This window comes from Populus alba, chromosome 14, assembly GCF_005239225.2.
Source record: "Populus alba chromosome 14, ASM523922v2, whole genome shotgun sequence".
NCBI classification, from domain to species: domain Eukaryota; kingdom Viridiplantae; phylum Streptophyta; class Magnoliopsida; order Malpighiales; family Salicaceae; genus Populus; species Populus alba.
Window position 1 is genome coordinate 2,163,563 of NC_133297.1, and position 120,720 is coordinate 2,284,282.

The 120,720-nt window shown below is 33.4% G+C and overlaps 14 protein-coding genes, 1 long non-coding RNA gene and 1 other non-coding gene across 29 annotated transcripts; 11 read left to right on the plus strand and 5 right to left on the minus strand.

The window, feature by feature from the left end:
- Positions 1 to 4,285: 4,285 nt before the first annotated feature.
- LOC118035828 (protein DCL, chloroplastic) lies at positions 4,286 to 5,970 on the minus strand. Its single transcript, XM_035041483.2, has 3 exons — positions 5,480 to 5,970; positions 5,276 to 5,390; positions 4,286 to 4,683 (listed from the first exon to the last, which is right to left on the minus strand). The coding sequence occupies exons 1-3, from the start codon at positions 5,818 to 5,820 to the stop codon at positions 4,510 to 4,512; spliced, it is 630 nt and encodes a 209-aa protein (XP_034897374.1). The 5' UTR covers positions 5,821 to 5,970; the 3' UTR covers positions 4,286 to 4,509.
- A 2,825-nt stretch (positions 5,971 to 8,795) lies between these two features.
- LOC118035808 (glutamate receptor 2.7) lies at positions 8,796 to 13,475 on the plus strand. Of its 2 annotated transcripts, XM_035041474.2 has the most exons (6): positions 8,796 to 9,144; positions 10,605 to 11,899; positions 11,982 to 12,276; positions 12,354 to 12,547; positions 12,624 to 12,751; positions 12,859 to 13,055. In XM_035041474.2, the coding sequence occupies exons 1-6, from the start codon at positions 8,874 to 8,876 to the stop codon at positions 12,917 to 12,919; spliced, it is 2,244 nt and encodes a 747-aa protein (XP_034897365.1). In that variant the 5' UTR covers positions 8,796 to 8,873; the 3' UTR covers positions 12,920 to 13,055. The 2 variants fall into 2 exon arrangements, with proteins under 2 accessions (XP_034897365.1, XP_034897357.1); XM_035041466.2 differs by having other exon boundaries at positions 12,354 to 12,751; positions 12,859 to 13,475.
- Positions 13,476 to 16,168: 2,693 nt separating this feature from the next.
- Positions 16,169 to 20,071, plus strand: LOC118035798 (glutamate receptor 2.7-like). The gene is made up of 5 exons (XM_035041453.2): positions 16,169 to 16,445; positions 17,368 to 18,659; positions 18,788 to 19,082; positions 19,184 to 19,581; positions 19,682 to 20,071. Exons 1-5 carry the CDS (start codon positions 16,169 to 16,171, stop codon positions 20,069 to 20,071), a joined length of 2,652 nt encoding a protein of 883 aa, XP_034897344.2.
- A 2,381-nt stretch (positions 20,072 to 22,452) lies between these two features.
- Positions 22,453 to 28,512, plus strand: LOC118035791 (uncharacterized). The gene is made up of 12 exons (XM_035041441.2): positions 22,453 to 22,934; positions 23,215 to 23,389; positions 23,682 to 23,765; positions 23,984 to 24,225; positions 24,734 to 24,959; positions 25,158 to 25,322; positions 25,404 to 25,535; positions 25,849 to 25,962; positions 26,378 to 26,425; positions 26,781 to 26,859; positions 27,439 to 27,495; positions 28,122 to 28,512. The coding sequence occupies exons 1-12, from the start codon at positions 22,747 to 22,749 to the stop codon at positions 28,178 to 28,180; spliced, it is 1,569 nt and encodes a 522-aa protein (XP_034897332.1). The 5' UTR covers positions 22,453 to 22,746; the 3' UTR covers positions 28,181 to 28,512.
- A 2,183-nt stretch (positions 28,513 to 30,695) lies between these two features.
- On the plus strand, positions 30,696 to 33,561 carry LOC118035774 (cold-regulated protein 27). Of its 8 annotated transcripts, none has more exons than XR_012167751.1 (6): positions 30,696 to 30,900; positions 31,447 to 31,644; positions 31,768 to 32,065; positions 32,212 to 32,356; positions 32,739 to 32,851; positions 32,930 to 33,561. XR_012167751.1 is itself a non-coding variant. In XM_035041428.2 (5 exons), the coding sequence occupies exons 1-5, from the start codon at positions 30,805 to 30,807 to the stop codon at positions 32,995 to 32,997; spliced, it is 738 nt and encodes a 245-aa protein (XP_034897319.1). In that variant the 5' UTR covers positions 30,698 to 30,804; the 3' UTR covers positions 32,998 to 33,409. The 8 variants fall into 8 exon arrangements, 5 of the variants coding, with proteins under 5 accessions (XP_073260286.1, XP_034897319.1, XP_073260288.1 ...); XR_004685256.2 differs by having other exon boundaries at positions 32,739 to 32,840; positions 32,954 to 33,561; XR_004685257.2 differs by having other exon boundaries at positions 30,697 to 30,900; positions 32,954 to 33,409.
- Positions 33,562 to 50,358: 16,797 nt separating this feature from the next.
- LOC118035767 (abscisic acid 8'-hydroxylase CYP707A1) lies at positions 50,359 to 53,681 on the plus strand. Its single transcript, XM_035041406.2, has 9 exons — positions 50,359 to 50,681; positions 50,830 to 51,151; positions 51,412 to 51,561; positions 51,680 to 51,928; positions 52,074 to 52,163; positions 52,314 to 52,392; positions 52,730 to 52,836; positions 52,924 to 53,042; positions 53,364 to 53,681. The coding sequence occupies exons 1-9, from the start codon at positions 50,488 to 50,490 to the stop codon at positions 53,461 to 53,463; spliced, it is 1,410 nt and encodes a 469-aa protein (XP_034897297.1). The 5' UTR covers positions 50,359 to 50,487; the 3' UTR covers positions 53,464 to 53,681.
- A 2,946-nt stretch (positions 53,682 to 56,627) lies between these two features.
- LOC118035754 (thioredoxin-like 4, chloroplastic) lies at positions 56,628 to 59,303 on the minus strand. 4 transcript variants are annotated; one of them, XM_035041386.2, is made up of 5 exons: positions 59,148 to 59,303; positions 58,019 to 58,667; positions 57,498 to 57,551; positions 57,215 to 57,378; positions 56,628 to 57,025 (listed from the first exon to the last, which is right to left on the minus strand). In XM_035041386.2, the coding sequence occupies exons 2-4, from the start codon at positions 58,589 to 58,591 to the stop codon at positions 57,256 to 57,258; spliced, it is 750 nt and encodes a 249-aa protein (XP_034897277.1). In that variant the 5' UTR covers positions 58,592 to 58,667; positions 59,148 to 59,303; the 3' UTR covers positions 56,628 to 57,025; positions 57,215 to 57,255. The 4 variants fall into 4 exon arrangements, with proteins under 4 accessions (XP_034897277.1, XP_034897270.1, XP_034897285.1 ...); XM_035041379.2 differs by having other exon boundaries at positions 56,628 to 57,045; XM_035041394.2 differs by lacking the exon at positions 56,628 to 57,025 and having other exon boundaries at positions 57,047 to 57,378; positions 58,019 to 58,528.
- A 5,929-nt stretch (positions 59,304 to 65,232) lies between these two features.
- On the plus strand, positions 65,233 to 66,746 carry LOC118035747 (sterol carrier protein 2). Its single transcript, XM_035041369.2, has 4 exons — positions 65,233 to 65,594; positions 65,677 to 65,737; positions 66,289 to 66,391; positions 66,489 to 66,746. The coding sequence occupies exons 1-4, from the start codon at positions 65,469 to 65,471 to the stop codon at positions 66,568 to 66,570; spliced, it is 372 nt and encodes a 123-aa protein (XP_034897260.1). The 5' UTR covers positions 65,233 to 65,468; the 3' UTR covers positions 66,571 to 66,746.
- A 1,183-nt stretch (positions 66,747 to 67,929) lies between these two features.
- LOC118035379 (uncharacterized) lies at positions 67,930 to 70,341 on the plus strand. 2 transcript variants are annotated; one of them, XR_012167897.1, is made up of 4 exons: positions 67,930 to 68,018; positions 68,115 to 68,247; positions 69,011 to 69,370; positions 69,493 to 70,341. It is a non-coding gene; the product is annotated as an uncharacterized lncRNA (long non-coding RNA). The 2 variants fall into 2 exon arrangements; XR_012167896.1 differs by having other exon boundaries at positions 69,011 to 70,341.
- Positions 70,342 to 71,123: 782 nt separating this feature from the next.
- LOC118035716 (pentatricopeptide repeat-containing protein At2g04860) lies at positions 71,124 to 73,671 on the plus strand. The gene has a single exon (XM_035041339.2). It carries the CDS (start codon positions 71,228 to 71,230, stop codon positions 73,367 to 73,369), a length of 2,142 nt encoding a protein of 713 aa, XP_034897230.1. The 5' UTR covers positions 71,124 to 71,227; the 3' UTR covers positions 73,370 to 73,671.
- Positions 73,672 to 73,883: 212 nt separating this feature from the next.
- LOC118035725 (protein CYPRO4) lies at positions 73,884 to 78,574 on the plus strand. The gene is made up of 2 exons (XM_035041348.2): positions 73,884 to 75,727; positions 78,087 to 78,574. The coding sequence occupies exons 1-2, from the start codon at positions 74,066 to 74,068 to the stop codon at positions 78,366 to 78,368; spliced, it is 1,944 nt and encodes a 647-aa protein (XP_034897239.1). The 5' UTR covers positions 73,884 to 74,065; the 3' UTR covers positions 78,369 to 78,574.
- Positions 78,575 to 78,771: 197 nt separating this feature from the next.
- LOC118035736 (photosystem I chlorophyll a/b-binding protein 5, chloroplastic) lies at positions 78,772 to 80,810 on the plus strand. Its single transcript, XM_035041357.2, has 6 exons — positions 78,772 to 79,065; positions 79,162 to 79,294; positions 79,683 to 79,795; positions 79,930 to 80,034; positions 80,298 to 80,386; positions 80,470 to 80,810. Exons 1-6 carry the CDS (start codon positions 78,848 to 78,850, stop codon positions 80,610 to 80,612), a joined length of 801 nt encoding a protein of 266 aa, XP_034897248.1. The 5' UTR covers positions 78,772 to 78,847; the 3' UTR covers positions 80,613 to 80,810.
- A 331-nt stretch (positions 80,811 to 81,141) lies between these two features.
- On the minus strand, positions 81,142 to 86,074 carry LOC118035688 (protein WEAK CHLOROPLAST MOVEMENT UNDER BLUE LIGHT 1). The gene is made up of 4 exons (XM_073404425.1): positions 86,060 to 86,074; positions 85,727 to 85,931; positions 84,409 to 85,214; positions 81,142 to 83,456 (listed from the first exon to the last, which is right to left on the minus strand). Exons 1-4 carry the CDS (start codon positions 86,072 to 86,074, stop codon positions 81,588 to 81,590), a joined length of 2,895 nt encoding a protein of 964 aa, XP_073260526.1. The 3' UTR covers positions 81,142 to 81,587.
- A 7,922-nt stretch (positions 86,075 to 93,996) lies between these two features.
- LOC118035675 (UDP-glucuronate:xylan alpha-glucuronosyltransferase 2) lies at positions 93,997 to 96,833 on the minus strand. 2 transcript variants are annotated; one of them, XM_035041289.2, is made up of 3 exons: positions 96,529 to 96,833; positions 95,791 to 96,415; positions 93,997 to 94,992 (listed from the first exon to the last, which is right to left on the minus strand). In XM_035041289.2, exons 1-3 carry the CDS (start codon positions 96,721 to 96,723, stop codon positions 94,052 to 94,054), a joined length of 1,761 nt encoding a protein of 586 aa, XP_034897180.1. In that variant the 5' UTR covers positions 96,724 to 96,833; the 3' UTR covers positions 93,997 to 94,051. The 2 variants fall into 2 exon arrangements, with proteins under 2 accessions (XP_034897180.1, XP_034897185.1); XM_035041294.2 differs by having other exon boundaries at positions 96,524 to 96,663.
- TRNAR-CCU (transfer RNA arginine (anticodon CCU)) lies at positions 95,317 to 95,389 on the plus strand. The gene has a single exon. It is a non-coding gene; the product is annotated as a tRNA-Arg (tRNA).
- Positions 96,834 to 98,836: 2,003 nt separating the features above from the next.
- LOC118035661 (protein TIC 22, chloroplastic) lies at positions 98,837 to 102,391 on the minus strand. Its single transcript, XM_035041271.2, has 9 exons — positions 101,952 to 102,391; positions 101,805 to 101,867; positions 101,518 to 101,592; positions 100,856 to 100,906; positions 99,816 to 99,875; positions 99,628 to 99,699; positions 99,458 to 99,493; positions 99,187 to 99,374; positions 98,837 to 99,081 (listed from the first exon to the last, which is right to left on the minus strand). Exons 1-8 carry the CDS (start codon positions 102,321 to 102,323, stop codon positions 99,282 to 99,284), a joined length of 822 nt encoding a protein of 273 aa, XP_034897162.1. The 5' UTR covers positions 102,324 to 102,391; the 3' UTR covers positions 98,837 to 99,081; positions 99,187 to 99,281.
- Between the last annotated feature and the right edge of the window lie 18,329 nt (positions 102,392 to 120,720).

Sequence of the window (120,720 nt, forward strand, 5' to 3'; positions counted from 1 at the left end):
CACAAGGAGAGAGACGGTGCATGCTGTCCCAACTGAGGAACACTTGTTTCGACATTATCCATTACATTCGTATAAGATGGTCGGAGCACTCTGGGATTGGAAGCAAAGCAAGCCTGCCATCTGTTATCTAGCTTCGTTGTACGATCCAGCATGCACCAAAAATAGACCTCGCAACTGCCGAATCCACAAGCAATGATTTTTCGGGCAAGTCACACTCGTAATCTTTAGGTTAAGGTAACCTAATTACTGGCTACTTAAAATAATTAAAAAATATAATATAGCTAGGTTTTGTAATTTCATGAAACAACCATGGTTCACGCAATTTACCATCTGATTAATTGAGCTCGATGCCTTTGAGTGTTTTCCTTTGAATCTTTAATGGTCTTCACTCAAGATGTTTTTTAAAAATTAATCAACCAATTAAACTATAAAAACAAAATAAATAACTAAAAACATACAAACCAAACTAATTTTAAAATAAAAAAATTCACTGTTTCGGTTTTGGTTTCAAAAATAAAAACCTTATAAATGAGTTATAGACCCATTATAAACCTATTCCAACTCTTTTGAAAAAGGGTATCAATAGAAAACTAACCTAAGTTACGTAACCCTAAAACATTTTCCTTCCTCTTCCATTGAAATAACCATCAACCTCTCCATTGAAAGCAGTCAATACTCTCTCCTTACCATTTCTCTCGGTCCAATCCATCTCACTCGATCAAACCCCCTCCATTTCTTTTTCTCGTTCCTTCTTTCCATCAAAGACCTATTACAATATTTAGAATCTAATGTTATCCATCACCATTCTTTTTTATTTTCTTCTAATTTAAATGCAATGTGTTTTTTTATTAATTAGTAGCTGAGGTCTTTGAGTTTTTTTTTTTTTTGTAAGTTCAATGTTTCTTTCCTCATATGATGACAATTTTTTCTTGAAAGTTTAAGATACACAAAGTACTAGGGATATTTAAAAAAACCGATCAACTACTAAACTGTAAAAACCAAAAAGAAAAAAATTAAAAACACCAAGCCGAGAGAAAACATCAACTAAACCGATTTAGAAACAATAAAACTCACTCAAGTTTGGTTTGATTTTGGTTTCATAAACTAAAACCATATAAACTAGGCCAAACGTAATGTAAACCCATTCCAACTTAAAATAAAAATAAAAATAGGGGGTATAAATAGAAAACCAACCTAAGCTACCTAACTTATAAATAAATACTATACTTAATAGGATAAGTAACATGTGGAGTCATCTAGGTATATGCATAAAATTTTCTTTTATGATCGACCAAAAACAAGAAAAAATGGTTTTAGAACCTAAGTTTAAAATAAAAGAAGATGATAGGGGAGAGGAAAATTTAGTGAATATTAAGGTCGCGAGTTATAATTACAATGAGTGTAGGAAAGCTCTGGAAAAAATAATTATACTTGATGAGTTGTCTTTTAACTTTGTTGATAATTAAGGATTTAAATCATTTTATTGGATAATACAACCTCGATTTGATGTTCTTTCTCGCTTGATGATTTGGAGAAATTATTTGAAAATTTATATAAACAAGAAGGTATAAAGAAATCTCTCAAGAGTTAACAAGAATGTTTAACAACCAATACTAGGATATTGACTCGAAATATTAATTCCATGTGTGTTGACTTCCTATTGGATTTATAATGGTTGGAACTTGAATAAACAAGTTCTAATTTTATATTAAATTTTTAATCATAAGGTGAGACAATTGGCTAAATAATTGAGAGTTGTTCGTTGGAATGATAAATTGATAAAATTTTACTAGTAATAGTAGATAATGCAAGTTCAAATAATTTGACTGTTAAATATTTGAAAAGAGTAAAAGATGATTGGGTAATTAATATATTATTAAATGATTTAATGCATGTTAGATATTGTGCGTATATTGTTAATTTTATTGTATATGTGAGATTAAAAAATATTGATGATTTAATAGTTTAGATTATTAATGCAATAAGGCAACTTGTATTTAATTAATGTGCGGAGATGTTGAAGATTTAAAGTAAAAAAATCAGTGTGGTTTGATATTCTAACTAGATGGAACTCAACATATATAATGTTAGAATCTACAAAGAAACTGGATCGTGAATACTCATGATGGTCTTCACTAAGTTAACATGTTATTGAAAGAAATTATGTCAACACATAGTTTATCTGAAACATGTTAAAGACATGTTTATGGATAAGGTAGACAAGATAAGACTCGTGAAGATTTTGCAGGCTTAGTTCTATACGAGGTCGGCTTACTATAACTAATCAAGATCAGGAAGAGTTTCAAATTAAAGCCCTTAAAATGTTATTTTTGCCATTTTAATTTATTTCCTATTTAATTTTGTGTTTTATTTATTTGACTTTGAATTCTTATAATGAAAACGGTTTTTTTAGATGTTATTTTTTTATTATAACATTGAATTTAAAGAATTTTCAAGATACATTAGAGTTTATTAGAGTTTTTTTTCTATTATAGGTTATACTTGTAGCTTTAAAACTTGAAAACTGTAATTTTTATTTATAATATAGGATTGAATCATGTTTCCAATTCATGGACGAGATTGTCATGTAAATTTTTTTTAAAATATCAACTCCTGGATAAGTATAGATTCGGAGGCAATCATTATCATTACATCACTCTCGTATCTACCCTTAGCGGGTAGGATCAGTCGAATTGGAGTAGACGTGTCTGAGGATACAGGTAAACTATCACAGAATCCAGATAAATGGCGCTGGTGAGCATCGACCAACCAAAACATTTTAGACAGCTGTTGCAATGTCGACTAACGTGGCAAAATATTGTTCCTCCGAAATGTTAACGTCAGGATGGTGTTTGATTTGTTTCATGCCAGAAAAAGCAGGGAATGTGTTGATTCGTTCGTCAGCTCCAAGTGAAGCAATCATTAATGGTGAAAACTGAACTAGAAGCTTTGCTGTACAACTCAATGGAGTATAGGCAGGTCTAACTCCCGATAAAGATCCTCATTGTCGAATTGAAATGTTCCAACTTCCAAGTACCGAAATAAAATTTCCAGACTCATCGGAAATGATAGTAATGGATGAAAAGTCTTCATGATTCCACATTGCAATTCTTCCCCCAGAATCAATGGTGGAATTCAGAGGTATCATTTTTTGTTTGATTCGGTATTAACCAAAACTGGTTCAAACTAACTGGTTTTAATTTAGTTATTTTTTTAAAAAAAAAACCAGTTTAAATCAGTTTACTTCAATTTTTTTTTTCCAGTTTGGTTGGAATTTAACTTGATTTTTTTCTGCTTGGCTTAGTTTTTTTCTGTTTAGGTTCAATTCAATTCAGTTTTTTTTTTATTTTATGCTTATAAACTGAAACCTGAACCTTTCATTTTTTTATTTTTTTTTTAAGGTTTTTTCAGTTATTTTTTTTAATTTTATCGAGTTTTTTTCTCACTCCACTTAAACTTGTCTAAAGCTTAGATAGTGGGTAAACCCACGAATCGACAAGTCAACCCATACTATGATCTTTTTAAAAAACTTCAAAAATATTGTTCAGGTTAAAAAAGAAAAGAAAAGAAAAGAAAATCAAACTTCTATAAAGTAAAACACGTGCCAGACCGGGTTCCGGGAGTCACCGAGTTGACTCACTAAGCAGGGTTTTTATAACTACTATCATACACTACCAGCAAATTCTTCCTCAAGAATCGAAAAATGGTACAGACCACTCGGAAACTGACCGTCAAGTGATGGCCAACGGTACAAATGGTGCCAAAAAGAATCTATGGACCTGGAAATATGAAATTTTGAGAGTTTTGGAGCTGGCGAGGAGCTGCCCAACAGCAGTTGTTATACAGGAAATAAAATGACACCAGTCTCCCATTTCCAAAATGCACAATATTAATATTTGAAAGGAGCACAGAATAAAAAAGAGGTCTCCATTAGCCTGTATGCATGACATTTGTCTCATTAAAATCCCGAGAATTGCCAAATTCAAGGCCAACTTTTGTTGAAACTAAAATGAAATATGAACATGAATCCATCCAAGTTAACAAGACACATCATATGGCCAAGTGCTGGAGAACATGACATCAACAATTGTGCACGGACTACCGAGTCCAATTTAAACATCATTTGAGAGTGAGAAAGATGGACTTGGCTCTTGTCTCTTCCATTTGAGGATCCTGAGAGGAAGCTGTTCCCCAGTGTGCAACTTACCATGAATTTTACAGTACACCAGCAATTTTAAAAACGGGAATGTTGATGAGAACAAAAATATAGCAGATTGCAGTTGAATTGTACTCCAATTTTTTAGATTTATACTACTAGAAACTTAACTGAGCATTTCAATTTAAACATCAAGGGTTTCAATCCTTGCTTCTACTTGCTACATATGTTGCTTCAAGACGTACAAAGACATTTTAGACGATAAGAAAAAACAAAGAAAGAAAGGGAGGGAGGGAGGAAAAAACCCTCAGCATACAATTATACAGGTAGTCAACAAGTTGAGGAGGCTACCTTCAACTCCTTCTCCGCCGTCGGAAATGTCTGAGAATGAAACTGTCTGCATATAGTGGATAGTTCTTCTTGATCAAGCCCTTTATGCATTTCCAATAAGAAAAGTCGACCAATTGGCCATCTTTTCGAACTATGAACAAACATCGTGATTCTACAAAATCAGGATGATACCCAACCTGTCAGCACAAACAAGAAACCCACACGATTAGCCATAGCCCGGAAACACATATCAATCACAATTCCCAACTCCAATAACCAACTCACTATCTGAAGTTTGCAAGGTTAAGAATGCAGACAATCAAGTTTTATATTTAGAAACAAATTAGAATCTGTCTTAAAAACTGCTCAGCAGTATCCCACAAGTAGATAAAGCCAGTCGAGTCTAAACAAGACTTCTTTAACACCAAAACTTTAAGTGCCACTCTCTCAGCAGCATTCTTCTGCCGCGCTCATGAATTTGCCTTCACTGTCAAAAAAAGATCACTCCCAGCTCTTCAAAGAAACAGCTATTCGTGTTTTCCGCAACGCTTAACCAACAAATTTTTACAAGAATCAAACTTCGCAGATAGTTTGGTTACTAGCAAACAATACATAATCTACTCAAGGTCCCATTTTCTACGTCTGAAACACACAAAAATACACTAACAATATGCATGATTCTCAATTCAATCGATAAACAATAATGGGAAATCAACAATACATTCGTATAATAATGATAATTAAAAAAAAAGCTAAGGCAAATTGATAATAAAGAGTGAAAGAGATTACCGTAATATAATCGATTCCACATCCAATCTTGCTATCACAATCTGGATGATATGCAAGCAATCTATCCACAATAGTTCTTTCATGATCTGGACTCAATCTATCTCCACTTTCATATCTGCCACAGCAAAACCCCATTAAAAATATTCACATAAAATTTTAATTACTGAAAAATTAACCTTTTTTTTTTTAATAAAAAATACCTACTTTCCAGAATGAAGAATCATTCTAACAAACCCAACAAGAGGGACGGTATCCTCCAAAATCCGGTCCTCCCAATCCACAAAACCTTCCTCCTTTTCCTCTTCACTGTCCTCTACTTCTTCAGAAATTCCAACCAAGTCCTTCTCTGACGGTACAATCGGTTTTCTCAGCAAATCTGAACCGTCTGATCCTGTCTTAATTGCGAACAAACGTGGACTAGCGAAAGCAGTTCGATTAAACGGAAAAGATAACACCACTGCCGGAGAGGAAAACAAAGAGATAGGGTTTGAGAGAGCGGGTGGGGATAGCGATGGTGGTGGTTTAGACAACGAAGCCATGGCCATGGCTATGCCCTAGCTTCTTTTTGCTGTTAATCACTTGCAAGTGATGTAATTTGCTGTTAGAGAAGAAGAAGAAATTGGAGAGTGTTAATTGTCACGTTATCATCACTCAACTCTTCCAGTGAAGTTGCTGTGTGCATTTTGAAACCTACCTTACCAGATTGCTTCACAAGCCAATTCCCTCTTTGGGCTTAGTAACTGGGCCTCCTCCGTTATTGATGGGCTCAGACTTAACTTTCTAATTTCCTTTATCCTAGAGTGCCTTGACAAACCACATTCCACGTCGAAGTCTGGTCCTCAAAATGAAAATAACAATAATATTATTATCCTGTTATTAACAAAACTTAAGATTTGATTTATCAGGTTAATTTATAAGCTATTGAATAAATTCTAAAACAAAATAGTCTCACCAATATTTAACTAAATTACATGAATTATAAATTAATTTGCTGTATCATCTAAGTTTAACCAAGTACATATCCAAAATAACTTAAAATAAAATCCGACTCAAAGTGATGCTAATTTAAAAACTATAACAATGATGAAAGGAACGACAACGTTTTGTGAAGATTGCTTGGTTAATTTTTTGGGAGCCTGGATCACCTCAAATTAGTTTACCAAATTATTATTTTTTTAATTTCATTCCATTACTTGTTTCTTTTATTTACAGTGTTCTTATTCATTAAAAGTTTTCTTGTTTTACCTTACACTTACAATTTTTATGTAAAATAATTTATTTAAGAATGTAATTGTGATGATTACTTTTTAAAACTTTGTTTATTTAGAAATATATTAAAATAATATATTTTTTATTTTTTTAAAATTAATTTTAAAATCACTATATTAAAATAATCTTAAAATATTAAAAAAGCTATTAATTTTAAAAGGCTGTGGATAAAGTTAAAACTCTTCTAGAAGTTTTCGGTGGTTATTCTCCACTCCATGTGACAAGTGCTGCAATAAAAGGGTACGAGAGATCTTGCACTTTTATTTTGATTCTTTTTTTTGTCCAAGTTTATTGTACTCATGTGTTCATGCTTGTTAAAAAATAATAAATAAAACGGGAAGATGACATTTTAACTTAATGGCCAAGTCCTTTTAACATAAATTTAATTTGCATTTTTTTTTTCTTCAACTTTCCTGCAAAAAAAAAAAAAAAAAAGAAAGCATATACCATTTTAGCACTTCGTTTCTTTAACAAAAAGATCAAATTAAAAAAAAATATTTTGTATGCTTATTTTTTTATATATATAAATATTTGTTTAATTTAACACTAAGAAAAATAAAAAAAAGGTTTTGCAAATGGACTTTATAATACATTTATAAAGTTTATTAGGATTTGACCTAAATTAAAAGGCCCATCGGCCTAACATACCTAAATTTTTAAAATAATAAAACCATTAACCTTGCATTGTTAAAAAAAAAAAAAAATGTTTGTTACCCCTGGTTGTGGTAAAAGAACTTATAACAAGCTATTATCTTGAACACTAGAGATAAAAATATAGTTTCCAAATTTTCAACAAAAATAAATTTTTTTTGTTTGTCAAAAACACGTTACTTAGAATGAATTGTAAGATCCTATGAACCATTGAGTTTTTGAATGTAAGTTATGCCCGAGGCACCTTAGCCGAGAGCATGTTTGCTTAGGGTGTCACGCATCGTCACCCCCACCCCCCTGCTCATAAGGGCAGGGGTGTATGCTGGTCTCTAATGCCCTTTTGCTCGTAGTTGGCCTAAGATCGAATGAGATCTTTTGTCACCCTTCCTCCTGGACCCTTGAACATTGGCTTTATAGGATGCTCTCATTGTGACCCTTGTCAAGCTGGAGTACCTGTCAGTTTAAGATAGAGAAAAAGAAACCTACAAGGACTAGTAAGACAAGCGAGCTAGAAAATGCCCAACTTGAGAATCGAGTGCCTATAATGTCCATATTGTAGTTTGGAGAAGTGTCCTAAGCGGCGGACCAGGCTCAAGTGCCTTAGAAGGGGTGCCTAAGAGGATGAGAGCCACGTTGTGGTTGGACCTTGTCACACCACTAGGTGTTGTCTACGAGTCAGGTTGTTTAGGAATGCAACCCCAATCGGGCAGTGAACTTCGTCCAAGGATAAATATAGGCAAGAAACCAATAGCAAACAAGTACCATGAAAAAAAGATGAAAAAAACTTTAAAAAGAAAGTCAAAGAGTGTTTGAAATTATCGAGAGGAAAGTCGATGAGGGTCGATGATATGCCCCGTTAGATGTGGAATGATGACAGCCAGTTTGCTCGGGATGTGGACCGATGCTGATCGTAGTGGCGGCCCAAGCTCGGCCCTTTGAAATGCCTGCAAAAACATCGTTGTTGTGATTATGGACTGCAATGTACACTATTACATTTGTATTCATTAATGCCAATATTGAAAGTATGCTTAATATTTACTAATCTAAAGTTAAGAATATTAACATTAGATTTAGAAATAACTTTTAGCCCAATATTTATTAGCGCTAAATTTAAAAATATTATATGCAGACTATTAATAACATAACATAACAAACCCTTAACAATTTAAAATAAAATCAACAATACAATTCATCTTAGATAGGATATAATAGGAGTGATAATATCTTTTCTTTAGCGTAATTAATCTTATATCATAGAATCTATATTTACTAATTAGGATTTCTAATAACTATAATAAAAAATCATAACTGCTTAAATGAAATTTTGCCCTTAAATAATAAGGTGTTAAATATCTATTTTTTTTTTAAAAAAAAACTGTGATATTGGATAGTCACAGTCAAAATAAAAGAGATTGCACAAAGGCTATAAGCAAATAACAAATATTAAATAGCAATCTCAATTTCAAGACTCCAAAGTAAGAAGAACTGTAGCTTACGTTAATTAATCTTTTTTTCTGATAGTAGCTTACGTTAATTAGTCTCTAATTTAATTGTCATTTTCTCAAGAATGAAATTTCTGCCCCCTTGCAAAAGTCAAACATTAGGCTCTCAAATACTCTCTTCAGAGCCTTGGTTTCATATCATTCAACTAAGAACAAAGATTCTATTAAGAACAAAAATGTCTCCTCTCCTCGTCTTTTTCCTGGTTCTGCCGCTACTGTTAGAATCAAAAGCTAAGGCGATCGAGGCAGGAGATAACTGTTCACTGATCACCCATCAGATAACGGGGAAGATTGGTGGGGTTATCAATTATAGCTCTCGTTTAGGCAAGGAGCAGAAAGTAGCAATGGAGATGGCTGTTGAAGACTATTTTCGTTCAAGTTGCTCTAAGCAGCTAACTCTGCAACTTGAAGATTCAGGTGGAGACTCATCTACAGTTGCCACTGCAAGTAAGGCACTCTCTCTCTGTCTTTTAACAAGCATATTTAACAAAATCATAAGCAAGAAAATTACTATTAGAAATGATTCACCCGCTCGAATAAGCCATTTTCATGCTTAGTTACTAGTTTCTGCAACTTGAGACGTAGCTCAGCCGAGCTGGCATGTGCTGGCCCATAACCTAATTAAGCCATGCCGGCATTCGAGTTCACAAGGTGGTGCTGCCGTGTTCAAACATTAACGGGGACCATTAGGAATTTTCTTTTCTTAGGGTGTAGGGTAGTATATTTTTTTTATTGTCTTACTTAATGTGTAGTATTTTAGGTATCCTGACAGGTCAACGTTTGTAGTATATTTTTTTTTTATTGTCTTACTTAATGTGTAGTATTTTAGGTATCCTGATAAGGTTAACGTTTGTACCAATAATATTCGACCGTTAGCGAGCTACTTTTCTTGCTGTAGATTAAAAATAACGTTGTTGGAAAGAGTTGGTAGATATAGGATGGATATATCTCCAAGTATTTTGGGAGCATTCATCATTTCATACCAAGTCATGTAATTTGATTAAAGATAATTAATATATTAAAATTGATATGATTTTTATTTTTATTTTAACATATTGTTTCTATATTTTTAAATGATATAAGACTTATATCATTTCATCATTTTAATATGATTATCAATCGGTAAATATATAGCTTAATTTAACTGAATAGTGTTTACTTTTACACAACATATAGCAAAAAAATAAAATTAGGGTTCAGTTCTTTATTGAAGAGAGAAAGAACTCTAATATATTTTGAAAGTTAATAATTCATATAATAATGATGATAAAATAACACTGTTTATATAGTAGTAAAAACTGATCTAAAAAAACAATCTGAAACTAAGTAGGAAAAATAATTAAAATTAAAATAGAGGCAGGAAAATAATTAAAACTACATAAACAAAATATTTTAGGTCTAATTTGACAAACTTCTTAGATTTAGCCGGCTGAACTCCAGAAAGATATAGAACTTTTTTATCAAATTTGAGCCCGATAATACTATCAGATTTAAAATTATGTTTTTTTTCTTAAACTTTGTCATTTCTGTATATCCATAAATATATTTCACATATATATTGGACAAGGCTGACTGGGTGAGCATTGTAAAAAAAAAAAAATTCTGTTTCTAAAACGCATGAAATTATGAATTATCCTTTATTCCTAATGTAGTTTGTAGTTTAAATGCTCCGAGTCAAACTACATTAGGAATAATATATATAACACAAATTGCAGATGAATTAAGCTTTACTGTGGTGTGGTTCAACTAAGTGGTCATGTTCATAAGAAGAGTCAATTGGATTACCTTAAAATACAATTTCTTTGCAGATTTTAGGAAATAAAAGGTAACAGTTCTTATCCTGCTTGAATTTTGAAAGGATACTTGTCTCCCTGAGCTTACCCCTTCGGCTTATAACAATTCTGCAGCAACTGAGCTCATAAGTAGCAAACAAGTCCAATCGATAATCGGGGCAATGACAGCACAAGAAACTGGTCTATTTTCGGAGGTTGATATGAACATGAAGAACATTCCTATTATATCCCTGACTTCGCCTGCAATAACTCCACCATCGATGCCACATCAATTGCCGTATTTCCTACAAATGAGTAACCATATAACCCTCCACATGCAATGCATAGTTGACATAGTAGGCCACTTCAAGTGGAGGAAAGTGACAGCACTGTACGAACACAAAAATGGTTTCTCTGCTTATTCTGGGATTATAACTCTCCTATCTGACAAGCTTAAAGTTGTCAACTCAGAGATTTCATACCACTCAGATCTCTCTTCCATGTCTTCTATATCAAACCCAGAAATCACCATTGAACAAGAGCTTATCAAGCTGAGGAGCAAAAGCAATAGGGTCTTCATAGTTTTAGTGTCTTCCTTGGAATTGGCTATCCTGCTCTTTGAGAAGGCAAATCAAATGCGGATGATGGAGAAAGATTACGTGTGGATTGTCACAGATGAGATTGCAAGCCTTCTCGACTCTGTTGATTCCTCTGTCGTGAACAACATGCAAGGCGTGATTGGTTTCAAGACAAACTTCGCACGCACTCGTGACACTTTTAAACGTTTTAAATCTAGATTTCGAAATAAGTATGGATCAAAGTACCCAGAAGAAGAAGAATATTCTAATCCAAGTATCTTTGCACTCCGCGCATATGATGCAACTTGGGCTATTGCTCGAGCTATGGAGAAATCGCAGGGCAAGATAACCTCAAAAGAATTATCTGGGAACATTTTATCCAGTAATTTTGAAGGCCTAAGTGGTACCGTGAGGTTTGAAAACAATGTATTATGGCAATCGCCATCGTTTCAGATCATTAACGTTGTTGGTAACAGCTACAGAGTGATGGCAGTTTGGTCACCAAAATTTGGATTTTCGCAGAGTGAAGAGAAATATAATGGAGCGACTGCCAACAGTTCTTTGAAAAGCTTGGGTCCAGTTTATTGGCCAGGTGGAATGCCAAGCACAAACCCAAGAGGATGGGCGATATCTGATGCAGATATCCCATTGAAGATAGGGGTTCCTGCTATGGGTGCTTTCAAACAATTCGTGAGGGTGACTTTTGACCAGACCCAGAATGCAACTTGTGTAACCGGGTTCACAATCAATGTATTTGAAGCAGTTGTCAAGCGCCTGCCTTATAACTTGCCTTATGTGTTAGTTCCCTTTTATGGAACATACGATGAGATGGTGGAGCAAGTTTATCGCAATGTCAGGCTTGTTTTTCTACTTTACTCTGTTTTATATATGATGTCAATATTGTTGGAGCTAACCTGTCTGATTCCTGTAATAGGGCCTGGACGCAGCTGTTGGCGATACAGAGATAATGGCAGATCGATTTCAGTACGTAGATTTTTCGCAGCCATATGTTGATTCCGGACTTGTTATGGTAGTAACTCAGAAATCAGAAACATCGCAGACAACATGGATGCTGAAAACCTTTACGAAAAAATTGTGGCTGCTTATGATAGCAATGCATGTGTTCATAGGGTTGCTAGTGTGGCTAATTGAACGTGGGAACAACACTGAATTTGATGGGATCGGGACAATGCTATGGTTTTCGGTTACCATAATATTCTATGCACATCGTAAGTTTAACTACACTTCCTTGTTTATTGATCTGTGAGGCTTTGGCTTAAATTTTTTGATCAATTACCTTCTGCAGGACAACCGCTCACAAGCAACTTATCTCGATTAGTGTTGACACCATGGCTATTTGTGATTCTCATCGTCGTGGCAAGTTTTACAGCTAGCCTTTCGTCGGCAATGACAGTCTCACGGCTCGAACCGTCAGTGTTGGATATTGAAACACTTCAAAGAACAAATGCACCTGTTGGTTGCAATGGGAACTCCTTTATTGTAAGATATTTGATTAATGTTTTGCTTTTCAAACCAGAGAACATAAAGAAGATTGATTCGATACATGATTACCCAGAAGCCTTTGAAACTGGATATGTTAAAGCAGCATTCTTTGTGGAGCCTCACGCAAAGGTCTTCCTTGGAAAATACTGCAGAGGTTACACCAAAGCAGGACCTACCCTCAAGCTCGGCGGTTTTGGCTTTGTTGAGTTCTCTCCTTTGTGTCTGCTCCTCGTTTCACCGCACATAATTATTTTGCCTAAAAAAACAGATTCTTATACTTCGATCCTTTCGTTGGTTTTTCTTCTCAGGTGTTTCCAAAGGGTTCACCTCTGGCTTTTGACATCTCGGAGGCAACCCTCAAAGTTATAGAGAGTGGAGAATTGCGCCAGTTTGAGGAGTTGCTCTCCTCTTCTAATTGCACCTCTCAAAGGACCGCAATTGACACCTCAAGTTTAGGCCTGGAACCTTTTGCTGGTCTATTTATATTGTCAGGTACCATTGCAGCCTTCGGATCCCTCGTTGCCATTTTTCGTCTGGGTAGGAATGTGCACATCTTGAGTTACATTCAAACAGAACTCACAAGAAGAAGAATTTGGAGATGGGCAAGTTTTCAATTGTCCAGAAAATGTTCTAACAAGGAGACTTCTTCGACCCAAGCGTGTTGAACCTGAGATCATTTTGTTCCCAGTAAAAAGCTGATGCGTTGGATTGACATCTTCCACACCAGGAACGCTTTGCCAACTATACATTTGCTTATTCCAAAAAAAAAAAAATTAAATAAAACTTTTTTCTTTTGAATCGTTTTCAAGTTATTGCTCTGTAAATTCAAAACTGATAGAGAATTGCTGAAGTTGTTCAAACAGTGTGGAATAGTACCATTCATGTTGTTGTTTGACATATCAACTACTTGAAGGTTACTGACTTTGCAAATCAATGGTGGAATTTCTCCAGCCAGCGAATTGTTTTTGAGATCAAGTAAAAGATGGTCGAGAATGGTGGAACTGGGAGTGAGCCTTGGAGCTGTTAATAGTACCATTCATGTTGTTGGATGAAGACTTCACGACTGGTATGGCGAGATCTATCTTTTGTAGATGGGACTCCCTCCCCTTCGATTACCTTGGCCTCCCTTTAGGAGCCAATCCTAAAACACTATCTCCTTGGAAATTAACCAGTTATCACACTCTAATTCGTTACAAGAGCCCATACTAAAAGACTATCTCCTCCGATGAAAATATTTTAAATTTTAAATTTATATTATTTTATGTTTAATTTTAATTAAATAAATAAAAATAATAAAATTTAAACTCGTGACTACTTGATTATTAAAATTTTAATACCATGTTAACCCAATAATTTAAATTATTAGATAAAATCTCAACATATAATTTATATTATTTTATAATATAATATTTATTAACATCCTTAAAAGCTATTATGATGCAATGAAAGATTCTTATCAGAGTCCTAATTTCCTTTGGCTCAAGGCATTTTGTGTGGTATTTGATTGACAAGAAACTTTTTGATTTTCCATGATGAGCAGCGAGATTGGAGTTCTAATAAACTTTGTTAAATAGATTTAAATAGCTTGCTCTAGCTGAATAAGAGCTCAACATTAAAATAAAAGGCAAGTAAATTATAAATTAGTCTCTTTAGTTTTATAAAATAAAATAAATATTCTTTCCAGTTTTAAAAACTAATCAATTATTATCTTTCATCCATTTTATATTCTTTTTAATTTATGCTTTTTATTTTTGGTTTTAAGAAATAGAAAAAAAGATAAAAACAAGTAAATAACATGGAAGTATTTGCTGAGAGAAAAAGATGATACTTTTTCAAAACAAAGTAACATTAAGGCTCAGTTTGTTTGCTGAAAAGTAGTTTTATTTTAAAAATAAATTCCTAAAAAGTATATTTTTTTTCGATGTGTGATAGTGTCATGGAAAATAAGTTGTAAAATATTTTTCAGTATTTGGTTATATCATGGAAAATGAGTTGGAAAATAACTTATTAATATTTTTTTTAAGTTTTTAAAATAATAAGGAACAAATCTTACAAATTAAAAATTTAAATAATAATGAAATTGAAAAAAAAATCTAATTTAATAAATTATCTCAAATAAAATAAATAACAATCAAAATAATAGAGATCAAATCTAATAGATAAAAAAATTTAAAAAATTAAAATAATAATAATAATTTCATAAATTATTTCAAATAAAATAAGTAACAATAAAAAGGATGAGAACCAAATTTGATAGATAAAAAATTTTAATTAAAAAAATAATAAAAGAAAAGCAAATAACAATCATAAAAAATGAAAACCAAATTTAATATAAAAATCCAATTAAATTAAATTCTAAGGGGTAAAATTAAAAAAAAAAAGATTCAATACAAAATATATATCAATTAAAAGTTTGAGAATCAAATTTGTTATAATCAACAAATAATATGATATTTCTAATCTTTTCACAACTTATAGAAAGTGTTTTCCACCCAAAATAAAAGGAAAACACTTTCCTAAAACCTAAGATAAATTTTTCTTTAACTGGAAAGTGTTTTTTATTGATCAATTTTTCTAATAGCAAACAAACAAAGAAAAATTTAAAAAATAATTTTCAGGAAACTAATTTTTGCCAAATAAAAGAGGCCTTAATTAAACATACTGAATGCTAGATTCATCTTCATAACGATATATAGGAGTTGTTTGAGAATGTTGTAGTGATTATTTTTTAAAATGTATTTTGCTTGGAACTATATTAAAATAATATTTTTTTATTTTTTAAAAATTATTTTTAATATCAGCATATTAAAATGATCTGAAAGTACAAAAAAAATTAAATTTTTTAAAAATATTTTTAAAATACAAAACAAATAGCACATATTGTATTTATATTTATAGATGATGAGTGACACAGTCATGGATGTTACCTTGACAAGTTTACTTTTCTATTGTAATTAAATTCCTTTTATTTAGGAATTCGAGACTTGATCTATGAAATATAATAACCATTTGAGTATATTTTAACTTCAACACATAAAAAGTTGGATTGAAAGTGAAGTAAGAAATAAGCCAAAAAAATTGTCAAATCTGGGATTTATTTTTCTCTTGAAAAATCGGCAACTTGGAGGAGGTTGGTTTTTTTTTTTTTTTTTTTTAAAAAAAAAAGTGGGTGTTAATTTATCGTGACCGAATTCTCAATCAATTAACTTTGATTTTTCAAAATGATATTATTTTATTTTTTTTATTAAAATAAAACAACACCATTAACTTGGTTAATTCAAAGAAAATAATGAACATATTATGGGTTAATATATTCAACCTATAATCCAAAGCTAAGGTCAAATTATGAACCCGGTTTTATTATAATCAGTCAAACACCGTGAGATTGACTTTCTAGTAGCAGCGTAGAAGTCACTCTAAAGAAAAAGGAGATGGCTGCAACAAGAACGTTAAATCACTATAAGTAGAAGGAAATAATCTGCTAGTTAACAGACGTTTCGTAAGAAATTTCTGATACTCAAGCGTTTGAACATTTCTTCCTAAAATTCTCTAATAAATTTCCTTGCTGTGGCATAATCATTCTCATTCAACATACCTTCTCAATATTCGAAAGTAAAAATGTCTCTTGTGATCCCCTCATTTTGCATGCTTTGGCTGCTAGTGGCGGTGTCAAAGACTAACGCCGATGAACCAGCAGCTGGGGGTCACTGCCCATTGCCCCGCCACATAATGGGGAATATAGGTGGCGTTATAGATTATCGGTCTCGGGTTGGAAAAGAGCAGAAAGTTGCAATGGAGATGGCTGTTGAAGACTTTTCTCGATCAAGTTGCTCTGAGCAGCTGGTTCTGCAACTTGAAGATTCACGTGGAGACTCCGCTAGAGCTGCGTCTTCCAGTAAGGCTTATCTTCCCCGTTCATTGACGGCCACACACACACAAAAAAAAAAAAAAAGCTTCACTTCTTGCAAATTATCGTAGGAGGAACAATTTTTTTTCTATGAATCGATGTCATATATATAATGGATTTCTTCATAGGAACAAACATTTTTCATGCTAAAAGGGGGCTTCATGGAACCCGTACTGGTTATTGGCTCATTTCTTTGGTTTATCAGGTGTTTAGAAGTGGGGTTGAGATTGTTTTTAAAAGAGTTTTTTTTATTGAAAATATATTAAAATAATATTTTTTAAAAAAATTATTTTTTATATTAGTATATAAAAATATAAAAAAATTAATTCAAATTAAAAAAAATATATATTTTTTAAAAATATTTTGGAAATTAAAATACGGACAGGTCCAGTGTCCTCACCTTGCTGGCAAGGTCCACGTTGAGATCCAATGCAAAGTAGATTATCCCATGTCAGAATTCTTTATCACTTAGGTTGGTAGGTCCAGACTTTGTCTGTTTATTCAGCCACAAAAAGAATTCTCAACTCGACACTAAATTAGCGTTAATGGAAGGAAAACAAAGAGTTGGGTTTGATAATGCAGAGTAAGATATTTTTTTAAAATACTTATTAATTAAAAATATATTTATTTTTTACTTTTAATATTAACATAATAAAATTATATAAAAAATCAATTCAATATTTTTTAAGGTCAGAAGTTGTTTGAACACTGCCTTAAATATCTTTTTCTCTTGAAATATCTCATTATTTTTCAAGACTTTTTTAATGTCTCATAAGTTCAAGAATAAATTGCAATCACAATTCAATTAGAAAAAAATTCTCTATAATTTAGAGCAATAATTATTCGCTTTCGAAAAATTTCTTAAGTTTAAGAATAAATATATAACAGGCCTCTTTTCATATTGCTGCAGCAGTTGAGCTCATTGATAGCAAACAAGTGCAGGCGCTCATAGGAACGATGTCAGCTCAGGAAACAGGACCTCTCTCCAGGGTTGACAAAAACATCAAGTATCTTCCTATAATATCCTTAACATCACCGGCAATAACCCCGCCATTGATAGCACACCAATTACCACACTTCTTTCAATTTAGTGACCATATCACCTTCCACATACAATGCATAGCTGCTATTGTAGGCCAGTTCAAGTGGAGGAAAGTTACAGTGATATATGAATCAAAAAATGGTTTCTCTGCTTATTCTGGGATTTTAACTCTCCTATCTGACAATCTCAAGGCTGTCAACACAGACATTGAACACCACTCAACTTTCCCTTCCATGCCTTCTCTATCAAACGCAGAAGCCTTCATTGAACGAGAGCTTGTCGATATGAGGAGCAGGAGCAACAGGGTTTTCGTAGTTATGATATCCTCTTTAGAAACGGCAGTCCTGCTATTTGAGAAAGCAAAGCAGTTGGGGATGATGGAGAAAGGTTATGTGTGGATTGTCACCGATGAGATTGCAAGCTTTCTTGACTCTTTCGATTCTTCAGTTGTCAACAACATGCAAGGTGTGATTGGTTTTAGAACCGGATTTGTACGCAGTAGCAAGCCTTTTAAACAGTTTAGATCTAGATTTCGCAGCAAGTATCGATCAGAGTATCCAGAAGAAGAAGAATATTGCAATCCAAGTATCTTTGCTCTCCGTGCTTATGATGCAACTTGGGCTATTGCTCAAGCTATGAAAAACTCACCAGGAAAAATAAGCTCAAAAGACTTATCTAAAGGCATTTCATCCAGCAAATTTAGAGGTGTAAGTGGGGTAATAAGGTTTAAAAATAATGTGTTGCGGGAATTGCCTTCATTTCAAATCATTAATGTTGTCGGTAACAGCTACAGAGAGATTGCAGTTTGGTCACCAGACTTCGGCTTTTTCAAGAGCCTCGAGAAACATAATGGTGTGAATTCCAGTAGCTCTTTTGAAGAATGGGGGCCGGTTTATTGGCCAGGTGGAAAGGGCAGTGTTCCTCGCGGATGGGTGATTTCTGGGACGGATAAACCTTTGAAGATAGGAGTTCCGACCATGGGCGCTTTTCATGAATTTGTGAAGGTGATTTTAGACGAGGCCAATAACAAAACTTGTGCCACAGGGTTCTCAATTAATGTATTTGAAGCAACTTTAAAGCGTCTCCCATATAAATTGCCGTATGTTTTCGTCCCATTCAATGGGTCATACGACGAGATGGTGGAGCAAGTTTATGACCAGGTCAGGTTTATTTATTTTTCTTCTATCATTAATTAGTCTCATATGAAACCACAATTAAGCAATTTTTTTTATTTCCAATTTATCATGATATAAACAACTTTTAATCATTGGTTATCTCGTGCAAATAGAGCTTGGATGCTGCTGTCGGTGATTTTTCAATAGAGCCTGGAAGGTTTCGGTACGCAGAATTTTCTCAACCATATATTGATTCCAGACTCGTCATGACAGTACCAGCGAAATCAGCCAAGTCCAGTATAACATGGATGCTGAAAACCTTCACCAAAAAGTTATGGTTACTAATGGTAGCGATGCATATGTTCATAGGATGCCTAGTATGGATACTTGAACGTGGGAGCAACACAGAATTCAAAGGAATCGGGGGTATGTTATGGTTTTCCGTCACAGTAATATTCTACGCACATGGTAAGTATAATTCGATTAATTTGCAAATGATAATTGTCGCTAGCTCTTGTTCTTGTACATAAGGGTTTGGCTTAATTTTCTTCATTGTTTACCGAATACAGGGCAACCGCTTAGAAACAATTTATCTCGAGTAGTGGTGGCGCCATGGTTATTTGTGATTCTCATCGTCACGGCAAGCTTCACGGCTGATCTTTCCTCAAGGATGACAGTCTCACGGCTAGAACCATCAGTTTTGGACATTGATACACTACTGAAAACCAACGCACCTGTTGGTTGCAATCGGAACTCCTTTGTTGTGCGATATTTGACTAACGTTTTGCATTTCAAACCGGAAAATATAAGGAAGTTTTATTCAGAAAACGATTACCTAGAAGCCTTTGAAACTGGACATATCAAAGCAGCCTTCTTTGTTGAGCCACATGCAAAAGTCTTCCTGGGAAAATACTGCAAGCGCTTCACACAAGCAAAATCCACCTTTCAATTAGGCGGTTTTGGCTATGTTAGTTCTCTCTGTCTTTGTTTCCTCATCTCGTTTCCACATTGATTTGCATAAACACAATTCTTACTCTTCATTTTACTGGCATGGCTTTCATTTCCAGGTTTTTCCAAAGGGTTCTCCTCTGGTTTTTGACATGTCAGAGGCAATCCTGAAAGTTATAGAGAGTGGAGAAATGAGGCAAATGGAAGAGATTCTCTCCTTTCCCAATTGCTCCTCTGATGCGTTAAGGGACAACTCGAGTTTAGATCTGGAGCCTTTCGCTGGGCTATTCATATTATCCGGTAGCGTCTCAGCCTTCGGTTTCCTGGTTGCTATTCTGCGTACGGGAAGGAATCTGCAGATCCTGAGCTACATTCAAGAAGCACTGACAAAAAGGAGAATTTGGAGATGGGCAAGTATTCATTTGTCCAGAGAAAATTCCACCATCCCAAAAACTGAAGACCAAGTTCAAACTTCTACAAGTCTAGAGCTCGCAAATTTTGCCCACTAGAAAAGTTATATAATTACACTTTTATATAAGGTCTAGCTAGAAAACTCAATAGTTAGATGATTTTACAAGCCCAGTTCCTATTAAGATTTGTTATTTTAATCATCTGATCGTTGGATATCCTGAAATTAGGTTTATAAATTATTTTTTATTGTAATTATTTTCCAAATTAATTTTTTTTTTCTACTTTGCTTTGGACTTTTTTAGTTAAATCGGTTTTTAAGACTTCTGCATGAATAATTGAAGTGTTTTAATTTTTATTATTCTAATTATTTAGACTTTTTCTTATAAAACATCAAAGATTTTTTTTATTCTTCTATAATGTTAGAACTATAATTTTAGAATTAAAAACTCTAATTTTTATCCTCTCTCTATGCACTCCACCAAAAATTACAATATCAAAACTTTTAAAGCTGGCTACTATATATAATTACGACTACACAAGTTCACCAGCGCATTGTCTGATATGCTTCTACAATATGATAAATAAATTCAGGTAAAATTAATGAGAGAGAGAGAGAGAGAGAGAGAGAGGCAGCTAGGCTAATTCTTATTATAACTTGACCATTTGTGCTTTGAATAATTGTAGGCTTGAGCACATGAGCATATGAACTTGATATGAATCATTTATGATTACAATCATCTCAAATCGTGTGTTTTAATGTGTCTGGCATCTTAGTGTTGGAAATTTTCTTCAAAAAAATTGGTTGTTAAAAGCATGATAACAATTTAAATAACATGAAAACTTATAATCCAAACTTTTCAAATGTTCTAAAAAATTTTATTTTGAGCATAAAATCTTCAATATCTAACTCTTTTATGCCAAACTTATAAATTAAATATATGTTTTATAAACTTGATCATATAGTTATTACTGTCCAAAATAAACTTGTTATCTACATAAAGATATACAATAGCATAACCTTTATCTATGTTTTTTTTATATAAACACATTTATTTTTTTTTTTATTGATTTTGAACTCATTTGATAACATAACATTATCAATATTTTTATGTCATTCTTTTAGTGTTTGTTTTGAACTATACAATGATTTGACAAGGTTATATACTTTTTTTTCTTGTCCATTAGTAACAAATGGCTAGGTTTGTTCGAAGTAAATATTATGGAAAGACATCCTCATATTTTAATATACTTATAGAAAGGTATTTTACTTTTCCAGTCTTTTCTAGCTTATTATGGACTAATTTGTTAGAATATGATTGTGTATTATCATAAACTATTAAAGCTTGCTAGCTGTTCACTAATTTATGCCTTACACCTTCACCTGTGCTTCGTATGATATGCTTCCAAATATGATTAGTAAATTAATGTGAAATTAATAAGAGAGAGAGGCAACTTGGCTAATTCTTAGCATAACTTGACCACTTGTGCTTTGAATAATTGTACACCGGCTTGAAGCACATGAGCACATGTTTGTTAAATTTCTTGATTTGTGGTTTCGCAACAACAGGAATAGTAGGTGCTAGTTGACTTTCAACCCATTAAGCCATGGCATTTCTTTTGCTGGGTTTTCATTTCCGTTCGAGATAAGTTCAATTCACGCTACTATTTCTCTGTTTTCAATTAACTAGCAAAGTCAACAAATTTAATTGGAATTCGAGTGTCCCTAGAGGGATTGCCGGTTATCAAGACTTGGAATGGAAAATGCATACCTTTTTTTTGTTCCCCAAGAAAAAAAAAAATTAAAAACTCTAACTTATATTATATTAGATTAGATTAGATATTAAGTTAAGCTATTGCCATGGTAAAAAAATAATAATTTTACCAAATTTTTAATGAATTCATTAAACTAAAAATTTATTTGACGGTAATTGTTTTTTAAAATATTTTTATTTATAAATATATTAAAATATTATTTTTTTAATATTTTAATATTAGTATATTAAAACAATAAAAAATATTAAAAATATTTAATTTTTTTTTAAAAAATCAATTTCTTTTTTATAAAAAAGACAGCCATTGTACCGGCAATACAAACAGAAAAATAAATAAATAAATATTCCGTGCCAGTCGTTGATCCACTCTGACAACTATGATCCAGCAAGAACCATGATTGACGAACCAAATCTTAAACCTCACGTTTTATTAGGTGATGTCACCCAAGGACCACGTTAATTCCATGAGACCAACCGTCATAAGAGCCTGTACAACGAAATCTGACCAGCACGCACCACCATGACCTTGAGTGATGAGACTCCCATCATTCTACCCTTCGAATCACAGGTTCCCACTCTCCTTAGCAGCACGTAACCACCGCGACCCAATAAAAATCAAACTAAACGCCAACACAGTCACGGAGCGCGTGCTTCCACACACCAATCAGATTAATTTCTCCTTCTCTTTATAGATCTCCGCCGACATTTTGGAGGCTCCAAAAAGGCTTCTAGTCCTTCTCTCTCTACACAATTTCTACTCTCTCTAAAAGCTGGAAACGAGCAATTAATTAATTTCTACTCTCCAAGTATTTAAAAAATCTTAAAAAAATCGGTGCTCCTCAGATTCCAGTTCACGGCGTTGATAACAACGCTCCGTTATATAAGAAAATTTCTTCTCTCTTGTATGCATTTTCTCGAACACTCCTAGATCTTTCCTCCATACTGTTACACTGAAGGAAATCAATTATGAGTCTTTGATTTAGTCTTAATCGCATCGTGAAATGGACGGTGGTGATGGAACGGTGAGGCTAGGTGCTTTGCACTTGAAGCCGGATCGGAGCGTCTTCGATTCCGGTGTTGATGTGTCCGTTTCATCGCCAGTTACCAGACAAAAAGCTGCTGCAGCAAAACAGTTTATTGAGAATCATTATAAGAATTACTTGCAAGGATTGCAAGATCGTAAGGAGAGGTATGGAGTGTGGATTCAATCCTTTGATTTTCTTTTTCTCTGCTCAGATTTGCCAAGAATTTTTAAAGAGATCCAAAATTTAATGCATGTGGTCGTATATAAATGCAGGGTGCGATTTCATTATTGTTTTAATTGCTTGTAGAATATTATTTTTTAGCAATTAATTGCTTCTATTTATCCTTTGAGTTTTAGTAACTATTTGATTAATTGCTAAGTAAATGAATACTTTTTTTCTTTTTTTGAGGTTTGTAAAGTGTTACAGTTAATTCTGTTTGTTTAGGCGACGAGCTCTTCAAAGGAGAGCACAAGAAGCTCAGGTTTCAAATGAAGAAAAAGAGGAGATGCTTAGGAATTTGGAGCGTAGAGAAACGGAGTTTATGAGGCTCCAAAGGCGTAAAATTGGAATTGATGATTTTGAGCAGTTAACTGTGATTGGTAAAGGCGCATTTGGGGAGGTAATGGATTTCGATTTCAGCATTTTTTTTCAAAGGATGACTAGATATAAATTCGAAGTGTAATAAGAAATTATTAATATGTTAGGAATTGATGTGTGGTTTAAGATTCTTTAATAAAAAGATTTGCCTAATTGGGGAAAATAGGATTGTTGTCGTGTAAAGTCCATTGTCAGTGATTTAATATGACCTTGGCTTGTCTGGAGATTTTAATTCGTGTGCTGGATGAAAAGTAATTTAATTTGCAACTGCAAACAGTATGAGCATTTTATATTGATATGTTCAAAAAACCCAGGTTAGGCTATGCCGAGCCAAGGATACCGGGGAGATTTTTGCTATGAAGAAACTGAAGAAATCAGAGATGCTTAGCCGTGGGCAGGTGAGACCACAGTAATTAAGATAATGTTGATGATCAAGATAATGTTCGTTTTTGCTGCTGACAAATGCCCATTTCAGCTTTAATAAGACCTCAATCCATTCTAATAATGTTATAGGTATAAAACATGTTTAACATGTCTGAATTCGGAGGTCAACTATACTCACTGTCTTGTATTGATCTTTTCCTCTTCTTCTTTTTTTCCTTTCCCCGTGTTTAAGGTTGAGCATGTCCGATCTGAGAGGAACTTACTTGCGGAGGTTGATAGTCGATGCATAGTAAAACTTTTCTATTCTTTTCAAGATTCTGATTTCTTGTATCTGATTATGGAGTACTTACCTGGTGGAGACATAATGACATTGTTGATGAGAGAAGACATTCTTTCTGAAGATGTTGCACGTTTTTACATAGCAGAGAGCATTCTAGCCATACACTCAATTCACCAACACAACTATGTTCACAGGTATGTCGATATTGTAATTAAAGAGCTTACAGGCTTGCATAATTTACTTACCTGTTGGATTGGTGTGCTTTTTGTTATTAATGGCATTGAGTGAGTTTTAGGATATTTAATGAGTGGATCCTTGTATGTGTCCAGATTGGAATGCTAATGTTTTTTGCCCAGTTTCCGTGACCCGTCAAATTGGCACATTTGAGCTTAATCTTCAACTTATTAGTTTTTTATGGGTCTAAGTTCTTTATTTATCTTTTGGGGAGTCAAATGGTTCAGTCTTGTAAAGGGCATGACATATACTCGTAGATTTGATGCCTATCATAAGTTTCATTTGAAGCCATAACACTGGTTGAGGCGTCGCAGCTGGCAATAAGTTTGTCATGAATTGTTCGTGTTAGGTCAGGACCGCTTTTGAAGATTTTTAGATTGATAGCAGACTATCACTAGAATTTTCTCAGAGAATCAACGTATTGCTCAGCTTTCCCTTTTCTTTACTCAGAGAACGTTCTCCATGCAGGGACATAAAACCAGATAACCTGATACTGGACAAAAATGGCCATTTAAAGCTTTCCGATTTTGGCTTGTGCAAACCCTTAGATAAGTATTCAAATTTACTAGAAAATGAAGATATTTCTACCCAGGAAGTGGCGAATGAATCTGGAGGGCATTCTGCCAGTGACAGACCCCCTTGGTTGATGCCAAAAGAGAAATTGCAACAATGGAAACGTAATCGCCGTGCATTGGTATGATCTATATTCATTAGCATATTTTGATTTTTTTTCATTGCTGGAGCTGCGTAATTTGTGTAAGATGCAATTTGGCAGCATGTCAGGTTTTGACTTTATATGAATATAGCATGCAGTTCAAGCTTTTACAATCTGTTTTCTTCTGAGGCAATAATTTTTTCATGTGGCCAATTATCAGTTTACATTTATTTTCAGGCTTATTCAACTGTTGGAACTCTTGATTATATGGCACCTGAAGTGCTGTTGAAGAAGGGATATGGAATGGAGTGCGATTGGTGGTCCCTTGGTGCAATCATGTATGAGATGCTTATAGGCTATCCTCCCTTCTGCTCTGATGATCCAAGGATCACATGCCGCAAGGTTGCACTAAGTTGTGGTTCTCCATTATTTTCTTAGAATTCTTCATTTTTGCTAAATCGTTGATGTATCCGTTTTTATCAGATAATCAATTGGAAAACATGTCTCAAATTCCCCGAGGATCCAAAGATATCAAGCGAGGCCGAAGATCTTATTTGCCACTTGCTCTGCGATGTTGAGACAAGGCTGGGGACCAGAGGGGTTGAAGAATTGAAGGTATTTTTTCCCCCAATAACTACAACATTTATCATACACATCAGACAAAGTTGCAGAAATATCTTCTCTTGTTAAACTCTTTCAACTTCCAGGATAGTGTAAGCACTAATACATAATTGAGGAGGTGAATCTGCCACCTTGAAGTTGTCTAGTTGTAAAGCATGCATATCTCATTTTGTTCTCAATTTTGTAAATTTCTGTGTGCTATTGCTGGTTGCTTTCGGGGCTTTGTGATACTGCATCAATAACTTTTTACTGCAACAGAGGGGTTTGAGATGGTCAGTATTCTGTTCTAAATTCTTCATTGTTTCAGGCGCATCCATGGTTCAGATGCACTCAGTGGGATTTGCTGTATGAATTCGAAGCTGCATATAAGCCTACAGTCATTGGAGATTTGGATACTCAGAACTTTGAGAAGTTTCCTGATGTGAGTACATTGAAAAGATTCCAGCATATAATTTGTGATCTCATTTGGGATAAAATTGTTCCACTGATAAGATGTAGATGTCCTTGCAAATTTGAAACTCGTTCAACTTACCTAAGAACTTTTCCAACTATTAGCTCCACAAAGAGAGATCCCTTATCAACTATTACCTAAGACCTCGTCCACCTTTCATTCCCAGGTTCTAACATGTTTTCTTTAGTCTTGACTTAGTTCTTCTCCTCCAGTTTTGGCTGGTGGCGTAAGCTTGATCCTATAACCATTCTCCATAACCCCTGACCATTTGTCTTGTGTCTGTTACATTATATTTGCTTTTCAATATAAATTGCGTTCTTATGTACATGTGGTTATGTGCTCCTCTGAATGAAGAATTTTTGCTAAGCCTTTTGCTTTTTGGCAGTTGGAAGGCCCACCATCAACAATACCAAGTGTGGGACCTTGGAGGAAGGTAACAACATTATTTGAAGTTTTAACTTTTTATTTATGCAGAAAAGTCATTACAAGCCAAGTTATATCCACAAGTGTAAACGAAATGGCCAACAGGGTTTTTTTCAACCATGATAATGTGGATATAGTACTGTTAAATTGTATGAGCAATTGTTTCATTATTCCCATGGGTTGTCTAGGCAGCTCAACTATATAATTACCCTTATAGATTATGTACATTAAATAATTCTATAATTTTGCCATATACGTGCATCATTTGCTTCTTATAAATATGTTAGTCTGTATCCAATTTTTCCCCCATGGTTTATGTTAGTTGTATGCTAATTTTTCAGTGTTTTTCTTGTTCCATGGTGCAGATGTTGACATCAAAAGATACCAATTTTATTGGATTTACTTATAAGAAATCAGACGTCCTTAAATCACTGGAAAGTTCAGGTAAGCTGCTTTGGAGTTCGGCGGCTTTTCTTTGATATCTTTGTTTTTCTTTCGTTCTTCTTTTGTTCATCCATTTTAGTGCATTATCCAAAATTTTCACTCGATGTAGAGGGACTCTGGCCCAGCTGAATTTTGAACACTTGGAACTTAATCTGTACCTTACAAAAACTGTAGAAGGAAAAAAGGAAGGCAGTGGTCATTCTGCAGTGCACTTGGGAGTCAATAATTAAATATACATGATGAGTTTCTTATGTGACTTTGTCTAGTCAGGATTTTAAGCTATAAGCGCGAATGAAGAGTAGAAAGCTTTTCTCTATTCACATATATTTATGCAGATTCACAGTGGTTCGCTTGAGCATATGCGTTGTTTTTCTTAATGGTATTCATTTTATTTGACTATGCTCAAACCGCAAATTAGCAATATATAAATACACCAGCTTTTCACTCTGGTTTCACTCCTCCCTTAGAGTTACCGCCCTGGGAACACCAGATAAGAGGGGTGTGTGTGGTTTACAGAATTGGTCATACATTGCATGAGTAGCAGGGCTAGTGTCATTGAACTTTGGATGCTGATTTCAGGTACAGACATGAAATTGAATGAATCCTCGAAAGCTGCATCTCTAATTTCCTTGTTAGGTATGATTCCTTTTCCTTTAATTAAAGTTCAATATGGTATTAGTGTCCTCGAAAGCTGCATCTCTAATTTTCTTGTTAATTAGGTATGATTCCTTTTCCTTTAATTAAAGTTCAATATGGTAGTAGTGTAGAATTATTGCACCCCCAAGGTAGCGCTGCAGTAATAAATTGGAGGTGCTGCTATATCTATAATGGATTCAGCCGTTTTTATTTCCTCATGACAACTGCCTAGCCTGGCATCAACAATGCATCTTACCGTCAAATTATGTTAAAACAATTGACCGAGATTGAGTCTATTGTTCTTGATGGACTGTCCAGAGGGAGAGAAAAATTAATTGTTAAGCTAGTTTTTTTTTTTTATTTTTAACATGAGTGTTCGGGCCAGTTTGTGTGCATCTCAACTAATCCCACGAGTCCTGAAATTAACGACCATGTAAATTTCCAGTAACCATCATATAAGTAACCACATGATTCAAATCTAAAACTATAAAAAAAGCAAATCTTTTAGTTTTAAATTCTTACCACTGGACCACTTTCTAGATCGTTATGATAAGCTAGCTCTTTAGTTTACAGGTACTCGTAAAGTGGCTTAATTTAATGCTGTCTCTCTCTTTTGGCTAATCCAGGTCAGATTGAACTTGAAGAAACTGTAATATCAGAAGGTGAGCAGAAGCCGGAAACGTGAGATCCAACTATCACACTTTGCTGCAAGTGCTGTCGGTATTCCTAGTTTTACAATGAGAATAATCTACAAGTGGAAGAATTATACGAGGCTGAATTGGCAGAGTAGTTGTATGAAGACAGGAACAAGGACACCATCAGCTTAAGGGGTCGATGTGTTCTGCGGCTACAATGATTTTTGCTTACACGAATGTGTTTTGGTACTTTAGAGCAAGTAAATAGTTCAATCCAATTCTAAAACAGCTGTTTGAGTGCTTCATTTTCTCTTACACGTGTCAGGGCCAAGTAAAAAGGCAACCTTTGAGCTGAGCTATAAAACCCGACCTGGTTAATTCATTGGCTAGAACTTGGCTAAGATAAGGTTTTGCTCTAAACCTATCTTTTCTTTTATTAAAAAAAAAAAAAAAAACAACTTCGCAGATGGAACCGTTTCAACGTTTAATCACCATGAAATAAATCATATAGCTCTTTGACGGTTCGGATGAAAAAAAAATTATATTAAAAAATAATATAAATTAAAATTTATTTTAATAATTAAATTATTGGGTTGAGATAATTTTGTGATATAGTATTAGAGTCTTGATGATCAAGTGATCATGGATTTAAATCTCATCTATTTTTATTTATTAGATAAAAATTAAACATAAAATAATATAAATCCATGTAAATTTAAAATTTAAAACATTTTTATTTAATAAAATAAATTAAAAAATAATATAAATTATATTCATTTTTTTTTTTTAAGTGATAAGTTATTGAATTAAATTATAAGTTGTTAAATTGAAATGGGTTTTTTAAAAAAAAAAAGATGAAACACTCATCATTACTTGGGTACGTGTGTGTTGCTTGTGCATGATGCTTGGGGGCGTCCTTTCATTCAAGAAGCACCAATATTCCATGGATGATGGAACTGCCTGCACCATATGATTTCCCATGAAATTATCTCCTTTTGTGGTTGAAATTGGTCAAGGAGCCTGGTCGTGTCTTTGCCCCACAATACATTCATGCCCAAGATACCATGGCCTAACTTTAACTGTACGTAGGGCCTATTCCTCACGCTTCGAATCGGCATTTTAATTCTCAAAGATTAATAGCCCCACTCTACTTTCCACTGAAAATTGCATAAACTGTGTTGCTGAGATATTTCCAAGATTATCCGCTCTTTTATCACTGGATAATTCCAATCAATAATATGAGCCTCCCGATTTTTAAATCAATTTCATGCTCTGCTACTCCTGCCCATTCTTGACCCAAAGACGCCGCCGTAGGAGGCCGATCACTGATATTGTCATGTGTGAAAGAAAAAGTGAAAATTAATTACCTACTATTTCGTTAATTATTCTTAAGAACACATTTCCTTTAAAAGGTTCAGGGAAAAAAAAATCATCCGAGACGTGAGGCTAGCTTGTTTGGATTTCTTTAATTTGACCCGTGTGAAAAATTATATCTGTCCAAGCAATGCACACACGTGAGAGGAGCGACCAAAAAAATGAGAAGATGTCTAGCTCATGGTTTTCATTAATACCTGAATTATGAATCTGGTTTAATTATTTTTTTAAAATAATAATATTTTTATAAGATATTTTTCCGATCGAGTTTTTATTTGATCTAGCAAATGATGAATTTCTTAGATCAAATTATATGCTTGATTAGATTTTTAATATCTGCATTAAATATAAAATTCATAAAAATAAATCGATAGGGTTTGATTTTTATTAAAAAAAATATTTAAATTAAATTTAAAAAAAAACTAAAATCAAACCCAAAACGTTTTTTATTCCGAGATTTAATTTTAGTCAAATTCCCATAAAAAGTATGTGCGGCCAAAAACAGTGAGAATCCGATATCTCATGCAGGTAAATAGAAAAACGAGCATAAAAACAACAACGTGTGGATTCAACCTGCAAAAATTCCTGGAAGAAAAGCTGGACAATCTTCTAGTGCTAAAAAATAGCGCTGGGAGCGGGAGTTAAAAAAAAAAAAAAAAAAAAAAACTGAAATAGCGGTTTAGGTAGTTGTAAAACCTGATTTTAAATTAAGTCGGTTCACAGAATAGGAGAATTAACCTAAGGCAATTCTAAAATAAAATCAAAATAATATAGTTTTGATAAAAAAAAAAAAAATTCAAGAACAAGATTTTAATAATAGGATAGGAAAATTAACCTAATTTTTTTAAAAAATAAAATCAAAATAATATAATTTTGATAAAAAAAAATGATGAGCTGAGAACTAGATTTTAATAAAGGTAATAACTCAAGTTAACTCGAATTTTTAATTATTATTATTATTATTATTATTATTATTTTATTTTATTTTCATTCCGAAACGGCATCTTAAAGGCTAAGACAAGTAGAAAGACGGGAGAGGAAGATATTTTCGATTCTCTAACGAACAAAAAAATATCTGCCTCTGCCTTAGCGCTAAATGGTCTGCGTTACTGACATGGCAAGTGATGGTCCCATGACACGTGTAAAAGTGTTGACAACTGTAACGTTCTTTTGTCCCAACTCCCACTTCTCCTTCTTCACATTTTCCTTTTGATTTTTTTATTTCTCTCTCTCTCTCTGATTTTTGTAGGTTCTCTGAATCTGAAGATTCAATCCTTTAATATCGTCAAGATATTATTTTATGGTGTTCATGGATGGTTATAGAGGAAGCGAGAGCCGAACGAGTTCCGAAACGTCCGAGTTAACTGGTTACGAGTCAGGCGAGTTGGCTCAACAGGTACTCTCTTCTGAGACCTTGAGTCTGAGCCTTCTTGGATATGTTGTTGCAGATTTTGTTTTTATTGATTTTAATCACGGTTGGATGCCGTTTTGATTTGCTTTTTGAAGGGTGTATGATTTTTTTATTTTTTCTTAGCTTGTAAACTGTAAAGCAAGATATTTTTTTTTTTCAAAAATCTAAAGCACTAAAGCATCATTGCTTTGTTATTTAATAGTTTTCCATTATAATTTGTGATTTTCTGATATCTGCGTCTGGTGTCTTTGATTTTTATGATCATGGATATCCTAAAAATAAATAAATAAAATATTTTTTGGGATTGTTTTTTAATGAAATTGTGCTAATTAAGAAAGGAGGTTTCATGATCTGTTGATTTTCATTAAATTTATCGTTGCTTGTTCTGTTGTTGAATCTAAGAAGGACTAATGTGTTGCCGACTTGTGAGGATTTTGCTTACCTCAAGATTTTTTTTTTTTTTTTAACAAGATGGGTATATATGAATAATTTTTCGAGAATTCTGATCGTAATGTTAACTATACATGTCAGGATTCACCGGTGATAGCATCTATGGCTTCAGAATGGACGGATGAGAAGCATAATCTTTATCTGAAATCCATGGAGGCGTCGTTTGTTAATCAGTTGCACAATTCGATGGATCTTCTTGGTTGGCGGTCCCGGAAGGAAGGGTCAGTTCCAAATTTGTCTAGGGAAGTCAATTGTCGCACCTGTACTCCTTCTGGTGAGGTTGGAAACTAATTTCTTCTGTAAGCTTTGGTGTTCTTCCTTTTTTGCTCTTGTTTTTGTGTGCTTGCGATTGCGTATGTGTTTCTTCCGCTGTTTTGTTCTCTCATTTCAAATTTATTCCAGTTTAAGGTTCTTCGACGTGGGAACTGGCAGAAAATCAATTTTCGAAGGCCTGAATCACAAATAAGCTCAGCAAAGGAGTCCCGTGGCTTTTTAACAAGTCCGTGGATTCAGCACTTTACATCTGCAAGAAAACCAGAAGATGTAGCATCTCCTCCTCTTCAAGAATGCGCTAACCAAAGTCGAGCAACCATTTCAAATGGGAAGAAGGCAATGCTCTGCTGTCCAGCAATTAGTTCAAAACATAATCATTTAAGCAACTCTTTTTCATGTCATCATGATTTGGTTGACAGCAACACAGGTGCTCTTAATTATATTTGCTGTTTTTCCTTCTTTTTTCCATATCTACAATTGTTGCCACAATTGTTGCCACATACACATTTTCTATGAATTCTGTTAGCTGATTCCTTAATCTTTTTTGTTGTATATTTAAATTTAAATTGGCAGTATCATCACTCTCCTTCTCCCATGTCACTCTGGGATGTACAGTGAAATCTGTAACGCAAGCCCAGAATAATGCGGTGCTCATCTGTAGAGTTGAAGGATACACATATGTAAAGATAAAGAGACTGGCAGAACAAAACTTTTCCCAGTATGTAGGCGTTTCTGAAAATACCACCGCAGATGTTATAAAGAATTTGAACAAGGAACTTTATATGGGTGAAAATATGAGAGTTTAGGGGCTAGAAAGTCTTGAGAAAGTAGTTTCAATTGCGCTTTGAATTGGTGAATTATAAGAAAAACAAGAACTGAAGTGTAGAAAACATTGTTTTAGTTCATTCATGTTCACTATGGAAAAATTGAAGGGCTTTGTTCAGTGGTGCAAGCGTGGTTGTTGGTCCTCGTGGCTATCCATGCTTAGGCGTCCTAATAAACGTTTCAACTTCAGGGAAAAAAAATAAAAATACAAGTAAATGCTTCAAACAACATTTTTTTTGCTATCAAACTGATTGGTATCTTCATCATTCTTGTAGAGATGTCAGATCAGAACTTTGTTGATGAAGATATCAAAGGTGAAAAGGCAAGCAGTTCACTGAGTTCAAAAAAGATGAAAACTCTGAAAACTGATGCTTCAGGTAGTGACCAGGTAATCTTTAAATTTGATTCACCCTTTCATTTGAACTCTAGCTCACAACATAATTGCAGGATTGTAGTCTCAGTTTAGCCCTACCGTTAACTGCTATTACAGGTTGTTCCCCACGGCAAGCCTCCTGTGGCAGAAGAGGTTACTGAGGAGTGTACTTCTGCAGAAAAATAGATGACTTGCACTACTGATTAGCAAGTCGCTGGCTTGTGTAACTAACTTTCTAACCCTTGAAGTGACTGGATAAGCATATTTTTTTCCCCTTTTGAATTGAGGGGGGAGGGAGATACAGTGGGCAATGCTAAACCCGGTCACAGCAAACAACCACTGGCACTCATTTGATGCTGATGCTACGAAGACGGGGGAGGTGGAGGAATACTTTCTTGCTGTGGCTACTAATCGTCTTTATCTGCTTACAAGTTTTTAAATGTTTTGTGGTAGTTGTATATGTTGCATGTCAGTTATTCGATATGTTTGACACAAGTTAGCTAATTTTGCAAACAATTAAGGTTTGTATCTGAGCTATGATGATAGTTATTGAAGTCAGTGGGTTGAGTTTTTGCTTCTGGGTGCCTGAGAACGCTGATTTTGTCCATTTTGCAGCGGGGAAAAAAATTAGGTCAGTTTGGTTAGTATTTTAATATTGCAAATAAAGATTTAAATGTTAAGAATATATTCGATTAAAGAGATAAAATAAATTTATTTTTATAATAGTTTTTAAGTGATTTTTTGTCAAGCAGGAATTATGAGAGATATTTTCTCTATTTTTATTGTATCTGTTTTTTTTTTTTTTTCAAGATAGTTTGTTTCAAGATAATTCAGGAAGTGGTGGAATAGATCTTGATTGATGCAGCTGGTTCGAGAATACTACTAGCGTCTGTGTGTCTGTATATATAAAGCTTTAATGAACAATTATAGCCCAATTTTGCTTCCCTATTGGGCTTGGACTTCACGACCTTTATATATAATCCCAAGTCCCAGTGCTGTGAACAAGGGAGGGCATTTTATTTTTCCAAAGTCCCTACTGTGTTACTTTCGGAGTTTTAGTTTTTAAAAAAATATAGTTAGGTGTTGTTAGTTAGATTTAGATATGTGTTTGGTGAAAATTATAGTTGAGGTTTATATATTAAAAAAAATATGTATAAAATGTTTGGTTGTAGTTGTTTTTAAAAAGTTTTTTTTACTTGGAAATGTATTAAAATAATTTTTTTTATTTTTAAAAAAATTATTTTTAGCATTAACGCATCAGAATAATCTGAAAATATATAAAAAAATTAATTTGAAGTAAAAAAATGAAAAATTTGAAAAAAATGCTTTTAAAACGCAAAAACAAACAGTTTTATAAAACTCCATTAAAAAAACATATAAAAATTACTTCGCAAAAACTATGTTTCAAACTTAATTTTTTAGTGGATTCCATAATATAAAACACAGTTTGGTGTGTTATCAAATATCTAATTGTGTTTTTTACACCGCAAACATAAAAACTAAAGCTAAACAAACACACTGTTAAAGTCCATATACAGCTACTGATCGGATCCATATTTTTTTTAACTTGAAAAAAATTATTTGTTCTATAAAGACTTATTTGGAGTTATTAAACCCGGTTTTTTAATAGGTAACCTTGAATATTTTGCTTGACTATTTATCTAGTCCATGTTTAAAAATAAACTATTTGGAAATTTTGAATATTTATGAATGTGATTTAGTTATCTTCTAAAAACAACTTTATTGTAAAAAAAAACAATTGATAATGAAATTAATAAAAATAAAATATTCTAACCTAATTTTCTGTCTTGTTTTGATTTAAAATTAAATTATATAAGAATTGTGATAAGTGATTGAGTTAAACAGCCTCGATAACTATTAAAAAATATATAAAATTGAAATTAAAAGAAATGGGAGGGGGGGGGGAATTGAAAAGAAAAGGAAGAAATGAGTAATTTCATCAAATTAGACTGTAGAAGGATCTCATTAAAAGAAGAAGAAAAGCTTAGGTGCTTCATTCTTCTTATAAAGAGTGAAGGACACGATGTTTTTCAAATGTTTTAGATGTATAAGGTAATATTTAATCCAGATTAATACGAGAACAGAAACTTCAAATCTTATGATCAAAATGTAACTCTTAACAACTAAATCGCTTCCTTAAGCACGATCGACCACCCTTTTTTTTTTTTTTTTTTGTGCTCACCCTTAGGCCCAAAGGTTTTAGGGGAAGTTGTTCTGGGCTTTGACCCAAGGAACGAACAGAGGGGATAAAAACAAGTAACTTGTATAAATGGAGACACGCTGTTAGACAATCTCTCTCACGCCTCAGTTGAGGATTTTTAATCTTGCAAATTCCGCCGGCGTGCATGATGTGAACAAGGGGGGTTGATTTTGATGACTGAGCAGAGTGAAGAAACAAACATCGAAATCAAACAAGAATATTGAGCAGTTCAATTCCTTTTGCTTGAAAGGTAGCGATCCCTTCCTTTGTGAAAAGGGCTTGGACTAGAAGTGAAAGAACGGCTGCGAGAGAGACTTTGAAGTAATGTAATGGATGACAGGCCATAAATATAAATATCATTTCACTGTGAAGAGATGTCAGGATCGGGAGTGAAATATCGAGGAAAAGGAGGTGCATGATGGCCAAATGTTTTGACGGGGTTCCGTACTCGGAGAACACGATCTCATCAGGTGTTGTCATCACCACTGTCATCAATCACGGGCCTGCAACCAAACAACCTTACTCTTGCCCCATCATCTATAATGGTGTCGAGCTTTAGCTAACATCTCGAACCCATGGCTTGTTTCAATACTTAAAGCAGGAGCAAATCAAAGAGACTGAACGCCATAGCAATATTCGGAGGCCGGGCAATCAGATTAATACACCGAAAAGAATAATGATTTGGTGATGATGAGCCCACATTGACCATGCATGTACCAAGTAATTGATGGAGGTGTTAGTGGAACCGGTGAGAGCTGTCATGATCTTGACCATCCCAGTATGATGATGATAAAATGTTGTTAGATTCCCATTTACCTTGTGATATCCACATTCCACACTGGCCAATAATTCATTCACTTTCGGGGATACCCCAGCTGGAAATTGTGATGTGGCATCCTGGAAGTTCATGGTAGGCCCTCTATATCGACCGTCTCATTGGTGAACGCCGATGATTAGATGCCGATATTAATCAAAGGTTCTCCTCGACCACAATTTTTTTTATTTTGTTATACCATGAGAATGATGAACAGCTATAGAGTATCTCCCTTTTTCTCCCACCGGTCAAATCGAGTTATTATCTGCCGTATGTTACAAAAATTAAAGAAGCCAATAGCTCGACTTTTTCCCATCTTTTTCACTCCTTTCTATCGTGTAGTTTATAAGGAGTTGGCCGAGATGTGTTTTCCCTTGGCAAAAACAAATCTTGAATACAATAATATTATCGTTTCAATGCGAGATTTCAACATGCCATGATATTCTGAAAGAAAAAATGGATTTGGATCATAAACTCAATCTATATTTAAGAGAGAATACAAGGAATTCAACCCTACAATAACTACTAAAAGTTAATAATTCTTCACCATTATAGACAACATAAGAAAAAAAAAACAAATGAATAAACGATAAAGACAAGAAATGACTCTCATAAGAAAACACGCGACAATACAGGAACATGTTTGCATTGCTTCTTCCTCCTCCTTTCTTTTCTTTCTCCTACATATTCGTTAGGATTAGAGTTTCAATTAGAACACACTAGATAGTCCAAGAACGTTTAACCTACGCAGGATCGATGCTTGTGTACATGTTCTGTTAAAGTGGTCTCAAGATACCTCAGATAAAACCAAAAAAGAAAGTGGGCTGGAGATAGTGTTGCCGACTTGCATAGGGCTAGATACAAAGATACCCTATAGGAACTCGGAAAGGGTAATTCCTAGAATTAATTTTGTACGATCAGGTAAAAAAGAATACAGTGGATCTTCTTTCTTTCGATTCTTTACTTTATTCTGTGCAAGTCTTTTTAAACTTAGGAATCGACAAAGATGTTAATTAGGGTATGTAGCCATACATTGGTCGGACCACCGATTAACAGAGGTGAAAATATACCTGCCCAAGCGCCCGTGCAGGCCCTGACATAGGGTAGAAGATAGGAGCCAACGCTCCCTCTCACATGCAACAATATTCCTATATATACAGATTGTTAATTAAAGATCAGGGCAAGGTGATGATTTCGCATGCTTTGTTCCTTTCTAACATGAAGTGTCCACTTAAACATCAAGAAAGGAAAGCTTGTGCCTCTTCAGCAGACAAATCGAATCCAGCTAGAAGCAAATAAGTGCAAATAAATCTAAATCAGGAAACATTCAAAGATAAATGGAAAGGAAGTGAGTGTGTTGACCTTTCAAAGATACCGTGTATCAATAGGGCGTCCAAATCATCTACAGTTTAGGTTTTAGCTAGGTTTTGGTAGTGTTTTCTCATTAATGTTTGTTTTTTTTTTAATCAAAAGAAGGGATAGAGATCCCTCTGATATCATCCAAGATGCGCATAAGATCTGATGCCAGATCAACACATTGACAAGTTCAATTTTAAAAATAAAATAAAAACAAACTTTTTTTGTTTTTTAAGCAAAAACCAACGTAGTTTTTAATTCACTGGTGAGATAAAGCTGGAATTTTATAGCTCGCTATGATCTTGAGATCATTTTAATATTAAGATTTAGTTTAAAAATTGTTGTTTGGGATTTTATTTTTTTTTCTTTTTTTAATCACGTTTTAAAATTTTAATTTAGTTTACTTTTAACAAGCTAGCTAGGTTGATTTAGCACTTATTTAAACTGCTTGTAAGTTATTTTCATAACAGTTTCAAGAATTATTGAATTTTAATATATATATATAAAAACTTATATTGATTGAACTTTAAAATTTAAGAAATCCTAATTTTATTTTATTTTTTTCATGATTTTCGAGAAGGAGACTCATCTAGTAACGAAGATGCAGCCAGCTTCCATTACCCCTCTATCCAAACCTACACAAGTGCCCCACAATCAAGCACATAAAACAAAATATAACCAATATCGAAGGATAAACCACCTAACCACACCCTATAGAATCACAAATATGATGTCACCAGCTGCTACATAGCCAGTGGAAGCTTTAAGTGAACCATTTGGATTAACCCTCCCAACCCCTTTACTTGGAAATATCAAATCCACCAGACGCTCTGCTCTATTCAAATGACGACCGAGACTTGATGAACTTCTTGCAAGCAAGAACAAAAGACAACAAGAAATAATCGATGGAGGCAGCCGAGAGGATGTCTCGCTTAAAAATACTTTGACTTCGATTATATATCACTATTTTTTCTTTCTTTCTCTTTGCTACTTATCCATATATAATTAAGATCCTTGGTTATCTCTATTTTTTTATACATTTCTTGATAGTATAAAAAATTCAATTTAAAATTTTAAACGATTTATATTATTCTTTAACATCATTTTAAGTCATTTGAACTTGAAATTTGTATATATTTATATTAATTATAATTAAATTTTTAGATTGAGATAGTTTTTTTTGTACAGTATTAAAATTTTGATAACCAAACAATCACGAGTTTGAATTTTATTATTTTTATTTTTTTCTTTTAATTAATAGCACAAGATATTATGTATTTATACAAGTTTTAAAAACCATCAAGTTAATTAAGTGAAATTACAAAAATCATCAAGTTTCAAAAACTATTAATAGCACAAGATAGTATGAATTTATATATGTTTTTTTAGTTTTTTTTAGTATGGATTAATTAATTTATAAAATGGAATTATAAAAAATAAGTTAAATTTAGCTGAAGTTGTATTTACTTGAACTCATGTAAATAGAAACCATCAAGTGAAATTACATAGAATGTAATGAAGAGGACAGCAAATTTAGTGTTGCCAAGTCGTCTTCAGAGTTAGGGACCGACCAAGAACAAATAATGAAGACTGTGCTAGCCCGTTAACAGTGGGATCACTACAAAACGCAAAACATTGTCCTATATATATATATGTGTGTGTGTGTGTGTGTGTGTGTGTGTGTGTGTGTGTGTGTGTGTGTATAACTTCAACAGAATTTTTAAATTCAATCATGAATCTGAGAATTGAATAAAGACGACACTTCGCTATGATTTGACACATAAAATTATTTTTCTTTTAGAAAGTATGGGCACCTACATCTGCAGATGGAGTGAGTAGGTGCAGAGTTATTTGTCGACGATGACCATAACACAGCAGCACGAGGCAATGCCCCGTAAGATAGTTCGAGGAGGAGCGCGTAGGTGCAGAGTTATTTGTCCATGATCATTATCCATTTAAGTGTACGTGGTTCGGGTACTGAATATCGTGAAATGTAATATACTAAATAATATAAACGAAATGATTGATCATAGTAAGTAATTTTTTCTTCCTTATATTTATTTTTCTTATAAATAAGCTCTCATTTGTAATTTTTTGGTCCTTGAAATTATTTTTAAAATGAGAAGTTCTTTTTATCATTGTATCTTTTGAAAAACAAAACTAGTCCATATATTTTTTTTTTAACATTTATATCCCTATAGAATTACTTTTAACCATGTAAATTGTTCACCAACTTACATATTACTCAATATGAGGTACTTTCCAAACGCTAGGGTTTTAAAATGTAAATGTGTGTCTATATATATTAAAAAAAAAGCTCTATATAACTTTTAATAAGAAAAATAAGGCACTCATGTAATGTCATAGGCAAAGGCAAATGCCTTTTTACATATTAGTCGATTATCGTGCAATATCAGGGCACGTAAGAAGACGACACCTGCCCACCGTCATATTTTTGAAGTACCCAATATCTAGGGAGAGATATGCCTGTCAGGGATAGAACTAGAAAATGGAATCAATATCAAGCACGTGTGGTAACACTGTACGTAGGAAAAGTGACACCTGACATGCAAAAATTGACACGTAGAGAGTGGCCTGAGCTCGCCGTGCATACTACATTCCTCCCATGCATGATTGTTCACGTTGAAGGCAGAGTACGGTGGCCAGAAAAGAGCAAGCCAATCTCAGCATCGTTAACGATCCGATGGAAAGTTTTCTAGTCTAGTGTTGCGTGTGGAGAAGACATGAGTGCAGGAATTATGTGGGCATAGACCATCATATAGATGCATGTATCGAGCATGCGATTCGTCACAATATTATTTGATTTCATCGTGCTTGCAATTCGGATTTTCCGGACACCCCTAGCTAGACAGAATCCCAATAATGTCAAGTATTTTTTAAGCATTAATAAAAAGGTGGTGACCATGTTAAATATTATCATGGCACGAGTGCATCAAAAGTTACGGCTTTAATTAAATCTAATTTCTGTAAGATAATTAATGCATTTTACTCTAATTTATTCCAATTGATCATGATTACTCATTCAAAACGCATATAGAGCGTATATACAATTTATTCCAATAATGCCAAGTAGTTTTTCTCTTTCAACAAAGGGTTGGCCCAGCGGTAAATCACCACCTCGTCAAAGAACTTAAGTTCGAATAATTGTGGCATTATAGTCCTTTGCTGGTGGCAACTTTACGTGCTGTGACTCCATTCGTAGAGAATCCTTGAACTTAAGCGCTCTATCTATCTCTCTCTCTCTCTCTCTCTCTCTATGTGGGTGGGTGCTAGGACTGAGCATTTCCAGTTTGGTCCAGTTTTAAATCAAAATAAAAAATTAAATTAAATTTTTTTTTAATTTTTTGAACTGAACCGAAAACCGGTTCAAACCCAATAATCCTCTACCAACACGAGTAATATTCCTCCCTCTGTAGAACAATCAACACGATCAAATCCAATACACATTGTAAACCAGGTTGTCTATCACAAATCCCATTTTATCCCAGTTTCCTTCACCCACACGATGCGTCATTAATGTTAAGGAAACCCAACACCAATAGTCTAACAATAGCAAGACTATTGGTGTTCTTATCCCACCAAACACAGAGCAAAAAAAATAAAACAATAATTATCAGCATACAAGATCACTATCCCGAAGATAAGGATCGAATTTCTCTTAAGGTTTGGCCTTATAAAATCAGAGGAGAAAAAAGGACACAAAACCAAAGAGACAGAAAAGGAGGGAACCTAAAGACCAGAGAAAAGGAAAACCCAAAAACCAGAGAGGAAAAGAATAAGAAACAACAAGAAAAGGAGAGAGAGGATCGGGGTTCCATCCACTAGGATCCAACAAAAACAAACAAACACACATTTCTCACAAAAAGCCCTTGTTGATTAATCTCTGCTTTCTCAAGAATCCGTGCTTTCCAGGAAGAAGCCACAGCAAGACAAAAAAGTAGAGGCAGGGGAGAAAAAATCAATGTGGAGAGTAAATTGAGAGATAATGAGATTGCTTACTTTAGAGTTAGAATCTATTTATAGTTTTTTTTTTTTTTTAAGTGTTGGCTGGTTGAATCGGTTCAGTTCAATCAATTTCAGAATTTAGAAACCGAAATTAAAATGAACCGAAATTTTTTTTATGATTTTTTAATCGGTTAATTTGATTTATTTTTTTGTTATGTTTTTTTTAATTTTTTTAATTTAATCAGTTTATTAATTTTTTTACTTACCCCTAATGGGTGCGTGCTATGGGTGCAATGTGTCTTGCTATTTTTTTGGTTATAAACTTTGAAGTTTATTAAGCCCGTGAATTAATTCAGAAGACAGAGAAACGCAGAACAAAAGAGAGAGAATCTGGTAAAAAAAAAACTTGCAGGCACGGACATAATCTCAGCATTGAACCCTGGTTTCATGGTTGTGACAATGAAACCTGTCTCTTAGTGGAGTTGTTTCGGTACCATGTCCTGATGTTTATATTTTGACACGACCATTCCTATATGTCGTGCCTTAGCTCAATTGGTTCACACCTGTTGAGGCCAGTACTTGGTTGTTCGCTACCTCTAAAGTAGCCATGTGAGCACGCAAAACAAATTCATAGTTTTCCATATAAATGTCTTGGAACCCACCCATGAATATCCTATCGAAGAATGGGAAAATTGGCAAATATAAATGAAAATATTTATGGAAAAGATTCTGTTGATAAACTGTAGTCAAATTTACTCATGGAATAGTTCTTTGTTGTTTTTCTCAGTATAAATTGGTGAGAATTTTTTGTCCATGTATGCTGATTGAATTACAGTTATAAAAAAAAAAAAAAAAAAGTACAATATAATGTGTCATGCTTATAGAAAGTATTGCTAATGAAATAATTATGTCGCTAATATTCATTGGTATATCCTTTTATAATATTTAAATTATGATTTGGGAAGTCACTCCCCCACCTCCATTTTCTCTACAAATAACAGCAAAACCCCCTCCTCATATTTAATGAAAAATCAATTTATCATCATCATAAACCCAACCATTTCAATACTTGGTTTATCAGCATCCATGTTTTGGCTTAATTGTTTAAACTTAATTTTAAAATATTAATTTTTATAGTATTTTGATATAGTATATGTAGTTTGTTTATGTAAATACTTGTTTCATATTTTATTAATTTTATTGTTGAGTTTCAAATTAATTTTAGTAAATATAAAAGAATTTGATTTTTTGTGAAAAATTGATAATAAATTAAAAGTATTATTAAAGTAGATTTAATAAGTTTGAGTTAAACCAATGTTAACTAATTTATTTAGTTCACGTAATTAATTAATACATGTTACTATTAATATTATATATAGGTTTGATATATATAAGTAATGGATAATCATTCTTTAATATATTGCGTTTCACCTGAAGGAATACATATGATGGGCTATTGTAATGGAGCTGAGGGTTTTATTAATTACATATTATCTAATCCAAGAAATTATTTGATATTGTTATTAAACTTGAAAATACAATTGTTTTGATTAATTTTCATAAAAAAAAAATTTATTCACATAGTTCTTAATTGTTTATTTTAGCCAACACAATATTTTTAACTGGAATCATCATCATAATCATATATATATATATATATATATATGATTGTTAAAGGAAGTTAATAAAAAAATGTAAAAATAATATGTTCATATTTTGTGTGATTGAAAGCTGAAAAAATCATAAATCTGATAAAATCAAATCAAGTTTAGAATCTATTTAAAAACCAATTTCAATCGAATTTTCATGAATAATTTATTATTAATGTTATTTTTTTAGATTAGATACATAATAATTGGAAAAAAAATTATTGAAATCCAAATAAAGATTTATAATAATATTTTAAAATTATGTCAAAGGTTAAGAGTAAAAAACTATAATAAATGTTTTTGTAATGTAAAGAAAAAACCAGAGAAAAAAAGAAAAAAGAAAATATTTAGCAATAAGAAGGCCCCACGTGTGACCTAGTCGACCAAAACCTTTTTTTATTATTATCAAAATATAGCAACTTTCTCTTCTCTCTCCAACTAAAAATCAAAAAATAAAGTTCAGAAAAAAATTAATTAACCATCCTTTTTTTGTTAATTTTTTAACTTTAATCATTTGTTTTTAAATCTTGTACTTGATCAGCAAATTTGCTTTAATTAGTAATTAATTTAGGCCCATAACAGTTTCATTTAAAAAAAAAAATAGGTACAAAAAGAAAAACACATTATAGCAAACTACAATGTTTTGATTATAAGACTTAATATATATATATATATATATGACAATGTTTGAGAATTATCATAAAATAGAAGAAATGGTGATAGAGGGAATAAATGGACACTTTTTAATGTAAAAAGTTAAAAATTCATTTTAACATGGTTATAGAAACAAATTTATTTTATGTTTTTATCCCACTACCTATAACAAAACACATTTATTTTTCCATAGTATTTTTGAATTTCTATCTCAAAAACATCAAACAAACACGACACATTAAACAAACACCACCTAGGAGTTTTCACTGAGGACAAAAAAAGGGCTTATGAAAAACAAAACTTTCAAATATTTACAGGGTGTTTGAAAGTGTGGTAGTGGTTGCTTTTCAAATAGTTTTTCGTGCCGAAAAGCATGCCAATAATGTTTTTTTATTTTTTAAAAATCATTTTTGACATCAGCACATCAAAACGATCCAAAAGGTACAAACCACACTCAATTTTAACAAAAAAAATAAATAAAAATTTTTTGAATTTTTTCAAAAAGCCAGTTTGGCCGCAATGCCAAACAGGCACTTATTCGTTAAAAAAAAAAAAAAATACACATGAACGAACAGCCCCACGCCGACGTTTAACCAATAAGAAGGCTTAAAAATAAATTCTATCGAGAAGGAAGCAATATCGAAACGGAAGTTTCTCGAAAAGGATCATCAAGATCGTGACAGGTGTCAAGGTCCAGCTAGCCTTGATGGTGTCGAGGAACAGTGACTGTAGTATATGCCTTTGAGATTGAGTGCACCCAAGAAGATTGAGGTTCCATGCTCCAGAGACTTCCACGTATGCACCTACTAGTCCGTACTAGATGATGTGGAGCCCACATGAGAAGGTGGGACCAGATAGGTATCAAATCAGATGTGATACAGTGATAGGGCGGATATCTTAAGATTTCCGACGTTTGAGCTGGATGCCATTTTCACAAAAGGAAAAGGGGGGATTCTATTAGATTCTTAAAAATAGATTTTTATCACAAATTAAAATGATTTTCACCAAAAATATTTTCTCAATAAAATAATTTGTTTTCCATATGAATATGATGACAAGAAAAGGTTTTTTTTACTGTTTCATACATACTTAATATAATTGGATTTTATTCTTCTTTTATTTATTTATTTAATGTAAAGATTTTTTTTTACTATGATAATTTATTAAATTGAATAATTGAATTTAATAACTATTAAAAAAAAAAACAACCATGAGTTTGATAATTTGTTCCTCAGTCATCTTCCTTTTTTTCTTTTTATTTTTTCTGTTATAATAAAAATTTAATCCAAAAATTAAATAGCAACTAACTGGTTAAATGTTGAAGATATAAAATAACCAATAATTAAGTATTATAGCATACTATAGATATTCTAAAGAACATATTTAATTTATATTAAGTGATGTGCGCTTCTTATTTATCTCATTTCAAAGAAAAAATAAATACCAACATTGCTTTTAAACAAAAAAAAAAACTAAAAAAAGGTACAAATTAATGGTACATAAATAAACTAGTCTCAAATCATTAGGCATTGATTGAAAATGCATGTAAATCGTGTTTAATAAAAATTTAATTTTTTTTGTTATTTTTATTAAAAATTAAAAAAAAATTGTATATATTTTGAAATGTTTTAATATGATAATCTTAAAAATAATTTTTAAAAATAAAAACAAATATTATTTTAATAAATTTTAATATAAAAATATTTTAAAAAATAATCCTAATTATATTTCTAATCAATAACACGATAACTTTTACTTTTCCTCAATATTAACTTCATTTGGATGGCACATTCTAGTGGTTAAGACTTTTTCTTATGTTTTTTTAAGCTAGTGCTCTATAACTTACTTTTACATATTGAGATAAATTATTTTCTAGGAGGGTTTTATGAAAATCATGATCAGACTTTATAATAAAAGAAATTGCTATATTTATAATCTCTTGGGATTTGAGTTCTGAGTAGTAACGTGGAAAGCAAATCTACTTAATTATCAATGTATTATCAATCTAGTAAAGTAAAAGCATTCTGATTAAAGTTAATTTAACTTTCAGTTGAAATTGTGAAGTGACCTTACAAGGATGGACACGTATTACCCACCTCCTATTATGGATTTAGTTGGCATATACGTCACATGAGAAGAAAAGTCTCTGTTCATTCAATAAAAGCACTGTAAGATAAAAAAATGGTTATCCTTGTTATTTAAAATATTTTTTATTTAAAAATTTGTTAAAATAATATTTTTTATTTTTAAAAAATTATTTTTAATATCAATATATCAAAAAAATTTGAAATCATCAAAAAATATTAATTTAAAATAAAAAAATAAAAATTATTTTTTAAAAAAAATACTTTTGAAACGTAAAAATAAGCAGATCTAAGTAATGTGGTATATAATATCTTTTAATTAAAAAATATATTAAAATAATTTTTTTATTAGTATATTAAAATATTTTAAAAATATTAATATGATATTTTTTAAAATAAAAAATATTTTAAAAAATAAAAGCTATACCAATTTAAACGGCAATTAAAAAAATATACAAAATGAAAAGGTGTGGTACTTTATTTTTTTTAGTTCTTGAAAGTCATCAAAATTATTTATCATAGTGCACAATTACTGGAGTTATTTCCCCCTACATCGTTCCTTATATATATATATATAGACACACACACACACCAACACATTATTAATATAATACAAACAGAAATCAAAATATTAAATAAATATGACCAAGATAGATGTAGATTGGAACAAAAATTAAATAGACAAATGAACATAAATATGATAAATTTGCTTAGTTCTTTTAAAAATATCGATTTACCTAACACTGCAAAGCATATCTAAACTTTTTTAAAAAAGTTAAATTACATATATATCCATTAAATTAAATGTTAACTAATGATGAATATATAAGTGTGTTTCATGTAAAAAAAAATTCCTCATAAAACCCATGGCTAAAGAAACCGAGAGAAAAAAAACCTAGCATAAGTGTCTAACAAAAATAAAGATTCATGAAAAGAGGGTTTGGCAAGATGTTTAACCCCACTCACTTGAGCTTAGTAATGTACTAGGTTCAAGTGTTTAAGGATCTGCTAAAATATTAGACTTATCTTTTTTTATTTAAAAAATATACATGTTGGAATAATTTTGTTGGTATAATTCTATCGGTGATAGTGGCACGTGTAATAAATTTTTTCAAACTCTTTAAAATATACAGACTGTTTATATCCATTGGTATTCCCAACGATAAATCACCAACAGACTAATTTTATTGGTGGTAGTGACACATACAGTAATTTGTTTTCCAACTCTCTAGAAAATACCAACGAATTGAGCATATCGGTAACTCCATCTAGGATAATTAAAAAATATTTTTAAAAATAAAATTGTATAGAATAATTAATATAAAATTATATTGAATAATCAAAAAAATAAAATAATTATAAAAAATTGTTTAAAATTGAAATATATAAAAATAAACTTGAATAATATAAAATCTAAATATTCATTATAATTTTATTTGTATTCACTCGACCAACAGGAGAGGAGAAGAATAGAAAGAATAATTTGGCTCACAGCTTTTAAGTTAAGAGAGCCACGACCGATGTGAGGAAAGGACCCCAATCCCCAAGAAAGGATAAGAGTCGAGATTAGGGCACATTTGATGGAGAAGCCGCTAGAGCGCGTTTTCAGGCAGGGATCATTGCCAATAGGATCAAGCCAGTCATGCCCCCTCGCGGATGTATAGGTCATGCAAGAATTGGCGTACTAAGGGAGATCTTTCGATTACTCTGTTAGACCCAAGACATGTCTTCATGAAGTTCTCGAACAAAAAAAAATATACACCAAAAGATGAAATAAAAATTAAATTAGAATAATGAGGGCTCTAAGTAATGGCAAACATGCTTAATAATTAGGGATTGCTGTCTACATTAGGTTAAACAGAAATTCAATCCTTGTTCGCATGATGCAGGCATCCAAAAATTAATCTTTGACTTTAGTGCATGCGCGCGTGTGTCACGAAATACAGCTTCTTCAGTGCTTTCAGCAAGTCATCAATGTCTATCTATCTAGTCCGGCACGACTCTCTTCCCACATTCTGGTAATCTCAGCCTCGAAACAAAATTATGATAATGACAATGACAATAATATTAATTATATGATATATTGCGAGTTTGATTACTTTATGTAAAATGTTATATTTTTGTAATTAAGATCTTATTGTGGAAGATTTTTAACTAATGATGTAATTAAGTTTGCAGGTTAACAGCAAGGATTGATTATTATTATTATTATTATTATTTTTAAAAAGTGTTTTATGAAAAACAAACATCTACTTAATAATAAAAGTGGAGTTTGAAATTTAAAAATGCATGAATGGACATATTTTAATGTATTCTCATTTTAAATTTAAATCTAATGGTTTATATATATTAGGTGAGAGAAATAAAATTAAAAAAATCAGTTCACTTAGTTTTGATTGCAGAAACCAAAAACAATAAAACTTATTATATATAAACTAAAGTTCATTAAATCAAAGTTTGTAAAAAATAACCCAACTAGAATATTTTTGAATTAAATTGTTCTTATATGAATTTTAAAAATATAAGACCAATTCAATTTGGTTTAAAATTAATAAAAAAAATCAATTTGATTAAATTCTTTATTTTAAACTGAACCATTCGAGTAGATTCTCATACGTATTCAATGACAAATTATTTAATTAATTTAAAACAATAATTATTTTTAATATATATTTGTATCTACAATTAATTAACAACTCATTGTTTTTCTTATATGTTTTTTATCATAAGAATGAGTTGTTAATTTGTAGATAAAATTTTTTTTAAAAATAATTCTTGAGATGCACAACCTTTTTTAAAAAAATCTCCTCGCAAGAGCTGGCCCTGCAAGCTCCCGGATCTCCACCATTGCCCCCGTCGATCTCTCCTAATAAAATCGTGAAATTCAAACCGAATATTCATATTTTTAAACTCTAAACTCTATTTTTCAGTTTAAATATAATAGATATCCTCTTATAATTTTTATTTTGAAAAAAAGATTTATTCAAAAAGATTTTTAAAATAAATTTATTTTTTATTTCTGTATCTTACACGTTTTTATCCTTTTCTTTTTTCCTGTATTTGTCTATTTTATCGAGAGATATGTGAACTCCCGTGATACACCGTCACTTCATTTTTGTTTCTTTCTTTACCCTGCAGCGGAAGCAAAACGAAATGCTCTCGTCCTAATCCCATTGCTATCAACCCTAACAATCAAACGAAGACTCGTATAAATCACGCCGCTAATGAGGCAGTGCTTCAATGTTCGGCGAATTAATGAGGACTGGTACGGCCAGTTCTGAGCCATATATATGGAAGAACTAGCTAGTCGTGGTGCGTGGTCCGAAGGGGAATGTCTTCTAGTGTGCTTGTGTGTTCCATCTTTTGTAGACGTCGAATGTAACACCATAAATGTCGAGGATAAAGCAAACACGACTACGATTAATTGATGTTGTTCTGCGACATGTTTAACATTATTATTAAGCTCTCCAAAAAAAAAAAAAAAAAAGCACCACCATAAGTTGTAAAAGAAGGCCATGAAAGTCAAGAAGAAGACACTGGTTGTTTCTTGGATTGATTAAATAGGACGGTGGCATCACGTGAGATTACCTGCCCAAACTACCAAATAAAAGAGTTGAAAATCGATCAACTTTTGTGTAGGAGTTTCTTCACTGATCTATTTGATTTGGATTCCACGTTATGACGACTTTGGAATGACTTTTGGCAATCTTTGATCAGTGTTTTTTATGTCCATCGACTTGTAGTAAAATCAAAGAAAGCATTAAAAAAAAAAAAGAGCATAAAACAGAGCTACCCTCCAAGAGAAAAAATCTTGAACAGGGTTTGTTGGGAATTTTAAGCACGTAAATTTTAACCAGGATTTTGTGGAGTTTGATTAGTATTATGTGATGATTGGAACAAAGAGCATATATTTTATGTTCTTATCTTTATCTATTTAACAAAACAAGTTTGTGTTTTGTATATTTGTTCTTTCTATTTTTTTAATATTTTAAAATGACAAAGATTTACTTTAAAATTATCTTAAAGACGAGTTTATTTTATGTTTTTGTTTTATCTGTGTAGCAAGTGAAGTTTTGTCTCTTCTATGTTCGCTCTATATTACAGGACACATGACAGATATACAACAGTATAGTTGTATTTTAAAGACCAATATGCAAATTGAATTAAATGAGAAGCATATATATGAACATGATCATCAATGCTTTTTTATTCTTCTGTGATACAGAGCTTTCTCCCCCGAATCTAGAATTTCTACCAAGTACTATCCCTTGCCACCACACCAACACCAAAAAGCTTCGTTTCCTTACCATAAAAGCCAAATTCAATCTGTTAAGTGCAGTCCATAAATATGGTAGACAACTAGATAGAGCAAGAACGTATACAGTAAATGGCCCCTGTCCCCACATGACTCCATGGGTGACAAAAAAGCCCCTAGATATTGGTGAAGCAATTCTTCACTCTAGACCTGGGGGATCGATAGGAATAATAAGAAAGTAAAAGGGATTAGTGATTCTGTGTGATCACTTTGAAGATTATATGAACACGCTAAGCAGGAGTGATGGACAATGGATGGTGAATTCTTGGACCTACAATAAAGAGTAGCCTTAGCAAGAAGTTGAAGAACATCTGGATAGGCTTGAGTGTGAATATCCATATCCTCCATGGTAAAATTCGCCCGTGTGATAAAAAGTTGTCCGGATTTGTTTCCTATTAAATTAATACCATATATAACTAGAGAGGTCACATTAGTTGTTTTTTGTCTTTTATTCTTTTGGACATCTATAAATCGACTTCCTCTCCCGCTCTCCCCATGACTAGAACAACCATTTCTAATACCTTGTGTGATACTGCTGTTAAAACCTGCTCTCAGGTGAGGGAGAGAAAGAGACAGAGAGACAGAGATAGAGATGGGAGGGATTCTTGCTTACGTTCTCATCTTTCTTGTAGGTGTAGTGGCTTATATCATTAAGAAAAGAAACAACAAAGAACCCTACACGGGATTTAAGCTCCCACCAGGTTCGTTGGGATGGCCTTACATAGGAGAGACTCTTCAACTCTACTCTCAAGACCCAAATGTGTTCTTTGCTTCCAAACAAAAAAGGTTCTTTTCTTGGTCCACTCTTAATTATTTCCCATGATCATCTTTGAATCCTTCTGATTTCTTCATTTATTCCCCTCCAGTGCGTGTTAGTTTTCTTTTTGAACATTTTGTTTGCATGCAATTGAATGTGGTGTACATGGTGATATAGGTATGGAGAAATATTCAAGACCCATATTCTTGGTTGCCCTAGTGTGATGCTGGCTAGCCCTGAGGCAGCTCGGTTTGTGCTTGTGACTCAAGCTCATTTGTTCAAGCCAACATATCCCAAAAGCAAGGAACATTTGATCGGTCCATCAGCTCTTTTTTTTCATCAAGGAGATTACCATGTCCGTCTAAGGAAGTTGGTTCAGGGATCCTTGTCTCTGGATGCAATTCGAAATTTGGTTGCTGATATTTCTGCTACAGCAGCCTCTACCTTAGACTCATGGGATGGTGGACATGTCCTCAACACCTTCCAAGAAATGAAAAAGGTTAGTTGGTGAGGTTCAATATGTAGTCAACATTTAGCACAGATCAATTTTTTAATGCCACTTTTCTACTTTTGATATGTTGTTACACCCAGCCTAGATTCTATATGGCTTTCTTTAAGTGTTAATTCTTAGTGAATCTTTACATAGTTTTATATTCCTTGCTTGTGCAAACGAGCCCTTTTTAAGGTCCTGTTTGCATTATTTACATGCTCTTACTCGGAATCTTGTAATTCTCATGGATTTGTGCTTTACCTTTGCAGTTTTCTTTTGAGGTAGGAATACTAGCGATTTTTGGCAATTTGGAAGCCCATTATAGAGAAGAATTGAAAAGGAACTACAGAATTGTGGATAAAGGCTATAATTCCTTTCCAACAAGCCTCCCGGGAACTCCTTTCAAGAAGGCAGTGCTGGTGAGCGTAACAAACAAGAGTACATTTGCCTTCAGATTTTGTTCTATGATGTCTCATAAATTGTCCTTCGACATGCATTGACTCTTCAAATAATTTCTAAAAAATCGATGTCCTACAGGCAAGAAAGAGGTTAAGCAAGATTCTTGGTGATATTATTTGTGAAAGAAAAGAGAAGAGGTTGCTTGAAAAGGATCTCTTGGGTTGTCTGTTGAACTCAAAAGATGAGAAAGGAGAAGTCTTAACCGATGATCAAATCGCGGATAACATTATTGGAGTGCTTTTTGCTGCTCAAGACACCACAGCTACTGCCATGACATGGATTGTCAAGTATCTCCATGACAACCAGAAAATTCTAGAGGCTGTAAAGGTATGATTAAGAACAAGCCAAGTCATCAGCAGGGTCTAGAACAAGTCTTTCTCACATTTGTTTCTTGTCTGTCTTTGAATTCTATCCATAGATACAGTAATTGTATTAATTCTTGATAATTATTGATGATGATGTTTCCTAATAGGCCGAACAGAATGCAATTCGCAAACTGAACGATGAGGAAAACAAACCATTGAGTTGGAGTCAAACTAGGAGCATGCCATTAACCCACAAGGTATGCAATAATGTTACAGAGCTGTGATTTTAACACTTCCAAGCACAAGGCATTAATTTTGGCACTGTAAATTTGTAGCTCTACTTATTTGCCTAATGGGATATCATTTTGTTATACAAATGGCTAACAGAAAGTACTACGGACTGGCAGGTTGTGCTGGAGAGCTTGAGAATGGCAAGCATTATATCTTTTACGTTTAGGGAAGCAGTGGCTGATGTCGAATACAAGGGTAATAAGAGGAAGAATAACTCATATCTATTTGAATTTCCAAATATCTGAATCTAGGACTCCTAGTAGAAATCCAAGTCTTAACAGTTAGGCTATCCCTGGAGACCTGCCCGTATCGATTTAGCAAAAAAACTAGGCGTCCTGTTCAGATGGGGTGGTCAAATTCGACTGTATTTTCAATATTCGGAGAGCAAATGCAAGATTAAAACCATAGATGATCCTACTTAGATGGAGTGGTCAATTGAGCTTATATTGGATCTGGCCATAATTCTTTCAACATTTATCACAGAAATTGACGTTTATTTAGGGAAAGTGACTCACACCGAACTTTGTGACAGGGTACTTGATTCCGAAAGGTTGGAAGGTGATGCCTTTGTTCAGGAACATTCATCACAATCCAGAATATTTCAGTGACCCTCAGAAATTTGATCCTACAAGATTTGAGGTATGAATAAACATAGTAATTTTTGGTTTGTGACCAAGGAATTTCTTTTTTTCAGATTTTTATCTCACTTTTTGAGTGTGTGTGTAGGTTGCACCAAAACCCAATACATATATGCCATTTGGTAGTGGACAACATGCCTGTCCAGGCAATGAACTTGCCAAGTTGGAGATTCTTGTTATGATCCACCATTTGCTCACCAAGTTCAGGTATCGCCGAAAATCACAGCAACTATACATTGAATGTATTGTCTGTCTATATTTGGTTAACGAATACGAGATACCCTTCTGCTGGTCCCGTCCAACGAGATTTGCCTGTAAACCTTTTTCCTAATCAAGTCTATGTTAACGTCCTGCACAGTAGATTTAGCAGCTAAACAGTTCAGTGTTCTCAAGCGTTGAATCCAAAACAGAATTATAAGAAATCTAAGAGATAGAGCAGATTCCTGGTGCATTGCAGAGGGCCTTGGAGATTGCTCAATCTCTGTGTGCAAGGAATTGACAGTGGCTTTTTGTTATTTTGCTTTGCAGATGGAAAGTGGTGGGATCTCAAAGTGGGATTCAGTATGGCCCATTCCCTGTGCCATTGCATGGACTTCCAGCCAGATTTTGGAAAGAATCTACCAGCTAGGATTGGTGCTCTCTTCATAAGCTGCTGAGATGCCATTTTTCTCCAAATTCACTTGTTATTTTAACAAATAGTATTGTATTCCTTTTTAGCCAAGTTTTTCTTATTTTTGCTCCTAATTAGCAGTAGGGTCTAAGCCATATCCTCTCCCAAGGCCCATTTGGGGATTGTAAGAGATTCCTATTTTTCTTATCAAATCCCATCTCTTATAATTCTCATTCTGATTCAGCCATTTTTTATATCTATTCTGGGATGTGTGTAATGATCTTCATGAGGGTTTGATTCTAAATTAGCAACCATGCATGTCGAGTCGATCCAAATTCCCTGAGTTATTGTTATGACACATGGTGCAATAAAATAGAAGATCGGAGCTTTCTAAACTCTAGATCAACTTGTAAAGAGAATTTACATTTTATAAATTCTAAAATTTTTAATACAATAATTTACAAAACTATTTAAATAAGAGTTTGACTGATCTAGGCTGAAAACAAAAAGAACTCCAAAACTAGAAAAATAAAGAAAGAGTCCAAGGATGATCGGAAAAATAAAGAAAATTCAAAAACATTATATTGTGAGTCGAATTTGAAGGTATTCTTGAACTTGAACTTGGCCTTTAGAACGTATTTCAGGGATGAAATTATTAAATAAAAAATTAAAGTTATTTTTGTCAAAAAAAAAAACTTTAAAACATTCAAACTTTTTTTAAAAATTTATTTTATTTATCTAATGCATAAATATATTTTCTATGCATGTTGAAATGTACGCTTCTCACGTGAGCTTGCTTTTGAAATATATTTGGTATTGTAATAATTTTTAATTTTAACCCAAAGAAAATAGTTAGTTATTATATTAATCAAATAGTTTATGTTTTTTAACATGGGTGTCGTACATGATTGTATTTTATATTTTAGTTTTATAAAAATATATTTTTAATTTATTTTATATGTAAAAGTCTATCTCATAATAATTACATATTTTTTAAAAACCTAAGTAAATGTATCTTTCTTAAATTTATTTTTGAAAAAAAAACCCAGTAGAAAGAGCTATATTACTAGTGTATTTGATATTATGATATGAGTTATTTTTTTAAAATATTTTTTATTCAAAAATATATTTAAATAATATTTTTTTAATTTTTTAAAATTTATTAACAATATAGAAACATGAGAGAGAAAATAAGAAATTTAGGAAACGCAACCCAACCTGAGTCGAGTGGCATCACATTTTTTACATGGCCACGTGTCTGTCTGAGAAGCGTGGTCGCGTAGCTGCCCCCCAGGGGAGTTCTCTGAAAGAGGCTGCACGAGAGCCATTTGTTGCACGGTGATTGGCGTCGTTGCAAAAAGATGGCCTAACTGGCTGGAAGGCACCTCTTAAAGGGCACAGACTTTGGCTAACTACAAATCTTTTCCCCTGGATTATGGTCATGGACCCTACCTAGGATGTGGCTACTAGAGCTTGATAGCCCTTATGCTACTGTATTTTCCCAAGTGGCTCCAGATTTCGCGATATCTGAAGGACGACCGCTGTCGGAGAAGAATTTTTGCACAGGTTTTTTCATATTTCATCAATCATATTGTACGGTGGATAGTAAGAGCACTGGGTTTCACTGCACCAGCCAATCAAGCAACGTGGGCCCACTGCTGTGTTTAGCTTCTCTCCAAAGGACCTGAGGAGGCCCTCCGGAGGGCTTGCCGTGGACCCTCCCCCCCGGGCTATCCCAAAGATTCGAAACTCATCGTCCTCGTTTGACGATGGGATTCGGGAATCCTTGGAAGAGGTTACTAAAATAAACGACATGCTGTTCGTTCATTGGACGGCCAGATCATTGTGCTGAATCTCTCTATAAGTGAAGACATTGAAAGCGAATGTCATGATTCATGAACGACAGGGTAGTCCTTATTGGAGGCTTGCTAGGTTAAGATGCGGGTGGACTAAAAATATAGTTTGGTTAGTTTATCATAAAATGATATTATTTTAAATAAAAATTAAAAAAAAAATTATTAGGGTTGAATTGACCCATGACTAGAGTGATTTGAGGCTTAGGGTGGATCAGGTTTCAAAAAAAAATTTAGGGGAGAATTGACACAGTGTAAAACGATTAAAAACACAAATTGATCCCTGATTTCGTCAATTCAAGACAAATTTAATCAAAACTTATTGACTATTTTTATTTATTTTTTTCTTTCAAAATAATATCATTTTTTACCTTTTTAATAAAAAAAAAAATTGTTTGACTTGAATTAACTTAGATCAACTCACCCGTACTTGTCTCGAATAGAATCCCCAGCCAACTCCTAAAATATAAGAGAATAGCCTAAAATATTGAATTAAATGGAAAAATCAAAATTACATAAAAATCCAAAATAAAATATAGAGAACGGAAATCAAATTTAAAAAAACAAAAAAATCAAGATTATAGAATCAATAATGATATTAAAAATAAATTAAAATTTGATAGAAAGATTCAAAATCAAAATATTAAAGGTCTAACCTTAACTATCAAAGGATAAAATTAAAAAGAAAAATCAAATAAAAAAATAATCCAAAACAAAAAATAAAAATCAAGAGAATGAACAATTTTTTTTTAAAAAAAAAAAAACCAAGATTATGTATCCAAGAATGAAATTGAAAACAAATTAAAATTTGATAAAAAAAGCTAGGAACTAAAATTTGAAATCAAAACATTGAGGGCCTAACATTAAATATCATAAAACTTTAAATTGAAGAGTAAAATTAAAAAGAAAAATCAAATTCACAAAAGAATCCAAATAAAAAATAAAAATTAAGATTATGAATTCAATGATAAAATTAAAAATAAATTAAAATTTGATAAAAGAGCTAAAAAATAAACTTAAAAATCAAAACATTAAAAGCCAAATATAAAATGTCATAAAATTGACAAAATTATGTTTTTCATGGCTAACATGAAATTCAATAAGAGAAAAAGAAAAGGAAATGATGATCGGTGGCAAGCCATCATTCAAAACACCACACGAATTGCTCCATGTTAAAGAAGGCATCGTGAAGCTTCAAATGTCATGGTAGAAGCTAGTATTATTCCCCTAGCGACTCACATGCCACTCAAAGCATGTTGTTTTTGTAGGGCAGGGGTAAAATAATGAATTTATTGTCCAAAGCGCAGTAAATTATGAGTGTGTGCGCAGTGAAAATTTGATATCTTTTAGCTTTATATATAATAAATAAAATCACATGTATGCATCAAGAATGTACCCTTGATCATAATATAGCTTCTTTTTTAATCAGAAAGAATCGGTATGTGGTAAATAATATGAGATTGGATTCTTTCCAACAGGACTCTTGTGGTCTACCTTGTTTTGGTGTTTCCTATATCCTGAATTTTCCGCACTAAGAGTAAGTATACTCTCAGTAACAACAATGACAATGCCATTCGCATAAACAAACAGCTTCAACCATGACTTAGAGCATGCTTCAAGCTTTAAACATTTGCACTTGTATAGAATGTCACAAGATGGATAATTACCTCTTGCAGCTGCAGACAAATGACCAGCACACCTTAAAGTTATGAAGTAAACCCCGCTCCCTTCAAAAGCAGAAACCGAACTAGCACATCACAATAGTGTTGATTAAATAGAAATTCGAAGATGAACTTGTACTTGTATGCTTAAAGAAAGTTATGTTTCAAATGAAGCACACCCTATATATTATTGCAGATGAATATGTCCTATATGTCACTTAATCAAATCTGTCTCCACATAAAGTATTACATTACTTTTGTACAGGAGCTTGAGGTTGGACAGAACCATATTTAACTTAGGTGTCTTGAGCTGCTGGTGAAGTGTATTTCAGAATTGCTCCAAGAATCCTCTCTTTGTCCCTGGTAGGGAACGATTCCACCAGCACTCCCTTTTTATAGAAGTGGAAGAGGGGAACAGTCTGCATCAATTCAGGTTCACTCATATCAATATAAATATTAACGGGGGAAAAAAACGATCAGTGGGGTGCATATTGCGATCGTAACGAACAAAGAAGAGCATATAGATACCATATATTACCTTGATTCTAAGTCGTTCAGCAACCTCAGATTGTTCATCATACTCATCAATTACCTGCATTAAATAGCATGGTCGGAAACTCACTTCATTTGAAACCAGAATATAAAAGCTATATTTCTTGGTTTATTGCAGAATAAAGTCATGCTGAAACTGATGATCATTCAATCAAAATAGGCCAAAACCTGGCTAGGAGAGTCCAACAATGACAAGCAGGTGCTTTGCTAGAAAAAACATCCTTTTAAATTGTGCTACCTTCAGATTAATATCCTCTTATTTAAATGGTTTTCGGAAATTGTCTGCTGATTTTTGTTAATATATTTGATAGCACAATTCAAATAGACATCAAGTTATCACAAACATCCTACTTTTTTGTTGGTAGCTTGTTGGGGGAGTACCATATTAGGTTGATGATGGTAACTAACTCCCAAACATTTATGTGCTTTTCGTGCATGGTCCTTGAACAATATTTAGAGATTATGAGTTGTGCAATCTGGACAAATTAAGCTTACAGAAATGCTCACATTATGCTTTAAGAAGGTTACTGCAGCCTCTTGATCACCAGAACCCTTGCACAATTTTGCAAACCCCTGCTCTATATACTTGCAGCTTCCACAAGAAGTGCGATAAAAATCTACCACCACTAAAGAATCAGTTTCTTTGGCCTTCTCAAGAATTCTAAGGAATTCCTCATCAGTCTTGAATTCTCTAACACAATCCACAGGACAGAGATCATCATCTTCATCGGATAATTCAGCTGGGTTTTCATCAACCATGGCTTTGATTCTCCCAGGCCGCCAAGCACCACTGTTTTTTGGAAAATTCAAGCCTGCATGTCTAGTGATAGAGGGGAATTTTGCCTTCATAAGACATGACTTCTCATTACCTCTACAAGGAAGCATGCTTGGAGCTACACAAGGAATTCTACAATCAAGTTGTCTATCTGGGTTCCTTCCAAAACCGAAAGAGGCCTTGGAATACAGAATGTTCTGCTTTTGCATGACAACATTCAGCGAGCCTCCGCAATCTATATGCTGATTAAAAAAAACAAGAATTTTACAAGCTAAACTTTGGCATATCAACAATAATATATCCATCAACCGATATATTCATCATCCAAAAATTCCTCACTCTTCATATCATTCCATCAACTGAGTGGCATTCAATGCGTCACTATACAAAACCAGAAATATCAGAATTATTACTTCATTGGAAATATCTGAAATTTAAAAAAAAAAAAAAAAAGATATTCCAAAGGATGTCATGAAAACGTGGTCCTAAAAATACATTTCTTGATATTCATGTTCCTAAAATTGTACAAATAATATTTCAAATTCTCTTCTAACCACCAAAAGTGGGATAAAAAAAAAACCTCCCCACACATATCATGTTTAAGCTATACAAAAAAAAAAAATCTCTATGCAGTCCACAATTCTCAAATTTTCAGTTTTTTTCCAGCATTACATGACACTGTAACAAAACAATTGAAAGGGAAACAATTAAATTGAAGTGGGTATTATCTTTCCAACTTCGCCCGACAAAGTAGAGAACTCAAAGACTTTAAGATTGCCTAAGTAAATTTGGTTGCCATGAAATGCTTAAAGTAGAAGACAATAAAAAGTCAGATGTTATAGATTATGTTAGAGAGGTTACCTGTTGCAATTGGAAAAGAAAGGTTCGCGCTTTTTCCATATCCGGTTAAGCTTCAAAACTTCGAATGAGAAGATGACAGCCAAGATACACCATATCCATTTCTTTTTTCCCCGTACATGCTCTCCCCAAAATTCCAAGCTCGATCTATTTCCCTTTTTTCACATTCCTCTCTAATGGGCCAATGTTTAAGTCCACCTAAATAAGCCTGGACCATTACAATAGGCTGCAGCCTGTATGGAATACGGGCTACGAGTTCAAGAGGCCCGCAACTGCATCTGAGTAGTCTCTTGGCATTCGGCTTGGATATTTAAAAGAGTATATTATTTTTTAATTTCTAGGTTTTCATTTTAGTTAGAAAGCCAATATTGAATCTGTCTTTTTATATTTGTTCATAACTTAGTCCTCCATCAGTTCTAGATTACAATATAATTGTTTTTTCCTTGGGATGTCCTCAAATTTTAGTCAACCATGGTAAAGAAACTATTTTGTTTTTTTTTAATAATAAAAAAATAACTAACAAGATAATAATAAAAATTATATAGGTATTAAGTGGTCCTTTGTGATGTAGGAGTTTCTTGGAAAAAAATTTATTTTTTAATTTTTTTATTTTTTCCTTTTTAGTCTAGGAAATTTATTTTATTTTTATTCAGTATATTTAGGCCTTTTTAGTTTTCTACTTGCAATAAATAGTTTTTTTTTTTTATTTTCTATTCAATATTAGTAGACTTTATAGTGTTTTTTATCTTTAAATGTTTTTACTTGTAGTAAATATTATTATTTTTTGCTATTAGTTGTGTGGGTGAATATATGGGTAATTATTGTGTGATGTTATTAAAAATTCTGGTGGCAGGATTCCCGAGGATCACTTGTTTTTTTTTTTTTTTGAACTTAGAAGATTTTGGTTGAATAACGTTATGGTAGACATTTTCATAGTGATATGACAACACATGAACAATAATAAAATAATTATTTTTAACAAATAACTCTATAAGAACTTCAATTTTGTTTATGAAAAACAAGAACTAAATAAAACAATATAAAATGATTTATTTTTTAACATAAATTAATCACATGACTTTAACATAATTAAAAAATAATTTGATTATTATTTTTATATCTATATACATGGAAAAAAAATATTATTGTTTTTAAAACATATTGTTTTGTCATGTCCCATATATAACATAAAGTTTTGTCCAATCAATTTGGACGCGCGAAATCATCTGAAGTGTATACAACTAAATTTAGGTAAGGTGGTGTGTTTTCAAAACCAAATAGGTAGCTGCTACTGTGAGCTGTGTTTGGTGACAAAAATTAAACGGAATCGACCATATTAATTAGAAGCGGGCTCTATTATCTTATTTAATTAATGATGAATAAAATAAAATAAATTTTGGAAAGTTTATTTTATTGTTGTTATATATCAATGTTAAACTTATATATTAAAAAAATAATTAGATATTATTATTTTAATTTTAATTTATTTTGAGTGTTAAAGTTAATAACAGTATAATAACATTATTTATTCAAATTTGAATAGATCAGTTGGTTGACTTGAAACCTGACCAACCTTAGGATTTAGACCGGTATAAATTTAAAAAAAAAAATAAATGAAGGATTGAAATTGTTTGAGCCATTTAAAAACTTTACATGATAATAATTATTTTTATTTTTATATATCTTAGTTATACAAATTTGGAATTAACAGCTTTTTTAAGGAGTTATTTTAGGGGTTAAAAAAAAATTGAATTTTTCTAAGGGACGAATTTAATTTTTTTTCCTTGGGACGTATTCCCTCTGCACTTTTACTCCATAATTATCTTAGGGACAAATTTATTTTTATTTTTTTGTTTTTATTTTTTCATTCAAACATATTTTTCTCCTCACCGTTTTCATCTATTTTGTTCTTAAATAATTTATGTAAAATCCCTAAAATTTTATGAATATTAAAATACTAACCTAGAGAGTAAAGATAGAATAGATTAAATTAAATTAAAGACATAAAGTTAAATGACAATGGATAAAATTAAAAGAAACAAAAGAATATATATACCACAAGTTGCTAGGAAAAAAGATGGTAACAAAAATAAAATAACTAAGCTAATGGGGCTAGTATGTAAATCGCCCAGAGTGAAGACTATAAGAACTCATAATCTTTCTCTTTTAGAAGGGGCTGCATAAAAAAAAGAAAGGGTCAATTATTTTTACAAAAAATTGAGAGAAAATGCATCAAAATTGAAGGGGATTTGAGTGAGATTAGTTTATGTTGTGAGGGAAACAACATCAAGACAAGAATAAAAAATAAAAAAAAATTTTTAAAAAAAATAAAAGAGATTTAGAACTGATCAAAAGAAAAAAAAAAGCAGAGTGTCAAAAAATTTCGACTAGTTAAGAACTGAAACTCACTTCATCATCAAGAAAAAGGTTTTAAGCTTGATTTCATAATTTATATTGAATTCAATTTAGAATTGATGCTTTAATTATAAATTCTAGGTTAGGGTTCATGAAAAAAAAAAAAAAAAGAGGAAACAAGGAGTTTGTCTTGTTTGATGAAATAAGGATAGGAAATGATGAAAACAACATAAAAAATGATTATTTTTTAAAAAAAATCCTAGCGCTGTAAAGTATTTGGTGCTGGACTTAAAAATTTGCAATGTTATGATGAAGGAAAATTATGTAATTTGGGTAGGAAAAATAAATGCATTGAATGGTGAGAAAAATAATAAGAAAAAAACTTTGTTATATGTTAAAATTAAAAAAATGAAAAATTGAACAGCTTTACTGTCCAACTTATAATTCATACTTAAGACTCGATAGTGATTAAAAATTAGAATAGGTTCTACATGAAAGTTGAAGTAAGGGAATGTATCTTTCAAATGAAATTGACCTCCCTTAAATCAGAGCGATAAAACTCCAGATATAAATTAAAAATCAAAAAAAAGGTCAAATAAAAAATGACTAAACAATTTTGATGTTGCGATTAGGATTAGTCTTGGACATGTCAATGAAAAGAATCAAGTTCCTCTTTTTTTTGGAGATGTAGTTTCGTAACTCAATTTTTGAAAAAAAAAACTATATATGAAATTAAATTTTTAATCTTAGATGTGTTTTAAACAAGGATTAGCTTAAATATATGGAATACTATTAAATTATATCAAGTCAATAAATAAAATGATAGCCTATTGAGTTAGAATGTAGAATAATCGATGATGGAATAATAAATGATATTATTCTTGTTGATACAAAAGAAATTACAAGATTCACTTAATAGTAGATAATTGGTTCACATGACTAGATTTTAGATAGGTGCTCGACATCTTACAACTAGAGCTTTATTTAATTGTGTTTGTAATTCATTCTTAAATGAAAAGCAATCTTGGTTGATAAAATGATAAATTATTGAAGAAACAAGTTATTTTAATAAATAGGACTAATATCCTAGTAAATGAGACTAATACCCTAATTAATGGGTAAATAAGAAATTAACTATCCTGTTAAATGGGGCTAATGCCTTAATTGCCGGGCAATTAAGAAACTAAGATCCTAGTTAATAGGATTAGTGCCCTAGTTAACATATATATGAAAATAGTGATTATTTGGTTAATTAGATTGTACCCTGGTTTATAGGCAAATGAGAATTTGATTTTTTAATTAATGGGATGATTTTTTTGATTAATGAGTTCTTGGAGAAATCATTTCTTAAAATTATTGGGACTAGCGCATTGGTTATTAAGGAATTGGAGAAAATAGTTAACGTAGAATTTGAATAAATGGTAGTTTGGTAAGAGATGTTGTGTTTTTAAAATATGCAAATTGTGTGAATTTGGATAATTACACGTGCAGAAGTGATGATAATAATAGTAAATAATTTTTGTGCATAAACTAGTTATTCTAAGTATCTTATAAAATTTCAGGTACTTCAAATTATTGTTACGAGCAGTGGATATTGCATTAGTATTTTATGTAATTAATGCATATTTTCTATGTAATATAATTTTGTAATTAAAAAAAGTGTATAAATCTAAATTAACCATGAATGATGTATTTTATTAGTTTCTTTAGAAAACATATGATTATAATATGTAGACTAAATTTCATGTTTGATTTTCATTAAAGTAGATATGTGGTTGGAATTATATCGTAAACGTGTTAATTGTTTTATTACCTGAGATATTCTCAGTTGATATAATGATTGATTCTGTTGAAAGAATACGGGAGAAGAAAAGAAAGAAAGTTATTCTTATGCATACTATTGAAATTAGTACGAGTTATTACAATTTCAAAAATTAGTTGAAATAGCATTTAATTACTGTTTTGATATTGACAATAAAATAAAGCACCTATATTTTTATATGCTATTTATTTTCACATGATCGCTCCTTCTGATTTGGTATTGAAATTTAATGGTCAAATAAATGCATACCAGGGGCACCTGTCCAGGTAAGGACTTTACTCCAAAAAGTCAATTTTCTGCTTAGTTTTTTAATAAAATAATTAACAAATCTGATTGGTTTTAGTTTTGTAATAAAATAATAAACAAATCTGATTAGTTTTCGGGTCCTCGACTAGTTTAAAAGCATTTTAATTAAATATATGGTTATGATTGTTTTATAAAGTATTTTTTATTTAAAAATATATTGAAATAATATTTTTTTTTTATTTTATAAAAATTATATTTGATATCAACATTAAAATAATATAAAAATATTTAAAAAATATTAATTTAAAAAAAATCAAAACTTTTTAAAATATAAAACAAACAATTTTTTTTTATAAGATTCTAGCTTCATGACTGCCATTCGGCAAGGCTTAACCTACTGTGCAGATATAATATATATATATATATATATATATATATATTTTTTTTTGGTAAGCCGGGGTGTCCGGGTCAGCTTACGCGCACAATGACTATTCCCCGGGCCCACTGAACATCCTGCAAGCCTAGTAGGTAGGTAAGGCACCGTGAGGGTGATATGCTGATACTCTTGAGGATCGAACTCGGGACAGTCGCAAAACAAACCTTGCAGTTGACCACTGAGCTAGACCCTCATGTGTTTCTGTACATAATATTTGTACTTTTAAGTGGTATACGTAGAAGAAGAAATGCAATACGGCATTTAAAAAAAGGAAAAAAAATTATATACACAGTGTTCCTCTTTTCCAGGCTTAACCTCCTTCGCAATTTTTTAGGTGATTTTTTCTAGTGGTGGCATGGAACCCCTTGGTCGCTGCCTTGTTATGTTTTATACCAAGAAAAATAATAATAATAATAATAAAACTTTTCATGCAGGTAATATATAGAAGCATAAACCTAAATTTAGTTACTAATTTGTACATTTATTTTCAATTAAATTTTATGATTACAAATTTCATAACCCAAATGTTATCTACATTTCTCAATATTATTTTTTTCATCAATTCTTCTTATTATTCTTTAAATAGCATACATGTATTATACAATAAAACAACATCAAGAGTGATGGGGTAAATGAACAATATAAAAAATACATGGTTGAGAATTGTCTTACGAGCTTAGAATTTAATTTGAAAAAGAAAAATTAAATTGAGTTTGTTTTAATAAAATAATTTGTCTGGTTTAATTTATGATTTAAAACTTAATTTCAACCGAGTTTTAAATTGAATTGAAAAAGATATTAAGTTTATGAAACATGATTAATTGGATTAAATTTTTATTTTTTTTCTGATTTAATCAAACATAATCTAAGTTAAAACCAAAGAGTTTTAAATTAAATTAAAAAGATGGTGAAACTTGGCTCGTGTGGCTAAATTTTTGATGATTTAAACTCAATCTAAATTTAATATTTAAGTGTTTTTTTTAAAAAGCCAAGGAAACATTTTTTTTATAACAATAAAAAAATATTGATATCAATGGATCTAATAAAATATAAATTAATTCAATAACTTAAAAAAAATGAGATTTTTCAAGTCAATTTCCTAAACGAGTCCGACGAAGACACGAGATACGTCATTGACAAAATAAAGAGAGATGTTCCCAAAATGGAGGAAAGAAAAAACGTCACGGCAAAATAAAATCTCATCATCCACCTCCATCAAACTACAAAAATAAAAAACAGAGTGTTGGGATCCGTGCGCCATCGTCATCTAATCTCCCATCAACATGCCATTCCTACTCCCTCCTCATTACTGCGACTACAAGATCGTCAACTACCTCCATCAAACTAAATAAATAAGCTCAACCCACCCCTACCCCTCACTCAATTCACCCTTACAAGACCATCTTTCTTCTTTATATGTACCATTCTATCAAAGCAACAGCAGAAGCGGCATAACATTTCAGCAATGGCTACTGTCCAGCTCAAGTCAGACTTTATTTTTGAGCTTTTGAAGCGGTTCCTTCAGACCGACGAGGGTATTGCTGTTAAAAACAAGGTTAACCATGTCTATCAATTCAACCTCGCCCCCAAGGTAACCCATCCCCCGTCCCTTCTTCTTCTTCTTTGATTGTTTACGTATGTTTAGGTTATTTTTGTATGGGTTTGAATCGCAGAAAATTGGGAAGGATGAGGTGAGTTATACTATTGATCTCAAAAAGGGCGAGGTTATCAAAGGTATGAGCTTTTTCATCATGCTTACTTTTGTTCTGCTCTCAGATTGGAATCTTGATTTGCCCATTATTATATGTATATATGAATATGAATATGATTGAAGGTTAAGCTTGCAACCATTAGAATCCTACATCTTGCAAGTAAAATAAGTCGGGCCCTTCAGATTTTCTAAGGAGATTCCAAACAAATCTTGTGTTTGGCCCTGTTTCTTGCTACATGGCGGGAGAAACCTGAGAAACAAATCAAAAGGACATTATTTTTTTTTTTTAAAATTGGATAATGAAAAGAGAGGATCTTTAGTATGTTGAATTAGTGTAGTGGTTGTTCCCTCTTATTGCAACCAGGGCTGATTGTGATGGAAGCATTTTAGCTTTCTAGTAGATCATGAAGTTTTCACTTGGTTGGAGCTTCAGATCTTGACTTTCTTTTGATATTCTTGTTTGTTTTTGGGTGAGATCAATTAGAAAATGCATTAATACTAGGATTGTTCTCTCTCTTGCTTACACACATGCATGTTCCTTTTGTTAAACAAGTTTAATTGTTTTGAAAACTAGGGCCGTACGAAGGAGGGAAGCCTGATACCACATTTACCCTAAGGGATGAAGATTTTGTGAAGCTTGCTGATGGAAAATTGAATCCCCAGATTGCTTTCATGAGGTTGGAACTTTAGCTGTTCTGTTCTATCACTGCCCGAATTCAATTCATTGCTTGATCTTCATTTGCGTACTTCAACTTGTTCATTTGATGCTTGCAGGGGTGCATTGAAGGTCAAGGGTAGTTTGAGTGCTGCGCAGAAATTCACTCCTGACATCTTCCCCAAGCGTCCTAAGCTGTGAGCTACTACTGGGAGACTATTTAACCGGTTGAAAGCTGTCCATCAACGTCTGTTATTGTTGATGAATTCATAAATTGTTGGTTTTTTTCATTTAAAATGGGACTGGATCGGAGGCTGTAAGCCTAGAACAATCTTTATTGTTATAAAGCTCCACAATCCTCCCTGTTTATCAATTTACATGCTCTTGTTTCTTGGACTAAAAATCATTAGATTGTGCAATCCTTGGTTTGTTTGCAACACATCTGACATCCATACCTATGTTGCTATGATTATCACCAACCATGCTCATGTGACGTGAACTCGAGAATAGTTATTGCTGGCCGCTGACTCTTGATCTTCCTCTGCGTAATTGCCACTGGTCTTAAATAAATGTTATCGACCGAGGTTTAGAAAGATTATAAATGGGGGAGAGACAAGGATTACTAATGTCTAATGTCACCATCGAGTGAAAGAGTTAGAAAATATTGTGGGTGCGCCATTTCTGTTATCTGAAAGCATCTATTACTCGAGTCTCTGGCTGCCACAAGGTTGGTGTCTGGTTAACGGCTGGATCTACTCTGTATATCAGAATAATAGAAAATGACTCCGCTAGGTGAACTAACTCGGAAGGATCACAAGACTCTGAAAGGCTACAGGGGCTGGTTGGTTTGTTTCACTTCTCAAATCTCAACAGCTATTAGAGAGCAATGTTATTAACCCTCGACAGGGTAATCAAATGACTTGATCAGAGCCAATGATATTGGGCTGAGCTCTCACATGCCACAACCGAGCCAGCAGTTGCCATGTTCCATAAGCTCACTGTGCAAGCACGCAGAGTCTTGCTCTTTATGGTTTGTTTGGATTCACTTCGTGCCTTGTACGCCATTCTTCCTCACATTTCTTTCCCCTTTCTGCCAAAGCACTCTATTGCAGGTCGACAATCAGACGACGAGCACACCCATCGTATCTAACTCAAATTCTAATTTAAAAATGTTTAGTCATGATTTAATATACAGTAGTTTAACACCATTAACTTTTCAACCAAGTCCGATAACCAATTATAAGAATTAATAACTATTTTCATACTAGATTGGATTATTGCGAGCAGGTCAAACTAACCTATCTCATTATGGTAAAGTTTGAGTAAGTTCAACTGATATTTTCTTTTTTAAAAAAACTGGACATAACTTTTAATTGGTCAAAAACATTTAGGCTGTTAGCAACTACTTCTAGCATTGCTTAACTATGACTTTTATTAGTGCTTGACTATGACTTTTTTCAGTCACTACGGACAACTTTGTTTACCCTGTGGATTCTTCGACGCTAGCACGCCATTGAGGCCTATAACAAAGCATTAGAATTTACCTCCGAAGAGCAAAACAAAGAGAATGAGCTTTCTCACTTTCTGCTTCTCTCTCTCTCTCTCTCTCAGTTTTCCCTCTGCTCACTTCTTCGTATTTACTATTTCAGGTAAGGCATGAACATGCCACGCATATCCCTCTCAGAACCAAATTGATTCTGTATATGTAAATTTCGTTGTTAATGAGTTTGGTGATCATATGATAGGGGTTCAATTGGGAGTCATGTAACAAGGCAGAAGGATGGCACAACTCTCTAAAAAACTCAGTTCCTGATTTGTCTAATGCCGGAATTACTCATGTCTGGCTTCCTCCATCCTCTCAGTCCGTTGCACCACAAGGTAGTTTATAAATATTTTTTCATTTTAACCGTCACTTCTTCGTTAATCTTTCTCTTATGTTTTTACTATAAGGTACAAAATTTATCTCTAACACATTCCAGTTACCTGAATTCTGTCAAAGAACCAATTCAACCCAAAAACTTAAGCTTTTAGGTGAGGTTCCAGGATATGATTTATATTATTCTCTAACACACCCCCTCAAGTGAAAACCATTTGAGCTTGAAACTTGCAAAGACTCACATTATCTTGTGCTTAATTTTTATCAAATAAATGAGGATGATGAGATTCGAACTCGTGACCGCTTGGTCATCAAAGCTCTGATACCATGTCAAAGAACCATTTTCAACCCAAAAGCTTAAGCTTTTAGGTGAGGTCCCAGGATATGATTTATATTATTCTATAACAAATTCTAGCTGATAGATCAACTCAATGACCTGCCAATTAGGCTTGAAATGTCAGGTCAATTCAGTAACTCGTCGATCAAGACTTGCTCAAGTCGGGTCGGTGAAATAACATAGTTTTTTTTTTAAACTAAAACAATTTTTTTTTAACTAAAACAAAATCTTGAGCTGTGAACTAAGTCTTGAGTCGTGTCGACCCAGGTTAGGTGTTACAACTATGGCCTCAAGAGTAATATTTGATGACAAGAGAAATTTAGTAGCTGGATTTAATTTGAAACATTTCAGATGTGCTTGAAAACTAGAAAACTTGCGAAAAAGTGACAATTTGGTTTTCTTATTTTGATCATTGAATTCCTTTTCAGGAGACAAAACATCCAACGAACACTTTATTTAAATTTCTTCTAGGATATATGCCAGACAGGCTCTATGATCTGAGCGCATCAAGATATGGATCGCAGGATGAATTGAAATCACTAATTGGGGATCTCAAGCAGAAGGGAATTAAATGCCTGGCTGACATTGTCATAAACCATAGAACTGCGGAGAAGCAAGATGAGAGAGGAATATGGTCCATTTTTGAAGGTGGAACTTCTTATGATCGCCTTGACTAGGGGCCATCCTTCATTTGTGGCGATGACACTGCCTATTCTGATGGCAAAGGAAATCCTGATTCAGGAGATGACTTTGAGCCTGCCCCTGATATTGACCACCTCAATCCAAGAGTTCAGAGATAACTTCACCTCTATTTTTTTCTAATCTATATGCTCTTTTCTCTTTTAGCTGTTTGATATACTAGGAAACTCTCTTATTATTGCTAACTACAGAAGCTTTCTGTGTTTTGCAGTTTTATGATCACTTCTTTGACTGGGGCCTAAAGGAAGAAATTGGGAAATTGGCAACAATTAGGAAAAATTACGGGATTGGCTCTGCCAGCACTGTGAATATTTTAGCCTCTGATGCTGATCTTTATGTGGCGGCCATTAATGATAACTTAATCATGAAGATTGGACCCAAAACCGATCTCGGAAACCTTATCCCCTCAAACTTCCAGGTTGCTACATCTGGAACAGATCACTGTGTGTGGGTAAAAATGTGAATAAGGACGAGCTTAGCTACCAATAATTTGTACTAATTGACTGCTGATAAGTTTTTTTGCCCCAATCATTTGCATTGATCTTCTAAATCCTTTCACATCAATTTCCAGTAACCAGAGGCAAAAGGGTAATTCTGAAACAGGGTCTGCAAGTCCAAAATAACACATAATAAGACCAAAAACTAGTGAAGAACTAAGGAAATATACAAGCATGGTGTGGATGTTCTTCAGTAGACCCTCACAATGTCAAAGCCAAGCACTTGAAGAAGGAAACCCAATTGGCAACCTTCTCAAAGTGCATATTGTGAACAACATCGCGCCACTCAATATTCCCCAATAGTTCTCCATCTCCCTTCTTCTCCAATATAATTTCGGCACGCCAAACCTCCGAAGTCTCTTCCCTTCCCTTCATATCCTCGTTTTCTCCGCTCAAACAGCCACCGTCTTTCCGCCTATATTCACTATCTTGGTGACACTAGGAAATCTTAGTATCTCCCTTCCCTTCCATTTCACCTCTTTCAGCCCTCCTGTCTCCAAATCAAAACCCTGAAGCCCATCCGAGCCATATTCCTGTTTGGAATTTTCATTGAGAATGACTTTAAAGTGAAGGATTGAAAAGTTGTCATGGTCGAAGGATTCACGTAGAAGAAAGAAAATGAGACTGTCACCGTACAGCTGTTGTAAAAATGAATTTCGATAGATTATTTAAAAATATATATATATTTTATATTGAAAAAAAAAACTTTTTATCTTTTCAAATTCTTGACTTTCTAATCGGGATTTAATTGGACTATTCATAATCAATTTAACATGCTTTCTCGAAATTGTTTTGGTCTTTTCTAGATTTGAATGCGAAATGATAATTTAAAAATAAAAAGAAAACGAAAAAGAAAAAAGAAATCTCATTGTTCATTATAATATATATGAATAGTTGTTTTAGTTAAAAAATTAAAACATTATCTTGGAATTTCATTTCAAAATTTAAGCTAGTTTAAATTATATGATGAAAGTAGAAATCACTAAACTATCAAAATATATCATGACTGGTTGGGTTCTCTTATACATAATAAATATAATTGTATGTTAAAATATAAATATGTAATATGTAATATTACTTTACTTTTAATTTTAATTTTGATAACATAAAAGTTTCCTATAAAATTATAAAGATTCAACTTAATGATTTAATAAATTTCGATATAATTTTAAATTTTAATATTATATTATTATTTTTTAGAGTTTTTTATAATTTCTCCAATGTTAGTTTTTATTAAGATAAAAAAGATTAACATTATTATATTTTTAGATGTTTTAAATATAATTACCGGTCTCTATTTACAATGCTATCAACATATAAACGTACTGGATATGGGCCTAAACGATGTCGTAATACAAGGCTAGAGATCTCTGCAAAATCAGATGAAAGAAAACCTTCCGTACCAACGGCCAAATCTCGCGCCAAAAAAGTGCGATCCTAAGAAAAAGCATGAACTTGGCCCCTCATACATGGCTATCCTCTCCAAAGCCCAATCTCTCTTTCTTTCACTCTTTACTCAAATCTAACATTGAAACACACAGCCCAAAATCAGCATTACTTCTGTTTCGTCACTTGCTACAATCCAATCTGAAACCAAATGATTTTACGTTTTCATTAATTCTTAAATCCTTCACTTCAATTCCACTAAATGAAAAACTAGAAGCCAATCAGATTCATAACCACTTGCTAAAATCTGGGTTTGACCAGTTTGTCTATATAAGCACTGCTCTTCTTGATTTTTACATGAAATTGGGATGTGTACATTCTGCACGCAACCTGTTTGATCATATGCCTGACAGAGATGTTGTTTCTTGGAATGCGTTGATTTGTGGGTGCTCGCGAAATGGGTACGATGTTGATGCTTTGGAGAGTTTTGTTCAAATGCTTCGAGAGGGTTTTTCTCCTCTTCAAACTACTTTGGTTGGTTTGGTTCCGTCTTGTGGACGACGTGAGTTTGTGTTTCAAGGGAGGTCTATTCATGGGTTTGGTATCAAGACTGGTATTGATCTGGATTCTCAAGTGAAAAACGCACTTACGTATATGTATGCTAAATCCGGGGACTTGGAAGCGGCTGAGCTTTTGTTTGAAGAATTAGAGGACAAAAGTGTTGTTTCTTGGAATACCATGATTGGTGCTTATGCTGGAAATGGTTTCTTTAATGAGTCAATGCTTGTGTTTAAACGAATGGTAGAGGAAAAAGTGGAGGTCAACCCAGTTACTATTATGAGCCTTTTAGCAGCAAATATTAGTCCTGAACTGATCCATTGTTATGCCATCAAAACTGGACTTCTCAATAATGGCTCAGTAGTTACTTCACTAGTTTGTTTATACGCAAAGTGTGGGATTACTGAATTAGCAGAACTGCTTTACTGGTCTTTTCCACAGAAAAACTTGGTTTCATTAACTGCAATTATTTCGAGCTATGCTGAAAAAGGAAACATGGATTTGGTGGTGGAGTGTTTTTCTAGAATGCAGCAGTTGGACATGAAACTGGATTCAGTTGCTATGGTTAGCATCCTTCATGGAATCACAGACCCTTCTCATATGAGTATCGGAATTGCTTTCCATGGCTATGCATTAAAGAATGGTTTGGATACCCATAATTTGGTTTCTAACGGGCTAATAAGTATGTACTTCAAGTTCAATGACATAGAAGCTGCATTCTCTTTGTTTTATGAAATGCCTGAAAAACCATTAATCAGTTGGAATTCGGTTATATCTGGCTGTGTGCAGGCTGGAAGGGCGAGCGATGCCATGAAGTGTTTCTGTCAAATGAAGATGTTTGGACTTAGTCCTGATACTATTACTGTTGCTAGTTTACTGACTGGTTGTTCCCAACTCGGATACCTACGGTTAGGGGAGAGACTTCACAACTACATTCTTAGAAACAACCTAGAAGTGGAAGACTTTGTTGGGACGTCTCTTATAGACATGTATACCAAGTGTGGAAGCATTCTGCTCGCAGAAAGGGTATTCAAAAGCATCAGAGAACCGTGTGTAGCTACTTGGAACACTATGATTTCAGGCTATAGTTGGTATGGCCTGGAACATAATGCTCTAAATTGTTACTCTAAAATGCGAGAACAAGGGCTAGAGCCTGATAGAATAACTTTCTTGGGAGTTTTAGCTGCTTGTATCCACGGTGGTCTTCTTCATGAAGGGAAAAAGCACTTCCAGATCATGAAAGAAGAATTTGGTATGGTACCAAATTTGCAACACTGTGCTTGCATGGTTGGTCTCCTAGGCCGTGCAGGTTTATTTGAGGAAGCATTATTATTCATCAAGAACATGGAATCCGAGCCTGATTCTGCAGTGTGGGGTGCTTTGCTTAATGCATGTTGCATCCATCAAGAGATCAAACTTGGAGAATGTTTGGCCAAGAAGTTATATTTATTGGATTACAAAAATTGTGGGCTCTATGTATTGATGTCAAATCTTTATGCAGCCACAAATAGGTGGAATGATGCTGCAAAGATGAGGGAAATAATGAAAGATATTGGTGGGGATGGCACTTCAGGAGTCAGTCAAATTGAAGTAACTTCATCACGAGAAATGGATCCAGACTTGTACCAAGAATTCCTTCCATTCTAATTTCTGTAAAAATTCAGCAGGTTTTATTATTATTATTATTATTATTTTTTTAGTTTAACGTGGGTGTCTGGGCCAACTTGCGCGCACCTCGACTAATCCCACGGGCCCTGAAGTTAACGACCATGTAAGCCTCCAGTGGCTATCATATGAGCAACCTAAGGCTCGAATCTGAGACCACAGAAGGAGTTAACTTGTACATACCTTTTCAGCTGGGTTTTTTATTAGTATTAGGATTAATTTATACACAACTTTAATTAATTTTATAAATTTTAAATTAATAATTTTATAAATTTTTAATAACATGAGATTTATAACTCAACCGAGCCTGATAACATCTAAATTTTTTTTGTTTTATGGGTGGGTGTTTAAGCGCAGGCTGTCTGCCGTGGGCCGAGTAGAAGACTTATGACCCATAATTGGTCAGTACAGGATCCAGATCTAAAAAGACTTGAATTTGTCCACGCAAATCTGACATGTGGCATCTACGAAATTCCAGTTTATTTTATGTTTTTTAATTCGTTTGTGTCTGACAACAGTCATCCGCTAAAAAAAGCCAAACTTAAAAGAGTTCCAATTTCAAATTTTGAGCTTGGCGCTCTTCATTTTACCAATCCCTCTATTTCAAAAAATAAAAAACCCTAAAACTCTCATTTCTCTCTGTTTCGGGGAAAAAAGAAGGAAAAAAATAGCAGCAAAATGGGGGGTTCTCATAGCCGTGAAGATCTAGAGCTCTCAGACTCGGACGCAGAGTCCCAACAAGAAGAAGAAGATAGCTACCAAGATGTCAGCACTGAAACCCCAGAAAAATCATCATCCGCCGGAAGAAACAGACCCATAACTCCATCTTCTTTTGATGAAGTTGAATCCAAGCTTAAAGCCTTAAAACTCAAATACCCTTCAACAGCAACCCAAAGCCAGCAAAGCCCTAACCCTAATTTTAAAAATGGTGTCAAACTTTACCTTCATATCGGCGGTAACACCCCCAAAGCCAAATGGGTTACTTCAGAGAAGTTGACTTCTTATTCTTTCATCAAGACCTCAAAAATTAATTGTCAAAATGAAGAGGAGGAGGAGGAGGAGGAGGAGGAGTCAGAATCTGAAGAAGTTGCCTGGTGGGTTTTGAAGGTTAGTACTAAAATTAGAGCGAAAGTCGCTGTTGAGATGCAATTAAAGACATTTAAGGAACAGCGCCGCGTTGATTTTGTTGCTGAAGGTGTGTGGGCTATGAAGTTTTTTAGCGATGAGGATTATAAGCTTTTTAATAGTAAGTATCAGGATTGTTTGTTTGAGAATACTTTTGGGTATGAGTCGAATGAAGCAAACAAGGTTAAAGTTTATGGGAAGGATTTTGTTGGGTGGGCGGACCCAGGAAAGGCAGATGATTCTATGTGGGAGGATGCAGAGGATGAGTTCTTGAAAAGCCCTGGATCTGCGACTGCGAGTAGAAATCAGGATTTGAGAGAGGAATTTGAGGAGGCGGCCAATGGAGGGATACAGAGCTTGGCATTGGGTGCGTTGGATAATAGTTTCTTGGTGGGTGATTCAGGGATTCAGGTTGTTAAGAATTTTAGCCATGGGATTCATGGGAAAGGTGTTTATGTCAATTTTGGAGGTGGGAGTCATAGTAGTGGTTCGAATTTGGTACATTCAACCCCTAAAAAGGCGCTTCTTATGCGGGCTGAGACTAATATGTTGCTTATGAGTCCGATGAACGAAGGGAAATTGCATTCTACTGGTTTGCATCAGCTTGATATTGAGACTGGGAAGATTATTACCGAGTGGAAGTTTGAAAAGGATGGAACTGATATTACCATGAGGGATATTGCAAATGATAGCAAGGGAGCACAATTGGATCCGTCAGGATCGACATTTTTGGGGTTGGATGACAATAGGCTTTGCAGGTGGGATATGCGTGACCGGCATGGGATCGTTCAAAATCTTGCTTCAGCTAATACTCCTGTCCTGAATTGGACTCAAGGGCATCAGTTTTCTAGAGGGACTAACTTCCAGTGCTTTGCTAGCACTGGTGATGGATCAATTGTTGTTGGGTCTCTTGATGGGAAGATTCGATTGTATTCAACCAATTCTATGAGGCAGGCAAAAACAGCTTTTCCTGGCCTGGGATCACCTATTACTCATGTTGATGTTACCTTTGATGGGAAGTGGATATTGGGCACCACTGATACTTATATGATCCTTATCTGCTCTCTTTTCACAGACAAGGATGGTAAGACAAAGACTGGTTTTAATGGTCGTATGGGTAACAGGATTGCAGCTCCAAGATTGTTGAAGCTGACTCCTTTGGATTCACATCTGGCTGGCGTTAATAACAAGTTCCAAAAGGCTCAGTTCTCTTGGGTAAGTAGACTTATATCCCTTTGCACAGAGTTGTCAATGCTTGTGTTGCATCTTCTGTTTAATGCATATGATATGTATGCAGTCCTCCCATGGCCATTAGATGCATGAGTTATTGGTGATACATGACATAACCAAATTCCTTTTTCTTTATTACCTTTTCATCAATGCCTAGACAGTTCAATATGTGAATCATTTACTTTAAATTCCAAGCTTTGGTGGTTCCTTCAGGAAAACTTTTCTGGATAAACATAATGAAAATGGTTGTTAATGGTGTTCACCTTATTTTGGTCGGGTCTCCATTTTACTAATTGTTTTCCTTCTTTACATAATATCTACTTGTCCATATGCAATGCTTATGGATTTGTTGTGCTAGTGAAACAAATTAGATTTAGTAGAAACTTAAATGGAGTTGTTGCTTTGATGTTTATTTGCTTCTTCAGAGAGTTTTAAGGAGGAGGAAAATGGTTCTCTTAGCAGGTATTTCAGTTGGTTTTCTAACTGTTAGAGCCCTTGCCAGGCTCCAACACACGGTTTTCTACTAATTTTTATTTTTTATCTACAACATGGAAAAACAGTCTTCAAGTAATGTGAGAGGACCATTTTACATTATAATTCATGTTGCACCTAAGAATGTCTTGCCATGTATGTTTTTCAGAAGTTTATATTTTAGACCCCATTTGTTTGCTGGAAAGTATTTTTTTTTTGGAAAGTGAATTCTGAGAAAGTATTTTCTGATGTTTGGTAGTGTGATGAAAAATAAGTTGGAAAACACTTTTTAGTATTTGATTATGTCATGAAAAATAAGCTGGAAAATAAGTTATTAATATTTTATTTTTCTCAAATTTATTAAAATAATAAAGGAACAAATCTTACAAATTAAAAAGTTGAATGAGAAAAAAAATTGAAAAAAATATAATTTCATAAATTATCTCAAATAAAATAAATAATAATCAAAATAATAAAGATCAAATCTAAAAAAATAAAAAAAATTGAAAGATGAAGAAATTAAAATAATAATAATTAACATTTCATAATTTATTTTAAATAAAATAAGTAACAATCAAAAGAATAAGGACTAAATTTGATAGATAAAAAAATTTAATTAAAAAATAATAAGGGAAAATCAAATAGCAATTATAAAAATGAAGACCAAAGTTAATATAAAAATTTAATTTTAATGGATGAAATTGAAAAACAAATATTCAAAATAAAATATATATAGCAATCAAAAGTTTGAGAACTAAATTTGATATAATTAGTAAATAATATAACATTTCTAAATTTTTCATAACTTTCAGAAAGTGTTTTCCGTTCAAAATAAAAGGAAAACACTTTTCTAGAAACTAAGCCAAATTTTCATTTGACTGGAAAGTGTTTTCCGTTGATCAACTTTTCTAATGACAAACAAACACAAAAAAGTTTGGAAAGTGGTTTTCCAGAAACCACTTTGTGAGAAACAAACATAGCCTTAGAATTATGAGGTGTCCAGGAGTGTGTGGCTTTACCCCCTGTATGTAGATGAAAGATTGCTCTATGCGATCTTATTCTGTTGAAAGGGTGTGGGAATGATGCTTGTAGCATACTTGCTTCACATGCCACTGAATTCTTGAGGATTAGAATATGTTATGGGATTAGTTGGTTTACTGCAAGGGATGTTTCTTCTTGTTGCATGAGCATTTGATTCAATATGTTTATGTCCTGATTGTTTAGCTAAGAAGGTCGTCTTTTTTTTAGTTATCTTCTCAATAGTTTTGAATCCTTCTAGCAATGCTCTGTGCCCAACTTCTGTATTTCCCATTTAACGATATAAAAATTCACCCAGTTTTGACTGCTTGATGAAATTCACCAAAAACAGAAGTTAGAAATTTATATATTCCTAGAACTCAACGCTGAAGCCTTAGTTGGAAGCCAAGTATTATGGAGTAGAAAGATGGCTGTTCATCAATCAAGTTTCATCAAGACCTCCACCATTTAAAGACCATGGTCATATTTCAGCAACCAAAATGATAATGCATGGCACTGGATTGTGTCTGAAGTTGTGGATTTATGTGTAAAGTGGTGTGTAGTGTGCCTTTGTTGCGTTACTTTGTTAATCTGAAACTTGTTCAGTTGAACCTTATACATCTGAAATTGCATAATGAGCATTCACAACAGGTCTTAATTGCACAACAATATACTTTAGTAACTATCCATTTTAGTTTTTGTCGATATACACTCTTGCACTTAAGTCAAACGAAATAGCTGTTCTGGGATTCGCTTGCAAACTTGGCTCCTTTTCTCCTGCTGTACCTGCATATCTTTCCGTGACTGCCTTTACAGATGAAAAGTTCAACATTATTCAAGTTTAAAAATTTTGCAGGTCACAGAGAATGGGAAGCAGGAGCGCCATTTGGTTGCAACTGTAGGCAAATTTAGTGTGATTTGGAACTTCCAGCAGGTAAAGAATGGCTCCCATGAGTGCTATCGTAATCAAGAGGGCTTGAAGAGCTGCTACTGCTACAAGATAGTCCTTAAGGATGACTCCATTGTTGATAGCCGTTTCATGCATGACAAGTTTGCAGTCAGCGATTCTCCAGAGGCTCCACTGGTGATTGCAACCCCCATGAAAGTCAGCTCTTTCAGCATATCAAGCAGGCGCTGATCGCTGAATTACTTCTCTTTAGTTGATCACTTTCTCAGTGTCGCAAATGCTTTTCTAAAACTTCTGTATTGTATTTTTCGTTGCTGTTTAAGTAGGTATGTTTGGATTAATCTTCCAGGAAGACTGATGTCTGATTTTACTGTATTTGGAGTTTTGCAACACTTTGCTAGTAATTTGATGTCTCCTCGCATCTTATTGTTGTATTACCTCGTTGAATCCGAAGCTCCTGTCTTCAGCAGGATGAAGTACTGTCATTGTGATTTCTTGTCCTTCTCTCCTTTTCTACTCGCTGTTGAGGAGTTAGGCTCCCTGGCTGTTTGATTGGCCATCACAAATTTAGTGGGACTTAGCGGGACCATGTTATCGTCATTTCTTTTTATGGATGAGTTCTTATTTTGGATGGTAGTTATATACGTGGCTATGGTGGATGCCTTTAGTTACGTCTCGCTGAGAGAGAGAGAGAGAGAAGGTAAGGAAAAATGGCAGTTGCAATGGGTAGACCTTTCGTTATTCAGCCATGTTTGTCTTCCTCCTTGTGCTTCTTGTCTAAGAACATAAACAAGTCATCATTTGGCGCAGCAGAAACCTTTTTGCCTGCCAAACCAAGCAGCACTCGTTGCACACCAGTTGTGGTTCAAGCCCAACAGCGACCAACATGGCTTCCTGGGCTTGACCCTCCACCTTATCTTGATGGAACGTGAGCCACTGTGCTCTATCTACCTCGACATTGAACTTAAAAATTTATGTTTGTTGTTTTTGTTTTGCTTAATCTCGTCCTCTCTCTCTAATTTAGTTTGGCTGGAGATTTTGGGTTCGACCCTCTTGGCCTTGGAGAGGACCCACAGAGCCTGAAGTGGTATGTGCAGGCAGAGTTGGTCCATGCTCGCTTTGCCATGGCTGGAGTTGCTGGAATTCTTTTCACAGATGTGAGTTCCACAAAACCGTCGTCGTATTTGTCTTGTTGGTGGCATTTAAATTTCTTCTTATTTTCTAGTCTCTCCCTTCCCAAAACTACTGCTGAAAGTAGAAAAACACTTGCTAGACAGGGCAAAGAAACCAACACAAGAGTGGAAAGCAAGATATGATCTTGTCAATTTACATATTTAAACTGAATACAGATCATTCTATAGCGATTTGGTTGTTGTCTCTTGATAAAAGAGACAGAGATAGCGGGAATAGATGTGACATATCTTTATTTATTTTTTATTTTAAAAGTATAGAAATTTACTCCATAATGGTCTATGCAAACCGATCAATGTCAACTAGTTTTATATATACATCCCTGCTACTAACCACTTAGTACCGTTGTTGCAGCTACTACGAGTGACAGGGATCAGAAACTTGCCAGTTTGGTATGAAGCAGGTGCTGTGAAATTCGAATTTGCAAGCACAAGGACGTTGATTGTGGTCCAGCTGCTCTTGATGGGGTAAAAAGGTTTTTAATCGTTAATCAATGCTTAATATGAGTATTATGGTGTAATATGCGTTGTGCAAAAGCAGCATTAGAACGTTCGTTCTGTAAACAATTTACAGAACCTCAGTTCCTCATTTTTGGATGCAGATTTGCGGAGACAAAAAGGTACATGGATTTCGTTAGTCCTGGATCTCAAGCTAAGGAAGGATCTTTCTTTGGACTGGAATCTGCACTAGAAGGCTTGGAGCCTGGGTAATTCTATGACTTGAAAGAAACAAGAAAAGGCTATGAACCCCATTAGTTTATATTCCTTATATTTTGATCCATTTTTACAATTCGAAAGAAGCTAAAAGGTAATGGTGTTTCCCTTTAGCTAAAAAGTAACTGGCTACACCTCTAAAATGATATTTTTTTTAAAAAAAATAAAATAAAAAATACTTAACGAGGCATGTGCCCTGTAATACTTCAATTGCATTGCACTTTATTATTAACATTATTTGGTTTGCAAAATACAGCTATCCTGGAGGTCCTCTGTTAAACCCTCTAGGTCTGGCTAGAGATATGGAAAACGCCCATGTCTGGAAGCTTAAAGAGATTAAAAATGGTTTGTTTTGCTGATTTCTTCTTCTTTCTGATTGCTTCAAGGCTTTGCAGCTCATTCAAACTAAGCATAGATTTCCTCTGCAGGACGGCTTGCGATGGTAGCCATGGTGGGCATTTTTGTGCAAGCTGCAGTGACTCATGCAGGTCCAATAGATAACCTTATAGAGCACCTCTCTAACCCATGGCACAGAACCATCATTCAAACCCTTGCTAACTCTGGTTCCTAGTTCGACATAGAAGCTGACCACTGCAATTTAAATTTAATTACAACGTCATTGGTTTCTTTGTTTCAATCCTTCTTTTAATGGACTTCTTAAGGCAACTGAAGACTTATGTTTCATAAGGATTGGTTGATCAACGTGGATCCAATATCTGTTTATGTTTTTATTGGTCACAAAGCAATTGGAAATATTTTTTGTGTGTTCTATGTTTCTCAAGGTTTAGATGCGCATCTCGAATATATATGTACCGAGAGGTGAACCTCCCTTGGATAGACAAACAACTCCATGTACAACATCAGTCGATGTTCTGTTTTTTTTTTCTCTTTTTTAAAAAAAAAATGTTTAGATGCACAGGTTTGTTCCCAAGGGCGGCCCTACAGCAAGCTTTGGGGGACCTACTTTGTTCAACCTGTCAAGTAGACATGGATTGATGCTGATACTAAAGTCCAGCAAAACGCACCATGCAATCTGGTTCTAAGCTATCACACGGTTCCTAATTTTATCTACCGAATAATAAAAATCGGAAAGAACTCCATTTGTTCAGAACCATCATAAGGTTCCAGCATCGAATAATCTCAGCATCCACAGAAATCAAAGCATATAATACAGGAGAAAAGTCCAATCTTGTTTCTCACAAACATACAAATTGACCAACTTCTTTGATTAAACCAAGCTCACACCTTTATAATGATTCGATGTTCAAATATCCAAAGCCTATACATCACAGAACCACCTGGTTAAATGTCCATCTGAAACAAAGAGAACTGTATTCTGAAATTGTTTCCTCCTCCAAGGCCAACCAGCCATGCAACTATGCCTTTGAGTGAGACAACAATATAAAACAATGAACTCCCCCATTTACACGAGTAAGAACTCCCATCTTTTCGTATCCGGATTTGTGGTCAATGTGAGAAAAAAATGCCCAGTATAGAGAGGTAAAATCATAGCAGGAAGGAAAGCACATCTGTTTTCAGCAAGAAGTTACCCTGTCTTCGATGCATGCGACTTCTTCCTTGCTAAAAACAGTAAAAATCGTGGGAACAATGATTTCTTCTTCTTCCTTGGAACCTTTACTTCTGGAGAGGAATCGGTTTCGGTGTTACTTCCAGGTACATGCGATTTTGGACTTGTAGCATAATCCACAGCAGCATCTGGTGCACGCTCGAAGTTCTTTGATTCTTTCCTGTCCTCGAAGCTTGCCCCTGGGGTTTTATTGGGGTTTGCGGCTCCCTTACCAGATTCACTAGCCCTTCGCTGTTGCTCATGTTCAGCTCTCCACTTTCTCAACTCCTGTTCTACACCCAACTTCCCTTCCTTGGCCTGCTCAGCCTTATCCATTGCAATTTTCAGAGCTTCCTTTCTTGCACTCATCTCTTGATTCACTTGCTCCAACTTCTCTGCAGTTCTTGACTCGGATTCCTTGGCTACCTCAATTTGAGAAATAGCAGCCGCTACCCTCAGGTTGGCCTGCTCCTCTGCTTCATGGGCAAGCTTGCTGAGCTCATAGTACTCTTCTAAAGAAAGTGTTACACTGGTAGGTGTATCCACATCACTGGTGCTGTGAGCAGATTCACTCTCTTGCAAAGCTTTAATGGCTGCTAATGCCAATTTTTCAGAGGCCCTGGAAGCTTCTATCTCCTTTTGAGCTGCAAGTAATCTACTCTCCACCGTACTTGCGCCAGCCTTTGCTTGTTCTGCTTCTTCCTTCGCCTTGCGCAGCTCTTCACGAGCCATTTGAGCAAGTGACTTGGCCTCATCAGCTGCTTCCGCTGCTTGCTGCAGTTGCTTGGGAATCTCGATTATTTTTTCCCTGGCTTCTTTCTCTTTCATCTGAACCCGGGCTGTTTCTGACCTAGTTTTGTCCAGCTCAGCCTGAAGAGAAGCAACTGTTACTGAGGCCATTCCTTCTCTCTGCTTAATGGTGGAAAGAGCCAGTTTTTCTTTTTCAAGCTCTGTTTGTAACGATAAGGCAGCCACCTTCAAGCAATTTACTTCAGCAGTTGCTTTCTCAATGTTGAGTTTTACTTCTTCCAGTTCCTTCTTTGCTGAAGCAACTGTTGCTTGTATGTTGGTGTGAGTTTTTTTCTCAGGTTCCTCTTGCTCAGCTCTTGGTTCTCCTTCAGTTTCATCCTTTATTTTAGATTCCATATACGCTGCTAACTCAGTTTTCAAATCAACTAACAAAGCTGAAGCAGTGTCTAGTTTTGATTTGAGATCTTTTGCTGAAAGAATCTGTTGGTTAAGTCTCTGGAGCTCCTCTTCTGCTTGCTTTAATTCCTTCTCCCAGTGAAGAGAATCTTGCTCCTTGGCCATGATTGCTCCTATTCTTTGCTCCTCTGCCTCCAGATGAGCAGCATGAGCAGACTCTAAGGATTCCTTTGTAGCAATCAGCTCAATAGTGAGTTCCTCTACAGTCTTCTCAACTTCCTTGGATGCAGAAACAGCCACTTCAGCTTTTTTCACAGCTTCATCTTTCTCACTAACCAAAGAAGCATATTCATTGTGCAGTGCTTCCAACTCATCATTAACAGCCTTTAGTTCTGATACCGCAGCTGAATGCCTGGCTTTAGCAACCTCAAGTTGTGCCTTGGCTGCAACACTAGCTTCATCAGCAATCCCCTGTTCCATTTCTTCCACCCTGAGCTTGACAAGCTCAGAATCTTGTTTTGCCTGATGCTCTTCTGTCTGTGCCCTCTCCAGATTGAGCTTTAGCTCTTCAATTAGTCTCTTAGTGTTGTCCAACTCCTTAAGAACTTGTGTTTTTTCCTCTTCAGCAGCCTCTGACCGTTTCTTGTATTCAGGCATCTCCACCTGTACTGTCTCTAATTCTTGGTCTACGAGCTTCCGTCTCTACAGAGTTAGAGAAAACCCCAACAAGTAAGTAATTATGGAGATGGAAAAAAATGTCTGCTGTTGGAGCACAGCAATCAAATAGATGCAATGATTGGAAGCAAATCAGGAAGAACTCAAATTGCTAGTCCAGCACTCATTCAAAGAAGAGAAGCTTCCAATTTTTAAACATGGAAAAAGTGCACAATCAGATAAGATTTCCTTTAGAAAAGAATTGCTTAAACATTTTCCTTTCTTTCATTTCCAAAAAATGTCAAATGTCAAACTATTTTGAAAATAAAGGGGAGCGAAAAAGCAGTTTGCAGTAACAACTCTAACACCATTTCTGGAAAGGAAAAGATAAATCTTAACTTAGGTGATGATGCATGTGCTATTTCTTTTGAAAGAAAACATTTTGAGTTTTCCTTGTAAAGCATCACCAAAAGTACCACAAGTGATCAAACATGAGAATCTGCTGATTTTCTTAGTTGCCAACCGGCATTGTTGAATATCTAAACCCAAATGCCATGCTCTCGTATATTGCTGCATCATGGTGATAAGAAGAGGCTTGCTATGTCTCACTAAAGCGTTAATCACAGACTCATGGTACATTCCTCTTAAGCCTCTTCAAATGACAACCTCTTATGAAAAATAAGTAACCATCAAATATACATCCATTCCTTTCCTAACCACTGGTGCAATCAGAATTTCCATACGCATCAAAACACACCAATTCAGCAACAAATTCTTGTTTCTAATATGCCATTTTCAATTTAGATTTCTGTTAAGACACGGGCACAAAAAATTTGCATGCTGCAAAATCCATAAAAAGATAACAAAGCAAAAGATATTGCTTCCCTTCTCATTATCAAAAGTACTGACTGGTGCTTGGTGAAATAGTGCTGAAAAGTTATTATTGTTACGAATATAATCAGGATGTGTGACATCAATGAGAATGGCAGATTAAGTGTACCTCTACAGTCTGGATTCTATGGGCCTTCCAATCAACAATTCCTCCAAACTTAGAAACAGCTTCTTTAACAGATTCAAAAGGAGCTGCCGTATCAATTAGACCTCTGTTTATATCAGCCTGTTTAACAAGTCGAGGGGAAAGTCGAGGAGAATCACTAGATTTTGGTGTCCTGAAAGCAGGACTGGCAACCTTCGCACGAGGAGAAGCAGACTTATCCTGCTGCACTCTAACCTTTACATGGGGCAAAGCAGGTTCATCAGGTTGTGCTCTTTCAATAGGATCCTGAGGTTGCTCTACATCAGAGGAATTGGGTACGGGTTCAGATTTTCCTTGAGATTTCTGTCCATCAGAGGAATCCTGCATGGCTTCGGTTTTCTCTTGACGTTGCAGACCATTCGAGGAAACTTCAATGCCTGTTGTTTTCTCTAGAAATTCCTCATGTCCATTCAAAACACTTTGCGTTGCTTCAGATTTGGAACCATCCTTCAACGCACCTTGATCGTTCGCCTCTATTTTATCAACCGATGAAGTTGAAACTGAATCCTCTGATGCAGGAACTTCAATGCCTGTTGTTTTCTCTAGAGATTCCTCATGTTCATTCAAAACATTTTGTGTTGCTTCAGATTTGGAACCATCCTTCAACGCACCTTGATCGTTCGCCTCTATTTTATCAACCGATGAAGTTGAAATTGAATCCTCTGATGCAGGAACTTGATCAATTTCTCCATTTCCATTTCTAGCAGGGCTTAATGAAGCTTCACCAGGAGAAGTGCCATTATCCTGGGATGACTGTGGAGGAGATGTAACTGCAGCAAATTTCACATCCTCCATTAGCAATCAGCGCCACAATGGTCTCTAAAACTGGAAGAAAAAAAAAATTAGAAAAACACCATCACCCAAAATTTCCAACTAGTGTAACCGCAAAAATTCGCAATATCTATATCGTCAAACATTGCAATCCATGCAAATATAGAATTAAAAGAAAAGGCTTTAGAAAAAATATTTAAAAAAAAAAATCATATTTTTTCCTCGTAGCACATATATATAGGCAATTTAGATCCATAATTCTGAGAATTTGCTGACAATTGTTATAGAAAAAAGAAAGAAAGAAAAAAGCAGAGATAGAAAATTGATTAATACAAAATTGTTACAGTAACCGTAAATCTAACTAACCCATTGATTAAGATTCTGCTATATCATTAACAGCTCAGTTTGACTCGAGAAATTTAATGTCAAAACCATCAAACTAAGCTTCATTAAATGAACAAATTCCAAAAAAACAACAACAAAAATTAAAAAAAAAAAAAAAAAAACTCACTCGACGAAGTCAACGTAGGAAAAGAAACAACATCAAGAGATTCAAGACAAGAAATTGAGAGAGCAATCGAATGATCAAAACTGAAGTGATAAATTTGAAAGCCGGGCTGATTTGGATTAAAGGTCTGACTGTTCGACGGAAAACCGAGGAGACGAAGAAGCAGGAGAGAGACAGGAAACAGAAAGAAGAGGAGAAGAGACGTTACCTGGTAATAACTCTGTGGTCGAGTAATAATTGAACGGAATTTTAATTTCACGTTAAGCGAAAATAGAAATGGGACTAAAAATATAGAGAAAAGATTAAAACAAAAAAAAACGGAGAGGTAACACGTGCGTGAACTAGATCCATCTGTACGTCCTATCTTTCTCTCCCTCAATATTTCATCGTAGTTGTGACCCGGCCCGGGATTGACCCGCAAAAGAACATTCAATATTGAATTGTTAGATTGACGAGTTCACCTTGATTAATTATTTTTTAATAAATCAAATTTTTTTTTTAATTTTTTAATATGACCGAGTCAATCTAGTTCATAAATTTTACTGAGTGAATATATATATATATATTTTTTATTTAAATTTATTTTAGATTAAAATTTAAATTATAAGTTTTGCAATCAAGCTAACCTGAATTTAATAACTATAAATTATAAATTAGATTATTTTTGTTTTGTTTTTATCTTGTGAGGCAACGTGATTATTTATTTATGTGTTGTGTGGCAGCACAACTCAGTTGGATTTTTTGGGTACAGCTCCTGTCCACGTTTATCCATTCCTCTTTATTTGTGGCTTGATTTTGTATTCCGTTATTAATTTCTGGTATCCAACGTGGAAAAGAATACTGTTAATATTGCAATAATAGTGTGGATTATTTTTATTTTAAATAAATAACCATCATTATTTAACTTTAACTAGCGTGAATTGATGGGAATAAATTGTCGAGTACTTTGGCAAAAGAAGAAGCATATTCCAATTTAAAGGCGCGACAGTTATAATAAATTAATAATAATAAATAAAGTAATAGCCAATGAAGCCCGTCCACGTCATAAAACGCTTCCAAGCGTAAAGCCGCCGCCCACATCGTGCATGGCATCACAGCGTAGACCTCTAGCGTGAAGAGAGACTCTCCCGTTGCTGTCGAAAGACTGAAATGCCCGTCTCAGTTACACGTGTGGGGGGCCGGTTTTTGTAACTTTCCTCCTCGTAGTTATGTAAGTGGGGGCATGGACATTAAGAAGAGAGCGGATAGTGTTGATTGACATAATTACCCCTTGTTCGTATAGAAGGTGGGCCCGAACCTGATGTCATCCGCCTAATATTTTGAATAACTTTGGAACAGTTTGATGCTTGATTGATACTCGTAGATAGATAGATAGTCCGGGAGGGGGGGGGGGGTTGATAGGACTTTTCATCATAGATAATTGATGGAGATTAGAGAGCTTGAAAGGGAAAACACCGATTATTTTTTAATTATCAGGGTTAATTAAAAATATTGGAGGAATAAATCATTTGAAAAAAGATTCAGAGAAATAATATGGTTTAAATAAGTTGTGGTTGAGACACATGATTTCTATAGTTTATTATTATCCGAAATTGCGACTTCCTTTAGAAAAATATTATATGATAAAGGAAAGAAAAAAAATATATTGAAAATACATCAAAATTCTAATTGCGATATTATCAGTACTATAAAAAAAATTAACGAGCTGAATTCAATGATATCAAATAAAATCACTATTAAAAACTTAAGTGGGTCACATTTACTCTTTAAAAATGACGGGTAGCTCACCTTTAACAGCAAGTAAAATCTGCTTAAATCATTATTATTGACCTTCATTTGGGTCATTAGAGCCACAAGATTGAATGTCATGTTTCTCGATCGTTATGTATATAAATTATATTATTTCTTTAATTTTTTTCAAGTTGTATTATTTTACTTTTTTAAAAAATATATTTTAGTTTTTTTTTAAAAAAAAAAAACCTCGTTTATGGATTTTTTAAAAAAAATTAGCACACATAATTAAAAAATATATCGCCAAAGACAAGTGAGTCACCCTTTTATCTTTAGACGACAAGTGTGGTTTACTCAGGTCATCATTGGTGTTTTTCTTTGATATTGTTGGATTTATATCTTCAAAATCTTTCCAAAGATGCAAGCACAGTCGTAATTGAAGCTAATGTATTTTGTGGGTCTTTTTATTTATTCTCTCTCTCTCCTCTCTCCTACTCATTTATTATTTTATAAATGATGTCGTTATTCTAAATAGCGACAAGCTATAAAAATTGTGTTTTTTAATCGCAACATATACAAAGTATGTTATTATATTAATTATTTTTCAACAAAATGTGCTAAAAACAAAAAATAGTTGAAAACATTAGGTCTCTCATAAACATATGTGAGGTAAGTGTTCTATGAAGTTTGGGACCTTTTAACACACAAATTAGCTAAACAATTATAGAAATATAGTTTTAAAAGTTATGTGTTGCACATAAATGAGTAATTTTATGGTGGTGGGTGAGTAATTGATGGTATCCTATTGGTTATTTTTTAAGCTCCACTTTAAATAAATAAATAGATATAATTAGAAGAGAGAAATCATATATGAAAAATATTATTATCTTTTTTTATGGTCATGAATTTTATATTCTCTTTTATTTTTGTGTTTATCTTTTTCTTTAAAGTGGGACCTATCTAGTAACTACTAGAATGTTACTAGTTATTCTTTGAATACCATAAAATCTTACAATAACATGATGTAATGAAAAAAATAATAAATACAAGTCCATGGGAATTATGAGTGTTTTTTTTTCTTTGTGAATGTCAATGAACAACTAGAGAAAATATATGATAATTTATCTTATTTTGTATTTGGGAGACACTAGACAAAACATAGTTGACTCGGGGCCTGAACCAATCTAGATTAAGAAAAAATAAAGGAAGAATTGATCCAACCTGACTCAATCAAAAACCCCGATCAACCTGCAACTCAGTTGACTTAGGATAAAACACGGGTAAAAAATTCATTGATTCCTTTTTTTTTTTACTTCTTTTCTCAAAACAACGTTGCTTTTTTTTTTTTTTTTTTTTTTCATTTGGGTTAACTCACATTGACCCTCACGGCCCTGCCCTAGTTCAACCTTTAAGTCAAGTTTTAAAACTATGATAATAGTCATTTTTATCCATACACTGACCTGGGTCAATCCGAGTTGACCCTCCAACCTGTGACTCGAGCCTTGTGCTGAATCAACCTCTAAGTTAGATTTTAAAACTATGATAATAATCACTTTTATCCTTATACTGATCTGGGTCAATTGCTAGCTCGACCTGTAACCTAGTTTTTGCACCAGATTGACCCCCAAGTCGGGTTTTCAAATTATAATAATAACTATTTTTATCTTTACTTTGACCCAGATCATTGGTCAACTTAATCCGTTACCCGAGCCTTACTCTTAGCCAATCCCTAATCGAGATTTAAAACTATAATAATTATTATTTTTGTTTTTATGTTGACCTAATAATCAACCCGAATTAATTTTTATGCAGAGAATTGAATAAGTTTGTCATATTTCTTCTAGAGAGACAAACATTTCTCCATTGAAACAGTTTTAAACAAAACAAAAGTTATTTTTTATATTGTTCAAATGTACATCATATAACTTCAAAAGAAATTGTCATGTCTAATCTATCTTTATCCACTATACCGAACACTATTTTAATCCTTTGCTGAATCATGAAGGCTCTTTTTTTGCAACAGTTATAATTATTTTGAGGAGCAAATTTATAATTTTTCAAGGGATGAATGAAAAATTTATAAAACTACAAGGACTCAAATAAACTTGGCTCTTCACCACGGTGATATCATATCATTGCATTGTTTTTAATTACATGATTATTTGTGTTTTAAATAAATAACCATCACTATTTCAGTCCAAAAAGTGTGAATTGATGGAATAAATTGCTGAGTACTTTAGCAAAAGAAGAAGCATATTCCAATTTAAAATTTTAAATGTGACAGTAATCTAATAATAAATAGATAAAGTAATAGCCAATGAAGCCCATCCACGTCACAAAACGCTTCTTAGCATAAACAAAGCTACCGCCCACGTCTCACGTCGTGCATGACATGACAGTGGAGACCTTAAGAATGAAGAAACTCTCTTGTTTCTGTCGAAAGACTGAAATACCCACCTCAGCCACTCCTGTGGGTGACCAGTGTTTGTAATTTACATTCTCGGAGTCAATATAATTGGGGACATAAAAAGGAAAGCCGATAATGTCGATTGACATAAGTACCCCTCCCTCGTAAAGTGGGCCCGAACCTGATGTGATCCGCCTATAATCTTGAATAATCCAGGAGCAATTCGATGCTTCTCTGAGACAAAGTAGTTTCTGTCATTGGAGTCTGAAGAGTGAAAGAAATGAATCCCGAGGTGTCGGTGCTGCACTTCCACGATTTTTGGAGTAAACCCGATTGGATTAAGGTACCTTGGCACTAGATAATTACATTGAGAAGTGGAAAAGGAAGCGCGGTAATTTTTATTTTTAATTAAAAATATATTAAAATAATTTTTTTTATCTAATCAACGAATTACAATTTTTATTTTTAATTAAAAATATATTAAAATAATTTTTTTTTATCTAATCAACGAATTACAACAAGAAAAAATCTAAAACGATATTAATTTAATATTTCTTAAAAAATATATATATATACATGTCTTATTACTGTTTTGTAGACCCAATTATGGCAAGAAGTTCATATTAGTATTTAATGTAAAAGATTGAATCAAAGCATTCTTTGTTTGGGTTCGAGCATATCTTCTCGGGGGCATCTAAAGCCTAAATGGGAGTGTGTATGCACTGGATCAGACTGGTCAACCAGGTCTTTTTAAGGATTAATGTGTCGGCTGACTCATCTAAAAATTTTAAATATCGTGCTAGTGGAGTCGACTAGGTTTCTTAGAGATCAGGCAATATCCTTGGATAAATTAGAAATCTGCATGGCATCCAAAGCCAAAAGGAGAGAGTAATTATGCCCGAGCACGGAGAGCCCAGATAGAATCGGTGGTCCATTAAGCTTTGGGGTGGTGATGCTGATGTGGCTTGTTTATGTTATGCTTCAATACTCGGTGAGAAGGGACATAAACCGCAGGTCGAGTTCTGGTCCTAATCCGAGCGAGAAGGGACATAAACCTCAGGTCGAGTGCTGGTCCTAATCCGAGTGAGAAGGGACATAAACTCAGGCCGAGTCTTAGTCCTAATCCGAGTGAGAAGGACATAAAAGTCAGGCCGAGTTCTGGTCCTAATCCTAGATCCGTTATTGGCGTGATTGATTTAAGCCATAAAACGAGGATGCTAAGCCTGAACCCGTCACCTCTCACAAGTCATGTCCTTGTAGAAAACAGAAAATGAAATTAAAAAAAAAAAAAGCATCTCCTTCAGGATTCCTTTGAATTATTATAGTTTTTTGTAATGATTAATAATAATTAATAAAGTGAAGCAGCTGGTTTCTCCAAATTGTTTTAGTTTTTAGTTAATATATAAATTGGTGACACACCACGCCATGAGCCGGACCAATTTTTTTAACCTGAGAAAAAAAGAGACGATAATGTTTTTAAAGGAGGGAGGGAAATTCAACGATAACAATTGAAAAAAAAAATTGCTATGGGCAAAGCTGGGTTAATATGTTAACTTCATAATCTTTACCTAAAACATGTTAAGATTACATGTATATTGTGCAACTTAGACCATGTGATTAATATAATTTGACAGAAAAAAATGATGATAAATAAAAATAAAATTAAAAAAATTATAAGACAAATATAAATCAAGATATTTAATAGCATAACATGAGTCATTTATCTGGTTGTGTTTAATGAATTTATTTATTAAAATCAATTTGTAATAGAAATTGACATACACATAAAATTATTGAATAAAAAAAAAAGACCATGCAAGGTTGCACTTATTAAAAATATCATAAGAAATAAATATTTTTATTTTATAAGAAAAAGATTAATTTATATGAAATATATAAAAATATTATAAATAAAGCTTAATAACCTCATGAAAAATTAAAGATACCCAATATAATTAAAAAATAATCATTATTAAAAAGGAAAAATAAGTCAAGAAAATAACATGTGGGCTTTGAAGCCTAGGCACACATGCCTAGGCTTGCTATGTTTTTTTTCCTTTTTAAAAGGGTGTACATTCCTACTTAAAAAAAAAAGAAGAAATATAGACAACTACACATCTCTCACTGCATTAAGGCTTAACACAGCAATAATAAGACCCTCTCGAAACTCATTAACACAAATTTTAACTTGTTTGGAGATCAGAATCGTTACCAACAAAGAGCTTTATCCTTTCTCATGAAAATCCAAGGACTCTTCTCTTTCCTTTCATGAAAAAAAAAAAAAAGAAAATGAGGATAAATAAAGTTTGGTATCAGAGTATATTTTTTTATATAAATTAAAGGGAACTGGTCACCTTATAACAAAAAAAATTAAAAAACTAAAATGTATTTCACAAACAAATTTGAAAGCACCACTCATGTTATTTGTGTTTTTCACTTCAGTTTTTTATTTTTAAATTGAGCTTTCCCTCCCAAAAAAATATGCCATTAATTTTGGCTTAAAGGGTTTAATTGTGCAAATAAAAAGTTAGAGAATTTGCAAGAAAATAAATAATGATTTTTTTAAAAAAATTGAAATAATGATTTTATGCAAAGTCAAATTGATTTTTTTAAAAAAAATTACTCCTCCAATCCACGAAAATTTGCAAGAAAATAAATAATGATTTTATGCAAAGTAAAAATGCCGCAAGCTTTAGTCTTTGTTAAAAGCAAGGATAACATTTTTCATCCTTTTCTTGTATTTCCCCTTTCTCGTAGTATCGTTTATCCTCTCCATTTGATCCTTCACCATGTCAATTGGGCTCTTTTTGTGCAACTGTTAAATTCTACGTGAGGTTTGGCCCACTATTTGTCACAAATACAGGCTTGGATCTTTGCATTATAGGGATCGTTGATTGTTTCAATTGTGAATTTGCAATGACAAGACAATCCCAAAGCTCCAAACCATTTTGATAAACACATCCCTTCGGCTGGAAATGACTTCATGAGCTGGATTGAAAGATTCAGCCACGCGATTGAAGTCAACGCACTCGCCCAGAAGAAAACTGGGAACCTGAGAAACGGAGAACGTTTACTCCCATTGCTTAAAATCAACTGAGATATCAGATCAAGAACAAAAGAGCAAAAAATATAATAACCTAACCATACATTGTTTCGATATTAAAATCCCATGATAATGCATTTGATGACCATCAAGCCAAGGTCTACCCTTTAAAAAATCACCTTATAATAGCCAAATTAAATATATGGAATATGCTTAGCTGCTGAATCCCAGCATCATCATGCATGATGGTGGAAGAAGGAAAAAATGCTGTCAAATGTACAGATTGCAAGAACAGATAGTTCTTCCGAGTGATCGAGGATCATAATACATCTATAATGGAACACAAGTGCTCAACTTTTTTCTTTGGCTAATTCTAAACCTAATGGTGGTTGAATTATTAAACTTTATATTGATTCGATAATAATTAAAGATCACCATATATATATCGTATTCATAGGGCGGTGAAATTCCAGATGAATATGATTATTGTGGTGGCAGTTAGGTGCACCTAATTTGATTGCCAAACCATACTTTCCATTCACATTTCTTTAAATATTATCAATAATAATGGCTTTGCATACTATCATTTTACTGTGCAAGAACTTTCAAATCTGCTTCGATGATATTTAAGTACACAAATTGAAGTCAGCTATTTCTAGAAAGTTGGTTCTAAATTAATTTTCTTGTGCTTTATGCAAGGTTATTAAAGTTAATCTTTGGTTTATGACGGGTTCAAAACTTAGATAATAAGTTGGATGGATTAATCTGGATTGATAAAGATTAAACTAAAGCTTTTTCTTTTTTCATGCTTGCTTAAACTCGCAACAATCCTTTTACATTCTTGTTTTTATATTGAGTATTGACAAATTGACAGAGTAGTTCTCCTAACCTAGACAAATTATATATCTTCTTGTTTCAAAGTGAAATCGCCATCATGTGGTTACCATCAAATGCTTGGATGGATATCTAAATGTAAAAGTAAATTAATCCTAATTAAAAGGTCTTATCCATTCCCTTGTAAATCCCTATTCACACATAAATTATATGGGGAAAAATATTCCCACATATATGTCTCTATAAAATACAAAAATATGAAAAAAAAGGAAGAAATTACTATAAGAAAAGAGAGAAATCTTGCTACAAATTTTTATATCAAATGAGCCCTTCTAGGATCAGTAACATTTATTTTCCAATGCTCATCACTGAACTGACTCTTTCTAGCCAATTTTCTATCCCAGTCCAACTCAATTTTTCTCTGCTTTGTTAACCCACAAAACTTTTGCAACTTCTCATCCATGGCATCGTGAAATTTCCACCACCTCTGATGCGCTACATCACTTGCATAAACACGTTGATCTCCTATATTCCAGTTACAATCATAGTCTCTGTAACAAAGCCAAGGCTTTAATCCCAGATAATGTATGGAATAAACTTTCGGTGGGTCTGCCCCGAAGAGCTCGTTCTTGACACTAGCCTCATTGGTAGTGTTAGCCCAGAAGTTCTTCAAGAAGTTCACTCTTCTCGGTAATCTATGCCACCATACAAAAACTTCATTAAGGAACCCTTGATCTCCTCCATTGTAGGAAATAATCTCCTTGCGTCGGTCCATTAATATTTTGAATGTGCAATTTGATGGCTCAATGACCATGATACCAGAATTGAAAATCCATACATCGTTCCCCGTAGCTGACATCTGAGGGAAGTGAAAAAGGATATCAAGGTTACGCAAAACTATGATGTCCGCATCTATGAAGACGATCTTGTCATAATCAGTGAGCTGCCACAGCCTAAACTTGCTATAGTTGTACTCATTGTACGAGTATTTTTCAGCTCTAGGGTTTCGGATTCTTTTGATGAATCGGATCTTCCACCCGGCTGCTGCAAGAGCATCCCGTTTGGGTTCAGAGATGGAATTATCTAGGAGAAGAACAAGGTCACGCTTGGTCCCCGTTTGGAGAAGGCTTTGGGCAAGGGCTATGACACCACAGACGTAGGCTTCCGAGGAATGGAGTACCGTGGCATAGGCCTCTCGTTTGGTAGTTCTTGTTGTCCTTTGAATCTTGGAGAGATCGTAGACTTCGTTAATACCTGCAAGTTGAAAACGCTTTATCATAGAGTTAATTAGCCAATAAATACAATTAAGAAATAATAGCCTTGGCTCCACTATATTTACTTTAAGGCAACTAAAACACAACTACCGCATCACTTTCTTATAATTCACCAAACAAGAATATTTTTCTAGCGAGTTGTTGGCACGTCCACATGGCGCCTACCAGCTGCCAATATAACTAAAGAAACATTTGCATGTCGTTTCACTATATCTCTAGCCATTGTAACTTCATTGCTTCGGTAGACAACAGACTTAGTTTTTCTCATTGGATGTTTATATCAAAAGCACCGAAGAGCATCGAAGCGTCTGTAGCTCAGTGGATAGAGCGTCTGTTTCCTAAGCAGAAAGTCGTAGGTTCGACCCCTACCTGACGCGTCATAGTCATTATTCTTTTGTCTTTAAACGAACCCAGGTTTTATTAAATCTGGTTTTCTTCGGAAGATTAACCCAACCCGATGACACGAGACCTGGTCGGGTCAGGTTCTGTGTCGAATATAGTTCAGAGTTGGTCCAGTCAATTGAGTGAATGAACTTGCAACTTGATTAAAATTCAAGTAAAATCTAATTTAACTATTTTTAAAAAAAAAAAAAAACTAACTTCAACATTTTAATTTTTTTTTTAAAAATGATATTGATTTGAATTCACAGGTGCAACCTGGGACTTACAGTGATTATGAGGCAGGCCATATTTTATAACTTTGTCTAGAAGCATTCATACAAGAAAAGGCAAGGAAAGCATCACTTGATACTAGGATTGTTTTAGGAGCAGAACATACCTTGTGTCCAGAGAGGCAAAGCCAGTTTGCAAGACCCAATAGGCAACGAGACCTTCTGTTCCAACTTTGTCAACTCCGGCTCATAGAACCACCAATCACCTTCCTGTTTTACCAAATCATCGCACCGAAACAACTCCAACATCGGTCTGCATTTGCTCCAAAACACCACCTTGGTCCTCCAATTCCAATCCCTCCTACCCTTTTTCACGGCCAAATTCGCTGCTATGAGGTGAACTTGGAGCCTAAACACCTCTCTATTCCATCCTTCTTCAGGATACTTGCATGGTAGTTTTGCCACCACCAAGTCCAGGTTGTCATAGACTTCGAAATCTGGCATTGGTATTTCTGGACAGGATGGAACATCTGTTTCTTCCTCCTCGTCAATCCATTCAGGAAACAAGTCCGGCCACTTGAAAAACTCAGACACCCTTTCAAAACCGATAGGTATAGTCTCTCCATGAGCTTTCCAGCCGGTAACGTCATCTTCATCCATATTTACCATGCCGATCTTCTTTCCCTTTCTCATCCCATTCATGAAGCTCGGTACCTCAACCTTGGTCATATTTCTTCGAGCATTGGCTTTCGTCTCTTCCACGATTGCCTTCACCCCCCTCCCATTTTCTGCCTACAAATTTCAAGTTTAACCAAATGGGAAATGAAAAAAAACGCATGTCTTTAATCGACATCCTCAAACTTCTACAACACAATTATGAATTAATTTGTCTAGGCTCACCTTACCTTGTGATGGCACTCTCTCAATGAGCACTTAACGAGAGATGCTGCATTCTCAAAATAGACTGAAGAAGATGGCGAGAGGAGAAGGGATGCATAGAAAACAAGAAAGAAAGCGAGGAAAACCAAATTGATTCTGATAACCAAAGCTTTTGAAGGTGCAGTCTTCATTAGCTTTTGAAGGTTGAGTCCCTCAGCCATCTTTGAGAAAAACAATGATGTACCTCAAAAGGGGGCCTTCGTATATATATCTCAACTACCTCCCCTAGCTTTTGATTATCAGCAATTTTTAGGACTACAGATGATACATGGATGTCGTGGTTAGAGGAGTTGGAGAGCGAAATTAGAGTAAAACTCAAAGGATGAGTGGCCATTTATAGAGCTCCACGTGTCAATTAGTGCTTCGGGTTTTCTTGCCTTGAGGACAAACTAGACGGATCGCATTAAACTATACTTCTTTGGCATGCTGTTGGTGCAAATAATTCTAGATCATCTTCTCAAAATCCCCAATATGCCCCCTTGCCCTCGTCATTCTGTTCATCCATCCATGTCTATCAACCAAATACAGATGTGGTTCCCAGCTTTCTGACCTCTCAACTTTAAACTAAAATTGCCATTGTCTAATTAACTTTCTAAGCTACGTTAATTTCAGGGTTTTCCCTTGGTGAGAATACGATGGGGATACTGCTGCATCTTCCTCCGAAAAAATGCAGGGCTCCAATTTTATTTGATTGTAAGTTTCTTAAACCTGTGGACCACTAGTCCACCCAGAATTCAATCGATGCAGCTTAGGTTAGCTTTTACAAAAATTAAATAGAGTCGACAAAGTATATCCAATCAAAAACCTGGATTGATGTTAGTTAATTTTTTTCTTCAAAATAGTATCATTTTGAACTTGTTTTTTATTTTAAAGAAGTTAATCTACTTAGTTTAGAAACCAAGTCTTGTAGCAAGTAGATTATAGACCGCTGTAACATAAAAAAATTACAGGTAGGGGTCGGGAAAGTAATTTCAGAAACGTGGGATTCTCAGAATTAGCAACCAAGCAGCCCCCCTCCCCCAACAACTCTTTGGTTGCCCTGTCAACGTCTGACATGCAATAAATTGTCGTTTTTTTCTTCTGTCCGTTATGAATTTTTATCTCTTTATTAATATATTGTCCAAATCATTATAGGAGAAAAGGCTTAGGTCAGATATCAGCATTCCACAACTCATTAAAAGGATTTCGGATCATGTTAAACACGAACACGAGCCGAGTGTGGTTAAACCATCACAATTCCGCCTCGTCAATCTGTAAAGACAATGAGACCATCCGAGATCGTGGACTAAAAAAATATTAGGCAGATGACCTATTGATTTCCTAGCTCGTGATTGTGAGAAAGGATCATGCCGTATTTCAAAGATCCATGGCTGTGAACGCGGAGACAGAGGAAGAAAATCCCAATCGTTTTTACTCTCTGTTTAATACTTGTGACTTGAGAATGCCTTTCCAAATTCAAATTGGAAACAGCCGCTTCTTATTGAAAAGATAAATCATTGCTAATGATTAGAATTCCATGATAAAAACAAAAACATAATTAGTTAAAAAATCAGAGATAAAACATGAAAATAAATCTATCACCGAAATAATTTTAGAATGAATTTCTATCATTTCGATCCCGATCGCTAAATCACAGGATTCAAATTAAATAACAAGATCCCTCCATTCAGATCACTCATCCATTTTATCTAACATTGATGCACCTTTTAGTTGCTGGTATTCCAAAAGATGTATGTATAAGCGGGTAAACCAATGCTCTTAGTGATTTGTAACTCATCTTGGTTTAAGCATTATTGGCAAATATATTATTGTTACCTAACGACGGAGGATTCCATAATATTAATTTGGTTTTTAAAATAAGAAACACCATCCAATTCAACACATGGACATGGTTATCATATAGCAGTTGAAGGGTAATCAAATCTAATATTTCATTATGGCAGTACTTGCCAACAAATCATGATGTAGTTGTAAGGCGACTTGTAAACCGCAAGATAGCAAAATCAAAAGGCGAGCTGAACATATCAACCTACGATCTGTTAATTTCCTCAAATTAAAAAAAATTCAATGCCGACTATGTAATGAAATGTATACTTAATCCTGCTCCATTTCGAAACTGACATCGAACAACCAATTTATTGTTAAGGAGAGGGAAAAAAAGGAGGAAAAGGAAGAATAACTTTCCACATCAAACATCTCCAGAAGGTACCCTTACCAGTAAAAACATTGTTTGGAAATTACCAGATCCTTACTCATGCGATAAATTGGTTGTGGTTGTTGAAAGCCATTTCCATTTCATGAAGGGATAAAAAATAATAGTCTGCTGATAATTTTCAATTATCGGAACCATCAAACTGTACAGGCAGTGCCTTGAGTTCCTCTAAGTAGAGCATTCAGTGTTAACATTTCACTCACCTCTTTTACCGAATTGCATGTTTGTTGGTCCATTCTTTCATGTTATTCTTCTATCAAAGTGAAATGAATCCCTTCGTTGCATCCCAAGCTACTCTAGACCACATCTATGAAAAACAATTTTACATGGTGAAACTTAGTATCTACTTGTCTCGTGCAAAAAAAATAAAGGGACAATGAGGGAAAATAAATGAATAGCTATAATTGCCAACCTGCTTCATAAAGATCATGAGCACGGAAGATGCGAAATCCCTGCTGCTTGTTGATATCCATTCTTACAGTCAGCCAGAACAATGAATGCAATGCATCATGCCTTAGTTATTTCCTGAATGTGTTGAGAATGGCTTTTACCCGGTGGAATGAAAATCAGATCTTCCCAGCCAGAATTCTTCTCACTAATCTGTATTAGATCAAAGAGAAGTAAACTGAATTCTAATTTATTGTTATCAGATGTGTGCTTGATGCAAAATTTAAATGCATTACCTCCATTTTTTTTAGAACATCCTCTAAACTTCCGACCTGTTAAAAAATAAACCATACAGTGGTATATGCACAAAGTCAATATCAGCTATAATACGTTTTCAGTATGAAAATATGCTTTAGAAAATGTCATGCCTACAAAAAGAAAAACATATGGTAAAAAAGAATCATACCATAATATGTTGAGAAAGACTCGGACCCCTTGATGCTCTTGAAACCTTTGACAGTTCTTTTTCTATATCTTCCTGCATTTGCAGGAGGCATATAGCTGGTAATCCGTGTACTCATAGCTCAATCTCACAAAAGATGCATGCTGAAAATCCTAATGGCATCCCGAGGGAGTTTGATGGATCAAACATACCTTTTGAAAATATACCGGGCAGTATCTCTTGCTTTTCTTCTTCACAATCAGTTGGTCCGACTGCAGACACAGATTTCATGAGAAAACAGTGCTTTGGCACAATATTCCCAAAAGACATTTGGAAGTTTATTCTCCTGGTTGACTCCTGTACTTGAATCACAGCAAATGATATACTAAAACATTGCTGTTGGGGCACCATTTGATAATTTATGTATCTTTACTTCCCCAAATAAGTAACAATCCGCAGTAAATGGCTGCACCAGATGACTAACATATTTGAAATTGTTTACATATATTTTAATAAATGAATTACAGTTGTGCCCAGGTGCAGACAGTCAAATACAGAAACATCAGGGGAAAGAATAATCCCCATACTTTTGTCTTTCGTTGCCAGTAATATGCATAATATGTTGTAGAAAATCAATTCATGTAAGATACAAGATTATTTATTTATTTTGTAAAAAAAATTATTTATTTATTTGCTTTGATGGTTATTTATGCAGTAACTTTCTGATACCTTGAAAGATTCCATGATCAACGTAGAAAAAAAGAAAGAAATACATTCTAGCTAATAAAACCAATCAAAGACTCACTAAAATCAAACTCCTATTCCCTGAAGAAGGTCCAAACACTTCTTATCTTCCACTCAAATGGCAAGACTAACTTCACAGATCAAATGATAAGTCAAACCCAGTATTGTATGCATTTGCAAACATCTGAACATATTAGCCAACTATCTAATGCATTTACAGGCTGCTTGGAAACTTAGATTTTAGTAGAAATGAAATCATTTCAGAACCATTTACCTAATTCTAGTGTTTAGAAAGCTTTAAACAACATAAATGAATTCTACAACCAATTAAAATTAGAGATTTTTCTAAATTTGCAAATCACGCTGGGGCATGATTTGCTTCAAAATTGACTCATTAAAAATTAATCCCAGTAACACCCTTCTCACTTCCCCTCCTCTCTCACAGATGCTTGGAATAAGTTTTTAGAAATGAGGGTAGCTTATAAGTAAAACCAGTCAGATAGCATACCTGGAAAACAGGAACTCCATCAAACCCACTCCTAACACCAGCAGCTTTGAGCTGATAAACATGAAAGACTATTATTGAGTATTAGTTTAATGCAGTTCAGCTTGTACAGTCATGTCAACATGCAGCCTTTCATGTTAAAACAATGTGATTGAAATTTCAAATTGCTACCCTACTCATTAAAGCTTCCCCTTCCTAGAACCCCAGAACCCACATGAAAAGTAAACCCCATCCATACTTTCTTATTACTGAACAACAAGCACCACTTCTGCTTCCCTTTGACTTCCAAAATCCTTAAATCAAGAACATAAAAGGACCTAAGCAATATAAATGGAAGTCGTATGCTGAATACACTTCTCTAGACAGGCATTATCATCCAAGGCCCGTCAGAACTCACAAGATTTACCAAACAGTGACAAACTCAGAAAATCACTTGAACCTGCAACAACGTTACACTATAAACGACATCAAAAACTGAAAGTTCATATGAAATGATTTACTCATTTGTAGAAACAAAGATATGCTGTCAATGCTTTCATTCTGAATGAAGAACGTAGTCTTTGCAGCATTACATGGCTAAAAGCCTCCTTAACTTTCCCTTTTGATATTGTTTTTTCTTCCATGTTAACAAGCAATACTTTAATAACCAACTCATCAGAACCAACCTCTAATGCATTCTTTATTTGAACTGGATCAGGTAAAAACCGAAATGCAATTCCTTCAACCTTCAGCATGTACACCTGCAAGATTTATAAAAGGAAAATATGAAAATAGCATCAACCAAATTATACGATTTAGCACTCTAAAGTAAGACAAACCACACTATAGCTTTCGTTCAAATAACTGCAGGAAGGATTAAATTTTGAATAAATTAGCCATTACAATTTTCCCAGTTTTATACGAGTTAAAAATTATACACGCCAAAATCCATCAATTGGAGCTAGAAGTGTACCTGGTCAAGTGTAATAGGCACCACCTTAGCTTGGCTTCGCAATTCCCTTCTCCGCAACCTAACCTGAATTAAAAAAAAAAAATCACCACCAGAACATAGACAATGTACGCGTATGTATGTGCGTATAACTGTATAGAAATACAATACCTGAGCAAGAAATGCCTCAGCGTCCTCTTGTCGAAAGCAAAGCAAGCCAATGGACTTAGCTCCATTAGGATCCGAGATAAGCACGAACTCATTGTCAGAATTGCTCACTGTGTAAACGGCTGTTCCTGCCAGAGCTTTCGCCACGTGTTCCGAGCTGAGATTGGCGGTGTTAGCTGTTTGTTTCGGCTGCGATACAGAGGCGAACGGCGGCGATGGGGCCAGGCGGAGCCGGCTAGGTGGAGGGAAGTTGCCAGCGAGGAATCGAGTGGTGTCGCTGACACGAGCTGAGAATTCGGCACCGAGACGGAAGCAGTGTTGGTGGATGACTGTTGAGAGAGATAAGAGAGGGTTTGAGGGTTTAGATGGTTCCATTTTTTTTTTTTTGAAGTGGAGAGAGGGCAGCGAGTTGAAGAGAGTTTGATTTTTAAGGTCTCCTGAGAAATCGAGTGATGTCAGATTTTGTGGCGCTGGTCGTTCGTTTCACTGTACGAATTGGAAATTATTATTGGGCCTCACCCCATATGACAGGCGGCCCATCACCTAGAAGTTGCAGCTGGAACAGAAATATTTTCAAAGTATTTTTTTTATTTAAAAAAAAACTAAAACTTTTGAGTTTCAACACATTTAATGTATTTAAGATAAAAAAATATTTTATTATTGTTTTAATTTTTAAACTTCAACTTGTTTATTCTTTCAATTTTAACATGTTTTGGAATTCATTGAAATGTTTTACTTAGGAGAGAAATTGAAATCTTTACATATTTTTTGTTGCTATTTTAAATGAAAATGGATAAATTGATACAAATCAAATTTCTATAATAAAATTGAGACACCGAATAAACCTAAAGGGCCAAATCCAAATCTAGCCAACTGTTGACTTTGATAAAAATAATTCAAATATATGAAAGGAATCAAGTTAGGTTACAACAGGCCTTAGTTGCATGAGTGCTTATGGATCGTATTCGCTTTGCTGGGCTTGACCTTAGCGTTCGAGAGTTTTTTTTACTAGCCCAAGTACATATATCAAGAAGAAATTTAGGCGCATCATTGAATTTCTTATTCTAATTTTAAATAAATTAATATCAATTTTCACTTTGTTTCTCATTAACAAAGAGGTGGGGAAATCATTTGTTCCCCTCTCACATTTTTTTTTTATTTCTTTTTTTTTAAATTCCACATTTTAAAATTAAATCTATTGAGAATTGAATTTTGTTATTTATCATAATTTCGGGAGAATATCCCAACATTATATTAGTGCTGAATTTTACCATCGTCTATTCTTTTTTGATTAGATTTTAAAATTAAGTTTCATGATTTATTTTGATATACTTTTTATATGGTTATCAAAATCTTTTTAAAAAATATTATCATTGAGTTGATGCTTGATTTTTAAAGCATCTATTTTTTTTTTACCATAATGATTAATTGAAAATGATTCAAGAAATTTTTTTTTATTGAGAATTAGATTTTATAATTTTTTTTTATAAAGTTATCGTAGTTTTAAAAAAATCCAGATATTGAGTTGGTATTAGAATTTGTAAACGTCTATTTTTTTATTATATAATTAAAAATATTAAAAAATAAAGTTATTAAATTCAATGGAGTTAATAATTCAGGTTGTGGTTTTAGCAGACTAACCTAAGTTGACCTGAGTTGATCCAATATATTGTTATTTCAATTTTTTTTTTTTTAGATAAGTCATATTAAAAATATTTTTTAAGTTAAATTATGTTTTTACTAATTATATGAGTTTGCTTTAACTTGCAAAGTTAATATAAGAATAACTTTTATATACTTTAATTTGAAACTTAAATTTTGAGTAAGAAAAATGAGGAAGAGATTTTAGATTTAGTCTATTTTATTAAGTTTTATAATATTATATAAAAAAAATTCCTCTTATCCTAGATATTATTTTTTTACTTGTAATTGTTTTTTGGTTCCGCGAAAACACGGGAAATTGCCTAGTTTTTTAATCTGCTAATTTGTAGTCTCTCAAATACAACAAAACTAATTCTCTGGATTAAATATCTAACCCATTACCTGATCTCAGGTTATAAAAGATATTTGTTCCTCCTTTTATTTTTAGTTTCGAACTGAGTGAATAGTGATTGGACAACTCTTAGCAAAATTTTTTTTTTAAAAAAGCAAAATATTTATAATTTTATAAAAAGATATTGAGGAATATATAGGTTCTAAAGGCATGTTAAAAAAGAATAAAAATATTTTAATTAATTAATTTAGCGTATAACCGTCCAAGAAACTTGTTGGGGGTGCAAGATTACGTTTAATATTTTCTTCGGCTTTGAATCTTCCAACCATGTTGTTTCAGGTGGTCATGTCTCTCTTTTAGTTATTTGGTTTACAAGCATATTAATTATCAGGCCTCGTATTCTCTCGGTCGCGGGTCCACCAGACCTCCCGGTGGTGGTCACTGGTCCTTACCATGCCACGTTTTTATACGAGGATCTATCCACTTTAGGTGTCTTCAAAGTTATGTTTTATTAATATCTTGGAAGAAAAGTTTGTATTGTCGGAGAAACAAAGATAAATAATCTCCCGGAGTTTACTGAATTTTCATTTTCTTTTAAATAAAAAGTTAATCTTTTCTGTTTTGAAACAATAAACTCTACTTAATTGATAAATTATGTTGCAAATAGCAAAAATTATGTCAAATTATTATCAATACAATTTAAAAAGTGGAAATATTATTCAAATTAACAGTAGATTGCTCAAGTTTTTCCTTTATTTTCATGTTTGATTTTCAATCATGATCAATTTTTTGTTTGATTACATTATTTTGATATATTTTTAAGTGAAAAATACTTTGAAAAGTAATCATAACCATATTTCCAAACAGACTCTATATAATTAATAGTTGTAGGGTGATTTTTCAAAATTAATGCTTAGTATGTCATGAATCTGTATTTAAAATTATGAGCATGTGAGGCCATGCAAAATAAAAAAAATATTAAAAAAACAATGAAAATGCAATCTACTTTAAATTACAATATTTATCCATGATGTTTTTTTTTATTTAATTGTTTTGTTGTATATTTTTTTTATTTTTTATTTAATAATTTCACATTAAGTTAATTTGAAATTAAATTTAATATTTTGTTTTTATTGACTTTATATGGTGCTTCAATAAAAAAAAAAAATCAAAACTGATATTTTCATCTTAAAATTATTAAATTGATATTTTCATGTGTTTTTAGATGATTTTGATGTATTAATATCAAAACTTAAAAAAAATCATAAAAAAAATCATTTTAATATATTTTTAATTAAAAATTATTTTTTAAAAGCATCATTCACAGCATCACCAAACATACCTTTTCTCAACTCAATCAACAAATCATGCAAAATCTTCACAGATTTAAACTAGAGATTGAGAGGCATATGTAGATTCTCAGAGGACCCATTCAACAAGAAAAGAAAGAAAGAAAGTAAAAAGAACAATTTTATTCCGCATGACCGTCCACCTTGTTGGGATTGCAAGATTAAGATTAATTATTTTACTTGCTTTGAATCCCAACAATGTTTTTTCAGGTGGCCATGATGTCTCACTTATATTTATTTGTTTACAAGAATATATTATTAATGATCAGGGCTAAGTATTCCCCGGGTCAATGGTCCGCAGACTAACAAGTGGCGGTGATCAATATTCCCAGCCCCTTTATACTGCTGCTGTGCCATATATGTGTTTATCTGAATACCTGTCCGCCCAACTGCCCAAGCATCTTCGACTGGTCCTTGATGTCGATTGCCAAAATGCTGTTGCCTAGTTATCTCAAAACATAAAAGATAAAAATACTTTTGATAATAAAAAATTCTTGAATGTGATAAAAATCCTCATTGTAAACTAAATAGAATACAACAACACTCACTCTTGTTTCGTATACTACTACGATGTCCGTACCACCATAATATTTTTGTCTCCTATTTCATTTTTTCTCTTCTATCATGATTATTTTTCTCTTTTTTATTTTTTTTAAATAACCAAACACTATATATCTTAGAAAATAATAAGAAATAATCCTAGAAAAAAAAAACAGACAGGAAGAAGGGAATGTAAGGATATGTTTGGCTGATACTCGGCCCTCACAAGGAACCCTATTCGGTAAAGTTTCGGTCACCGCCTGCAAAAAGAGCCCAGATAAGTTTGAACGTTATCTATATAAACCCTTGGCAACAAACACCGACGGTGCAGCTTCTTGTTTAATACCACCCATTTACACTAAATTAATCATGTCTCCCTGGACGCATCACCCCAAAAATATCGACAAAGGTTGCCGTAAGCCTCTTACTTCTGCACCTCCGCCAAGTGAAGAGCAATTGAATAAAATCTTCAATCGTTATGACACCAACGGCGACGGTCACCTCAGCTGGGAGGAGCTTAAAAGTGCTTACAGCATCCTGGGCATGTCTTTCCCCGGCCTCAGAGCCTTGAAGGCACTCTGCGTTGCCGATGAAAATAGAGATGGATACATCAGTCAGAAAGAGTTTATCAAGCTAACGAGGAAAAAATATGGTAAATGAGAGTATATATAGACTTATTGTAAAATTAAATAGTCTCCACTTAGTTCTACGAAAAACAGAAGGCCAACTAGAGCCATCTGTCTTCTCTTTTCCTCATGGCATAAATATATGAGGTATATCGGTCGTAGCTACTACTAGCTAGCTAGTTTGAGTGCTTGCGATCTACAGCTCTTCCGAGAAAGGCACATATGGGACTGTGTCTTTTTGTAATATGGAACTATACGGAAGGGGTGATCATGGCATATACAATCTTGTAAAAATTAAGCTGCAAAGCTTGGACATGAATGCAACCTCTCTATCCATGTTTCTACTCCTTAATTTTGTTTTTATACTGATTTTGAAGTTGTTTTTATCAATCTTTCTTTACCTTAATTTGCTCATGTATTTATCTTAATTATTCAAAATTGTCTTTCATTCTATAAATACTCTTTGTGACAGTTAACTATAGCTTCCAATTAACACCAATTGTTTTTTTTTTTTTTTTTTTTTTGAACAATTGAGATTATCAGATGAATATAATGATAGGTACTTAAGCAATTCCTTAGAAACTAAAAAATCACAAAGCAGAGAAAATAATCTAATGCCAAATGCCAAAACTAAAAAAAAAAAATTAAAAAAAAGGGTTGCGAAAAAAAAAAAAACTAAATCAACTTGTATTAATTCAACTAATCATCACTTGCGGCATGAGATTGAGATAAAAAATATCAGACTTTCAAAAGAAAACTTAACAAAAAAGACTAAAGTTGCTGCAATATTTTTTTTAAATAAAATTTAATCTTTTAAAATGACTAAACAACACCTTGATCAACCCAAAAATAACAAAAAAACTATAAGAAAAGGCCAAAAATACCCTTGAAACCATGCTTATAGTTTTTGTTTTTATTTTAATGCTAATCATATAACTTCATAATTAAAACACGAATACAAAGAAGCTCCCATGTGCAGTTTTAATGTTTTTTTTGCTCTAAAGGATATAACCGTACGCAAATAATAAGAAAAAGGACAAAAAAGATCCTACACCAAAGATATACTTTTTTTTTTTTTTTTTGCTTTCAGAGATGTGCAAAAATAAATATGTGAGAACTAATTTATTCCCAATTAATCCTGTAATATCTAATGAATCCCTTGAAAAAGATAATCTTACCCCATATTGCAAGCTTTATCAATTTTTATAAGAATGGAAAAAATGTCATTTATTATTCGAATGAAAGACACTAGCTAATGGGTTTTAGGTTTTTGATAATTTTGAAATAGAAGAGACGAAGCAACTGCAATAAAAATGCATATGGTCATGGAGATGAAGATATAAATACATTTTTATATTTTATCTTTGTCTAATGGATAATTTGTAACCATTTTTTTTTTGTCTTTCTAAAAAAGAGGAACAAAAAGGATGAATATGTTATAAAAAAAAAGCATTTCATAATTTCAATTTTTTATTTTATTATTTTTTAAATATGTTTTATCACATACACACACGGCGATGGATATTCATACACATATATCAATATTTTATTTAAAAAAAAAACCTTTTAAGAATGTAATTATATTAAATAGTTTTTCAATTTCATCAAATTAATATAGAAAATTTAATTTCTCAAAATAAATAATAAATTATTTTATATAGTTTAATAATTTATAACAATTAAAAAATAAGTGAATCAGAGTAATTTTTTTTATAAATTAAATCATTACAAGATTTAATAGTTTTACAAACAGAATTTTTTTATCGGCGTAAGACACATATTTTGTCAGTAATTAATTTTCCAATGAAATCATTGACGGAAATGATCCGCAAATGAATTTTTCATCGGTAATTTTTTATCTTTCGGTAAATCCTTTGATAAAAAAATATAATTACCGACAGATTTGTTGACGGAATAGACGCATTAGTAATAATATTTTTTTATTATCAACGGATTTACTGACGGATATTTTATCGGTAATTATTTAAAAACATTTTAAAAAAATTCATTTTATGAAATTATAAAATAAGCAGAGAAATATTTTTTTTTATGATTATTAAAATATTTTTTTTAACATGATTTTAATGAGTAGAGAAATTTACATTTTATGCTAGTTAAAAAAAAACTAATACTCATTATAAGTTAAAGTCATTATTAGTTCAAATATAGCAAGTTTGATGATAATACGTATTAAAAATAAAATTTTATGCATTTTATTTTGTCTTGTGTTTCATCAACCAAATATATAATATAAAAACATTTACTATGTAAAACGTTACTAAACACAACTCTGTTCTTATTTTCTCCGTCTCAGTTATCTGATTTTTTAAAAAAATATTTTAACAAAATAATCAAATATTATCTTAGAAATCCACCACTAGTGAGTCTGGAAAAGAAAAAAAGAAGAGAGGGTGTGAGGATAAGACTTGGGTGACACTCGACCCAAACATTGTCTGGTATCGGATTCAAGATAAGTTTGAACGTTAAATTAGCTTTAGAGAGGCTTTCTATATAAACCCTCGGCTACATGTAATACTTGCAACAAATACCGATAGTCCAGTTTCTTGTTTTAACACAACCCATATACTTAAACATCCACTAAATTAATCATGTCTCCCTGGACGAATCACTCCAAAAATCTTGGCAAAGGTTGCACTAGGGCTGCTAAATTTGCAACTCCGCCTAGTGAAGAGTATTTGATTAAAATCTTCAATCATTTTGACACCAGCGGAGATGGTCTCCTCAGCAGGGAGGAGATTAAAAGTGCTTACAACCTCCTAGGGAAGTCTTTCGCCGGCCTTAGAACCTGGTGGACACTCCTCGTTGGCGATGAAAATAGCGATGGATACATCGATCAGAAAGAGTTCATCAAACTAGTGAAGAAAAATTATCTTACATGAGGTTAATTATGTATTGACTTATTGTACAATTAATAAATAGTCTCCAGTACTTCATGTAAATGAAGAAGCTCTAAGAGAAACAGAAGGCCATCTAGAGCCATATGTCTTCTTTTCCTCGGGGCATATATTATACATCTGTAGGCGTAGCTAGTTCTTGCGATCTATAGCTCTGCCGAGAAAGTTACATTTTGAACTGTGTGTCTTTTGTAACATGGAACTATATGGAAGGGATGATCTTGGCTTATATAATCTTGCAAGAAATGAAGCTGCAAAGCTTGGATCTGTAGATTTATCTTCTCCTTCTCCTTCTCCTTCTTCTTCTCCTTCTTCTTCTTCTAGTCTAATGTAACCTCCTCGACTATCCATGTTTCCACTCCTTCATTAGATGGGATACTCACTAGTGAGCTGACTGTGCTAATCCTTGCATGGAGTCCAAGAAATATTTTATGTTCAATCGATTGGAATTGCCTTTCTTTTTTACTCGAATTATGTATTTAACAAATGGATGGATTCGATTCGAGGAATGATAGCTCTTTACCTTAGTGTGGGGGTCAAAAGAAGATGAATCTTATCGTGTTGTTGCTTCAAAGGTAAGATCACCAAAAGAGATGGAAGTTGTTTTTTCGTTAAAGAATCAAATTGTTTTTTATGCTGGTATGATTCAAAGCTGGAATTTTCTTAGCCTTCTTTCCGAGTAGCAATCGATCGCTAGAGTACTGTAAACACAGGTTGATCAAAGCTGAACTTTGAAGCGGTTGTTGAACAATTAAAAAAAATAAAAAGAAATATAAAAATAAGAAAGGAGTTGTTGAACAATCCAAAAATATAAAGAGAAATACAAAAGTAAAAGAGGAGTAGGTTAGGATTTTATTAATACTGTATAATGTAATCGCAATAATCTAAATAAATAAATTTAATCTAAATACAAAGAGATTATTTATAGGATAAATTAAAAAGAAAATAAAATATTTATCTTTAATAAATAAAATAAAATAACCATATATTTCTTAACATCTTCCCTCAAACTCACGATATGATAATTATAAGTATCGAGAGTTTTCCAATTAAAAAACAAAAACGAGAAATAAAATACAACTTAGTAAATAAATCTATAATTTGCAAAAAAAGATAAACAAAAGACAAAGTAATAGTGTCATGTTTGAGATGATGACGAGTAGATGACAATCAATCTTAATGTGCTTAGGACCTGTTTGAGATTGTGGTAACGGTGGTGGTTCAAAGTATTTTTCGTTTAGAAATGAATTAAAATAATATTTTTTTTATTTTTAAAAAATTATTTTTGAGATTAGTATATCAAAATAATTTAAAAATATACAAAAAAACTAAAATTTGAGAGAATACGATTGAACAATCTCTTAATTCAGTTTGTTTATCATATTATGGAGGAGTGAAAAAAAAAATAAAAACTTGTATATCTACAATTCTACAAAAGTAACTAATATAACCAAAAAAATCTTTTTGGTAATAGTCTTTCCGGCATGACATGGCTAAAAGCTTCCTTGATTTTCCCTATTGTTGTTTTTTTCTACCATGTTAACAAGCAATACTTTAATAACCAGCTCATCAGAACCGACCTCTAATGCATTATTTATTTGAACTGGATCAGGTAAAAACCGAAACGCAATTCCTGCAACCTTCAGCATGTACACCTTCAGTAACATGGGGTAGTATGCTTTTTAATTAAAAATATATTAAAATAATATTTTTTTAAAAAAATTTTATTTACTTTTTACTCTAGCATATCAAAATCATAAAAAATAAAAAAAAAAACAGATACAAACTTTTTTAGATAAAAAATAATTTTAAAAGTAAAAACTAGGGTATGTAATTGCATGTTCATGGATCATATTTGTTTTGCTGGGCTTGACCTTAATCTTCAAGATTTTTTTTATTAGCCCAAGTATATATATTAAGAAGGAATTTAGCTGCATCATCAAGTTTCTTATTCGAATTTTAAATAAATTAATATCTATTTTCACTATTTTTCTTATTTAATCTACTAGTTTTTAGCCTCTCAAATACAACAAATTAAAACTATACTTTCATCTCCCTAATAAATCTAAGAAATGATGTTAAAAACTACAAGGATAAATGATTAATTTTTTTGAATTAGATATTTATTAATCCATTACTTGATCTTTGGTTTCTCATCATAAATGATATTCTTAGTTGAGGACTGAGTACATAGTGATCTGACAACTTTTATAAAGAGATATTGAGGAATATATAGGTTCTAAAGGCATGTTCAAAAAAAAGTTCTAAAAACATTTCGTTTATTTTTTCATTTTGCGTATAACCGTCCAAGAACCTTTTTGGAGTGCATAATTACATATAAATAAATTATGATAAAAATAATTTTTATTTAGAAGTATATTAATATAATATTTTTTTAATTTTTAAAATTTATTTTTTGATATTAAAATATCAAAATGATATGAAAACATAAAAAATATTAATTTAAAATAAAAAATAAAATTTTTCAAAAATATTTTATACACTTAACTTAAAAATAGGAATTTTAATATTCCAACCATGTTATTTCAGGTGGTGATGTCTCATTTAAAGTTATTTGGTTTATAAAATTATTAATTATCAAGTCTAGTATTCTCTCCATCGAGGGTCCCCTAAACTTTCTAGTGGTGGTCACTTGTCAAAAAAAATATTTTTAATTTAATAATTTAAGTTATTAGGTAAGATTTTATGATATGATTTATATTATTTTTTAATATATCCCTTTAAGTAAAAATCATTTAAACTTGAAACTTGTATAGATCATAAATTTTTATTAAATAAATAAAAATTATAAAATTCAAACTCATAACAATTTAATTATAAAGACTACATATTAAACAACCATAAAAAAACAGCAACAAGAGCTACACTGCAAGCATAAAATACAAATTAACTAAATTAAGTAAAGTAATCAGTTTTTTTAAAAAATAATAGCCGCATAGCCGGTTCAAGTTAAATGAGAGCCTTCAACAAAACTATAATTAGATTTTTAAAAAAATAATATATATATATATATATATATATCTGACAAGTAGAGCCTTGAACAATTTTTATTTTGTACTTGAAATTTTTTGTTAAGTGGTGACAATCTTCATTTTATAAAATATAATTGATAAATATACTCTATTTATTCTTGGAATTTATTGTTAAATGCAGTCCTTGTACTATTGCCCGGGTGACTTTTAGCTTGAGCTAGCTTTGTTTAGTAGCATGAGGTTTTTGAGAACAAGATCGGGTTGTTTATAGTTTTGGTCTAATGGGTGCATCCATACATAACTAAAATAAATTAATGAGTTATAAATATATATTTTTAGAACTTATCTTTCTAAAATATTATTATATTTTTTCTCCCTATAAATTTACTAATTTAAACATCTGAATATCTTTATTTTCATCAAAGAATATATTTTGTAGACATTAGCTACTAGTTATTTTGGCTTACAAGATATTACCAGTTATCGGCTACTAACCACATGATTTTTTTTATTAAGTCATTAAATATCTTAATTAAAAAAAAAATGATCAAATTATTAATTTGAACTAAAAAATTAACTGATGATCTAATACATCATTTTTATTCTTAAATATCTTGGAGATTAAAGCTCATCACCTTTTCTTTTGATTTGAATCATATACTTAATAGATAAATGTATGAATTCTATTAGAGGAATGATAGCTCTTTACCTTAGTGGAGGGGTCAAAAGAAGATGAATATTATCGTATTGTTGCTTCAAAGCTAAGATCACCAATAGAGACGGAAGTTATTTTTTCGTTAAAGAATCAAACTGTTTTTTACGCTGATATGATTGAAAGATGGAATTTTCTAGACAAGTGATCACTTTACCATCCAAAATGGAAAGCATTACAAATGAGAGAGTTATTTGGTACATTTTTTTTTTTATATATATATATATATATAGGGGGGAGGGGGGGCGAGTTGGGTAGCTGAGGATTTGAGAATGACATTATTTTCGCACATATTTGCCGATGAATTCACGGGAAACTTCAGATGGAAATTCGTTGTTGCTTCCTAAATTGATGGAGTGGTGTGTTTGGATGTAGAACTTTATCTCTGCCTAAGTTGTTTCTCAAAAACCGGTTCTTTATTGGAATAAAAAATCTTTCAATGTTGAACTTAGTTAGGAAATATAGAAGAAAAAAATAATGTATAAGATAAGAAAAATTAATAAAATGAAGTTACAGAGAGAATAGATAGTTTATGTATGGAGTTCATTTTTAGACCTAGAACTTGTGACTTTGCCTTGTATGGCAAAGGATAACATTACTAATTACTAATTAGCTTCCATTTTTCACCTTTGTCATCTGATAATTTTCGCAACTGTGATGCACGCGTCCAATAGCACCGATTTGCCACATTGAGCAACACCTCGCATGCCTTTTTTTTTTTTTTTTTTTCATCTAGCTTAGACGTCCCTTTGCTGAAAGGATTGATTTTCAAAAGCCAGGAATTCTGATACCTGCCATTGATTGTCTATAAAAAAGTTACATGAGAACGACATGTTGTTTTCCCCTAAAAAAACAAGAAAAAAGTGTTTATATAAATTATAAATTAGTCTCTTTAGTTTTGGGAAATAAATTAATTAGTTTCTTTTATTTCAAAATCTAATTATTTCTTCATTTTATATTCTTTTGCAATTTATTTTATCTTAAAATAAAAAAATGAAATATAAATATTATGGAAAGATTGATGAGAAAAAACAACATTTTTTTGGAATAAAGCAATACTCCCTCCATCCCAAAGAGATTGTTCTGCCTTCTATTCTTGTTTGTCCCAAAATACTTGTCTGATCAAAATATTTAAGTCATGTATTCTTCTTTGCCTGGTTAAGTTGGTTGGGCCCAATTAGGCCATTTTCTTCTCTTTTATTTCCTTCTGCTCCCGGCCCGGTTGAGCTTGTTGGGCTTTCTATCCTCCTCTTCTCTTCCCCTTCTTTCTTTCTTGGGCCTACTATCTTTCCTTTTCTCCTCCTCTCCTTTTCCTCTCGGTTGGGCCTTTTCCTTCTCTCCTCTTCTTCTCCTGCGATTGGGCCTCCTCTCTTCCTTCTCCAAGTATAAATACTGTCCCGTCACAAACCAAAAATTGTCGGATTTTTATTTGGAGGGTCACAAGGTTTGAGGAAGGACTTCCCTTTCCTTCAAAGGGTATGACGTTCAAGTTTCAACAGGGAAGCAAAGGGCAAAGGACAAACATCAAATCACTAAACCAGAAAAGGAAAGGAAATTACAAAGCTGAAATCAACCATTAATTTATTGAGATAATGTACTAGTATTCCTCTTGGGCTTGGCAGTACCAGTGTCTCTATCGCCCGCCGAGCTTGGCCCTTGCATGACCATGGGATATCTGAAACTGCTCCGTTAGACATGCTTTTGAGGCAAAAGCTCAGTAAGCTGTGCTGTGCCAAGGAATTTGACCACCGTAGATGTTTACGACGCTGGAAAGGCGCAATGGCCTTTCGAGTTTTTGGACGCTTGGTCAGATAAAGATCTGTCCAATCTGATGATCAGACAAGTAAAACTATTGCATAGAGCTCAAGAAAAATAGCTACAGCTAGCAATAAGAAAGTTATAGCTCAATCAATCTTCTTCGAGTGATTCTTCTCATGGGCAAAAGAACAGAATACCAACACTACGAAAGTGCTTCTAACATTGATGAAGCGGAGATAGGTGCCCACGCGGGAAAAAGTTATTGTTCCTTTGGTGTCAAGCACATAAAATTAAAATGAACCCGAGTTCAATCTCAAACACTTTGAAAGCATTTTCGGAGGACATGTATTTGAACAAATTTTGGCTATTGTCTCGATCTTGGAAACTGAGGATGAGTTCGACAAAAAGACGATCGAAAGTTACGTTGTGAACAAGTAATGGGCTTGAATCAATTCAGTAGTATCACGAACGGAGGAACCTCCCGTGTTAGAAACATCCACTTTACCTGTGCTTCCATCACTTCAGATGCTGTTACATGGAATCCCTCATATTGCTTCAAAGTTAATTCTTTCATGAACTTCGAATAATTTGGGACTGCATCAGGAGTTAGCATGGAGTCTCATAATTTCTCATTGCTTGCTGACCGAAGAGTCCATGTCCTCTCCCCATATTTGATTATTCCTGCCAAAAACTTTGGCAGGGTGAGAATGGAGAGATGAGACCCTCTCCAGGCCATAAAGAAAATGCAGACCGCAACTCCTGTTTGAACTACTAATCCAAGAAAACGCGTCAACCACAGATCATTGTCTTCCTAAGCATATGGGGTAATGGTGTCAGGTGTTGGAAGAAAGATAGATGTTATATAAGATCACAAACAATAATTAAAAGTTCAAAACTCACGAACTAGAAAAAGATTGAATGGAAGATAAATTTTGTATTGAGTGTTTCTCTCTAAAAAATTCTTTTTTTTATATACATTCTTTAATTATATTGTATTATAAACATAAGATCCTAAACAATCAAGGAATTAAACTAATATAAAAAATTTATAATTTAAACAAGGAATAATATTATGCTAACCAAACTGGCTAATTATTTTTCAATCGATTAACCAATTTATTTAATCCAATTGGTCGATCAATTCCCGACTAGTGGACTGAATCCTTTATTCTTCAAAAAAATAAAAAATCAAGTTTAATTTTCAACACCTCCTCAATCACAACCATCATGTAATGAAATTTCTTTTGCAGCTAGTGTAGGATTTTCTCTACCACACATGTCTCTTCCATTTTCTCTCTATATCTCCATTTGATTGTATATGATCAATACTCTTACAAAATATTTTAAAATATTCTTCGATTCAAGCATATGTAATTTTTCAAAGTTACCACATAACTTTTATAAGTATATCTTTCTCACATTATTGCCTTTTGATTTGATTCTTGCAAAACTTTTTATGCTTGCTTGACAGTAGTTGCATTGGCCACAATCTCAAAAGTGACATCATCTATACACTAGTGGATGATTGTTAGTGCTTGTTGATCCTTTCTCTGTGCTTTTTGCACGACCTCCCTTTGAGTTGAAATCAATGTTACTCCATCTATAGACTCATCAAAGTCTTTTTCAACCGTCTCTCATATATCTTGGAAGCTTAGCCAAACTTTTACTCGAATACATGGAGTTTTATAGTTATTCTTTGTCAACTTAGGACATTGAAATGAAAAGTTTGGATTGACTATGTTAAACAATCAAACCTGTTAGAGAATAATATAAATCATATCCTGAAACCTTACTTAACAGCTTAAGCTTTTGGGTTGAAATGGTTCTTTGACATGGTATCAGAGCCTTGATGACCTAATAGTCACGAGTTCGAATCTCATCATCCTTATTTATTTGATAAAATTAAGCACAAGGTAATGTGGACATGTGTAAGTTTCAAGCCCAAAAGGCTTTCACTTGAGGGGTATGCTATAGAATAATATAAATCATATCCTAAAATCTCTTCTAACAGCTTAAGCTTTTGGGTTGAGATAATTTTTTTGACAAAACTTAAGCTCTGATATTATTTATTTGTAGAAAAATAGGTTTGGTATAAGATACAAAATAATAATGCAAAGTCAAAAATTCAAGAAGAAGATTGAGGGAATATATACTTTTATCAAATGTTTCTCTCTAAACTTTCTTGGCTATTCTCTTTCTTTTTTTTTATGTACTTTTTAATAATACTGAATTATAAATCTTTTTATAAGCAAAAAGTCCTAAACAATCAAAGAATTAAACTAATATAAAAAATTTTTAATCTGAACATAAATTGTATTTTGTCAAATAAATCATTCAACTAATTTATTTAATTCAATTGGTCGACTGGTGATAAATTCTTTTTTTCTTTCAAAAATAAAATAAAAAATGTAGTTTAATTTTCAACATGGTGGCCACCTAAATACAATATAAGAAATGGTGCCCAAAATGCAGCAAGCTCAGTGTCTGCATTCAGAGCTCGACGTCTTCCCATGTCTTGAGTGACCTCTCCGAGGTTGTTTAAGAGGACCCCAAGTGCAACAGTTGCTACCCAATCAGCCATCAAGTAGGCGCACCACATAAGAGGAACTGAATCCTAGTTCGTCTTGTAAGCTTCCTCTTTTTTCCTAAATAAATTAATACTATCTGCAAAATGAGGGCTAAGTAGAACCAAGTCGTGTAGTTCCCGCTCCTTCCTCATTTTCCTCAACTCTAGAGGAATCAGCTCCATGTTTCTCCTCTCCTCGATGTAAATCAAACTGCTAACAACTGAAATTCACTTATAGATAAAAAAAAAAAAAAAAAAAAAAAAATGGAATGACATGACGATGTGCTTGAAGTAGGATTGATTCCATTAAACCAGGCACTATTAGGAGGTAAGGTGCAAAATCTAAAAGAAATTGAGTGCAGGCATCTAAAAAACTGAAAATCACTTCAATTAAATATGAAATCCACTTATATTCCACATATATTTAAGGCTGAGGTTTTGTTATCCCTCCTAAGTAATATAACATGAAACATTAATATATAAAAAATCAATTGTGAGTGAGCTCCATGTTAAAAGATTTTATTGTGTCATATATAATATTGGCCTGAGAAATTAAAACTAAGCTTGTAAAACACTAGAGTTTCTAGAGAAAAGAAATATCAGGCAACATGGATTATGCTAAAACCACACGTGCTCTTAATTATCTATAAGAATTATTTATAGAACTTATCTAAGTATGTGACTGACATTTACCTGGAAGGAATCTGTGATTTACGAATCCCCAATTCCCCATGCCTCGAGCACTTTTCAAAGTAGTGCCACCGATTCCGAAAGTTGCAAAAGCCATTGACAGAATTTATAAAACTACCTCCATCACTCAAAAGGGAATATGTCGCCGTGTCCACCACCATATATTAAAAAGATGCGAACAACTTGCCAAGTGGACTCTGAATTATTGATTAAATCCAAGTTAATCCATAAGTTTTTTTATTTCTTAATTTTATTCCATCAAACTGTCAAGTGAAAGCATATCATTTGCAAAGAACTCTTTTTTTCTTCAAATTCCTAACAAAAATGGTACTTTACTTTGATATGATAGTTTGAGAGATCAAAATTAAAATATCAAAAGATCAAGGGTTAAGTTAAATTTGAACAATAGTTCATGGATCATTTTATAGCATGCATATGCTCGTGTCCTGGAAACAACGATAACATGCTATTGTCATGTATCAAACGAATCATGAATCACTTTCGACAATTTGTTCCAACATGATAAACATCTCTAGCAAGGATAGGGAGGAATATTAGGTGATAATTTGAAAGCGATTAAGAAGAAAGAAAGAAAGAAGAGAATGATGGTCTCGCAACTCGGTAAACATCGCGGCGGGAGCTAAAATTATACATTGAGGTAAATTGAAAGTCGTCACCTGATTATTAAAAAAAACTAAAAATTCTAAAATATATATTGGCTTCAGAGATTCACTAGATCTTTTGATATTATAATTCTGGTTTCAGATATGGTAAGGGCGAACATTTTTTTTTTTTTTATTTTTATTTATGTGGGTGTTCGGGTAACTTGCGCACAACACAACTAATTCTACGGCTTATTGAATATCTTACAAATCCAGTGAACATATAAAACATCGCGAGAATAACAGGCGTACACAAAAGGAAGCTTTTTCATCACTGGGCTACAAGCCTCGGTGTAAGGGCGATCAAATTTTATGAGGCCACGTGGTGAGCTTTTGCTCGCACGTTGACTAATTGACTCACTGTGAATGAAACACGCGTGTTCCTCATGAACCAATTAAACAAAACCTGCAGGACTAATAAACGCAATTGAAATAAAATTGCCCTGTTTTTCTTTTTCTTTATGGTTGGTGGCTTGGAGCTTCCTTGGGGAACTGCCAAGAGAGGGAGACGCTGTCGTTTAGGGAGGTAGACAGTTGGGTTTGTGGCCGTGGTTTTCGGGTCAGATTGAGGCTATGTAACCGTGGTTGGGAGGGCTGAGTTGACTAAGGCGGTTCGTTGCTACTGTCGTGGGAGAGAGGTTGCTGTCGTTGGTGGGTTTACGGTCCTATGGTGAAGAAGGAGGAGACAAGGGTAGTGTGGGTTTTGACTACGGTGGTGCTTTGGATGCTTGTTTATGAAGTTGGTGAGGGCTGGAGAGATTACGGGTCACGACTGGTTGATTTTGGTGATTTGGGGTTGATTCTCGGTGGCTGTATGGTGTTGGTTTGTAAATGGGTCAGCTGGGTCTAGTGGTGAGTTCCATTGCAATCAGGTCTAAGTTGGTGATGGGAGAGAAAGGGGTTGGTGGTCGTATTGCTCAGGTCTGCTGTTGGGTCGATCCGATCCCGGGTAGAAAGGAGGCTTAATTACGGGCTGGTTCCTGATATTTTGAGGGTTTTTGAAGGTGATGGCTACTGGGTTAATAAAGGACGAAGGCTTAATTGGTTATGGCTGCTGTTTTTTTTTTTTTCCTTGAGAGGCTCTCTGTCCCCATGTTGTCCCTCTGGTTTGTTGTCTCGAGAGGCTGGTTCTTGGTGGTCGTCTGTCTCGGGCTAGGGGATCTGCTAACAGTGCGTTGCAACTGTGGGTACTTTTGTCAGCTAATCTATTGTAGGATATAAATGACATAAATATAATATACGTGCAAATGGTAACTTTACAGGCAAGAGCTGATTTTTTTTATTGGCAGAATTGAATTCAATGGTGCATGTTCGTTCCAAACAAGGGTCTGGATATCTATAGCTATACCAAAAAATACATACTTTTATTTGGCTGGCGGTTCATGGCAGAATCTTTACCAGAACTTTCTAAGTAAAAAAGGTCTACCAATGTAGCTTTCGGCATGTTTTTTATCTTGAATTGACTAAATTCATTACAATTTGCATGGAATGTGTGGACTAAGTTCATGACATGATGGTGGCGTCTCTTGTATCTTTCCTAAATTACTAGATAACTTGTTATTTGAATGGCCTCACATGGTTTTTGAAACAAAAAAAAAAAAAAACAAGATTATTACAAGTCAAAAAGGTCTACCAATATGGCTCTCGGCATTTTTTTTATGTTGAATTGACTAAATTCATTACTAATTTGCATGGAATGTGTGGACTAAGTTCATGACATGATGGGGGCGTCTCTTGTAGCTTTCCTAAATTACTAGATAACTTGTTATTTGAATGGCCTCACATGATTTTTGAAAATTTTCAGAAGACATGGCAACTCCTATCTTTTGCATTGCTTCGAGTAGTTGGCTAGCTAAAAAATTAGTTGTGGTTTCACTAGATAGTGACAGTAGTAATCTTAATCCATTGATGTGTATCATTAATTAGAATTAATGACGAGGCCTCTTCTTCGTGAGGGCACGCCAGTGC

Excerpts from the sequence above, each read along its gene's own strand:
- LOC118035828 (XM_035041483.2), bottom strand. The coding sequence starts at position 5,820 with ATGGCCATGGCTTCGTTGTCTAAACCACCACCATCGCTATCCCCACCC. Across the intron at positions 5,391-5,479 it reads ATGATTCTTCATTCTGGAAA|ATATGAAAGTGGAGATAGAT; the intron begins GTAGGTATTTTT and ends TTGCTGTGGCAG. Across the intron at positions 4,684-5,275 it reads GTGGAATCGATTATATTACG|GTTGGGTATCATCCTGATTT; the intron begins GTAATCTCTTTC and ends TTGTGCTGACAG.
- LOC118035747 (XM_035041369.2), top strand. The coding sequence starts at position 65,469 with ATGGCTACTGTCCAGCTCAAGTCAGACTTTATTTTTGAGCTTTTGAAG. Across the intron at positions 65,738-66,288 it reads AAAGGGCGAGGTTATCAAAG|GGCCGTACGAAGGAGGGAAG; the intron begins GTATGAGCTTTT and ends TTTGAAAACTAG. Across the intron at positions 66,392-66,488 it reads CCCCAGATTGCTTTCATGAG|GGGTGCATTGAAGGTCAAGG; the intron begins GTTGGAACTTTA and ends TGATGCTTGCAG.
- LOC118035675 (XM_035041289.2), bottom strand. The coding sequence starts at position 96,723 with ATGGCTGAGGGACTCAACCTTCAAAAGCTAATGAAGACTGCACCTTCA. Across the intron at positions 96,416-96,528 it reads TGAGAGAGTGCCATCACAAG|GCAGAAAATGGGAGGGGGGT; the intron begins GTAAGGTGAGCC and ends TGAAATTTGTAG. Across the intron at positions 94,993-95,790 it reads TTTGCCTCTCTGGACACAAG|GTATTAACGAAGTCTACGAT; the intron begins GTATGTTCTGCT and ends TTCAACTTGCAG.
- LOC118035798 (XM_035041453.2), top strand. The coding sequence starts at position 16,169 with ATGTCTCTTGTGATCCCCTCATTTTGCATGCTTTGGCTGCTAGTGGCG. Across the intron at positions 19,083-19,183 it reads AGTAATATTCTACGCACATG|GGCAACCGCTTAGAAACAAT; the intron begins GTAAGTATAATT and ends TACCGAATACAG. Across the intron at positions 19,582-19,681 it reads AATTAGGCGGTTTTGGCTAT|GTTTTTCCAAAGGGTTCTCC; the intron begins GTTAGTTCTCTC and ends TTTCATTTCCAG.
- LOC118035754 (XM_035041386.2), bottom strand. The coding sequence starts at position 58,591 with ATGGATATATTATTGTTGATATGCCAAAGTTTAGCTTGTAAAATTCTT. Across the intron at positions 57,552-58,018 it reads TAACCTTCTTAAAGCATAAT|GTAATTGATGAGTATGATGA; the intron begins GTGAGCATTTCT and ends TATTTAATGCAG. Across the intron at positions 57,379-57,497 it reads CTGAACGACTTAGAATCAAG|ACTGTTCCCCTCTTCCACTT; the intron begins GTAATATATGGT and ends GAATTGATGCAG.
- LOC118035688 (XM_073404425.1), bottom strand. Across the intron at positions 85,215-85,726 it reads TCCTACGTTGACTTCGTCGA|TTACATCTCCTCCACAGTCA; the intron begins GTGAGTTTTTTT and ends AATTTGCTGCAG. Across the intron at positions 83,457-84,408 it reads ATAGAATCCAGACTGTAGAG|AGACGGAAGCTCGTAGACCA; the intron begins GTACACTTAATC and ends CTAACTCTGTAG.
- LOC118035791 (XM_035041441.2), top strand. The coding sequence starts at position 22,747 with ATGGACGGTGGTGATGGAACGGTGAGGCTAGGTGCTTTGCACTTGAAG. Across the intron at positions 23,390-23,681 it reads GTAAAGGCGCATTTGGGGAG|GTTAGGCTATGCCGAGCCAA; the intron begins GTAATGGATTTC and ends CAAAAAACCCAG. Across the intron at positions 26,860-27,438 it reads TAAATCACTGGAAAGTTCAG|GTACAGACATGAAATTGAAT; the intron begins GTAAGCTGCTTT and ends TGCTGATTTCAG.
- LOC118035774 (XM_073404185.1), top strand. The coding sequence starts at position 30,805 with ATGGTGTTCATGGATGGTTATAGAGGAAGCGAGAGCCGAACGAGTTCC. Across the intron at positions 30,901-31,446 it reads CAGGCGAGTTGGCTCAACAG|GATTCACCGGTGATAGCATC; the intron begins GTACTCTCTTCT and ends TATACATGTCAG. Across the intron at positions 31,645-31,767 it reads CCTGTACTCCTTCTGGTGAG|TTTAAGGTTCTTCGACGTGG; the intron begins GTTGGAAACTAA and ends AATTTATTCCAG.
- LOC118035767 (XM_035041406.2), top strand. The coding sequence starts at position 50,488 with ATGGGAGGGATTCTTGCTTACGTTCTCATCTTTCTTGTAGGTGTAGTG. Across the intron at positions 51,152-51,411 it reads CCTTCCAAGAAATGAAAAAG|TTTTCTTTTGAGGTAGGAAT; the intron begins GTTAGTTGGTGA and ends TTACCTTTGCAG. Across the intron at positions 51,929-52,073 it reads AAATTCTAGAGGCTGTAAAG|GCCGAACAGAATGCAATTCG; the intron begins GTATGATTAAGA and ends GTTTCCTAATAG.
- LOC118035716 (XM_035041339.2), top strand. The coding sequence starts at position 71,228 with ATGAACTTGGCCCCTCATACATGGCTATCCTCTCCAAAGCCCAATCTC.
- LOC118035736 (XM_035041357.2), top strand. The coding sequence starts at position 78,848 with ATGGCAGTTGCAATGGGTAGACCTTTCGTTATTCAGCCATGTTTGTCT. Across the intron at positions 79,295-79,682 it reads CTGGAATTCTTTTCACAGAT|CTACTACGAGTGACAGGGAT; the intron begins GTGAGTTCCACA and ends CCGTTGTTGCAG. Across the intron at positions 80,035-80,297 it reads CTAGAAGGCTTGGAGCCTGG|CTATCCTGGAGGTCCTCTGT; the intron begins GTAATTCTATGA and ends TGCAAAATACAG.
- LOC118035725 (XM_035041348.2), top strand. The coding sequence starts at position 74,066 with ATGGGGGGTTCTCATAGCCGTGAAGATCTAGAGCTCTCAGACTCGGAC. Across the intron at positions 75,728-78,086 it reads AAAAGGCTCAGTTCTCTTGG|GTCACAGAGAATGGGAAGCA; the intron begins GTAAGTAGACTT and ends AAAATTTTGCAG.
- LOC118035661 (XM_035041271.2), bottom strand. The coding sequence starts at position 102,323 with ATGGAACCATCTAAACCCTCAAACCCTCTCTTATCTCTCTCAACAGTC. Across the intron at positions 100,907-101,517 it reads AAATAAAGAATGCATTAGAG|CTCAAAGCTGCTGGTGTTAG; the intron begins GTTGGTTCTGAT and ends CATGTTTATCAG. Across the intron at positions 99,700-99,815 it reads GCCCGGTATATTTTCAAAAG|GAAGATATAGAAAAAGAACT; the intron begins GTATGTTTGATC and ends CTGCAAATGCAG.
- LOC118035808 (XM_035041466.2), top strand. The coding sequence starts at position 8,874 with ATGTCTCCTCTCCTCGTCTTTTTCCTGGTTCTGCCGCTACTGTTAGAA. Across the intron at positions 11,900-11,981 it reads TGGAGCAAGTTTATCGCAAT|GGCCTGGACGCAGCTGTTGG; the intron begins GTCAGGCTTGTT and ends TTCCTGTAATAG. Across the intron at positions 12,752-12,858 it reads AGCTCGGCGGTTTTGGCTTT|GTGTTTCCAAAGGGTTCACC; the intron begins GTTGAGTTCTCT and ends TTTTCTTCTCAG.